The 105,447-nt window shown below is 40.3% G+C and overlaps 4 protein-coding genes across 11 annotated transcripts in view; 2 read left to right on the forward strand and 2 right to left on the reverse strand.

The window, feature by feature from the left end:
• Window positions 1-7,363, forward strand: part of LOC119494676 (LON peptidase N-terminal domain and RING finger protein 3-like) — an 8,427-nt gene extending 1,064 nt beyond the window's left edge. The window contains exons 2-11 of the mRNA XM_037780735.1: window positions 3,538-3,656; window positions 3,774-3,896; window positions 3,989-4,105; window positions 4,200-4,489; window positions 4,707-4,821; window positions 4,973-5,094; window positions 5,623-5,781; window positions 5,904-6,066; window positions 6,248-6,397; window positions 6,612-7,363. Of these exons, the coding sequence (XP_037636663.1) occupies window positions 3,538-3,656; window positions 3,774-3,896; window positions 3,989-4,105; window positions 4,200-4,489; window positions 4,707-4,821; window positions 4,973-5,094; window positions 5,623-5,781; window positions 5,904-6,066; window positions 6,248-6,397; window positions 6,612-6,770 (1,517 nt within the window). The 3' untranslated portion in view covers window positions 6,771-7,363. The remainder of the gene's footprint in view (window positions 1-3,537; window positions 3,657-3,773; window positions 3,897-3,988; window positions 4,106-4,199; window positions 4,490-4,706; window positions 4,822-4,972; window positions 5,095-5,622; window positions 5,782-5,903; window positions 6,067-6,247; window positions 6,398-6,611) is intronic.
• Window positions 7,364-17,031: 9,668 nt separating this feature from the next.
• Window positions 17,032-73,758, reverse strand: zgc:66433 (uncharacterized protein LOC321250 homolog). Of its 8 annotated transcripts, none has more exons than XM_037780187.1 (17): window positions 73,611-73,758; window positions 44,364-44,446; window positions 36,779-36,953; window positions 35,202-35,328; window positions 31,319-31,459; window positions 31,147-31,206; window positions 27,289-27,438; window positions 26,073-26,175; window positions 25,506-25,764; window positions 24,891-25,404; window positions 23,643-23,795; window positions 22,436-23,576; window positions 21,958-22,061; window positions 21,004-21,166; window positions 20,692-20,810; window positions 19,910-20,003; window positions 17,032-18,687 (listed from the first exon to the last, which is right to left on the reverse strand). In XM_037780187.1, exons 1-17 carry the CDS (start codon window positions 73,676-73,678, stop codon window positions 18,212-18,214), a joined length of 3,930 nt encoding a protein of 1,309 aa, XP_037636115.1. In that variant the 5' UTR covers window positions 73,679-73,758; the 3' UTR covers window positions 17,032-18,211. The 8 variants fall into 8 exon arrangements, with proteins under 8 accessions (XP_037636115.1, XP_037636113.1, XP_037636112.1 ...); XM_037780185.1 differs by adding an exon at window positions 49,376-49,425 and having other exon boundaries at window positions 22,436-23,795; window positions 73,611-73,673; XM_037780184.1 differs by having other exon boundaries at window positions 22,436-23,795; window positions 27,289-27,435; window positions 31,147-31,200.
• A 3,353-nt stretch (window positions 73,759-77,111) lies between these two features.
• Window positions 77,112-82,522, reverse strand: dcps (decapping enzyme, scavenger). The gene is made up of 6 exons (XM_037781045.1): window positions 82,234-82,522; window positions 81,392-81,542; window positions 81,156-81,301; window positions 80,917-81,030; window positions 78,836-78,946; window positions 77,112-78,613 (listed from the first exon to the last, which is right to left on the reverse strand). The coding sequence occupies exons 1-6, from the start codon at window positions 82,441-82,443 to the stop codon at window positions 78,347-78,349; spliced, it is 999 nt and encodes a 332-aa protein (XP_037636973.1). The 5' UTR covers window positions 82,444-82,522; the 3' UTR covers window positions 77,112-78,346.
• A 1,103-nt stretch (window positions 82,523-83,625) lies between these two features.
• Window positions 83,626-100,741, forward strand: ids (iduronate 2-sulfatase). The gene is made up of 13 exons (XM_037780620.1): window positions 83,626-83,803; window positions 84,952-85,088; window positions 85,175-85,352; window positions 87,293-87,381; window positions 88,550-88,750; window positions 92,044-92,214; window positions 92,312-92,438; window positions 92,915-93,085; window positions 93,457-93,563; window positions 95,331-95,447; window positions 97,555-97,665; window positions 97,870-97,995; window positions 98,104-100,741. Exons 1-13 carry the CDS (start codon window positions 83,728-83,730, stop codon window positions 98,182-98,184), a joined length of 1,692 nt encoding a protein of 563 aa, XP_037636548.1. The 5' UTR covers window positions 83,626-83,727; the 3' UTR covers window positions 98,185-100,741.
• The last annotated feature ends 4,706 nt before the right edge of the window (window positions 100,742-105,447 follow it).

The raw sequence follows: 105,447 nt of genomic DNA on the forward strand, positions 1-105,447 counted from the left end.
TATAGTTATGTCCCCTTTGTTGATGAAGGGCATTCCAGTACACAGCAAAATACAGTGGAATCTCATGACAAAAATATATTATTAAACATTAATTACTTGGAATAACTTGTGGTACCATTAAAGTGCATTATTTTTAAATATATATAATTTTTGGGGAACCTATAATACTGTATAGTTATGTCCCCTTATGTTGATGAGGAGCATTCCAGTACACAGCTAAATACAGTGGAATCTCATGACAAAAATATATTATTAAACATTAATTACTTGGAATAACTTGTGGTACCATTAAAGTGCATTATTTTTAAATATATATAATTTTTGGGGAACCTATAATACTGTATAGTTATGTCCCCTTATGTTGATGAGGAGCATTCCAGTACACAGCTAAATACAGTGGAATCCCATGACAAAATATATTATTAAACATTAATTACTTGGAATAACTTCTTGAAATGTGGTACCATTGGAGTGCATTATTTTTATATATATATTTTTTTTTTTGGGGGGGGAACCTACATATGAGCATGTCAAGTGACCTATCATGAAACCATAAAGAAATATAAAATAAGGCTGTTATATGACTTGGTTTCATAAGTGTGTTATATACTCCTAGCTGCCTCTGGTGGCATCTGAGCGCCACGGCGCCATGTGTTGGATAACACCGTTATGTAGGCTGGGCTAATGGACCAAACATTGCGTAAGGACGTAACCACGTAACCAACCCCCCTCCTTCCTTCTCCACTCCCTCATTGTATAACGTCAAAAACAATGATTCAGGCAAATGTGGGTCAAGGGTACTATTTCAGGTCACCACTAGGGATACTAATGATCTCAGCCATACCAAGGGTTTTCTATAGGAAGAGGTGACGTGTGATCTATACAGACAGGGATTATTAGTAGTAGTAGGGAAATAACTTATATATTATAGCCTGGAAAAAAGTGTATCTCTTAATGTCACACTTACACTGTAAACTGCTTTGTACGGTTAATTTAATATATTATACAAGAGGCTCTGTGTCACTTTGTCAACTACTGAATGGAGTCTCTGGCACAGAAAGAGTGTTATATGACTAATGCTCCCAGCCATACCAGAGGTTTCCTATAGGCAGAGGTGAAGTGGGACCTATACATACAGGGATTATTATTATTATTAGTAGTAGGGAAATAACTTATATAATATGAACAGATTTATTAGTTAGGATCCATAGCCTGGAATAAAGTTTATCTCTTTTATATGATTAATGTAATATAATGCAGGGTAACAGCTGTGATACATGACTATTAAAAAAGTGAATATAGTGCAGAAGAGACTGTTCAAAATGAGTATAGTGCAGGGTAACTCCAGTAGCTTAGTCTATGAAAGTGCACTGTGTGCATTATTATCTGTCCTGCAGACCGTTCTCCTTTGTCCCCCCTATTAGTAGTGAAATAACTTATATTTATTAAGTAGGATCCATAGCCTGGAATAAAGTTTATCTCTTATGTCACACCTGCACTGTAAACTGCGTTGTATGATTAATGTAATATATTATACAAGAGGCTATGTGTCACTTAGTCAACTACTGAATGGAGTCTCCTCCCACAAAGAAGGAGTCTTATATGACTGAGATACTTGGCCTGACCTCATTTGACTCCACTGTGTTGTGCTGCAGCAGCTCGGAACACTGTGCACACTGGTTGTGTACAGGTACTCGTTTCACTGAAGGTGTGCCATAGTTTCCCTGGCGGGGCCAATCAGTTGACATCTGATAGAAGCACCATTTGTGTTCATTGGGTCCCCAAAAAGTACAGCATGTACCTCCCAGTGGAGCTGCTCAGGCTCCCTTTAGTAATAGAATTGGATTGTCCTGCTGGGCTGTTTCCAGGATCTTAGTGTGCTCCAGGATGTTATTCAGCATGTTTAGCTAAGGTGATTTGATACATAATGATTAACAAAGAGCCACATAACTGGCTTATTTTTGGAAGGAACGGCTTCAAAACCGCAATGAATTGCAGAACTGGGCCCGTAGATGTTGATCTTTGATCCATTAACTGTATCGCCAGGACTCATTTGTGTGTTATTAACTAATGGCACGCAATTCCCAATGGAACACTTGCTTTCGCTAAATAATTCGTGAAAAATAAGTTCGTGAGCTGAATCTCAGCAAGGCAAGAAAATGGATACAGTGCTTGTTGTACTTGCAGAATCTGTTGCGTACATGATACAATATATTTGATGTCCTTAACCGAGGTGCAGTCGCCTGCTAAGTGTTTGTACTGGGCTGCACGTGTCTGCTGTGCATTCATCTCATTGTGGAGATTCACCTTACAACGGGGTTAACATCTTGTAGGGTTAAGACATAGTATTAGAGTTACATTTAGAGTTGGATCGAGAACCAAGCTTAGGCTAAGGGTGTGTTTACCCGTGAAGTAGTTATGGTTACGGTTAGGGTAAGCCTCCAGGGATTTATAATTAGAGTAATCATTCTAATAGAGTTATAATTAGCTCAAGTCTTTGTGTGTAGCAAAGCAGTAATCACTCTTGAAAATAAGTACTGTGCAATTATTTGCAAAAACATGTCCTACTTTTACAAACAGTTTGTCTGATACTGCACATGCATTTACATCTACAGCCTGTAGGTCACCTCAAATATTTCAAATTAAAATGTAAAATAATCCCTTCTGCTCTCTTATACCTCCATTTCTGTTTCCATTCCTTAGAGTGATTTACTCCCTTTGCCTTGTACGAAAGCCAGAGAAATAGTTCCCTCTGATTATAGGGCTAGCTGCTGCGACAATTTGCATACATCTCTATAGTTATGAAACCTGGAATGTGGGTGACCTTGATAGTGCTGCTGTTTTGTAAGGCAGCCCTTTTTGTTTTTCATAACGTGTTTTATAACGTGGTTGAACTGATCCATTTGAAACACTCCTTCTAACTTCTTCCTTATATCACCAGTAACTTCAGCTTTTTAAGACATAAGAGAATAAACAAGTGGTGGCCATGCATCTTTTAAGAGATCTGCAGTACGTTTTGAAACAGTGGCCTCAGGATAGAGGTCATTAAACATACTGTGTATGTAAAGGTTTTAAGCTGAGGGAAAAGGGTGCTGAAACAAAAACCACTGATTAGTTAATTGACAGATTACTTATTTACAACTATTTTATTAATAGATGAATTGTTTAAGTTATTTATTAAGCGAAAATGCCAAAAATGTCACTGGTTCCAGCTGCTCAAATGTCACAATATGCTGCCTTTTTCTGTTTTACAAGTTGTGATGACAAATCTTGGAAACCTTATTCTTTTATAACACTAACAATCTAACTATGGTTGTTAGTAACAACTACCTAACTCAGCAGTTCCCAACCTTTTTCCTTAAGAGACCCCTTTCCTATCATTAAGTAAACTGACGACCCCAGACTATTATGGATATTTATTATTATTATTATTATTATTATTTCAGAACACCTGATAAACTGTACAATTGACCCACATATTGAACACAATAACTGCAGGAAGTTGACCTAACAAAATGTTCCTCCTTTATTCCTCAGCACCCATGGACCACATACTGTTCAGTAATCGCTCCATGATCCACTCCAGTCTGAGACACTATGAACAGGCTCTGAGCGACGCTGAGGTGACCTGCAGACTCATGCCTAACTGGTCCAAGGTACGGCAGACAAATGGCTCCGCATTATAAAACCTATATGTAATAATCAGTTCATGTAAATGTAAAAAGTTCCCGTCTGGATGTTAGATAAATGACACAACTTCTTCCTGCCTACAGGGTCATGTTCGTAAGGCCCAGGCCCTGGTGTCTCTGGGCAGGACGGAGGAGGCTCTGAAGGAGTACCTGGTCTGTCTGTCCATAGAGCCTGACTGTAGACCGGCCAAGACTGAGGCCCACAAGGTAAATACGACATCCCAGTTAAATATATAGATTGTTCTATCATCATAAATGCTTGCAGAATAATCACATCATTGCATTTTGTCTCCTCTCAGCTCCTCTGTGATCTCCTGGCTCCAGTCACAGATCAGGTCCCTGAACACATCTCAGACTACTCCAATACACTGTCTCTCAGAGCACACATCAAGAGCAGTATTAACGCTCCCCCCGAGGTAAGAGACGCTCCACCTCCGGCAGTAAAAAACATGACATTGAGGGTACATGAGGTTTCAATATCCTTTCCTTCCATCCTTTTCCTTCTCTCAGATCTTCAGTCCCAGCTCAGCATCCAGTCTTGCCCCTGCTACTCCTGCAACTGAGATGTCTGGCAGTGAGGTCAAATGTCAGACAAAGCCTGACATCAGGAGGCCGGACCGCTGTTTACTACTCAAAAGGAAACGGAGGAGCACAGAGGAGGAGGACGGTGGACAGGAGAGGAGAGACGACCACAAGAGAGCCAAGTCTGGTGAGCTTTTGGACGTAGCCACTGATCCACTGAGTTCTGCGGTTGGTGACGTCTTGGACCCGTGCGATCTGGAGTGTTCTCTGTGTATGAGGTGAGATTTGCTTTACAGCTTGATTCAGACCTAAATCTTTATTAACAGTCACACACCACCATGCGATAAAGTTAGCAGTTGTGTAACGTTTGCTAAATTGCCACTGACTATGAAATCATGTGACATGCAGCATCTTTTATACAATATATCATTATACAGAAACACAACCTGTAAGAAAGGAATTAAAGAGTCTTTGTCTTGTTTGTTTCCCACCCAGACTTTTCTACGAGCCGGTGACGACGCCGTGCGGTCACACGTTCTGTCTTCGCTGTCTGGAGAGATGTCTGGACCACAACCCAAAGTGTCCACTCTGTAAAGAGGAGCTGTCTGAGGTACGTGCTGTAATACTCTGGTATATAGTGTTAAAACTAGGGCTGTCAATCAATTCAAATATTTAATCGCGATTAATCGAGTCAAACTCTCTATGTTTCTGCCACTACAAAACACATTTCTCATGTAGTCTCTGTCTTTATCTCTCTCCAGTACCTGGTCCAGAGGCAGTACTCTAAGACAGTACTAATGGAGAACCTGATATCGACGTATCTTCCCTCGGAGCTCATAGAAAGACAGAAAATCCACCAGGATGAGATGGCTGAGCTCTCCAAGTAAGTTTGTGTCCATGTCTGCTCTTCTCCTCTTTCCCAATATCTGGTTTTATCGTTCTTTATGCTCAATTGGTTCAATGTCAAATATGGTCTTCTCAAAAAGGCGGCTTGTGTTTGAGAATGCGTGACTGACATAAAACTCTATAAGAATATCTGCTACTGTTGTTTGACCCACTGACCTACAGTAGACAATGCACGTCTGACACACTGACCTCTTAGCGTGCATCATCTAAGGCATCAAGTATCACATACCTGGAGGCTTTAACAAACTCCAACAAATAGCTTCTCTTAAACTGGAGCAAAACCAGTTCACGCTCACAGTAGCTGGTGGGTTTTGTTTTAGCTATAGGTTAGTTGTGAGTAAAGGTGCAGATGGAATTTGCGCAGTTGTTTTTGAAATTGAGGATGTTAAAATTTCCATTTTATGAACATTTTAAGGACTTTTCACTCTCTTAAAAACAGAAAATGAATGGTATATAATTTCCACCACATTAAACAAATGCTCCTTTTATTCTTGTCTCTCTTCAGTCTTAACAAGAATGTGCCTATATTCGTGTGCACCATGGCCTTCCCCACTGTGCCATGCCCTCTCCATATCTTCGAGCCCTGCTACAGACTGATGATTCGCCGATGCATAGAGGCGGGAACCAACTGCTTCGGCATGTGTCTGGGAGACGACCGCAAAGGGTAAGTGCTAAGACACTAGTACCTATGTGTGCTTGGTTATGTGTTTTTAATACAAAAGTGTCAGAGAGAGTATGGATCCAGAAAGTGTAATAATGCGCCCTCTCCCTCCCTCCTGCCTCCAGGTTTGCAGACTATGGGTGCCTGTTGGAGATCCGCGATGTGAAGTTCTTTTCCGACGGCCGCTCAGTCGTGGACACCATCGGCAAACGGAGGTTTAAAGTCCTCCAGCACCACGAGAGGGACGGATACAACACGGCTGATATAGAGTACCTGGAGGATGTTAAGGTATGAGGAAGTTTTGGCTTCACTTTTGGGGAACTGTCATGTCGTCCATCTTTATATACAGTCTGTGGAGCAGATAGATGAGGAGTAGCGGAGAGAGGGATGGTGGGACGGAGAAGTGACGGCTTGATATAGAATTACCAGATGATGTTATTAATCAAATGTGTGTGTGTGTGATTTGTAGGAGGAGGATCTGGCGGAGCGTGAGCTGCAGTCTCTGCATGATACGGTGTACGACCAGGCTCTGGTGTGGGTCAACTCCTTGAAGACGGAGCAGAGGGAACGCATTGAAGGACACTTTGGACCCATGCCTCAGAAAGACTCTGAATTTCAGGTATATACACAATTTAATTACAAAGTCACACTTTTTACTTAAAGGATTCAAACTTCTTTCAAGTGTGTCTTATCTTTCTTTTAAAATAGAATAGGATTTGTGATGCACTGAAAGGCTGATAATGAGAGACAGTCGTGTCTGCAAAGTTAGCATGACCTATATTCTACTTTATTTAGTCTTTAACACCCTCTCTCTGCGTCTCCTCCTCCTCCAGGACAGTCCCAACGGCCCCTCGTGGTGTTGGTGGTTACTCGCCGTTCTTCCGTTAGAAGGCCGAGCCCAGCTGCCGTTCCTGGCCCTCACCTCTCTGAAAGATCGCCTCAGCGGCATCCGCAAGGTGCTGCTCTTCATGGCCCACAGCAGGCACCGGTGACTTTGACTCTCCGCACCTGGAAAATGCAGTAACCCCTCCTTCCCGCACACACACCCTCCTCCAAAGCAGCAGTTGAGCTGCTGTTCTTCCTTTTTTTGACGCACAAAGAACTGACGTTGTTGCACCTTCCGTGTTGCAGCGCCATCCCATTCAGAAAGCAGCGCTGGACTCATCTTTCTACATCAAACTTTAACAAAAAATGGGAGCAACAGAGACTATTGATTTGAATACATAAGATATCTTCCATCCATAACATTCTCTTCCCACCAACCATACAGACTTCTGCTACAGTATATTCAGACAGGAAGGACATCTGATTTCTTAAAGAGACAGTACAAAAGCGACCAGATTTCACCTTCTGTCATCGGATGTCACTGTAATAATAATGCGCACATGCTACGTATATGTTTTTGTCTAACATCTCCGTGTGTACAACGACAAACTGTTGTGCTGATATGTCTTCTATTGTCCAGGTTCCACTGTTGCCTTTCTGGCCTTCCTCCATCTTTGTAGTTCTATGCTCTTCCTCTTGCATACATGCGTGTGAAAAACAAACAAACTTTGCAGTCTGATATGAGCACTTTCTCCAAAAAGAAGTTGTGCTGCCTGTCTGAACATAGCTTTAAAACAAAGACAAAGCAGTTCAGACATACAAATTCATCCACTACAAGTGGCAACTACCATTAATTCAATCAATATCCCTATTCTGTATGTATTTAAATATACATTTAAATTCTTCAAGAGACCAAACAATGAATTTGCCTCACTAGTCTTAAGTGAATAATGATAATAATACTGATTAGATATGATTAATTGGTATTTAGATATCTGCAGATAAACCCATGGATTTACTATTCTGCCACCTTTATCATAACTTAAACAACAATCATATTTTTGGCTGCTATTCGGTCTTCCTTCCCTCCTTGCTTCCTTCATCTCTGACTCTACATCATGCAGCTGAATAACTACAGACTGAACCTTTACATTGGCGCACTTTAAGGCTCTTGTTCTTGTTTTTTTATTCATCCATTTTTTTATTATTTGTCTGATTTTTTTTTTTGTTCTTCCATTATTTATTTTGTCATTATTTATGCATGCAGAGACATTGTTTACATTTCACCCGAAAGAGATGTTGAGCTGCTCACTTTCCAAAGGCTTAAAAAAAAAAAAAAAAATTGACCCCAGACATCAGCAATAATACCCTGGTAACTGTAGAGTATCATTACTATAAAAGAAACATTATTTATACAATCAAGAGTATTTCTGAGAAAATGATGTTGTTTGAAAACATATTGAGGCCTTGCTGTCTGTGACAGGACTGTTTTTACATGGCAAGAGTGATTCTCTGGAAGATTCAAGAGATTGTTGAGCTTTGCCTTCTCAATTTTTTTTATTTTATATGTCCATGTGTTTGATTTTACATGTTTCTCAATCGGGTTCTTTGTGTTTTTATAATTTTTTTGGTTACTGGTGTGTCTCTCCTGATTTCATGTGTAATAGTACAGGGATTGTCACGTCAAATCATCCATATTTATTGTTTTTATTTATAAGGGCCAAATTCCAAGTAATGCTATAATATATTCCCCATAAAAACAAAGATTCTATTGGAAGATGCTTGTCTAAAGAAGACAAGTACCGACAAAACAAAATTAACTGGTTTCATCTATCCTTCCACCGTGTATAAAACATTGCCCCAGTAATGTTTGCTAATTTTCTAACTGGTAACCACTCAGAGGCTATGATGCTCAAACTGGGCTGGAAAGGGAAAAGGCATTAGTCGGATATAATCACACCTCTGGTGTAAAAGCATATCAAACTGATGTTTCAGATTCAGAGAGAAATCCTGATAGATGTGAAGAGGTAGAGAAAAAGGGAAAATTCACCTGCTATTCCTATTATTTTTACAATTTATGAACATGAGTGAAAGTTAAAAAACAGTAAAACTCCCTTGATGGACGAGTTCATCATTGACAGTTAAGCCTCTTGATGTTTTGTCTGTAGATACCATCACATGAGGAGAGTTGTAGTTCCCATCACAAAGTCGTAGCATGACATCAAAATGGGGGTTTGGCTTAAAACTAATATCTGTGAATTATTGTTCATCTGTGACAGCAGTTCTAGTGCCTTAAGTTGAACTTCTTCCATTTACACTTTGGTGTATAAACTGCAATGGCAACTACTGTATATGCTAATGTTTTGTGCGACAACCTGTGGTTCCCTAAATAACATCTTAAGATAATGTCTTTAAGAACCTGGACTGTAGTAGGTTCTTAAAGACATTATGGGATTGAATTGACTTTTTTCCCACACCGGCAACCAACACACTTAGCCTTATTCCCCACAATCCTGATTGACTCATATTAATAACAGCAATTACAGAAACTCCAATTGCTACTATTTTGTGTGCTTCTTAAATATACGGAAAAGGATGAATATTTTCGTCACTGATGAGCTTCCATACGCTTGGATTCTCGCAGACATGATTTCAGAGGAGAAGGTGTTTAATCAGGAAACAGCACAGGTTATAAGCTATGACCCAGTTGGGACATGAATACAGTGGCATTTGTATTGAATCCTGAAAGTTCAAGATGTGTTCAAGCTGCTGTTGCGGCTTGATGGTATCATTTTGACATTTTGTAGCACTCCAAACTCATGATAACTTTGCTGACAAGCTGGCACTTGCGCCAACCTTTTATTTTAGTGACCACAACAAAATAACAATCCAGCTATGCAAAAAAAGAAGGATGGTGGATTATTGCCTATTGATATCGGGACCTTTCAGAATTCAAGCATTGATCCTTTGAGGAAGTGTTACTACCTCTAGCACTATCCTAGAGCACTTCCACTAAGAGAGAAAGAAAAACTATGCTTCCTTACTTTGTTGTTTTCCTGTCATTGTTGTTTAATCTGTGTTGAAAGGGTCATTGGAGAAGTCAAACAAGCAAATAATGTATATCATCTGTGTCCCATCACTGCTCCAAAATGTACTTAAAAATGCTTCATCAACACTTCACACAGAGTTGATGTCAGGTTTCTGTGTAATGTACAGGTATTTGATACTGATCTGAAATATTTGAAGTATTTTGAGGAGCACTTGATTTATCTCACCTGGCAAAGTGAACAGCTTCTTGGAAACGAAGCGTATGACCTCTTTTATGTCCTCTAAGTGAGTTGACTAAATTCTGATACAACATTCATGCATTGCTAACTCTAAAAAATCGTCATGTCTTAAAAAATCTTTGCCAAGCGCTCCTCATATTTTCAAATATTTGCCTAAACGTCAGTCAGAGCTCCATGGCCTCTAAATGTCTCTGGGTGAATTCCCACAAAATGAATGTATGTGTGTCTCGACATCTCTCTAATGTTTTTCTGTACATGTCTGTTTTTGATAGTAAAACTTTAGTATGCATTACTTTTGCAAAAGTACAGTCTTGAATTTACAACTTGTGAATAAACCAAAAGGTTTGTGTTCTTGGTCCTGCATGGGATTGTGGACACACCTGACTGGACTAGAATCTGACGTCTCCTTTGTTTGTGTTCTTCGGGGCCGACTAAGTTTCTTAGAAAGTAGCAGATCAGATTACTGGTTATATCAGATTGTGTTCAATAATTCACAAGATTAATCAAAACCTTCAATGTAATCTGAAATCTTATAGCACAATTGTCTGTAAGGTGAGTGATGTGGGAGGTAGTCAGGGGTTTCAGCAACACTTTGTTGTCAAAATGGTCAAACTCCAGTTTTGGAGATTTTTCAAGTAAAAAAAAAAGTAAAAATTATTTTTTAAAAAACAAAAGTGCTCCAGGATGACGTATTTTTGTAGGCCAACCAGGAAGTTAGCATCTCCCTGGTTCTTTCGACAAAAAGCCAATGGGATTTTTCCATTGGGTTTTGGAACCATCTGGGTTTTAAGCTCTGCGTCAAACAAACGTTTACCATACTTACACGTTTTGTCCAGCAAGATATCCTTCACAAATGAACACACCTTTTAAAATTTTTATTTTTGAAGCGTGAATGCAATCACCATAAGTAAAAAGCTAACGTTAGGCTATAAACAAACTACACCACGGTCGCATCAGCGCGTGGTTTTAAGATAAAAATTCAGATTTTTATTTCCATAAATAACTGTATTTATTATAATATAAATAAACAATTGGTCCCTGACATTGTTGTCTTAAAAGTGTTTAGTCAGTTTCACAACAACAAGAGTTACAGTGGTGAAACAAGTATTTCTTTCTTTATTTATTTATCTGGTTATTTGTTACCTCAATGCAGAAAATGAGGAAGTGCATTTTTTTTTTTATGGCAACCAGCGCCTCCCAGAAGCTGGCGCACTAGACAACCGCCTATATGGCCTATGCCTTAAATTGGCCTTAAGTGGAGCAGAGCAGGAATGAGGTAGGCTAACATTTCAAGTTGAGCAAGGTTAGAGAACTATGCAATGCTGGCTCATATGTTAGAGAACTATGCATGCTGGCCTGAGTTGTTGCATTACATAAGTCCTGCCATATACCAGTTAGGTAACACGTCACATCAAGTGTTTAAGGAGTGGAGTTACTCGTCAACAACATTTAGTATTAGGTTAAGTCAGTAGAAGTCAGGCTGAATAAATCACTGTAGGTTAGAAGGTTATAACCAAAGCAAACGGTCGATGCAGTAAATCTGCGCGACTGCTCTTAAAGCCAATTTTGGTCATGAAAGCATTCCTCTGAAGTAGAGACACAGATTCAAGCAGAGTGGTTTATAGAGGAAGAGGAGGGTGTGTGTGTGTGTGTGTGTGTGCGGCATGTGTGGTGGGATAAATAAGGCAGAATAAACAAGAGTGAGAAGCCAAGAAGAGACGGTTGAAGAGAACAAAACTGACACTTAGAGAGAGAGAAAACATGTTTGTGAGAAAGAATGTGTGAAAGAAATCCTACATGTGGATAGAGAGGGAGAGAGACAGAGAGAGGTTCAAGCTTTTGGATTTTGGGACCAAAACCAGAGAAAGTGACAGCTTGTTTTCACACATACATACGTCTCCAATATGTTTGAGCTGCACACACACAGAAAAAACACACAGACCGTTAATGTGCAGCTGAATGACAGAGATATAAAGAGAGAGAGAGGGGGGAAGCTGGACCGACAGGAAGACTGTTTATGTAAGTAATGCAAATGTAGGTCACTCAGTCAGAGTTAGAACGTTACAAAAGAGGCAGAAAAAGTATAGAGAAAAAGAGAGATGGAGGGAAAGAACGGTGTGTCTCCTTCCCTTCTTGGCTCGCTCTTTGTTTGTTGCTCTTCAGCATAATTACAATGCAGATTAGCAAGTTTAGCTCGCTGCAGTCCCAGAAGGACTCTTAGAGAATTGAAGGCCTGCTCGTGCCCATCTAAATATAGAGACGCAGTCTAGGATGTATCCTGTTTATGCAAATCAGCGCTCACTATGGACTAACACTTTGAACCACATTGAACCACAAACCAATATAAATGAAGACTTTCAATCAAATGTTCATTATGTGCTGAAGCAGCAGTAGGTAGAAATGGAGCCAATGTGATTAAAAAAAACTATATCCTGACAGTATTCACAGACCGGAGGAAAACAACCAATCAGAGCCAAGCTGGAGCCTTATAATAAGCCTAATGGACAACAAACTGGACTGGACAATAAACACTGACCACCTCTACAGGAAGGGCCAAAGCAGACTGTACTTCCTGAGGAGGCTGGGATCATTTAACATCTGCACAAAACTCCTGTGGATGTTAAATGATCCAAGCCTCAAATGAACTCAAAAACATTTGAGCATTGTGACGAAAGTAACACAGCCTATATTCTAAGTATATAGTATATAAGTCTAATGCAGTGAGGGCCAAAGTTTAAATGTGCTACGGATTATTAGGGCCACATTGAGGGAAAAAAATCAGAGATTTTGAGAATAAAGTTATAACTTAACGAGAATAAAAGTCGTAATATTAAGAGAATAAAGTCATAACTTTACGAGAAAAAAAGTCGTAATATTACGAGAATAAAGTCATAACTTTACAAGAAAAAAAGCTGTAATATTACGAGACTAAAGTCATAACTTTACGAGAAAAAAAAATAACACGTAAAATTACTACTTTATAATATCAAGACTTTATTCTTATAATATTATGAGAAAAAAGTCATAAGTTTACGAGAAAAAAAGTCGTAAAATGAGAATAAAGTCATAACTTTACAAGAAAAAAAACAACACGTAAAATTACTACTTTATAATATTATGGCTTTATTCTCATAATAATACAACTTTTTTTTTCACATAAACCTATGACTTTATTCTCGTAATATTATGACTTAATTCCCTAAATCTAAGATTTATTTTTTTCCTCAATGTGGCCCTGATACTCCGTCGTAACGTCATACCATAGACCTACATCAATGATAAATAAAATTGAAAATGTAATCAAAAAACAGTTATTCATTTCCACTAATTTTTTTTAAAAATCCACAGGGAGCCACTGGAGAGGAGCTAAAGAGCTGCATGTGGCTCCGGAGCCGCAGGTTGCAGACCCCTGCCTTAGCCTCTCATAAGTTATTAGAGAGAGTGAGAGTCATGGTTTACCCTGGTTTACAATGAGATGTCTCTTTCACCATCTTACCAAGTATTGGAGTTTAACCCCTTACCATTCAACCTCTTTTTTAGAGGGGTAGGGATGGGGACAGGGGATGTTCAGAGGGAGACAAATAGTCAACAGTATATGTCACATATATTCATCACCTGAAAGCTGTGAACTTGAAGATTCATTTGAGGTGCATCTCAGCACTGTGTGTCAAGTTGTTCTGGTAATTAATAAGAAATGGAAATTAATTAATTAATTAAAATAAATTGAATAAAATAAATTAAATTAAATATCTCACTGGAAACAGAGTGCTCACCAGCGGGTCTGTTTATCCTGCAGGTTTGAACCAGCCAGTGTTGTCGTTGTTGTGTTAATTGAAATTCACTGTCTCAGTGGGGATCAAATGGTCAGCTATAATGTCACTGGAAACAATGACAGTTTGAGAATCCGACCTCACCCGACCCAGGGTCACTCCAGTTCATGCACAGCTGGCCGATGAGGTCAGGTCTGACCAAACCCCAAAGCATGCAGTGTAATCTGCTGCTGTGTTTCCTGTGGAAGTCCAGCTCATCCTCTGCAGCCAGATAGAAGTTGTGTCCAAAAAAACCCACAGTGAAGCTTTAGCAACCTATCTGACAATGTGAGATATCCTTGTAGCTTTAATTGTCCACTGCAAACAGCCAGTACTTATTATAGCTTTCAGCTACTGTGCTGTACATGCTGTTTGTATCAGGTTCTTAAAGCTGCACTAATCAATATTTTTATTTATTACACAGCTTTGTTGAATACTCAATTCTGATTGCAAGTGTTATGTTTGCAGTTTTCGCTGCCCCTAATGATGATTGATATTACCTGTTTAAAGTGAGCAACTTGCACTTAAACTGTTCTGCTGTTGTTTTCTGATGATACACAAACATTTTTTGACTGTGTGGGAGAATTAAGCCTCTAATGTCTGACACAAATACCATCAGACATGGGAGTGGCTTAGCATGAAATTGAGTTAAGAGAACTGTAATTAGCCTACTTTTAACACTAAGAAGATTTTTCACAGCAGGATTAGTAGCCCTTTTTGTTTATGCAAGTCTTTCTTGAAGAGTTTCTGTGATCTCTACTGATCGTAGCGGCCTAAGTCGACATTAATATCGCTCCCCCCCCTCCTTGTCTCCTCACCTCTGTGATTGCTGCCAAGTTGGTTGGTTATATAACCTGTAAATGAGAAGGTCAGCACCCAGCAGTCATTGCAATGGATACTTGGCACGGACACACACACACATTGTACATCTTGGCTGGTCCAGTCAGAGCCGTGTGTGTGTGTGATAGTGCATGTATCAGAAGTAGGCCAGCAGCGGCGGCGTTACCTAACTCACCCAGAACAGACATCTGGGGAGTTTAAGCAGCCCTCTCACTGATTACAGCTTCCTGACCACACGCACGCACACACACACACATTCACATTCACATTCACATAGACCAGATCAAACATACACATGCAAATATTGGCTCATGTTGTACACACACACTGATGCACACACAAACATTTGGCTCAAATTCTGGCCACACACAAGGAGAAAGTCACATGCACACAACGCAGATGTGCGTACGTGTACGAGCCAAGACTGTACAGTGAGTGTTCAAGACGGGGAATGTATTCAAAGTACTGTAAATCATAATTTTAAAAGGATTTTTTTAATAAGTCAGTATCATTTATTGTATTATAAAATGCGTTTTAGTTCAAGTTTAGTTTGTGCTCTGTATCATAGTCACTAGAAACACTGCAGATAAAAAATCAGTTCAGTGAAATTGAGCTACTGGTTAAAAGTAGTAAAATAAGTCTCATTACAATGTTGTAAATAAGATTTATTGAGATGCTTCAATGAAAGTGTCTTTGAATGAGCACGTAAGAATTCAGTGTGTTGCTTAAAGGGGTATTGCATAGATTTTACACATGAAGGTCAGTTTACTCATCAGAGGAAGTACTACTCAGCCTATGAAAACAGTTGAATGATGTTTTTTTGTGACTCACGAGGAGCTTTCTGAAGTCTAAAAAATAAATTACCTGATGATGTCATCATACACACTTCTAATTTAAAACCTGTGTTACAAACCGAGGTGTGGAGTTTGAATGACATACATCAGACCAGCACATACGGGTACTTTGCAAAACGTCAAGGACGCGCCCCCTTTTGGGGGAAAGAAAACTGAAGATCCCATAGACTTCAATGCAATTTGACGTTCGCGATACCTTAATAAGTTAAGGTTGATTGCACATGTCAATGCAGTCTTCCCCCATCCAACACATCGGCCGGATATTGCTCAGACATCTATACATATTTGATTGTTGTCTGTAATTAACCAACGTGTTAATAGTCAACTGTTTGATCTATAGGCTGAGATTTAGTTGGATATGACAATCTGATGCTGCTATAACGTTAATGTATGACTGTATTACTGCAGCAGCCTGACTTGCTAGTCACTGTCACCAGCATCATTTAGTCGTTTACCCCACTGACAGTGAGCATTAACGTATCGTATGTGCCTCAAATCTCAGCGTGAAAGCCTTGGTTAACCCGCTACACAACAGCTTTTTGTCATTTTCCATTTTCTCTCCTGTGACAGCGAGTTTCTTTCCTCCAAAAGGTAGCGCGGCCTCGGTCATGACGCAATACTAGTCTGGTCTATAGCTTGGAGCCATAAAGCCCCTCTATTATGTCTGTATTAGGACATTTTCAGTCCAGACGCTTTCAGTCCAAAATGGCGGAAGCGTAGCTCTGCAGCTGGGTGCTGATGTTGCAATGGAAGGAACAATTGACTTTCACTTCTTGGCAATAAGTTCTTTGTTCCCGGTCTGATGTATGGCAGCTACCACTCATGGAGGGTCTAATGAAAGATGACATTGTGGTGCATTATGGGAAATGTAAGATCCAGTGTTTTTGGAGCTTGACCCATACAGGGGGTTATAAATCAGGATATCTCAGCATGGACTGCTTCATTTTTTACCATTCTTTTTAAATCTGTCATTTTATAACCTATCTTTATGGAAGTGCAATACTAAATTGCTGGTGAACTCCTTTAAAGGCACTTTAATAGGACATTAAGCTGTTTTGAGGATTTAAACTGTGAGTCCAACAAAGTTTCAGTATTTTTTTTTTTCACCTTATTTTATTTTTTTCAGTTAACTGTTGTATAATAATTTTGTTTCAGATGTCTCATTAAACTTCCAGGGATGCAATTCTGGTTGGGAAATAATTAATTGATGAATCATTTACTTATTTACCTAACAGCAGTGAAATCTAAAAAAAAAAAGTACTATAAAATATAGTAGGATGTTAACTCTTTTGACGTTGCTAAAATCCCCAAATTCTTAGAAAAAGTAGTTGACCTCAGGGACTTCAGTGGTCGCTACAGCCCTTTTGGAGACCAGAATCTATGCCAGAAAGAATGAACAGAAATACTGATATTATCACTATTAAATACATTCTTGTGGCATATAAACAATCAACTCCAGACATGTGGGTTAAGAATAAAAATGCTTTACTTAGAGACACAGAAGACACGTGATCCGAGTGTTCTACACAGTGACTTATAGTGCATTAAAAGGCATTTTAACTTTCAAACCCAAATCTCTGGAGTTGGCTGTGTTGCTGTAAGAATAATACGGACACACAGATAACAAAACAACCCAGAAAAACTGATTTCATTTGTTCTTTACTGCACATTTTATGTACAAGACAAATTCTCAAAAGGCAATACAAAATAAGACAAAACGCATAAAACATATATATAGTTACTGTGAGACAGTTAAGATTTAAGCTGTGAAATCTGCTTTCCTTTAGTGATGCTGCAGTGTGACTAAATAGCAGTGTATTGATTTCTGTTTGATTTCAATGTTTTGTTACACGCTGCCTTGAAAAGTATTAAAAACACATGGCAGTCAATGTGATGACTTTGGGGATGTTTTCCTTGATTCCTGAACAGATGACTTGTGGAGATGACAGATTTCTGCAGGATGCCTGTGTAGTTATGTATGCAAAATATCAAAACAGAAAATTAAAAATATAATTTACATTGACAACCTGGAACATGTTGGACACACTCAGCACTCGCTAACACAACAAACGTTAGTTAAATGTGAGTGAATCGTGTTACAAGAAATATATTTGTCTAAAGAAGCTGATACACGGTCGGCAGATTGAGGAAACGTGGATCAGCACATTTTACCAAAACTCATGACCAGCAGCAAATTCTTCTACGGCTTACCTCGGATGTTATCCCATTTCACTCTCTGGTCTCAATTTTTTCCACATTCCTCAAAATGTGAGCATGTATCACTGCCTTAAAATACACACACACACATACATAGACTGACAGAAAGACAAAGATTTTTGTCTCTTTATCATCACTTTTAACTTTCTGTGAATAAAGTTTATTCTTTATAAAATAATTCTGTCTTCCCTGAAATATTTAGTGATATCGGGTGGAATCATCTGAGTAACTTTAGATAGAAATGTATATTTTCTGCTGTGAGACTGCAGGTATTTCCTCTCATTCAGGCACATTTTTAACATACTAAGACTTGAAAAAAAATGGATCCACTTAACGTTTTTGGGTCCTACCCTGTCATTTAGAAAACATGAATGTACAACATGAGGACGTAAAGAAAGGAGTTAAACTGAGCCTGAGTCTTTAGCTGTGATTGGAGGGTTTGTACCAATCTGAAGCCAGAAGCCAGGAAGTAAGAAAACAACAGAAAAACAGCAACTCTTTGTGTGCAAATGCATTCTGGTCCATCCAGACTCTTCAACCCCCTTTCAGATCTGACCCGCTTGGGCCCCTATTTACAAGATCTCACTGGAACCTGTGGCCGTCACTGGACGATCTGGGGCATCTCGCTCCAGGCTTTGGCCTTCTTCTTGGCCAGGGCCATCCAGGGAGGCTCATCCTGGGGCGACGCTGGGGCAGGCAGGCCTCGCTGGGAGGCCGGGGTCTGGCTGGAAAGCCCCGGAGATCTCGACTTCTCCGGGGCGGTTCTTGATGAAAAAGGAGGGGAGGTAAGTGTTGTGCTCTGGGGCGTCTTAGGTGAGGTGGCGGGTTTGGAGGGAGACATCGGGCTCGTGCAGGAGGGAGATTTTAGGTGAACGGGAATCGGAGTAGTGGGTGACAGAGATATGTGGGGTGAGGTAGGTTGGGGTGGGTGTTTGGCGGTGGGGGGAAGCTGGGGTTTTGGAGGTACAGGGCAGGGGAGCGACTGGGATTTAGGAGGTTGAGGTGGCACTGGAGTTGGAGGAGAGAGAGACCTCCTGGCCTCCTTCTCTACAGGCTTACTGAGCTCCAAAGGACTCACTGGAAAAAAGAAAAAAAATATACACGTCAAACAAACGCACAATGGTGCACATCAATAGTAAAATGATATACACATTTATTTTGCCAATTTTTATTTCATTTAATTATTTTATTTTGAAAAATGTTCCTTTCTCTTTTTAATTTGCTTACTTTTGATCCTGTATCTTTTATATCGTCTATGAATGTACATGACTATAATTTCTTATTCTTTCATAGAAATGGAAATGAGCATTGACACAATAATATACTGTATGTATAATTACCTTTGGCTCAAGGAAAAAAAATAAAAGAAAAACAATTTGTTTTCCAGAATAGCACAATAAATATGCAAACTTGTGCAAATGTTATAAATATCCAGGAAACTGCATACAATTATGCATGTAAATATATATGAACAGAATTAGTAGCATAATTGTTATTTGAGTTACAGGTGAGCAAAAGAGGCACCAAAGAATAATATTCACATTAATTACACACCGGTCATATTACTGTATGTGAAACAGCACGGTTCATTGGTATGGGGATGATTTTTTTTTTTAATATGTGGCTTCCTCTCTTGATACTCTATTCTGAGATATTACTTTTTCCTATTTTTTTCCTATTCTGAGATACGTATTTTTTCCCTATTTTTTCCTCAGTGAGTAAGAAAAAAAAATCACAATTATATTTCTGTCAAACTGTTATCTTGATATCTTTGTGAGCCAGTTGTCGTGTGATCAATTCAACCACCAAGTGCCTCAGAGAACATGAATGAGGGAGAATGTTAAAATGTGAGCTGGATGCAATAGCAGAGTTTGTCCACGTGAGGTCAGGATCGCATCAATCAACATGTTCAGTAGAATAAAAATTTCAATTAGACTCAACTAAATAAAGCCTGTTGTTGCTGCAGCTGATGCGTCTTTAGTTAATGGATTTTGGCTGTACAACGTGTTTTGCAATTTCAAAAGACCGTGTGTGTGTGTGTGTGGGGGTGTATTATGTTGTGGGGACTTAAATCTGTTTACACAGTCACATTGTGGGGATTCGCCTTCCTTTTTGGGACAAAATGCACGTCCCCATAGCGTAAGCCATGACATTTAAGTGTAAAGACTTGGTTTAAGGTTAAGATAAGGATGGATGATGCTGATGATGGTGATGGAAACAACTATGTGTATGTATGTATGTGTGTGTGTGTGTGTGTGTGTGTGTGTGTGTGTGTATGTGAGTGTGTGTGTGTTCTGACCTTTGCCGGTGGACTCAACTGTTCTGTTGCTGTGCTCCTTGCTCGCAGCTGAGCTGACATACATTGGCAGTGAATTCTTCCTCTCTGGTTCCTCCTGATGACAGAGAACAGCACAGTCAGTTATATACAGTAGATGATGTGGCTGGGGATGTGTGGTGGCCAACACAGGGTATACAATCATCCCACCAAAGTGCAACTCCATCTGAACCATGTATTTTTGGACTGTTGGAGAACACAAACCTAAACACCATGTCAGCCATGTCAACTTCTTCAGTATATTGGACTGTAACTAACAAACAAACTAGTCACATGAATCCCTGGTATTAAGATCAGCGTTACGCACGTGCAACACACCACGGCGCACACCCTGACTAGTTATTCCAAGAAGAGGAAGAAAGAAAGAGCATGTTTGGAGCTATTTCACAGCTGTGGATGTTGGTTAAGTGTAGTTTGTGCCTTTCTTTTTAGTTATTTGCACTAAAAAAAGCTTTAAAACATTCATTGTTCTCAATAAATACATGTTACAAACATAAAAAAACAAAGTTTTTCTTGTTTGCACATTCAATTTACATTAAAAAACAACATATTTTTGTTATTTGCCTTAAGGTGTCCTGTGTTTTAACATACAAGTAATCTGTATTGGTATCAGTATCAGCGATTCTGGCCCTGTATTTCAGATTGAAACCAAATTTTGTGGTATCGCCCACCCTTAATCCACATAAAAGACATAGGTGATCACAAACATGTTCAAACACACACACACACACACACACATAGATTACCTTCCGGACAGTAATCTCATCCAGTGAGTTTTCTTTATAGATCTTCTGTTTGTGTTTGGCCATAGAGATCCAGCTGGGAGAACCAGATCCACCAGAAACACCAACACCTGTAGCTGGGTCTGAATAAATAACACAGCAGCAGATACACTGTTACATTATGGGCTGAATCATTTTCTCTTTACTTTCCCAAGTCTGATTTAGTCCAAGTTTTGGGTAATTACACATAAAGTATGTATGCATAACAAAACTGTAAGCATTGTGCATTTAGTATATGAAGATGAAAATGGTGTGTGTTTGTGTGTGTATACACACCTGACATGCGCTTGTTTTTCCCTCCGCTGTCTCCGCGAACATCTGGTTTCTTAGGGAGGGCGGGCTTGTTGCTGACTGGCGGACTTATGGAGGGCTTTACACTGATTGGCTGTGGTGAGTCAACTCTACAGCTGGTTGGCTGAGCTGGTGGCTCCATGGGAGACTGAATAAGAGAAAATAAGATACAAATTCAATACAAAAACTCAATTTACACCTGCAGTAATACATTTTTTTTGACACTTGGAGGCAGCAGAAACCATATAAACTAAACCGACACTAAGTCGTGGACTCACTGTGGTGAGGTTTTGCAGTAACAACTAAAACGAGCAGTGGAGTAGTGATGTTAATGTGGAGAGACAGAGTAAATGAGTCAAATTGAATTGCTGTAACCACACTTTAGCCCCACTGACGTGTGCGCTGTTGTCACCATAACAACTAACAGCAATTGCCATTTTCTTTTGTACGAGTCCTCAGAAAAACAGTTCCATATCGGTTCTACTCCTATTCTATTTATATGTCTAATATTCACTCTTCTTTTAGCTCCATTTTTGTTTTTTTTGTGATTTTGCTGAAAAAACTGCCTGCTGCAGGTCAAAAATAATGAGCTTAAAGACGCTTAAACGCTCTGTAGAACTGAGGGAAACTGCGGCGTTCGGTAATAATTCTCCGTGGGTTTGTCACTACGAACGTCACCTTTCACATTCAAAGAGTCGTTCGATCTATTATTAAATATTAGTTATAGCCGCATTGATGCCCTGAAATATCTTCGATGGGTGACTTAAGCTAAGTTTTCCTGCATTATTTTTCAAAGGTAAGGGAACTTCAGGTCCCTGCAGAAACCCTCAAAATTGAACATCGTCAATGCTTTAACAATGCTGTGTGTTGCTTCTGGAATGTTTCCTGTTTGAATGGAAGCAAAACCATCAAGAGTAACAACAAAGTCGGGGTAATCACCTCCGTGCTTTCCTCCTCCGAGCTGAAGCGGTGCAGAACCGATGTCTTCCTCAGCCGAACTCCAAACGGATTGTCGGGGTTTCCCTCCACTACGATGGAGCTCCCTGTAGGTGTGAGGGTGGAGAAATTGGTCTGTAGTTTAACTTTTAACTTCAACAGCAAGTTCCCCTCATGTGACTGAGAGCAGACTACCCAAGGTTCTGCCTGGTTCTGCCCAAGGTTTCTACCCGTTAAAGGGGAGATTTTTCTTGCCACTGTTGCATAAGAATGCATGCTCATAGGGGATCTCTTGTTGGGTCTCTAGAGTACAGTCTAGACCTGCTCTATATGAAAAAATAAACTGAATTGAACTACTTTCATTGTTTGTAGTGCAAAGAGAAAATGTGACTGAAAATAATCCTTTAGGACACTTATTCAGGCCAAGAAAAGAACCCAAACAAAACAATCTTGATGATCTACCTTTGGACATGTTCCTTACCTTCTGTGCTCGCAGCAGACGAGGTCTGAGGTTGAGTAGATGATGGAGACGGTACAGTGGTGGTCCCAGCATTCCTCACTCTGCCAGGGCTCAACGCCAGTTCAACCTTAGCTGGACTCGTTGGCTCTGCTTTCACATCGGGGTTAGTTTTAGCCTCCACCTCCACACTTCCACGCCCCGTGACGGTGGACAGCGAAGAGGAGATGCAGGTGGGTGGGGAGGAGGGAGGGGGCGATATCTCCTCCTCTGCATCCCCGACAGAGAGGGACCTCTGCCAGGCGGGGGCGATGGTGAAGCAGGCTTTGCTCTGATCCGAACCACCGGACGGCTGGTTAACCTCTTCCTCCACAGCGGCAGGAGGTGTAGCTTCTCCCTCCGGCACCAACTGTCTTTCTTCTTCTATGGCTTCCACATTGTCAGCCGGTTCTTCTTCTTCTTCTGTGGCTGCTGTATTTTGCTCTACAGCACCACAAGGTGTCTCGCTTTCTTTGGGGTGTGCTTCAGTTGGGGACTGTTGAAAGAACGATGGGGCTTTCTCTGAGCTTGGAGAGAGTAGGTTTATGTGGATAGTGGTAGTCCTACTGGGAGTGATGGTTCCACTCTCTTGTGGCTGAGTCTCGTAATTGGACTCTGGCAGAGACAAAGGAGGCGGCTTGGAAGAAACACTAGCTTGTTCTGTGGCTTCACTTGGATCAATTTCCTCTTGCTTCATGTCTGAACGGGATGTTTCCACATCTTCCTGCTGCACATCTTCTTCACTTTGATCTTCCTCAGGTTGGTTCACTTCCCCATCCTCCTCTTGATCGGATTTTTGTTCCGTGTGGTCGACCTCTAGGTCTTTCTCCACCTCCTCATCTCCATCTTCCCTCTCCTCTCCAAAGCTTTGATAGGAAGATGCTTGACTGTCTTGCACCGTAGCATCCCCCAGCTCTGAAGGGATTTCTTCATCATTTGTGTGTTGTGGGACGCACACAGCATCATCTCCAACCACAACATCAACACCCTCATCTTCCTCCTGCAGCGGCATGGCAACGTCTTCACCTGCTGCATCAGGAAACATCTCCATCACCTCTTCTGCGTTGTCCCTCTCTTCTTCTATTGCTTCCTCTGCCTCCTCCACTCTCTCCTTTGCTTCCTTCACCTCCACCTCCACCTCTTCCTCTTCCCTCTTCTCCCGTCCCACCTCCTCCACCTCCGGCTCCTTCACCAGCTCTATCGCCTCCTCCTCTCCCTCACTCTCTTCTTCTTTTTCTTCTCTTTCCTCTTCCTCTGCCTGGTTGACAGCGTTTCCTGTCAGCATATTGTTTTGTTCCTCGGGGGTGACTTCCTCTGCCTCCTCTTTCTCTCCTTCCTCTTGTTGCTGGAAGATAAAGCAGGGAGGAAAATAAGACGAGTAGTTTTTTTTTTAAAGATTATTTTTGGGTCTTTTTTGCACTTATAGATAATGACAGAGAAATTGTTTAAAAGGGGGGAGAGAGAGGGAATAACATGCAGCCAAGGGCCACAGGTCGAGTTCGGACCCTGGGCCGCTGCAGTAAGGCAGAGCTAAAAGAGAGTGCATATTGGACTAACATTCATCAGGTGGCCAGAAACACGACTTGCTGTAAAATGAATGCTAATGTTGCTTCATGACTGTTGGTCAAACAAAGCTAGTTAGAGTGGAGCTTGAGCGGAGTCCGAAGAGTTTGGTTCAGTGGACAAATCACAACAGTGGACCAGCTGACCAATCAGAGCAGTAGTGTTTCAGACAGAGGGTGAAAAGAGGTGCTGCAGTACAGCCGGTATGAGAAAAATAAAGCATTTTTCGAACATCAAAACATGTAAACATGTTCTAGTAGAAACCCAAAATACAAGTATGCACCAGAAAATGAGCATAATAGGTCCTCATTTGGTCACCACATCAGAGTAATGTACATCACGGCTCATCAAGAGGTCCAACAACTGGATTATTTTTACATTTTACAGTAGTTGATAGGAAAACTCTCCCACTCCAACATCTGCCTCAGGATTTTAATGCAAACTGCTGTCCGGGAGAACATCCTCCATCGCTCCTGACAGTGTAACATCATCTGTAATGGAATCTTTCAGTCACTGACAACTTTGCTCTGGCAAGACATATCATGTTGGCAACTTGTAAAACCATTCCCTCTTTTTTTCTGTCACTGTTATCACTCTGCGATGACAGCGTTGACTACCGTAGTAATATGTTCTTATTTTTTCTGAGCTCTGATGTTGCTAAATTTGTTTCTGTATTAAAATCTTCATTTTACTCTTGGGTGACATTTTTGTGAATGGAACCTGTCCCCAAATGGAGTAGAACAAATGAACAAATGGCCTTATATATAGAGAGAGAGTTTGGTGAATCCCTCTTGGAACACTTGTTCAAACAAGTATAGGAGGTTTAGGATAAGGATAACTTCAATTGCAATAGTAAAAATGAATCAAAGATACATACTTGTTCCACCACTAGTTCCTCCACCTCTGCTGCCCCTTCTTCTTCCTTATCTTCAACTTTCTCTTCTTCTTCAACATCTTGACGAGACGTAGTGCTCAAAGTGGCGACTTCTTCCTCTTCCTCTTCCTCTTCCTCTGTGGTCTGATCTGACAGGAGGGATCCAGCGGGAGCAGCCTGATAACCGACGGGCTCGTTCGCCTCTGCTTCCTCTTCTTTCACCTCCTCTCCTTCCTCTATCTTGGCGTCTTCTATTTGCTTTTCATTCACATCCTCCTCTATCTGCAGGACAGCACCCTCAGTCTCCATGACCAGCGAGCAAGACGCCATCGGAGTCTTCAAGGAGCTCAGCACTTCCTGTAAGAAGGAGCTCTCCTCCTCCCTGCTTTCTTGGACTCCATCTTCTTCTCCGCTCAGTTCCAAGTCACTTTCAAACTCCTTCTCCTCTGCTCCGTAGGCGATGCCAGGAGGGTCCAGCGAATACTCTCTTGGACCAACAGGGGACTCTGGTGTGACTCTAGAAGCAGATATCAAAGGGGTCAGATCGACAGAAGGAGAAAACATAAACAAGTCAGACTGAGAGGAGGAGAAAACAAGGTGGAAATGATGTCTAATCACCTGGCACTGTCCAGAGAGGAGGCTCTGGAGCTGGGCTTGGAGGAGGGCAGGGGCTGGGCGTCTGGGGCTTCCTCCTCAGGAGGAGAGGAAGAGTCCGGGCCGTCAGAAACATCCTGTTCTACTTTGGACTCGTCCTCTCCCTCCGCCCTCTCCTCCTCATCTCTCAACAGGGAGTGTCTGGAACGCTGTGGCTGCTCCTCCTCCTCATTGTCTTCTTCTTCCTTATCCACCTTTAGTTTCAGCTCATCACCACTTAGACCTGAACCACAGACAGAGGCAAAGGTCTCAGAGGTCAAAAGAGATATGATGCAGCGGCAGCAAGGATATGGAAGTCTATGGCTGCCAATGGTACAATGAAATAATTTAATCAAAACAAAGTTTCATTAATGTATTTGTGTGCACACAACGTATGACAAAATGAAAATAAAGAGTCAAATTTTCATTGTCATATTTTTAAAAAGTCATAATTTGACAAATAAATAAATAAAACTAAATTAAAAGAATATTTTTGAGTACACTCCAGCATATTACAAGTCAGAAAAGAGTAGGAAAAAAAGGGCCGCTGACCTTCTGTTGTCTTCTGTTGTTCTCGCTCCTCTGAAGTTTCTGCTATGGAGGTGTTCAGTGTGTCCTCCAGCACAGAGTCTCCCTCTGCTTTAAGATCCAGCCTCTGTATGGACAGGAGACATTGGCGATGAAATCATCACTCTTAATTACCACTCTGATTGTCATGGTGATGTAGTGATCCAGTTAAGCTGCAGGTTAAAGCCACTAAATCTGCTGAAGTGCCACTGGGCAGAACACTGATTGTATGGCATGTTATGATTGGCTGAACTGGATATGTCAGTCAATGCTTCAACTTCCTTAAAAAGAAGTCCGATGGGGCAAGAAACATAAGCAGTCAGTCCAACTTATTTTGTAGAGAAAACGAAGGAGAACGATAGAATTATTAACCAAACTTTGGTGAATCAAATTTTATAATCAACAAAAGAAACAATATAGCCAAAACTATGAAATCAAGACCCAAGTTGTAATAAACCAGAATGGTCAATTACAGCATATGTAATGGGTGTATTAGAGCAGGGGTTCTCAAGCTTTTGTAACTCAAGTCCCACTTCCCATTGTTAAAAAAATTCTGAGGACCACCTTCCCAAATAAATAAGAAAAGAAAACATTACATGACAAACAATAAACTAGGCTGTAAAGATGTGTTATGTTGTTATGCTTCTATCAGCTGTAATGACCAAAATTGATATTCTGCTTATCCTCACCCATCACTGCCTGCCATTTTCAATCAAAATGTAATGCATTCAGTACATTTTTCTGCGTCCGGGAGACGTGTTCATGTGTTTCAGGTGGGAAAAAGTTATTTTGTAATATACGTCAACATGTCACAGGAGTCACAGGATCTGTTTACTGATTGGCTGCGGTATCCCCTCTGGCCTCACTTTGCTGCTAAAAGTTAAACTTTTCTCAACTTTTGTTTGGCCCCACTTCACCGCAGAGTCAAAGCAGCTTTAATGTGAATTCGTCAGTGGCAAAACACAATTGTTTACCTAATGATGTGTCGGGATTGGCGAGGTGATATTCAAACATAACTAGTCATTGAAATTGAAATTGAAATTGAAATATTGTGTTTAAATTGAATCTATCCATTTGGCAGTACCTCCACGGCCCACTAGATGGGGCACTGAGACCCACCAGTGGCCCAGTGGTTGAGAATAGCTGTATTAGAGTGTGTGCGCTCATGTTGGTGTGTTTTTTATGCGTCTGCATGTCTTACGCTGACTGGCTTCCTCCTGGCTTTGTGTCTCAGGCCCAGCTTGTGTTTGGCAGCAGAGTTGTCCAGACAGCCGAAGGGACTGGCCGGCTGACTGAAGTCTCCTGGGACCACCAGGGGACTCACCGCTCTGCTGGAGGCAGGACAGGACTGCTAGGGAGGGAAGGAAGCACAGTTTTACTAATAACTTATTAGCAGCGGGAAATACTCACAGATATAAAGTCGATTGTGATAAAAGCTGGATTTTCCCGTAAATGATGAAGGCAGCAGATAAAGAAACTGGAGAGAATAGAGCAAGCAAAGAGAGAGAGAGAGAGAGGGGGGAAGTCCAGCTGTATAAATATTAGCTGTCCTTATCTGCAGTACCAACACTTACTGTCATCACTGGAGAAGGACCCCTCTCTGTCCTCTGACACATTTTTGACTTGTTTCAACATAAAGTCTCAGAGAGGTTTTTACCTTTTTGTCCACATTTTTCACAATTTGACATGTCAACACACGCTCGGGCTAACTGAAGGAGTACAGAGACAGTTTCGGATGACACGATTCTGTGTTTGAGAACTATTTTCTACTAAAACACTGTCCACAGTGAGGTCTTGCCCCAAATAACCACAACTTTGTGCTTTTTCAAATATCATTTTTGCTGCTTTGAGCACCACTCTTTGCTCCACTGTATCGGGTTAGTGGCAGAAGTGGCAGAGATCTCTAAACATCAGCAAATGAAACCAACACTATTTACATGGCTAGATAGAGGTCATACAACATGATATGTTTGGGTGAACTGGCATTTTTGTCTGATTTTGAGCAAAACTCATAACCACACTGCCAGTTTGTGTGACAGTTAGAGGAATATCATCATGGTTCTTCTTTGTTGACATCTAGATTTCTGTTTATGGAGTTTTTAGGTCTCTATGTGTGTGAGAGGGAGAGAGAGAGAGAGAGAGAGAGAGAGAGAGAGGCGGGTTGAGGCAGAATTTGAACGCTATAACTACAAGCAGACGCGCTGACTGCCAGAGAAACCATTGGAATGCACTCTGAACACACACAGACACACACACACACACACACACACACACACACACACACACACAGTGGGTCAGTGGAATAACACATACAGTATTATGAACAGAGAAAAGAGGAAAAAAGGTCAGAAAAGCAGAGATGAGGACGGAGAGAAGGTGACATACAGAGGAAGAGGAGGTCAAGAAATACCATTTAAAGTTTCAAGAGCAGCTTGAGGGTTGGTTATTATGACCACACATACACACACACTGAGGTCCATCTCAAGCATTAAAGCAAATGACAGCTATTTACTGTGCGACAGATAGTGTGCATTTGTTTGAATCAGAGCTGCAGGAGATTGTTAATCCTTAGGTGGAAATACGAAACGTATCTGACCTAAAGGGACTCTATGTAAGAATCAGAAATTGCTTGTTAACAGTGACACCTGTAGCCATTAAGTCAACGAAAGTCAGCGTATTGTTGCTCGCGCTCATGCTCGCTCTAAATAGACATGAACGAGCATCGCTCAAAACAGTGAGGCGACACACGTCAGCTAAAACCACAATATCACTCTATATTTCACCTGCTTGGCAGTAATGTTAGCTGACCAGACGAAGGTCTCTCCATGAATCAATGCTGATCCTAGTGTTTCCTGCCTCAGCCTCCCGACCGCGGTCGGAGCGAACAGTGGAGACACTGGAGTTTTGGTCGGAGACAATAACGTTTCTCGCTGCGGAGCCCCGTCACTTCTCAAGACACAGGAAACCTCTGTTGGTCTGGAGGAGCTGCAGCATTTATTTCTGCACAAACGTCCACTGTTCATTCACTAGATATTCTCAGAGCTAAACTAACTCTTCTGCAGTGTGGAGTGGGCAAGTCATAGTCAAGTCATCACACTGACAGCCCTTGTTGCCTGTTGGGCTTGAGTTTGCCATGTTATGATTTGAGCATATTTTTTATGCTAAATGCAGTACCTGTGAGGGTTTTGTCATTGTTTTGTGTTGTTAATTGATTTCCAATAATAAATATATACATACCTTTGCATAAAGCAAGCATATTTGCCCACTCCCATGTTAATAAGAGTATTAAATACTTGACAAATATTCCTTTAAGGTACATTTTGAACAAATGTGATTAATTAGCGATAATCGCGATTAACTATGGACAATCGTGATTAATCACGATTAAATATTTTCACCGATTGACAGCCCTAATATAAACATATTGATTGAACACCCAGAGTTGAAAGTTATTCCTTTTCATCTTGAATATTTCAATCACCAAGCCACTAACTGAAGAACCATCTAAACTACATGTCAACAAATGACAAAGCCTGCACTCTTTCTATGTACAGTAAAAATGAAGACAGTTGTCTAGCTCAAAGCTGTTAGCCCTACAATGAAACCCTAGTTCATTTTCAGAATAAAATCTCCAAAACAAAATACCCATTATGTCTCCATGAAGTCTGTCGTGAGTTCTCAGTGAATGGAAAAAGCTCCAGAAAGAGCGACTGCGACTGTAATTCATAAGTCACTGCAGTCCTCCTTGACCGCATTCCTGTGTGTGGAATGCACTTTAAAAAGGGATATTTTCAGGTTTTTCTGTGCGTGTCTTTGTAGCGGGCCGTTTGTGGTTCTTCTCAGTGGGGAAATGACTAACCAAAAAACCCTTCTAAAATTGCTAAAACGGCACTATCATTAAATACTCATTTGTCATACTTTGCTGACTGTGCTTTTTGCCCACATTATAGCCGGCGAGGCTGAATGGATAGCTGAGGTTTTTTAGGACATGTGCCTTATCACGAATTGGCACTGTCCATCTGAAAAAGTACTTATTGCAATGAAATGTTTTAACTGACAGCGGCGTTAGGGAGTGTATGGGACATTTCATACGATGGGTCAGCAGCAGACAATCAGAGGAAACAGAAGGAGAAAGATGGTAAGAAAGAAAGGGGATTAAGAGACAGATGAAAGTGGGAGAGAGGGGGAAAAAATAGAGAAAGAGGGTCAATTTGCACGAAGCATGCTTTTATTCAGTCGTGTTTCAGTGATTAGATTGGATCATGAGATGTTTTGTACCATCATAGTCACATGAGCAGAAATGTCACACAGCCTGAAGGCTCCTCTATATAAGGTTCCTTTATAAAGCACACATCAAACCATGAGATGGCTGTTTGGCTGCTGACAGGGGAATTCCCTCACCATGTTACTTGAAGGTTATTTGTTTTAAAATAGCACCGTGTATTGGAGATTAGAAGTTGTGGATTCAGTCTGGTTCCTGAGGGCAGTGATGTAGCGTTGCAATGTGGAAATTACATGGTCCGCTTGTTTTGGAGTTATTTAGTCCCCATGTAACAAAAAAAACAGTAATTATTATTAAGCTGCAAAGGGGAACTTTTATGTCTCCAGAGGGAGCTGTGTGAAGTCTGATAAATTGGCTCAAGTGACTACAAGTTTGAAAATGACAATGTCCCACAATGTTATAGGAGTGCAATGCTAAATGATGACCTATTATGCTTTTGTTTTTTCCCTTTTTCCTGTTTTTTTTGTGCATGTAAAAGGTCTGCAAAGTTACAAAGCCTAAAGTTCACGCCAAAGGGAGTTACTCTCCCCCACAGAAACACTGCTCCCGAACTGCCTGAAACGCCTTGATTGAAGTCCCGCCTTTTCTTCTGTAACGTGGTGATGTCACCAAGTAACACATTTGCATAACATATAACAGATAATAGGCCAGCTGACCAATCAGAGCAGACTGGGCTTTATGGGCTTTATGGTCTATTAACTCCAATGGGAGAAGTGAACGTGAACACAGATTATAACCGATTCTTTCGCCCCATGTCCTCTTTAAATGTTTGTTTACCTGGTCATCGTCAGTGTCTATTCCCTCCAGACTGATGGAGCTGTTCCTCTGAGCCTGATTCTGAGATGCAGAGAGAGGAACGAATGAGAATAGCAGTGTTAGCCATGCTGTCTGCATATAGCCTTCAGGTGGACTACAAAGTGGGACATTACTCAATATTAACATGTGTTACCATGACTGTGTGAGGTGTCGTTAATTCAGGTGGACTACAGGGCAGGCCGTCGTCCTCAGACATGGTTCCACCATCGTCCGTTCTCTTCACGCACATGATGGACGGCGGAGAGCCCAGCCTGATGGCCTGCCTCAGCTGGAGCTGCAAGGAAAAAAGGTAATTTGTGTTTGTATTAGGGCTGCAAAGTTAACGCGATAACATGTTAACGCAAATTAGTTTTAACAGCACTAATTTCTTTAACACGTTAACCCAACATGCGATTTTTAGGTTCTAGCAGGCTCAGTTTTAAAGCTAGAGTGAAGATACTGGCATCATAAGAAAATAGAAAACCTAAGGAATCCATTGGTATTTCATTATAGTTTCATACATACTATACTATATGATTTCATACTAGCTTGACACGAAGGAGGCTAAATAACGCTCCAAACTTACAAACTTTTGGCGAGGAAAAACTGGCATGGCCATTTTCAAAGGGGTCCCTCGACCTTTGACCTTAAGATATGTGAATGAAAATGGGTTCTATGGGTACCCACGAGTCTCCCCTTTACAGACATGCCCACTTTATGAGAATCACATGCAGTTTGGGGCAAGTCATAGTCAAGTTAGCACACTGACACACTGACAGCTGTTGTTGTCTGTTGGGCTGCAGTTTGTCATGTTATGATTTGAGCATATTTTTTATGCTAAATGCAGTACCTGTGAGGGTGGACAATATTTGTCATTGTTTTGTGTTGTTAATTGATTTCCAATAATAAATGTATACATACATTTGCATAAAGCAGCATATTTACCCACTCCAATGTTGATAAGAGTTAAATACTTGACAAATCTCCCTTTAAGGTACATTTTGAACAGATAAAAAATTTGATTAATTTGTGATTAATCACAATTAACTATGGACAATCATGCGATTAATTATTAATTAATTCAATATTTGAATTGATTGACAGCCCTAGTTTGTATGCGTGTGTCATCTACTGTATGTTGAGATCAAAACAACGGAGTAAGAATCACACTTGCAGATATTACAGCAGGAAGTGAAAGTGTTTTCCAGGTTTTGTGTGTGCACGGGTAGCCAAATCTGTCAGTCTGTTTAATAAACTACAGCTGTATTAAAATGTAACAAAGCTGTGTTTGAGTACGCATTTTTGTGTTTACAGAGTTTCACTGCTTTTACAGCCCGAAAATCCCCACTAATGTAGAGTATGATTAACAGAGAATGACTTGTGAGGACAGTCGGCTGGCACTCGAGAGAGAAAGTGTTGATTTTAGGCCTTATGTGTGCGTGTATGTTTGGTAGGTATCACAGAAACTCAAACTAACAGACTTGTTATCTGCCCGTTACGTGTTGCTCTGTAACTCAAGGACTCACTGACTGGTGCAAAGCAAACACTGGACAATACAGCTTTTCTTTAGCCGGGCTGGACACCGGCACACACCGAGACCTTGACAGAAAGACACCGACCGCTGCAGTTTTCAATGTTAACATTTAAATATTGTTACAGTATCTCTAACACATCGAGAAACAGAGAGGAGCTCCAACTAAAATAAGAACATTTTAGTAAGCTATCTTATCTCACCATTAGCAATTTGTGTTGGGAAACTCAACTTGCTAGCACATGAAGTTGCTAATTTTGAGTTTAAATGAGTTCATAACAGTACAAAATGTTGTTTTATAGACATATATCTTTATATTTCTGTTGTGATATAGCTGCAGACTTGATTCAAGATAAAAGAAAAAGCTAACAATGCAGGAACGAGAAACGAAAAATAGCAAACAAGTCTTTTTCGTGTGTTGCCTCGTTTATGTCAAATGATTTAATTTAGTGACTATTCCAATAACTGTTACAGGACATGCTAGCAAAGCCATTAGCACGTCCAATTCAGTCATCTTCCATTGGGGACACCATTATGTGACTGGCAAAAATAAAAGGGATTTGGTATTTCTCTATCAGAATGACATAATGGAACTATGGTGAGGGCTCAGTCTGAAGTAGCATTTTGTAGGGGGATAAAATAAAAAATATAATATAACAGTTAAATTAATATATTAAATGTAAAATAATACAGATGTTTTGTGTCAAGTCAAACATTTCTTACAGGTGGGAATTTGGACTAATGTTGTATGACCTTGTTTGGGACCAACTAACACCAAAATTATCTTGAAGGAACAGTGTGTAACATTTAGGGTGATGTATTGGCAGAAATGGAATATAATATTAATAAGTATATTTTCTTTAGTGTATAATCACCTGAAAATAAAAATCGTTGTGTTTTTGTTACCTTAGAATGAGCCGTTTATATCTACACATGGAAAAGGTCCTCTTCACGGAATCCACCATGTTTCTACAGTAGCCCAGACTGGACGGAAAATTTCAGTTGTTTGCAATCTGCAACCTCACCATTAGATGCCGCAAAATCCTACATACTGCACCTTTAAGTGAGTGACCACCATGCTATACACACTTTACAGTGTTGCACTGTGCATTCAAGCCCCTATGAAGAGCACTGGGCTTTAAAGCAAATTTTTGTAGTGGCCAAATGGCGGTACTACAACTTCCATGTCCGTCACGTGATGCCATTAGGCCAAAAAATAGTTTTTCCCATAGATTTACATTGGAAAAGAGATGTCTGTAACTCAGCGGATAATTTTTTTAGGGGAATAAACTTCCCAGTATAAACACTTAAATAGCCCTTATTTAAATCATTAGGTCCTAAAGGTTGTAAAATGCATTAATAGCTGTATCCAGAGTTATTGCCCTTCCTTCGTTTATGTGAATGAGCCCCAGACCGAGGCTGGAGTGAGGGCCTGGAGGCGGAGTTACAGGAAAACACTAGTGTGCCTGCTCCATGGACCTAATGGATGCAGAAGATCGCCGAATGATCCGGGTACTTTATCACTCGGCATTTGAGCCATTTTGGCTTCATGCTCCACTGAGCAACTCTCATAGGAATGAACGGGAGCCCGCCTCCGACGCTATATCCAGTTCTCTTTATACATCCATATGTACATTATGTTCTAATAACGATGTGCCTCCTAACATATTGATCCCTACATAGTGTGTTTATATTTGGCTCTCGTACAGCCTCGTTCTGCTTGTCGAGGGGTGAGGATTAAGGTCAGAAAATCTCCATCAGATTGTTTTTCACAGTAAAGTCAGTTTATGCAAATCAGTGTATTCACTTTACCCTCAAGGTCTTCCTTCTATCTAATCTACATCCTTTTGCTTGTGAAATAGTTTTATAAATGATTGTTATCAGCTGTGTAGTTGCCGTCTCATCTGCAAACAGACCTAAACTAAACACTTTTTCTAAGTTTTCAGCTACAGGAGAAAGTTTCCCTTTTTAGCAAATCCCCTTAAGACGTTTATTTCTCACTCCCCTGTAGGTAGCTTAGTGGAGCAGTTTAACTGGAGGTCAGTCTGGGTCTTCCCGTTTTAGCCTGTTGTTGTGACAGATATTTGTTCTGTCTGTCTGCTATTCTTTTCATCATCCGCTCCTTCATCTTGCTTTGAATGACGCTTCAGTTTTAACCTCCCTTTGTGATGCACAACGAAAAATGTATTTAAGCTCTGCCCGTCTGACTAAATATACCAACTAAATATACAGCAGATCAGCTGCTCTGTCTCTCTTTATCAACTCCTTTATTGTTAAATACTGCTTATGACAGCTTGGCACAAGGTCATAGACACTCTCGCTCCCAAACAAACAGATTGTGGTTATTTATTTGTCTATTATTCCTTGAGTAACCTTCAGTCAAATCCTCATTTCCCTTGCTTGTCTCTACAAGCAAAGTCTTTCTCCAGGAAGAGATTTAGATATTTGTTGACACAGGGGCTCAAACTAAAAGACCAGGTAGGCTATTTATGTGCATTTCATTTACCTGTAGTGATTTCACTTTCCCGTGAATGCTGTCCTGAGACGCCCCAAGAGCCTCGTTGGCCTCCGACGACTCCGAAACAAAGACAGAGTCATGTGACAAGGCCTTGTTGCCCAGGCTGATCTTTGACCTTTTGGGAAACAGGAAGAGGAAGAAATAAACACAGCAGAAAGTGATGTTTCACAGATTTTAAAACCTAATAAACTAAATGAAGAGAACTGGATGTTGGGAGGCCCCAATGGGTCAGTGGTTTAAAACAAACACCATTGACCCACAATGGTGACAGCTTGAAAATGATTTACCCGACTAGTGTTATTTCTCTTCTTTTATCAAAGATAATCATTTAAATTAAATCGATACTCTTTTTCTGCTTTTGTTAATTGTCCAACTACATTGTGCCATTTCCCCTAATGACTACAAGGAGGAACGCAGAACAGCTTAAATAAAATTGGAGCAGATATATCCTGTGACACCGATGAAAAGTCAAGAGTAGGCAAGGCAGGAAGTGGCACAGCTTAGGAAAACAAAGGAAATTCGGACTGTCCAGAGGAAGACACACTTGTTACGAAAACAGGAAACCAGCCTCAGCTGAAGAAGAACAGGAGATGGATGTTAAAACATGATCTTCCTTTCTTAAATTGTCTCCGTCTTTTTCACACGAAAGGAGATATTTATCTAAATGGACAAAGGAACGCCAACAAAACATAATACTGGGCTGCAGGAAAATGAAATTGGTATCTAGTTTCAGCGGCTTTGTTTTGTTGGTGAACCCCTTAAAAATGCTTGTGGTGTACAATAGATGTGGTGGCTGAATAAAATACCGGAAGGTTTAGGAATATCTTTGAAAAAAAAAGAAAAAAAGTTGATATTTCATTGGAGTACGTCAAGGATCTGCCAACCCACCAAAAATATTTAATTAGCTTGGGTTTTAGTGCATCATAATGGAGTAAATGCCTTTTTAAAGGCTTTTATACCCTGATACGAATACAATTATGAAGAAAGCACTAATACATTTGCACAAAAGCTAAAAAAACGCAAGCACTTTTGAAGATTTGGGGGTTTAAATGTGCTCTATTGACAGTAAAAACTACTGCCGTGGAGGTAATCGGTGTACTCAGAATAACATAGATAAAATGTGATGAGGACACTTCAAAGTCCCAACAGAAATGTTTAGATGAAGCATTCTGTTAACCTTCTCAAACAAATATAAAGCTTCACGTGAAGAGGTATGGTTGAGATTGCTGCAAAACCACTTGTCTATAATGGAATTAGCTTTTCAGCTCATTCAAAGTGCCTTTACAGCGCTGTTCTGTTTTTTTGAGATGCAAAATGTAGCATTTAAAGAGGACCTCTTCTGCTCATTTTCAGGTGCATACTTGTATTTTAAAAAAAATATATATATAGCACACTAACGTTGAGGGAAAAAGCACAATAGGTCCTCTTTTAAAAAAACATTAACCAAACATTTCCCAAATAAACCACATATTAGTTTTTGAATCTGTTTTTAGTCCTGTTGACAGGCACCTACAGTAGTATGTGTATGTAACTGTGTCGATGTTTCAAAAAAAGTATGATCTTACCCGGAGCCCTTTTCCTTCTCTGATCGCGTGAGCGTGTTATTTTCGGATGTTTTGCTGACATTGTCGCTTGATTGGCTGGCTTTGAGCCCCGCGTCTGCTCCTGCAGCTGGCGGTTCCTTTCTTTTCTTCCTGGCAAAGAATTTTTTAAACGTCTGGAACTTGGACTTCTTCTTTCCTGTGAGAGAGAAATAGAGAAAATTAAGGAAACTGGTTTACGGTTACCTTCTTCTGACAGCACTACAGTGAAACTTTACAAGTAACTGCACAGTTAACATGTTAATGAGACAATAACACACACAGCATCTTTACACACTGCCCTCATATGATCTCCAGTTTGAGCAATTAGCCCTGTGTTAGCTGTAAAGGCCCAGGTAGGCATCCCCGGAGAAACTACACACCGAGACTGATGTGTGTTTACACAGAGACGTACATAAAGACACACACACACACACTCCTCTGCTTGTAAATCCCCCCCCCGGTGAGTCCACCTCCATTAGCACCGCAGTGGAAAAACTCAACAACTCTTTTATAACTCCTTAAACAGCTACAAAGTGCTTTCACTGCTTTCAGTCAGCAAGGCGCTCATCCAGAACTTGAAATGCCCACCGGTCCTCTCTCTGTCCCACATCCAACAGGGCCGTTGGCTATAGTCTTATATTCAAGTCCAATAGACAGTAAAAAGATAAATGCATGTCCTTGTCCTTGTGTTTTAATAACAATACTAAGGCCACGTTCAGACCAACTGTAAAAACGCAGCCTCTTCCTTTATTTGAATGAGACCAGTCCGGCACAACAGCAAAAAACCCTGCAGCAACACAACTCTACATTATCTGGCAATACACTGCAGTGGCCAGTCAAAAACATGCAAGCGCACATCCCTGGTAGATTACTTTGTACCAAGAATGCAGTATTTCTACTGTTTACCAAACCACCGAACAGTGTTCTGACGTCTGATAAGCCTTCAAACTCAAAGATCTGTCACTCAAACTGGACATCTTGGATCTATTTTATGTCTGGCTTGTACCACAGACTGTAAATAAGAAGTGGACGTAGTCACCGTGACGTCACCCATGGATTTGTGGACTGCCGTTTTGAAGCCCAAAGTTCGGCATTTTGGCTGTCGCCATCTTGTTTTTTGGACATTGCCATCTTGTTTTTTTGTAACCAGGATAAGTGACGCGAGAGGGTGGAGCTAAGTAGGCTATAACCGAAGTTTGGCATTTTGGACGTCGCCATCTTGTTTTTTTGCAACCAGAAGTGACAGGAGAGGGCGGAGCTAAGTAAAACCCAACACTGAATGACATTTTTAGGCAGACCTAAATGTTACAATTAACTTTCATGAACTAAAAACATACTGTTAAAGGGTTAAAGTTCTAAGACGAAAATGCTGACAACACCCAGAACGGACAACACCGTGGTAGCAACCTGTCAATCACAAGGTAGCCACGCCCTCAAGCAGCCCCTGCTTTAACATCTATTTGACTTTAAATGGGACCATCATTTACTAAATGAACATCATGTTGTACTGAATATTTCAAACTAGCGATTGAGAACATAAACTCATGTTTACAATGTTTACTGAGGTAATAAATCAAGTGAGAAGTAGGAACATTTTCTCATAGACTTCTATACAATCTGACTTCTTTTTGCAGCCAGAGGAGTCGCCCCCTGCTGGCTGTTAGAAAGAATACAAGTTTAAGGCACTTCAGTATTGGCTTCACTTTTCAGACCCCAGAGTTTGTCGCCTGAGTGCAACTTTAAATCAGTGGAATACTCTTTCAAAGATGGTCATAGACTAATCTGTATCTACCCTCTATCAGTGCAATAGCACAGCGTCATAGCACCAAGCATAATGCATTAATGTTGGATTCCATGACCTCTGACCTGACTAGGGATTGTAACATTACAAAGGCCAGAGACACTCGTCACAGACTGACACATCCTCATTGTTACAAAAACGACTTTAGAGCATCTCCAGTGGAGATATGATCGTGTATATATATATACTATCCCAACATGCAGATATGTTAATCGTCAGAGTCTAGACAGCGTTGAGACACAAAACAGAGGGAAACATAGGAACAAGGAACTGTGAACAAAGAAAACAACTGTGATCTCACTATTTTGAGAATTCACATCCCCGGGCCACAAAAATGCTTTAGAAGACTCTTTAAACAAGCCACATTCTTTTTATACTAGCTGTGTCATTTCTGCCTTTCTCCCGGTGGGGAATCCTTGAGCATTCCTTCCTTTCTCTAAAAATACGCTCTCTGGTTGGAACTAAATCACAGTGAAAAATGTCTGGAATCTCAACCTGGTGCGCTTAAGGCCAAGGCGCTTATGATTTCTGGGTCATTTGCTGAAGAACATGTCGCAAAATTATTGAGCTTATTTATTTTTATGTTACAGATTTTACATTTTGTATCACACGTACATATACAAGCAGCATCCTTTCTCTTCTTTTGAGATCTTGTGTGTGTTATTTGATAAATATTATAACCAACAGAATCAAAAACATCACAAAAATTGAGTACAAAATCTAATTACAGTCACAAACTGTCTGTGTGGAGGGCTAAATGTAGTTATAGAGTTGCCATCAAACCACACATAGAGAGACAATGTAATTTTTCATCCAGTTTCTGTAAAGAAATGTTGGCTGCAAATTCTCTCCTCTTTTGCCCGGAGCTTCCAACCAGCTTTTGATAATGCTTCAGAGGCCTTCCTGCACTGCCAAGATGAAAAATCAGGGGGAAACACCAGCCGGCGGTGCCATTTATTGTGCTATTTTAGGCACAATACACTATTAAGTTAAAGGTCTGCACTCAGAGAGCTGAAAAAGGCCAGTGCTTCAATGGAAGGTCAGTGGAGCTCTACGGTCATTGTAGGTCTAAGATGCTGTTATTTCCCAATATACATTCTCTCAGTTACAAACATGACTACACACACATATTAAAAATAACATCATGGGAATTTCAAGGCAGTCTAAGGTCAATGTTAGGTGGTACTGACCTCAGCTTCCACAATGAGAAGATGGTGACCTTTGACAGGGAAACAATGTCATGGACAAAGTGAGAAAGAGGAGGAGAGGGAACCTAAAACACCTCTACATTGTTTTTGGGTCAGGACATGGTCATTGTCAGGACAGCTGGAGTTAAAACGCACTGTGGTAGTATTTGTATTTGTGAGCTGCTTGCTTAATCGTACAGATTATAAAAGAAACATTTGTTATTTTGTCCCTTCTATTCACTGCAAGGAAAGGAGGGTCAAGGACATGATGAAGAGGAAGATGAGGAGGTGGGGGAGGATGAGGAGTCTGTAGTGTATTCTTATGTGGAACTAAAGAGTGGCTTTAGTTATGTTCACAGTACGAGCGACAAAAACAACAAAACGGCCAGCGTGGCGGGTTACATTGTCGCAGAGTCGCCGTTGAAGTGTTTAGATGGAACGGAACAGGGTGAAACAAAAACATATGATTGGTTGACGCTTCACCGCGTCATTGGAGTTCTGAAAAAAGTTAAGATCAGCTCAACTTTGATTTGTAGCGCGTCACACAGAGACAAGTGTCAGGTGTCAGTTTGTAGCTTCATGTCACTGGCCTCCATTGAAAATGACTTGTAGCCTGTTGTTGTGTTGCTCATAGTGTCAACACAGGTGTGTATTAGGCGACACGGAGAGGTGACTGAAGAGGTTAGCGTAGATGCTGCAATAGCAACAGTTCTATCAGAACTGGAGAGTATTTCTTCATTGAAAGAAGAGCAAAGAACGGCACTGAAGGCTTTTCTCGATGGAAAAGATGTTTTCACTCTTCTCCCGACTGGCGACAAGAGTTTGATTGACAGATAGTTCATCCAATCACCTGCCAAGTACTTTTCCAAAGTGCCTGCCCTTTTCCAAACACTTTCCAATGATGTAGAGCTGTTTGCTTATGTTGTCAATCAAATCTGATCAAACCAGCTTGCTAACGTTAGCACTGATTCTTCGAAATCGCTGATTTTAATTTTTGTTATTTCAACACCTGCCGAGTGTTACTGGCACCTGCACACTTTTTGCTGTATTTTTTCTTGATAGCATTAGCTTAGCTTTCTTTCCAGTTGTGGTGATGGCAAGTGACCATTAAAAACTCAAAGTAACTGGTTGCCCCATTTGTGAATTCAGCACTCAATACGTTTCTCCGTGATTTGAATCACCGAGCTTCTTTGTGTTTACATAGCCGGGCCAGGTACGTGTGCCTTTTAGTGCATGTTCGTGCATGTGAGCGTGCCCCACTGACTAGCTCACGACCGCAGCTCTCATACGGCGGTTACAGCTGATAACACCGTCACGACTGACGGCGGAAGCGTAGCACCCACCCTCCGGTTCCCTCCCAGGTTAACACTGTTAGCTCTGTCAACACTGTTGCCGTTGTTTGTACGGTTATTGCTGTTAGCACCGTTAGCTACGATCTGCCGGCTCAGCCATCACCATGTTGAGAGCCATGTGGAGGCAATAGAAATGCTCTGAATTTCGAATTTAGCACCTTTAACTCAAAAACAGCACCAATATTATATATACTGATTTCTTAGCAACTCAAATGTCAGTGTGACTTTACTAAACAATACCTACGGATGTGTTTTTATAAACTTTAACTCTGATGCTTATTTACAGTATAATGCCATGAAGTGAACAGGCCTAAACTTGTATCATTTCTATTTACAGACTCCAACCCTCTCAAACTGCAGATCCAATTAAAACGCAGCACATTCAACTCGGCGCCAATCAGAGATAAGCGGCTGGTCTGGCACCATCGCTGACAGATTGATACGGACATGACTGGCAGACTCCATGATCTGTGGAGTCAAGCCTGACGTTCAGCTCTCCCATGGGAGTCAAATGGAAGTGACTCACCAAACTTAGTGCTAATGGTCTATTTCCTGCAATAATAGATGTTCAGTGAAATGTCAGAATTAAAAGAGGACCTAATTTAGATGTAGTCTGAAGACTGTTTCCACTTTGTTGGACTGTCCAATAATCCCAACAGCACTTCAGCTGAAATTCCTGCTGTGGCTTCACCCACACAGACATCTCTCTGACCTCCCAATGCACTTCTTCCTTGCTCCCATCCCATTATATCAGCAGCATGTGTGCTATCCATCTGTATAGACAGTGTGCATCTGGGCTTTGTGTGCGTGAGAGATGATGATAGCTTTCTCGGTTCCTTCATTTCCTGCCAACAGCAGCGAGGAGATCTAGATTGTTATAGCTGGCCTGATCTTCTCTGCTGTGTCTGTGTACATAATCTCATTGCTGATATGATATTGACTTCCATACACTACTACCCACCCATTCTCATGATAATATAGTTTGTTATTTTTGTCCTAGGCAGAGGCAGCAGTTCCTGAGAAACCATTTTGACTTCATAGCATATGCAGAGTTTCAGATGTTTATATTAAAATATGCTACTTGTGGGTGTTCTTACTAAGTGAGATCCCTGAGATTGGCAAAATGTACACCATCAATTAGGTCCTGGTGACAGAATAATAGACTATAAGAAGTGGACGTAGTCACCGTGACGTCACGCATTGGTTTGTGGATTGCCATTTTGAAGCCGTCACCATCTTGTTTTTTGTTTTTGTTTTTTTGCAACCGGAAGTGACACGAGAGGGTGGAGCAAAATACAACCGGACGCTGAAGAAGACATTTTTAGGCAACGAAAATGTTACAATTAACTTTCATGAACTGAAAACACGCTGTGAAAGGGTTAAACTTGTTAAACAAAAACATGGACAACACCCAGACCGGACAACGCTGTGGTTGCGACCTGTCAATCACAAGGTAGCCACGCCCTAAAGCCAGGGTCGGCGCCAGAGTATTAGGGGCGGACGGGCAATCAGCTTTGACAGGGGGGGCATTCGCGCCGCATCGCGCATCTGATACTCTCTGTCCACAGTGAATACGTTAAATCTGCACTTCTGTAACGTCATGTAAACAAACCACGTACATATCAGCTGTGTGCTCCATATCAGACTGGAGCTGGAGACGTAACCACTTAAAAGATGGGTTTGTTGTTATCTTCCTACTTTTCTAGCCTACTTTTTAAACAGAAAACACACGTTTTATATTGTGATATTTACTGGAAATAACATACGATATAGCCAACGGCAAGTAGGTTGTTATCTAGCAATCTTCTCCAGCCAGCTGCCGCCTTATTAGGGTTTCTGTAGTGAAATGAGGAGGTACTGGAGGCTACAGATAACTCCTCAGGCACGCCCTGCGTCTTGCTCATGCCAGGGTCAAAATGTGCACACAGACAGGTGCCGAGATACAGTAAACAGGCAGTTAAACAACACATTAATCTAACAGTCTGACTGATTTCTTCATAACTACATTTTAAGTTAATAAAGATCCAAACGGAGCGGATCAAAACGAGGCTTCTTAATGAAATATTGTAGTGATGGCTCATATTTCCCAGAGTTTCCATCTCTTGGTGCTGTGTGTTCGTGTTTTATTTTAACCATTAGTGAGGAGGCTGTTATATTTTTTGACAGGTAGCTCGTAATAAAGTTTCGCTAGTGAACCCTACGCATATAACTGCGAGCGTCAATGCTTGTGCTAAAAGTGTCAGTAATCAAGTTAATATTTTCATTTACATCCAGGACAACTGACCCGGTTTTCTCAGCTCATTTTATCTAAACTAATCAGCCATTCATAATGTGGCGCTCTCAATGTGAGTGACAGGAAAAAATAGGAACAAGGTGTCCGACAGAAGTTCAGACAAAACGTTGCGCCGTGTGGCTTGCGGCCAGTTAGGACACTCCAATAGAAAACAATGTAATCAAGCCCAAGTACATGTAGTTGTTTCCTAAATGCAAAACTAGCACAGTTTTGGGCTTTATTTTGCATTGCAGTGTTAAGTCCTTCCATTACCAAACTGTATGACTTCATTTTACTTATAGCCTAGCTGTTATTTCAGTTTAGTTTTTTTGTCAGGAGAGAATTCAGCTGAGGGGGAACAGTGACCTTTTTGGACGGGCCTGGACCCCCAAGGCTCGCCCCTAACGCCGACGCTGCCTAAAGCATACCCTGCTTTATGGCCTATTTGACTCGAAATAGGACCATAATTTACTAAATGAACATCATGCTGTATTGAAGAAGACTAGTGACTAAACTAGCGATTGAGACCATCATAATACATTTACAATGTTTACTGAGGTAATAAATCAAGTGAGAAATAGGCTCATTTTCTCATAGACTTCTATACAATCAGACTTCTTTTTGCAACCAGAGGAGTCGCCCCCTGCTGGCTATTAGAAATAATGCAGGTTTAAGGCACTTCAGCATTGGCTTCACTTTTCAGACCCAGAGGTTACCGCCTGGACAGAATATAAAGGGAGTGACCCATCAAAACCAAATAAAAAGTTAATAATTTACTCTCTGGTTGGGTGTCCCAAATTTTGAAATACATACACTACAAAAATTCATTTTTGTTAATAAACTTAGTGATTCGTTTCATTTCCACAACATGAATACACTACAAACTTTTAAGACTGCCTTTCTCACTGAAATCACATGAAAACTTTGGAAACTGGATATTTATTCAAATTGTTACCTGAGCACTCTTCTACGACCTCAGCAGGCTCCTGATTGACCATCACATCTGGAGGTGCTGATGCCATGGCAGCGCTTTCACTGCTGTGAGACAGAGAGAGAGATCGATGAGCATAACTGCACCTTCATACAACATTTGTGCAATAATGTAATGATAACATGAATAAAGGGTAGTAGGGCTGGGCGATATGGAGAAAATCAAATTTCACGATATTTTCTACCAAACACCTTGATAACGATATTGTGACAATATTGTAGGTTTGACCATTGGAGCTTTTTGATAAATAATCATCAGTAATGTGGATATAATTACTAAGTAGGTAAAGGCAAATAATACAACAGCTAGAACAGTCAGGTTTTAGAAAATTACATAAATAACGTCACTGTTTTGTAAAAATAGGAAAAGACAACACTTATGCCATATTGTGATATCCAAAATCTGAGACGATATCTAGTCTCATATCACGATATGGATATAATATCGATATATTGCCCAGCCCTAATTGGTAGGGCTGTGTATTGGCAAGAATCTGGCGATATCATATGTATCATGATACAGGGGTTACGATTCAATATATTGTGATATATTACGATACTGTGCAAGGTGCTATATTGCAACTTTTTTAATCACATTTTTAGGAAAACTTTCATAGCATAAAGAACACACCACCATATGCGTAAAATCTGAGTAAAAAAAGTATTGACTGAGTTAATACTTTATTGAGCATTTAAACTATTAATTAAAAATCGATACAGTGTTTTTGAGATCACAAAACATAATATCGCAATACCTGATATTTTTGATATTTTCTTACACCCCTACTAATTGGACTGATTTGTACTGTTTACATAATACAGCATTATACTGATAAATTCCAAAAAAGGTCAAGGCGAGGGAGGATGCTCATGCTTCCCTGACAATAATGCATATCACCAATTTTCATTAGGAAACCAAAAAGCATGAATTAAGTAATCCATGAGCACAAATTATCAAATCAAGAGTACTATTTTTTTTTGTGTGTTTCTTCTCCAGGACACCGGCTCCGTAATTTTGTGGCTGTATTTACAGTATCTTAATTATGCCTCTATCTCCTTATATCGCTCATATGCCAGCCTGACCACTTGCAATGTAATCAGACTCGCTTGATTACCATGTGATTAAAGTCCTGTTTGGGAGCATCGTGACTGCCAGTGAAAGTGGCTTGGCACAGACAAGTTTAGTTGAAGGATCACAATGTCCGTCTGTAAGAAAACACTGCCTTATAAAATCATATCAAAACCTGTTGGATAAACTCCTAAATGCATTAACATTTTCAATCAATTTCTTCACTCCTTAAAAGCTGAACATGTGTTGTGCGTCTTAAATTGTTGAGACAAACTTCAATTTGCTATTTAAACTTAAGCTGTTACGTTACACATCGGTCCGATCCTTCACTCCAATCCAAACAGTCTCAACAGAAGCATCTCAGCTATGTTTCCAGTGTTCTGCTCTGTTCTACCATCCACTTCTGTCTGCTGAAACGTTCACGTCTTAGCACCAGCAGATGCCCAGCAACCCCCAACACAAACTCAAACAGACGTGTAATCACATTACAAACTGATGTCTTGTTATTGCTCAGATTGTGCAGCAGCATGGAGGTCATCAGACTGCTCAGTTACTGTACGAGACAACAGAAGCAGAGGGTAGTATCGGATACATTTCAAGATTATAATAAAATTAGTATTCATAATGGCAAATCCCCAGCTTCTTTTCACTACTTGACTTTTGAGCCTTTGCTCAGACAGGAAGTTGGAGGTCATGTGATAGTTCAGCTCCAACATGCTGAACCAGCTAGCTGCTCTTGACATGACTATATTCTAGTCTCAAATGTAATTATCTATGTACTTTATGTACGAGACATCCTTTGCAGTTTGGCAGGAAACTGAGTCACTACTGATATGGTTTTCAGTAAATTGATATCACAGAATGATTGTGGCTATATCAGCATTTATTTGGTGCAGTCATTTATGGACATCATGAGAACAGTATTGGGGAGGGGAGATAAGAGAATGTTTTCTTAGCCCAAACTTTTAATTTACAACAGACAACAACCAGATTGAAATCATCCAGCCTCCAAAACAGCTGTGATGGGCTACTACAAGGCAATACAGATGTGTAATAGAGCAACTAAACCAAAACCCGTCTGCCTTATTTTTAATTTGTCTGGGTGACAGAATTAATTTCTTATTCTAATGTTGGTTGGTCGATCCATCACTTTGGAAATATATCTCAACACCTATTGCTGTGTGCTGCAGGGATGACGTATTTTTGTAAGCCAACCAGGAAGTTAGCATCACCCTGGTTCCCTTGACAAAAAGACAATGGGATTTTTTCATTGGATTTTGGATTATTGCAGAAAATAAGCTCTGTGGCAAACAAATGTTTATGATACTTTTTTTCCATAAATCTCCACAATCTCCACAAATGAACACCACTTTTATGATTTTAGGAGCGTAAATGCAATCACCAAAAAAACTAACGTTAGGCTATAAATAAACTACACCATGGTCGAATGACTTTGTAAAATTGTCCATAAATTAGCTAAAATTATTTTCCATTTTAAGATCATGTTTGCTTCTATATTACAGAAGAAAAAAACTGTCCGTGAGCAGAAAACCTATCGATTATACCAGCTACATAAAATAGAAAGATCTTGTGATAATATTGCAATTAATGTAACTGAACGCCTCACATGTCACATACTGTCAAACCTCTAAAATAGTTTGACTGACTGTAAGCCAATACGGATGAGAAGTTCTAAAAGTACTACGGATAAAATCATAACACTGAGCATCCACGTCAACAGACCCATCTCCATGTAGATCATGCTGACAGCTCCAGGAAAAGCTAATAAGTCCAACTTGAGTTGGGATCATTTTAGCACTAAACACTAAAATATTTTGAAATATAGTAGGAAAATGATTGTCATTTCTTCAACTCCTTCTTCGAAAGTTTACAAGACAGCCATACTATGTTTTCCATGTTTGCTGTTAGCGCGAACAGACTCTTTCTCTCCAGGAAGGAGGCGGCTGGAGAGCATCTTGTCATCTGTGTTTACAGTGAGTTTGTATTATAGAAACAGACGGAACATTCCAGAGGGTTTGTTGACGTGCTGAGGGGCTTTCGTCAGTATTACCATTACATAACCATTAGCTATGATCATCATCATCTTAACCTTTTTTAAAGTCGTGAGAATCGTCATCGTCGCCACCTTTACCTTCCTCATCATCTACAGCAGGGAGAGAAACAGTCCGTAACAGTCCTTCTTTAAAGGAGCTAAATGCGAGATTGGGAGCATTGCCTCTGCACAGCTCTCAACATGGCGACAGCTGAGCCGGCGGCTCGTAGCTAACAGCGCCAACAGTGAAAACAAAGGCAAAACTGATTAAGACTTTACATTGGGGGGGAACTGAAGGGTGGGTGCTACGCTTCCGTGCATTATTTTGATATTTGCATGATCACATCCCATGGCCGTAAACAAAGAAACACATGCTGTTGTTGTTGTTGTTGCTGTTATGAGCTGATAGTGCTGGACTGATCCATTTCCTGTCTGACGCCACAGGAAGACACTAGAGCCAAAAGTTCACCCCACTCACACACACTGGTTCAAAAGCCTTAATATCATCTCTAGGAAACAGATACTGATACACAGAAACACAGATAAACAATATGTTGTCTATGATATGACCTCAGGAAACAATGAAGTGCCACAGAGAGAAGGGAAACCAGTCGAAACACCCAATAATACCACCACAGCACAGCAGGTTTTATCAACGGGTGACAAAACTAAACATACCACAACAGGCAAAAGCTAGAGTATTGACATTTTAAAATGTACTTTTATATTTGGAAACTAAAAGATTAAACCTGTATACGGGTCTATGACATTGTTGAGACGTTTGTTGAGACGTTTTGCAGTGAAATGCTACGATATGACTGCCCGATAAAGTTCTAAATGTCATTGTATCCCAATTAATCCCTGGAAATATTAGCCTATACAGCGGATACATATGCTACAGCTACTGTAAAGGAATAGTTCAATATTGGAAAATAGTCTTATTCTTGTTCTTGGTGAGAGAGTAGATCAATACCACTATCATGTCTGTGCGTTAAGTATGGAGCTGAAGCCAGGAAGCAGTTAGCTTAAGTTAGCATAAAGACTGGAAGCAGAGGCTGAAGTTCATTAATTAACACGTGGTTTCCCATTTGTTTATTCCATACATAAATTTTTTTTAAAAACGGCAAGTTGTTGTTTTACTAGCAGTTATGTACAGTGTTTGAAGTAGAAAAAAAGAAGTGCCAGTACTCTGTTATTCACATGTTGGTGTGTGTATCAGTCGATATCAGCAATCTCTTGTGACTTATTCCTATTTATTCATTATTTCTTTAAGCATGTTATACTCTGTCACTCATAATCAGCTGTGCTTTTATTGCTATATTATTAAATTTGGGCCAAGAATCTTCTATAGTAGGCCTATAATATTCCAATAATATTCTAACTGAAACATTATAGGGTTAAGGTGGTGTGTTTATAGTGTTAATACTTGAAGTGCTTTCCTGTGTTATTTGTAGCATCACTCTATAATATATTTTAGGATGCCTATGTATGGAATGCTATGTATAATAGGCCGTTGCTATGGGTGCAGTTCTGATGTCGGACTCTGGCGGACCGTGTTTGTGTCTAATTATTGATTTCTTAAGTAAGTAGCCGTGTAATAAGCGGGATAATGTAAAGCTAGCGGGTCATTGTTGTGAAAGAAACCCCTTCAGGACGATCCCTTATTTAACGCTAGCTAGACTCCATACTTACACAAAGATATGAATCTGTTATATCAATCTTCTCATCTAATTCTCAGCAAGAAAGCACATGAGCGTATTTCGACAAACAAATAGTCCTTAAGTCAAGATGAAGGACAGTTTCATGGGTAAGTATTAGGTTCAAGGTCAGAGGGTCAGGGGTCAAAACGACTGACCTGCGCCCACTTCCAAAGCCGTGTCCCCATGGTGACATCCTCCGCTTCATCTATGAGAAGGATGGAGGGATGATGGGAGAGGAGGGGGAGGAGGAAAACAGAAAGACAGGCAGAGAGACAGATTTGAAAAGAGAAGAGAAGCGACAAGACAAGGGAAGAGAATTATGGATGGGAGGATGAGTATGGGACACATAGATATAGAGCAAGGGTGGGCGGAAGAAGGCCAGAGTGAGGGAAGACAGTGAGAAAACAGAGGAGACAGGGACAAACAGAAGACGGAGGGAGGGAAGGGGGTCAGAGAGAGGGGTTGTGGGAAAGAGCAGCACGAGAGGAGAGAAGACTCGGTTAGATAAACAGACGAATATTAGGGAGAAGAGAAGGACAAGAGAAAACAGACTTACAGTAAACACAGAGGCCTTCCTCTGTGAAGCAGCGGTTTGGTTGTCAACCCAACATAGTAAGAAGCCCTTAGCGAAATTTTTTCCTCACTCACACATATTAATATAAGTAAACAAAAGGTTTGAAAATGGCTTAGCAACAATAAACTCAGAGAGAGAAGAGAAAATAAATCTAGTATAGAGGATTCTGGTGCAATGGCCATATATCTTTTCCAACAAACTTCTCCATAAATGATGGTACTTTTTTCAGGCATTTTTTCATCCACATTTAATTATTGGGGGACAAACTGGTTTCTGAATAACAGAGCGTAAAAAAGTAATGTGACAGCAGACTCTCATATATCGCTAGCTACCACATGGGTTCAGACTTTGCCAAAACAATTTAATCATCAAACTAGAATTACCGCCTCAAGGTTGTATGCTTCTGCTAGCCAGTCAAGTTACAGTTTACATTCATGTCTGTTCAAAATGTCATCACTTCATCATTTTATCCTAACATTTGTGTGAAATTGTCATAATTAGCATATGAATTCTTGAATTATGGCCAAAAACTTGTTTCAGTCCAAGAGGATGTTTGTACCAAATTTGAAGAAATTCCCTCCAGGCGTTCCTGAGATATTGTGTTCACAAGAATGATACGGACATAATGCCTCCGTCCACGGATATCTCCAGCGCGGAAGCATAAAAACTATTTGTCTCCCCACGGTGCAACCGGGGCAAAGGGAGTTAAAAAACCCTCGTACAACCACTGTAATAATCTGACCAACAGTCTCTCCCTATATTTTCAATTTACATTCAAAGGTTATCCATGTCTGAATGACAAAAAGCCATCACTTCAACAGACAATGTTACCCATCGCACATCTTAGAAACAGACGTAAATAGTTGATATTACACATTTTACAGCTGTGTTAACCAAATATAATGCATAGACTAAATCAAACTGTAAAACATAAGTTTACAGTGCAACATGTTAGAGAGGGTGTGGAGTCCTTATAAACACGCAAAGAGTCTTTTCTCATAACATTGAAACTATATTTCACAGTCTAGCAAGAACATTTAACAAGCTGGAGCTCCCTCTTCACGTTATACTCTCATATACAAGTTACATCACTCTGTAGATCTGAACTTGTTATTTTACATGATGCAAAACCACAACAGCAATCTTGGGGCCTTAATTACTTATTTTTCTGGAGTGTTTTCTTTCAGGCCAATTTTATATTATATACATTGTTTTAACAGACTTATTAATTTAACGGAACCCTTAAAAGTCAGATATTGTGGTTTTGATATAAATAGCATTACTATATGTAAAGGATGGATGGATTACACCTCATTATATCCATTAATTACAATATGGCGTACATGACTATTTCAACCTTCTTTCAGCTGCGTTCCCGTCTCCGAGTCCGAAACAGACTCAAGAGCAAGTAAAAAAACAAATATAAAAATACAATTCAAAGCGGTAAACACCCACAGCATAAATCCAGCTGTCCTTCCTGCATTTGTCAGTTTAAACTGTGTTGTTTTTAGATGGATTATGATTTAAACTTCTTCGTATTTGTGTAATATTACCATACGATCCCCGCACCGAGCTCTGATTGGTCAGTAGGAGATGCTTTTATACGAGTTGATGTCTTATCTGGAACATAACCTGCTCCGAAGCAGGTTAAGTGTTCAGCATCAGTTGCCATGGAGATCTATCCCGGTAAGAAGTGATCCACCTTCGTAGGAAGGAAAACCTTGAAGGGTTAAACCTGAAGTTACCTCGCTAACGCCAAATCCTGCTTCGTAGTACAGGCCTTTGGTGTGTGTCTGAGCATGACAGAAAGAGAGAGAGTGTGTATCCGCCTGATTACGTAACAATGGATTAGCAGCACGTAGTGGTACTCAGACCAGTATAGGTCTGCCTTTATTAGACACATGGATAACCTAATTAATACCCAGTGAGCATGCACACCGAAACACACAAGTCAAGATAAACATGTCCATATTTGTCTTTCATACACACACAAGTTAACACATACCCATACAACTCAGTGCTATGCAGATATGTAGACAGAACTGAGTCCAAATCCATCATGACTGGACTGAACAGCATCCAGGTCTACACAGTGAAAAGAACCCACTACCGATTAGCAAAAATCATAGAAATTCTGATAAACATGGAAGTGAATGATTGGTAGAAATGAACACAGAGCTCTTTTTTCACAGATGACAATAATAACTTGACTTTGTCCGCTGGGTTCCCGTCCTTCTGACGTAAAACAAATCCAATCTAGTTCAGCCTTAATCCCTCAATAGAACCAGTCACCAGACTCAGTGCACCGCAGGCTTACGGTGCTGACTAATTGGCTCTTGTCAGCACCGACGTGACGATGTCTGACAATGATGTCTGACTGCAACGACTCTGAAGATCCCCCAATGGTACAGTCCAAGAAATAAGCTTTTAATACGGTTAATAAACCCATTCATGATTGTAAAATGATTTCTCTGTATGAATCCTCTCATCTAACTGAGAGGGATAATGTAATCTAGTAACATAGAGGCTTCTATAGTAGGTCCTATATTGGACTTAGTGCTTTTACAACACAAATCCACTCCAGTCCAGTCCTAATCCTTCTGTACCACCGCCACTAAACTGGGCTAATATGAACCTGATTACATTACTACAGCAATTAGGGACCACAGAGTAAGAGACAATGCATCAGAGGCAGAGTTAAGAGAAGTACCGAGTATGGCAGCATTTAACTGAGATATTTTGGCACTGTTGAGTAAAACACCTTTAACCATACTTGCGAGCCTTGAGACCTTAAAAAAAGGGATGATTTCAAAACCAAAGTGGGGGGTCTGGGGCTCCTCCCCCAGAAATATTTTTCTGGCTTTTCGCTGTGGCGAAAGAAAACTCGACTTCTTAAACCTCCTCATGGCTCATGGCTTGTGACTGAAGACTTTGGCCAATCACAGGAGAAAGAGCGTTCCTATTGGCTGTTAATTCAATGGAGGCAGCTGTCAATCACTCGCAACATCTGATCAAACGGTCAAACTAGGCAGCGCTGATCAAATATGAATCAATATTCTGTTACTGTAATGCCTATATCTCTCATAAATGTTTTTCATATTTGATCAGCGCTGCCTACTTTGACCGTTTGATCAAAGTTCGCAAGTGATTGACAGCTGCTCAGAGACGGCAAGGCTCCAGCTCGGCTCTGATTGGTTGTTTCCTCCAGTCTGTGAAATCTTGCAGATGCCTTTAGGAGCGCCGGAGGACACCGGAGGATACAGAGGCACATGATTTTTTCCAGATTACCTGTCTCATGCACTACTGTCAGGATATAGTGATCGTTTTATAAAAATAACTTTTATTAAATCATATTTGCTACAACCTGCCTACCCCAGCTTTAAGCACTGAAACAGGACGTCCATCGCTGCAGTGTTTCAGTGGTTATTACTGTGACCAGTTATGCTTTCTCCCTTAGATAACATGATTAAGTTACAGTAACGATTTTCTATTAAGCTCTAACAGAACAAACCCCTCAGCTGTGTGGATGTACACAGTAAGAGCAGAGCTAAACCTCAGTCATGTGAGAGCAGTTAGAGCAGAATGAGCTAACACTGTTAGTGAATGGAATTCTGTTCTCTATCGTACCATCAGTGTGGGTTTTAAATGCTTTGCGGTATTATCTATAAGAACTTTTGCTTTTTAAGTTTTGATCCGGTATGCATTGAGAACAACACACGCATAAAAAATAACTAGGATTACTGCCTCGCGATTGCATGCCTCCACCAGCTGCAGTTTACATCCATGTCAAATGTCATCACTTATTCATTTTATCCTGTTAAGACATTTGTGTGAAATTGTCATAATTAGCATATGAATTCTTGAGTTATGGCTAAGAACATGTTTTGTGAGGACACAGGGACGTAGACATGGATGTATAAAGAGAACTGGACACACCGTTGGAGGCGAGCTCCCGTTCATTCCTATGAGAGTTGCTCAGTGGCGCAGGAAGCCAAACTTGCTCGACTGCCGAGTGATAAAGTACCCGTGATCTTCCGCATCCATTGGACCTATAGAGCAGGCGCAGTAGTGTTTCCTTTAACTTCGCCTCCCAGCCCTCGCTCCAGCCTCGGTTTGGGTCTCATTCACATGAATGGAGGAAGGGAAATTTTACAACTTTTAGGACATAATGATTTAAATAAAGGCTTTTCAAGTGTTTGTACTGGGAAGTTGATGTACCTCCAAAAAATGGGGAAAAGTATTTTTGGGCCCATTGGGATCACACGACGGACACAGACGTTGTAGTACCGCCGTTTGGCCACTACGAAAATTTGCTTCAAAGCCTGCCGCTCTTCCTGGGGGCTTGGACCTTGACCTTCGACCACCAAAATCTACTCAGTTGATCTTTGAGTCCAACTGGACGTTTGTGCCAAATTTGAAGAAATCCGCTCAAGGCGTTCCTGAGATATCGCTTTCACAAGAATGGGACGGTCGTGAGGTCACAGTGACCTTGACCTTTGGCCACCAAAATCTAATCAGTTCATCCTTGAGTCCAAGTGGACATTTGTGCCAAATTAGAAGAAATTCCCTCCAGGCGTTCCTGAGATATCACGTTCAGAAAAATGGACAACCCGAAATCATAATGCCTCCGGCCACGGCTGTAAAAAGATCGGGATGTTTGATGAGACGATCACTGTGATGGTTCTTAGCTGTTTCCGTATGTGGGACCGGACTAATGTGGACTGTTTAAACTCTGGCTACAATATTCAGTCTGTTATTTCAGTAGCAAAGGATCACCATCGATATATATCACTGCGCGGAATCCATGTGGGAAACCTAAAAAGACCAGTCAAAGACCTATTTTTAGATGCCTGGCCAGAGAACTCAAGAATATATGAGACACAAAACGAGCCCTAAACTCGAGTCCCAGCAGAGCGAGAGGAGATGAGAGGCTGAGCCGAGGCGGTGCAGATGAATTGGCCACGGTAATGTGATGTTAGTGGGTCTATGACGAGCCGCAAGCCTTCAATTTCCACAGAGCGAAAGAGAGAAATGCAAAGAAAGAATCCAGAAGGAGTTGCGAGGGAGGAAAAGGATGTTTCCAGTCAGCTGAAATGATAAACTTGGCTGACTGAGATGAGCCACTGAGTACAGATATACAGTAGCTATAGACAGACATGTTGTATATACAGACATAAGCAGCATGCATGTCAACTTCAAAGTGTGTAGTGTATGCAAGATAAAGTATGTACCATATGCAATTTAAGGAGGTGTGCATTTTAGCATTTTCAGCTCGCCATTATCATATGTTTAAAACTAGAATTATTATATTTGTGTATTCATATTTGTGTGAAATTGTCATAATTAGCATATTAATTCTTGAGTTACGGCCAAAAAACGAGTATTGTGAGGTCACAGCAATCTTGACCTTTGACCAACAAAATCAAATCAGTTCATCCTTGCATCAAAGCGAATGTTTGTGCCAAATTTGAAGAAATTCCCTCCAGCCTGAGATATCACGTTCATGAGAATGGACTGGACGTACGTGGAGGCATAACAACCAGAGATTGTGTTGACATGCTGGAAGAACACAGCTAGAGAATTCTGACATGTTAGATTCAAACTCGGCTGAATCTCATCTCCGATCTCTCCCATCTTCATCCTTCACTTTTCTTTACTGTGCACATCCTAACAATCATACTACGACTACAACTCCTTCAGTAGCCAGTCCCTTTGCTTTAAATGAAGAGATGGACCAAAGCTTTCTTGAGAACAGCTGGAATGAATTTCAGCAAAACAAGTAACTGTAACTGGATAGATGTGTTTCAGGACTGAGGGCACTTGTGCATTTGTTTAACATAAAGCTAAGGACTCACTAAAACTTACTGAGTGAAACTTCCACTCTTTAACTCTAATAGAAAACTAAGAATACTGACTTCCAGAAGACAGCAAATCTTCCTAACAGAGGGAAATGAATAACAATCTTAAAGGGGGAATGCTGCCTATTTTCTATAGTAAAATACATCTCATTTTTATCAACAAGTAAAAATGTTGAATGAGAACTTTCATCCTGAGCTGATCAGGTAGGATGACTAATGCTAAATTGGCATCTTTGTTTACTTCAAAACTGTGAGATTTTTACTCAAGAGAATAGTTCAACATTTTGGGGAATGAGCTTATTTGCTTTCTTGCCGAGAGTTAGTCGTGATGATTAATACCACTCTCATATACGCTACATATGAAGCTAGAGCAGTGGGCTACCCAGGGCCGCTGCTAGCCATTTGGGTACCCTAGGCGTAATTGCTTTGTGGCCCCCACTTACCTGGATTCAACCAAAGCCTGCTGGAACATGACTGGCCAACACTACTTGGACTACAAACTGAAACCGCTTTTGAAGCCTGCAGATTCTACATGTGAATGCAGAATCTCTTTATAGATTATCAGTGCAGAGACATGACAGTTGGCATCAATAATCTCATTTAGCTCTTGGCAAGAAAGCAAATATTTTCCACATCATCAAAGACATGTCAGACTTCGGTCATCAATTTACACCGTAAAGTGGCCTGGATCTGGTTCATTCTGAAATGATGTACAAGGTGCCAGTCTGGCTGTTTCCTTCTGCCATCTTGTCACATGCCTCTCTGCGTGTTATCTAATAAAACATTGATGGGGAACAGCACGTAAAAAGGGCAGCATCCATCCACACAGGATAAACATCTTTCACTCTCCTATTACTCTCTCCCCAGATGTTAAAAAGCTTTCACAGGAGTTTTGTTATTGTCTAACCCATCTCCATTACTTGAGCCAAAGGGCCATAAAAGGATATGAGAAATATATAAAGAATGTGGCCAGATAACACAGCTCCACACCAGCACGTCTTTGTTCCCTCCTCCCCTCTTTGTTTCTTCATCCTTTTTACCTCCAGTCACATTATCTCACCAACCCTTCTCTCTCTTTCTTTTGTCTGTTCCTCTATCTCTCGTCCAACCGCACATACCTAACTGGGAACATGGCCTTTAGAACCGCGGTATTTCCTCTTGACCCATTCAACCATTCAACGCCTGCATAGTCAGCAGGAGACGGTGAGTGCGAAGGAAATCAGTCATTAAATTTCAATCCTGAGCTCTAAAGGATGTCCCTGTTACTTTGACTTTCCCATGGCTTATAATGCAAAACAAATATAGTTATATTATATTATGATACTGCTTATATCATTACACAAACATTAAAATAGAAGATGTGTTTATTCATATTTTGGGTTAATACATTGTTATTTTCTTATCTGTAATGTTGAAAGTTCCCATCAACAATCCACCAATAGACCAGTTTCCTGGCGACGTCATCAGTGACATGTGCACGCATTCATACAATACCCAGAATGAGGGAGGTTCTGTATATTTTACTTGTGCAGCTGCCAAACAGCAGGAATTCCATACAGTAGCCTATATGCTCATGTTATTTTTGTATGCTGACGTATTTTCTAAAAATACGTTATTTGTTTCATTTCTCACTACCGTTAGAGCTAATTTTATGTATATTCCAGCCATGTCGCACAGCAATTCTTGAAATGGTAAGAAAATGTAATGTACTGATTCGTGTAGGCCTAGATAGACACTAATTTCCCATTTTTTTCTGTGACAGCCAGCACAAAATCAATTCTTATGTAATCCACGTGTTTGTGAACCAGGATGTATAAAGAGCGGCGAACGCCACATAGGGAGGAGGTCGGGATGGATGGGTGGGTCAAAAAAACACCAGACTTTTGCTCCAGGAGACCGGTGTCCCGTGTGAAACCAGAAGTCAACGTTGATTTATTTGTCATGTAACTTCCGTACTTAAGTTACGCCACTCCTGGTGTTATTTAACCCAAACCACAATCTTTTATTAAAGCTACCTAAGTAGTTTTTTTGCCTAAGCCTAACCAAGTCGATCTATTCCTAAACCTGACTAAGTAGTTTTATTTTGAAAAGAATGGAGCGGAAATTGACACATGCATCATGCGTTGCTGGACATTTGTTAGAAAACGCATTAAAAATACGTTGTTGAAAGTCGTGCTGAGCGTCACGTAAAAAAAGGGAAATTCGTGTCTATGTACACGAATCAAATAAATGAATTTTCGTGACTATTTCACAAACTGCCGTGAGACTGTGTTGTATACTCTCAATGTCTAATAGTCAGTAATAATATACAGTATAGTATAATATTCAACGTGCCCTGAAATTGCCAGCATTGTATTTAGCATTCAAACATGATTTAATCCCGTCGAGCATCATAATGTGTCAGTGAACTAATGACCTTTATCATACAGTAAGATGCAGCACATCCATGCTTGTTCGAATCACGGTGTATCAGTACCAACAAAAACAGCTGCCTTGGTATTCAGATGTGTATCTCCATTTAATATTACAACGCCCTTAGTTTATATTTGACTGAAATACTTTGGTGCTTGAAAAATATGACTTGCTGGGAAGTGTTTTCCAGAGTTTATTTGTTATTTGGACCTGAACTCTGAACAGCCTCACACCAACCTAAAATTCGTAGTTAGGCTCAGATTAAAAAAATATATTATTTAAAACACCATTATTGTCCAAATAGCTCCACCGAGGTTTGTTTACATGTATTAACCATTCTTTTCTCTTGTCTTCCAGCTCTCCTCACTCGGCCACATTCTCTCCTCCATCCCCTCCTGTCTGAAACGGGGCTGTGCCTGTGTGTCTTAGCAACACGCCTTACATGGACTCCAGACAGAAACTGACCGACCAAACACTCTCATCAGTCACTCTGCACAGTCTACATTCATTTACAGCTGCATCACCATTCCTGCTGAACAAACTCAACCTACTGGGGTTGCATAAGGACTGTTGGACCGGGGAAATATTGGGAAAGATGCCGAGTGATGAAGTGAGAACACACACTTGTCCTCAGCTTTATGTCTCTCATCTACTTTCACTGTGGAGCTCTATACCACTGGTGGGCTGAATCTAAACCTGCCTGAATTTGAAAGAACTAAATTAAGATTAAAATAAGAGTAAAAGCAGCTTTTGCTCTGCTCTCTACAGATATATTCAAGCATGTGGCATCATGGGTTGTGGCCAATTAAGCCTTCTCAAAGCCCCGCACCTTTATTGTTATACTGTCAAGCTTTCCATTCTCGTGCAGCACACAAACAATTACAGTGAAAACGGGGGCAGACCACTAAAAATTCTTAATAATCCTTTAAACAGTGGGTTCATTATTTAACACCGAGGTAGACAAAAGCAGGCTTTTCATTTTTAGCCAGCAACAGTCAATTTTGTTGGCTGAAACTGTCGCTAGCATATTTTATCAGCTGTAGCTAGCTAGTAAATTAAGCTAACGGAAACTGCGAGTTGGCCGAAACTCTGTTTCCAGCTGACTGATTTTAAAAGTCAGCCTTAGATTTATGCCTTATTCTTCCTATTTGGAAACAATTTGTTTCACTTGTAATGAAACAACATGAGGGCTTTGAGAGTGAGGCCTCACCAATGCGTTTGGCTAACATAATGCTATCTCACATATCCAGTTTGACTGGGATTGTTGGAATGTCATTTTACCCAAATCCAAAAAATGTAAGTTAAATTTTGGTTGGCCTTTGTTTTACATTTTTAAACTCAACGTAGAAATAAACAAAGTAAGAAAATCATTAAAAAAATTTTTAAATGTTACGGGAAATGCCAATTTTGTTTTTGTCAGTTTCACTTAGGACTAAAAGAGATAGCCTAGTTCATCCGAAAATAATAGTTCTAAGCTCTCTATGGTCCTAGAAAAAGTTTTCTATCATGTGGCGTTAAAGGAACAGTGTGTAACATTTTGGGGGATCTATTAGCAGAAATGGAATATAATATTCCTAATGTTTTCATTAGTGTATAATCACCTGAAACTAAGAATCATTGTGTTTTCGTTAGCTTACAATGAGCCCTTCATATCTACATAGGGAGCGGGTCCTTTTCACGGAGTTTGCCATGTTGCTCCGCCATGTTTCTACATTAGCCCAGAACGGACAAACCAAACACTGGCTCTGGCGAGAGCCTTTCGCATTTTTACGTTAGCCAAGGGCCACCGTAGTTCTCCGACACACTTGTGAAACTGTGGTAACGTGAGCTGCAGAGTGCAAAACCGTGGTACCGCCAGCCGCCGTCTGACTTCCGTTGTTTCTAAAGTATGCACTCGGCGGCTGACGTTACCACAGTTTTGGAAAGGGAGGAGTGAGCGGAGGGAAACTCAGTTGGTTGCACTCTGCAACCACACCACTAGATGCTGCCAAATCCTATTCACTGTACCTTTAAGGAGAGCGGAGCACCTCAAAATGAAAGCATATCAGTGCAAACAGACTTAAACGGAGCTAATGTATTGCTAAACAAAGCGTTTCCTGTGGAGGAATTTATTGTGCGCATGCATGCATTTTTCGGATAATCTAAAAATGCTTAGTTTAGCGAAAATTGTTGTTTGAATTTGCATGAGCCCACGAATGGATACCAGACACTTGGATAATGCTGTACTTATAACCTTTTTGCTGTCTTTCGTTTAGCCTCTGTCAAAGTCTGTTTGCAATGATATGCTTTTATTTTTCGGGTGCTCCTTTTATCCGCTCTCCTTAACGGCATTTGACAGAATATTTTTTCTGGGACCAGAGAGCCTAGTGGCTGGTACTATAATTTATATTGTTGGGTGAACTATTTCTTTAAACCACTATGCCAAGCATGTGAATGGTCGACATCCCTTGTTGAAAATACAAATTCATGAGTTCAGTTTGAAGGCACCATCAGTCCTGAGTCATACTGACAGTTTTTATAGTAAGCGATTCAAGTTAATCTTGGTTTCAGTATTGGACGAATTCCAGGAGAAAACAATTGTGGTTCTTTAGTGGAGTCTGTGTGTGGCTGTCTTGCAGCTCATCCCCACTCCTAATTCACTTTCTCTCTTTGTCACACACACAAACAAAATGTTTGTCTAAGTCAACTCCGCTGAGTGGGCCATAAAAGCTTGCATTGTTGTCAAGTCATGAGACTGAAAGGCCTTTAAGACAAAGAAAGTGGAAGGGGGTATCAGTGCGCCCAAGACCACATCTCCACAGCTCTAGTACAAAAAAAGATACTTTACTATAGTCAGAAAGCTAAAGGCACTCATTATCCCAACCCTCTGTGGTCCAATCACACTGCCAAGCCCAGGCCTATATATAGCCAGTCAAAGCATTAAAACCACTCAGGACTCCCATCAACTACAGAAAACATGCACTCAAATTTAAATGAGGAAAAAATCTAATATATCCACAGCTATCAGGTATCAAGCCATCAGTTGAGCAACAATATGACTGATCCCGCATCAGAGATTTACAGGAAATCATGCTCACCATCTACCTGATTCTCACGCTCCATAAAAACAAAAACAAAGGTTTAGTTCTGGGATTTTCTGACTAGTCATTCGCTTCCAGTATAAAATAGGTCTTCTCAGTCAATCAGCTCTGACTCACACGGCTGACTGTCAGCGCCAACTACAAGCCATCAATTGTCTCAATAAACAAAGAGAAACAAAAGTTCGATTAGACAGCTGCAACAAAAGGCAGCGTCAACTCTGGGAAAACCCCCAACATGTGAATTAAATCAGTGCACTCTAAGAAAAGATTTGCAATTTCTGTCAGCATTTGTTTTTCTGTTATCAACATGTTTGACTCCTCAGTACAAGATACAGACGCTTGTGAAATAAATACTTCCAGTGGCAGGGTGTATGACGTGTTAACACATGTTGTGTTGTTTAGTGTTACAAGTAGTCCATGGTCTCTATTAAGATAGGTATGTTGAAAATGACGATTGAAGCAGCCGATAAGACTGTTGTCAGTCCATTAAATAGGCATTATGTGGGTCAATAGGGTCCTACTACACCTACTAGTAGGTTTTATCATCTATTCACATGGTAAATCACCGAAAGGTATAAAAAAAACATGACAGTATTTTTTTTTGTCTAAATCTAAAGAAGTTGTAGTTTTGTTGCCTAAACCTAAAGAGGCTTTCAGTTTTACATGTTAGAACGTGTTACTTTTAAGCTTAACTTTCACTTTTACAACTTAGTAGACCCCTAATGACCCACATCTAGGGCGCTTAAAGTGACTGATTACGCCTTGTTAATGGCCAGTCGAATCGGGTGCACAAAGAGCCAAATGACACCCACATCCTGTGACACATAGATTTAAAGATATTGTTCATGATGGGTTGATGTGTGAGTAATACTATGTTGTCAGGTGTGATGTCAAAACATGATTTTGCAATCTCCAGGAGTTTTTTTATGGCTAATATGGAATACATTTTGAGTGAGTTATTGTCGGTTAGTACTACAGAATTGAATATCACAATATTGTTTCATCAGAATCATTTACCAGTAATAAATGCAATTAAAAATGCAATGACATTATTACAAAAAGAAACTTACTTCCTGCCCTTGAAGCATCCATACATCCCAGCCATGTTGCTAAACTGGAAAAAATTGTTCCCAAAACAAAATATCTATCTCCCTCTTTGCAAAAATAAATGGTGTTTGTCCAAGAAAATGCTCAAATCCAACACCGTGTGCTATTGTCCCACATCAGACTCCCTTTTTCTTCCCAATGACTTCTCTCTCTTTGCAACAGAGAAGATGCCGCTCCACAAGAGAAGATCGCTCTCTCTTCCAAGTCAAACCATCTCCTGAGGTTCCTCCCTCTTTTGAGCTCCACTACAGTTAAATTTGGTACAGCGCTCCCTTCTCCAAACTTTGGCAGTGGAGGCACAACAGCAAGCCAATCCTAGCCACTCCAATACTCACATACAACGGCAGCCAAAGTGGGATTATGACAGGATCAAAATATCACACAGGAATTATGGGAAGAAAGTTTAAAAAACAGGAATCTCCTTTTCAAATGAATCAGGAATGTCTTCAAAAACAGGAAAAAGGCTTTTCCTAGAGAATCGCGTCTCACAGAAGTATAGTACAAATCCTTGTAGTGGTACAATACGGCAGTGAGCTAGAGGGAAAACAATTGACTAAATGAGTGACTGAGTGGCTGCTGCATGCCTCACTCCTGTCCTCCGGGTCACCACGGCTGGAAATGCAGCAGAGGGAGGGCTGGAGGATGGAAGAGGATAAAGAGGGTGGAGTAAGGGAGGAGGCAAGTGTGAACAAGAGACTGCCCCACATGACCTTATCCTCTTTCTTTGTCTCTCTACTGTTTAGTTATACAGTAGAAGCTACAACATTATTTTGTCTGTAAACTGACCAATGGCAAGATTTTATTTATCTGATGAATAATGGGTTTTAAACATATGCATCAATAAAGAGCTCCAGGGATGACATATTTTTGTAGGCCAACCAGGAAGTTAGCATCGCCCTGGGTTCCCTCCACAAAAAGCCAATGGGATTTTTTTCTGCATTATTGCAGAAAATAAGCTCTGTGGCAAACAAACGTTTATGATACTTACACGTAAAATAATTTCCACAAATGAACACCACTTTTATGATTTTTGGAGTGTGAATGCAGTCGGCAGAAGTAAAAAGCTAACGTTAGTCTATAAACAAACTACACCACGGTCGCATGAGTGTGAGTATACACAAAAAGGCTGTAAGGGCGAACAAGTTGGCGTGATGACGTCTTGTAGTCTCATTTAGCCACTTGTCAGCAACCGCCTTTTTTTAAGACACATAAAAGCCTCAAAATTCCCAAGCAGGATACTTACGGACATATTTATCATTGAACAAAACGTTAAAATCTCTTCAGCTTGTGTTAACCGCAAACCTTATTTTAGGCATCTAACTAAAAAACAATTAAAAAAAACCCCACTGTTTTTGAGAAGAGGGAACCGGAAGCAAAGAACAAATATTGCCAAAAAGTGAAAGTCAATTGTTGCAATGGAACGCCATTGCAACATCAGCGCCCAGCAGCAGAGCTACGCTTCCCCCATTTTGGACTTAAAGCGACTACTGGACCCCAGTAAAATGTCCGGCTAAAAAGAGCTGTACAAAACTTAAAAAATATAAGAACCTTGCCCCAACACCTCATGACAGGGGAGCAAAAACTGAGGGACGCAGCGGCAGACAAGAGGGCCCGCAGGAAAGGACGCAGCAATGCAGGCAGACCAGAAACCACACACAGATGCGACGTCTGTGATCGAGACTGCCACTCTCGCATAGGACTTTTACAGTCACAAGCGACGCTGTACCAGACAGCCAGACCCATAGGATGCGCCAACCATGGTCAAATCCTGACCGACGGAGGCCTATTATTATGTATGTTGTGTAGTATTGTATGTAGCCTATCAACTGAGTAAAATTAAGTGCTGTATACTTTGAGGACCATGAGAACTTAATGACAGAACGGTTTCTGACAATATAAGACGAGTTAAGGTCATATAAGATAACAAAAAAGCCATTTTCTCAGGCATACAGGGACATATTGGATTAAATATGTAGTAGAAATACTAGGGCTCCATTCAGTATAGACTTTCCTGGTACACTGTGTTGTCCTACTTTCATATAATGGATTTGCATTTTCAAAATAAATCAATATACAGCACTTAGTGATGACAGCATTGATTTTCTCAGTTGACAGATGCTGACGGGACCTCTATAATGGAGGTGGTAGTTTGACTTCAAACGCAACCGCAAAGTACTGTGTGTGCCACCGACATAAAGCAAATATGGACGCTGAATAAAAGTATAACTGCCATGTCTTATTGTATATTATTTAGCCATAAAAATGTACAGCTTGTTTGAGTTAACTTCACACTGAGTTGGCCAACTCCTACATGTCACTGTCCATCAAATGCCTGCACAAAAACAGCTTCATGTTAATCATTCTATCCGTCTCAGTAGGGGGCCTAGCGGTCGTGCAACAGCCTTTCGCAGTTAATCACTATAAGTAGGGAGCTTATCTACCCACAGCCACTACTGCTCCGAGTGCTTATGCTTGTGTGGTGACATAAGGGTTGATACTTAAGATTCCCGGCTGCTAAAATCTCTCAGAAACACACATAATCAAGAGAAGGAGTAGCTAGTTTACTTAAATGATCACTGTAGGATCATTACAGATAAAAACATTCCAACTTTTTAGATTATCATCCATCCATGACAGGGCACGTCTTTATATGTTTCAATAGTTTTAGGATTAGTGAGATTTCAAGTGAAGGTTTAAAAGGTATACTTATTGTAAAAAATGCTTTGTCACCCAATAACGCCTCTGAACTGAATCTCATTGCTAGGGCTGTCAAAGTTAACGCCATAAAAATGCGTAAATGCAAATTTGTTTTAAAGCCAATAATTTCTTTAACGCATTAATGCAACTTGCGATTTTTAGGTTGTATTGAACTCTAGAGTGAAGGTACTGGCATTATATGAAACTAGAAAACCTAAAGAATCCACCGTGAAAGAGGCTAAATAACGCTCCAAACTTACGCTCAATTTTGGTGAGGAAAAACTGGCATGGCCATTTTGAAAGGGGTCCCTTGACCTCTGACCTCAAGATATGTGAATGTAAATGGGTTCTATGGGTACCTACGAGTCTCCCCTTTACAGACATGCCCACTTTATGATAATCACATGCAGTTTGGGGCAAGTCATAGTCAAGTCAGCACACTGACACACTGACAGCTATTGTTGCCTGTTGGGCTGCAGTTTGTTATGATTTGAGCATATTTTTTATGCTAAATGCAGTACCTGTGAGGGTTTCTGGACAATATTTGTCATTGTTTTGTGTTGTTAATTGATTTCCAATAATAAATATATACATACATTTGCATAAAGGAGCATATTTTCCCACTCACATGTTGATAAGAGTATTAAATACTTGACAAATCTCTCTTTAAGGTACATTTTGAACTAATAAAAAATGTGTGATTAATTTGTGATAAATCGCGATTAATTATGGAAAATTATGTGATTAATCGTGATTAAATATTTGAATCGATTGACAGCCCGAATGCTTTGTCACCCAAAAGCACTACTGAACTAAATCTTATTGCACAATAACATTAGGTATCATCTTACTGCTGAGGCGACTGCATGGAAATTGGCCTGAAAAAGTGACAAACACATCCAAATTACATTAATCATCAGACCATTCACAGAGGAGTGGTGATAGTGGGATGGATTTCTCAATCCCAACATGCCCAGACTGACTGTTGTCTGTGTGATTCATTCCAAACATGTGGAAATAGATCTAAGCTCTCCAAGTCAGTGTCTGTGTGCTTGTGTGTGTGTCAGTGTAAACAAAGACAGTCAGTCTGTATCAGTTCCAGAGCTCTGCAGCTCCATTTCAACGGCATAATACACAAACACACGGTCTCTAAGATCTGTTTTGGCATGCTGGGACTGAGAAATTCCTTTGTATATACACACACACTCACACACATAAACATGCACTGCTCACTATAGAAGTGTCTAACACATGACATTGCCAATAAACCATCAGGAAGGACCCACTCTGGGTGAAGTAGTGTTGACAGAGGATTTCCACCATTTTAACGTATGTGTTAATCACTGTTTCCACCAATACATTCAGCCTCAGCTTTGCTTGAGATTAATTCCAGGAATCAGGAACCTGGGATTTCCTATCCTGATTCTCCCCGTATTTACTGCAGCAGGGATGTCAAGACACTCAGGAAACATATTTATATCAGTCACATAAATCTACACAGAGTACATGTTCTCTTTTCTCATTTCAGATAGAAACATGTTTTTTTGATGCTGCAAAGGGAATGACGTATTTATTATTTTTAAAGACGTAATAGAGTTGAAAGTGAAACTGAACATGAAAATATTCTGAAAACAAAAAACTTCAACATCAAAGAAATGTAGAACACGTCCAGGCTGGTTCCTCTCACACAAAACTCAGGAAAAAACAATAAGACAGAGAGTGGTGAGAGTGAACCAAAACAATGAGCTGAAAGATGCTAAAAAGTTGCACACAACTGAGGGGAACTGAAGTCAGGTAATAGTTATCTGTAGGTCTGTCACCCCGAGCAACGTATCATCATCATATGATATCTTACAATTCCTCATTTTTGTGTGTTCTTCTACAATTGTCTAGTAACGTGTCAATTTTCGCACGTTACATGCATAAAGTCTTTTCAAATTAAACTTCCGTCTTCGAAGCAAGCAACTTGGTTAGGTTTAGGCAACAAAACAACTTAGGTTTAGGAAAAGATCGTGGTTTGGTTTAAAATAACTACGGAAGTGGCTTTACTTAAGTATGGAAGTTACGTGAAAAATAAATCAACGTTGACTTCTGGTTTTACACGGGACACGAACACCGGTCTCCTGGGCGAAGGTGAGGTATTTTTGGACCCACCCATCCACCCTGACCTCCTCCACACACGGTGTTTGTCATACTTCCTGGTTCATAATTATGTGAATTAGATACTTGATAATTGCAGCTTTAATTATACAAGGGGTATGAGTCCAGGTATCAGTCACAGCACACCCAATCCAGGAATGTTACTTTTCTTTTAAAGTGGGAAAATGAACTCAGCTCCAAGTCTTTTACGAAGGAATCCAAATAGACCCCTGTGGAGGGAGATTTATGACCTTTAGTATATGAAACACCTGGTTTCTCACCCGTTTTTACCTCACAAAAATCAACAAGAGGAGTTTTTTTTAAAACACAGCTATCCAGTGTCTCGGTGTATGTGTGCTGTGTGAATTTCTCAATGCTGACATGTCCGAACGGATCCAAGAGTATGGCGCAATTCTTCATGAAATACGTAAATATGCACGAGTATGAGTTATATATGTGTATATGCATGTATCAATCATACAGCTTTGTGTTTATAGAGCCAAGAGGAATGTCGGTCAGTTTCCCTTCGATGAAAAAAAAGTGGATGTTTGGTATTTCCTGAAACGGCCCTGTGTCTGGACCCACCAAGAGAGAGAGAGAGAGAGAGACACAGAGAGAGAGAGAGAGAGAGAGAGAGAGAGAGAGCGAGCACACATAACAGCTGTAACTCACACTCTGCCTTTAATTTACTCCTCTACTTCATGTTTTTTTGTTTTTTTTACATTTATCATTTGATATTGTTATTAATTGTTTTTTACTTGTTTGTTTGTTTTATTGACACAACAAACATTAATTACTTCTGTATTGATTTCTACCATTTTCATGCATGTTCTTTTTAAATATCCATATATTGTAATTTGCTTAATGAATTGTATAAATTTATATATATATGTTTTTGTTTTTATTTTGTTCTTCTTTTTTTTTCCTTATTGAATTGACGCTTTGGCAATATTGTTCACCTTACAGTCATGCCAATAAAGCATATTGAATTGAAATTGAGAGAGAGAGAGACACCGAGAGACCAAGACAGTGTGAGAGAGAGAGAGAGAGAGAGAGAGAGAGAGACCAACTGGAAGATAAACTGAATGCCTGTCCTATCAATAATAATAATAATTTCCCATATATTTTAGATATTTTAGATTAGTCTAATGTAAACTAGACAGTTTCACACAAACAAAGACTGACTTAAAGCAGGCAGTTACCTCCGGGTCTGAAAAGTGAAGCCAAAGCAGAAGTGCCTTAAACTCAGTGATTGAAGTGGAAAAAAAACAAGTGCCAGTACTCCCCTAACTCACATGTTCGTGTGTGTATCAGCCGGTATCAGCAATCTCTTGCGACTTATTCCTATTTATTCATTATTTCTTTAAGCATGTAAAACTGTCAGTCATAATCAGTTGGTATTTTATTGTTATATTATTATACTTGTGCTATGCATCTTCTATAATAGGCCTGTAATATTCACACCGCAACATTATAGGGTTAGGGTGGTGTGTTTGTTTATAGTATTAATACTTAAAGTGCTTTGCTGTGTTATTTGCTGTATCTCTCTATAATATATTACAAGATGTCTATTAGTCTGGAATCAACAGCAGCCAGTCAGACAGGCAGGTGTGCATGCAGAGCAGAGGTGTGTGATCTATTCATTCAGGTTTTAGGAGAAGTGTCCCAGTTAGGATGCTCCTACATGTTTTACAGAGAAACATTCTGAATTTATACACTGAATAAAAGATACTAGGACATATTGGGTTTGGGGGTCCTCCCCCAAGAAAATTTGAAAGTTTTTGACTTAAAACTATGCATTTTACATCATTTATCACAGCCTTTGTCTGAATATTTAATTCTTCTGGAAATTGTTGTCCTGTAAAATCATATTCTATAAATCAGAAGAGCAGATTAAGAAAACTTTTAAATAATGTTTCATTAATTATTATTGAAATAATTTAAATTATTATTTAAAAAAAAGTTATGTCGAAGAGTTCACTAATTATTTTTCAAACAGACATGAACCTTGTATTGATAAATTACAGCACCCTCGTTCTCACCCCCTCTCCACCGTGCTATATATATATATATATATATATTTATATATATATTATCTGTGATATAAATTATCGGATTCTGATGAGATGATAAAACATGCATCCCACGAACACCTTCGACTTCCCGCCTCTCTCTCCCTGCTGTTCTCCTGGAGTTCTAATTCCTCCGATTCCCTCCCAGTCCCTCCACCCAATCACATTTCACAAATCCATCCACTATATTTATTAGAAACAGCCTAGTGTCACTGCTGTTTGTGATCGTAAGTTTTAAATTACGTACTTACTAAACAGAGACAGACAGAGAGAGAGAGAGAGAGAAAGAGGAGCAGACACACACAAGCAGACAGACACAGAGACAGAGAGCTCTATAATAAACAGCAGAGGATCAGAATCGCTTGTTGACCAGTGCAGAGAAATGCACTTCTGATGTGAACAGCCAGGCTTCAGCTCGCACTGCGATTAATAGCGCTATGGTTGTGTTATATATAAAGACACCAGAAACAAGCTTAGATAAGACCCTAATAAAAGCACCACAGCTACAAATGTTTGTGAAATTAAGCTTGGTATTTCGGAAAAAGAGAAGTGTGTTTTTGGTGGATTTCTTTGCTCACCAATACTAAAACAGCCTCCACCAACTGAATTCCCCCCAGTTAGATTTCTGGACTTGTGGTCGACCAAGAGGCCCTGCTTTTCTTCCCTCTCCTCATTCTACTTTATTCTTTCCATCCCCTTCCTCATCTCCATCACTTCTTTTCTTTTCCCTCTGCTGGCTCCAGTTCCTCTCTCTCTCACCCCTGCAGTGCAACGCCTTCTCCCTCTCCTCTGTTTTGTGGTTTCTCTCTGTCTCCTATTCTCTCCATTACAACGTGCACATGCTGATCCAAATCTCTCTATGTACATAGGAGCAAGAGGAGAAGGAGGAGGAGGAGGAGAAGGAGGAGGAGAAGGGGGGGAGTCGCTCTGTAGCTCTCTGAATTCCACCTCACATCTGGAAACCATCTTCTTCCTCTCTCTCTTGGCCAATCTCTCGCCCCCTTTCTCTGTCGCTCTATGTTGTAATGTAAATAGGCCTGTAATCATACTCCTGCACTAAGCCTGCCACGCTGGGTGGTGTGTGTGTGTCTGTGTGTGTGTGTGTGTGTGAGAGAGAAATCTTATACATAACACACTCCTCCAACAAGCTGAGATTTCTTCTTCTTTTTCTCCATCTCAGGTCCCAGCGGAGGTTTATGGGGTGATAAAAACAAAGCAGCCAGTCTTCAACTCTACTTGCTCACACACACCTATTCTGTGTGTGTGCGTGGTGTGTGTGTGTGTGTGTGAGTGTTGAAGCAACAGGAGGCCCACGAGCGATTGATTCAAAGGGTATAACTGAATGACGATGGCCTAATAACCTGAAACTGCAGCTTTTATAGAGCATGAATGATGCATCTCATTGTTCCAACTGTGGTGGATGGTCATTGAACTGGTCGTAAGGTTTGGGTATCGTTGAATGTTCATGGTTATACTTCAGAAAACTGAACAGATGTGTTTTCTTGTTTACCTGCAGATGCTAATTTGTTTTATGACTTTATGACTTTTTATGACAGGATTTTTGTTCTCTTTTCTGCATTGAACAGTATCGGTGGTGTTGCGTATGTACTGTAGAGGGACACGATGATTGAAAGGATGATAGGCATGATAGACAAACAGATTGTTCTCGCTCCTCCTCCACCATGATCGAACCAATGAAGTCCATTCTGATGTGGAAAATACCAGTTTTAAGTTTAAATCATCAGCTGGGGCTGCAAGAGATAGAAATACATATTTTGGCGGCAATTCTTCCTCACACACACGGGAAGGTGCAACTCCAAAACTGAGTATTGAGGGATCCACATAAATCTGGACTCGCTATCAAAAATGAAACTTTCTCATAATCTCTGTCCCCGACACACACTAAAGGGATGGTCACATTACACTTTGTTTGATATATGCCCTCCGTCTTACTTTCACTTCAATAGAAACCTGCACAATGAACAAATTCAAGCCAACTCCGGTGGACAGGTCACAGTTCAACTTACTGTTCTAGCATTTTTCACCACCATGTTCACATTACAGCACCAGGCTACGCACTGAAGTGTTGATCTTACAGACTGTTTACACAGTATTTTGTGATCTCTCTGATCAATAGTAAAGAGGACCTATTATGCTTTTGTGCTTTTTAACTTTCCTTTAGTGTTCCAGAGTTTCTTTGTGCATGTAAAAGGTCTGCAAAGTTACAAAGCCCAAAGTCCACACCAAAGGGAGTTCCTCTCCCCCACACAAACACTGCTCCTGAACTGCCTGAAAAGTCTTGCTTGAAGTCCCGCCTTTTGTTCTGCAATGTGGTGATGTCAACAATTAAGACATTTGCATAATACCTACCTAGCGGCTAGTTCGGCATACCCTCAAACAAAGCTAGTTAGAGCAGAGCTGGAGCGGAGTCTGAAGAGTTTGGTTCGGTTGACCAATCAGAGCAGACTGGGCTTTTTGGAGCGTTTCAGACAGAGGGTGAAAAGAGGTGCTGCAGCACAGCCGGTATGACAAAAATAAAGAATTTTTTGTGCATTAAAGCATGTAAACATGTTCTAATAGAAACTTAAAATACAAGTATGCATCTGAAAATAAGCATTCTAGGTCCTCTCTAATTTATTCTACACATCAGAAGTGTAACATCACACCCTTTTTCGGGACAAGTGCAGGGCAATTTCGTCAAACCGAGGACTACTAACTTTTAGACTGTTTACTTTTCTTGAATGGCATGTGCAAACACATAGACTTAACATGTCATCCCCAAAACTTAAAAGGCACTCCGGTGATTTAGTATTGTACTTCCATAAAGTTGGAGGATTCACAAGGGACTGATTAAAACAAAAAGATCAAAAACCTGTGCAGCAGAGGCAGAGAAATCCAGAATTTTAGCCCCTAATATCGAGCTTGAAAAACGCTAGATCCTACATCTCCCATACAACCAACAAAATAATTTTGTTGGACGCCCCCTGCCTGGTAAACGGTGACGCAAAACTACTTTTGTTCACATGTTGGGCATTATTAGCCTGAACAAGCATACTAACAACTAACTAATAATACAAGACTCATAGTCTCAAATCAACTTTCACTCAGGCTGCACAGCATGCAGGAAACAAACATGTAGCAGAGACCATAAAATTACACACTGAACCGGACATAGCAACAGCTTCATGTCTAATTATGTATCAGTGAGTTATGCTGATATGATTTCCTGTCAGAGAGGAACAGTAAAAATGACATCCCTGTCAAACCTCTGAGGGTTTGTTCAGTGACCCAGTGACAGGTGACCTGATGAGCCCTCTAATAATGCAAACTCCATTTACAGCAAATGACTAGTTTAACGTCAGCATGTCTCAGGGCTGTGTGTTTGCTTTATTGTCACAAAGAAACACTGCAATCAGACGTGTACATTGAGCTACAGTGTGTATCCTGGGAAGCAGTATGATCTGGGATCAGATCAGCGGATCAATAGAGCCTTTCATCCTCTCACACTGACAGACAGCATGACTCTATTCTGAGTCCGCCCTGTGTTCAGGATTACAGTGTTTTCCCACACAGTGAAATAGAACTGTTTAATCTGGACCGTCCTTGACCTGCCTGCCTCTATATCAAACACTGAGCTCATACACACACGCTGTCACACTGAGGGAGTGTGTGTGTGTGTGTATGTGTATGTGAGAGATCTCACAGTATTACAGTATGGTGAAGAAATAGGGACAATTTGCACGAGAGTTGGTACACATTTGGACTTTTAAGTATAGCTCTTATTATGAAATGCATATGCAAACAGCTGCTCTTTAATATGACATTTAATGTGGATAATAACCAGGGTCCTATTGATGACAGATCAGCCCATTTAAAGACAGTTCACCCGAAACATACTTGTGGAATAGATTTCAACCTGAAATGCATATTCATACAGGATAAATCATAATAAGTAGTAACCTCTAAACTGTTGGGATAATGTAATGAAAAAGTCATGCGAGTAGACTTTTTGCTGCCAGAGCTTTTATCTGATCACCAAAACACAAACACACAAACTTACAGTTCAAGCAACATTTTTTTTGGTTAATAAATATACAGCATTGCAAAAATCAGTTAGAATATCATAGAGATGTATTAAATAAAACCTTTAAAAACTCACTATTGGACTTTAAGAACTCTTTAAAAAATAATCCCAGCCAAGGACAGCCCACCTACATCGCCCCAGTGTTGCCAGTAAACCGTGATCCAAACACAAAACACTCATTTCCTCCCAAAAACAACTTCAGCACACACAGAAGCAAAGCGTTAACAGGACACCAGTATCGACCGCATGTATCGATCACCAGTCAAACGTCATAACTCATAAGTCATAATAGTAACTAACTCATCTGTGCGCACAACAAAGCAACAAAGTTAGTGTTTCCCAGTTTAAAGCTGATGGATGTACTCACTGTGTGTGCTCTATCTCAAACGGTCTCAGAGTGAACTCATCCCTCAGAGACTGAAGCCAAGAAGACATCAGTGCTGTTGGTGGACTAATGATTGGATTATTTTGTCTCAGTGAGTTCTGCCCTGCGTCCTCTGCTCCGCGGTGCTGCGTTCACAGGTGGCTCGGAATATCCTAAATCCTATCTCTACTTAAAGTAGCAGTGGGTAGAATTGGAGCAAATATCATTTTAAAAAGTTATTTTTTTATAAAACGGTCATTATATCCTGACAGTAGTGCATGAGACAGGTAATCTAAAAAAAAAAAAAATCATGTGCCTCTGTGTCCTCCGGTGCTCCTAATGGCATCTGCAAGATTTCACAGACCGGAGGAAAACAACCAATTAGAGCTGAGCTGGAGCCTTGCCGTCTCTGAGCAGCTGTCAATCACTCGTGAACTCCGATCTAACTCAAACTAAGCAGCGCTGATCAAATATGAATCAATAAATCTGTTACTCTAATGCCTATTTCTCTCCTACAATGTTTTGGAGTAAACGTTCTCATTTTACAGCTAAACAGTACACTACAAGATGTTTCTGAAAACATTGTAGGAGAGAATTAGGCATTAGAGTAACAGCATATTGATTCATATTTGATCAGCGCTGCCTAGTTTGACCGTTTGATCGGAGTTCGTAAGTGATTGACAGCTGCCTCTGTTGAATGAACAGCCAATAAGAACGCTCTCTCTCTCAAATGACCTGTGATTGGCCAAAGTCTCCCGTCACAGGCTAGATTTTTTTGCAGCCTGAAAACAGAGCCATGAGGAGGTGCAGAAGTCTAGTTTTCTCTCAGAACACTTGAATTACAATATGCTGAAAGGTTATTATGGAAGTTTTGCCCAATGATGCCAAAAACTTTCTGCCTACTGCAGGTTTAAGCAAGGTCCACGTCAGCATACAATTGTGTAAAGTAGCTATAAATAAATGATAATGAGCTTGTTTTTAAAATAACTTTTTTTTGGGGACAAGATCATTTAATATAGCATTTGTAACTTTATCGAAATATATTGTATCCTATGTTTCATCTTCATCTGATATTCCAAATATTCTTACACCAAGGCTATTTCTGAGCGTGAGGTGCTGATTCAGTTGTGTCACTGAACTAATGAAATTTGAACTTACTTCTGAAGCCTTTAAATTGAGGGAAATTCACTAAAATTAAGATTTAAAAAAATATTATCAGTATTGCAACTTCTTTTTTTTTTTTTTATAATATTTGAACCTTAAAAAGTAGCTTCTTAGGGTTTGCCAGACCACTAAAGGCTCCCTGACATGGTGTCTGGAATGGATAAACCTATATTGATCACTAAGGAATAGTCTATCATTTTATTCCCTTACCGGTTTGGGTCGTGTTAATTAGTTTACATTTTTTACAAGGAACACCTGAATGCACCTTAAGCACAAAGCCGAGCCCCGGCCAACTGACTTCTGTTGAGATAAGAAATGTCCACTGCAAGAAATGTCCTTAAAGTGGCAGTATATTTTTGGCATCATTGGGCAAAAATTCCATAATAACCTTTCAGCATATTGTAATTCAAGTGTTCTGAGAGATAACTAGACTTCTGCACCTCCTCATGGCTCTGTTTTCAGGTTTTATAAGGCTCACCTAGTTAGACCGTTTGGTCGGAGTTCGCGAGTGATTGACAGCCGGCTCTCATAGACCGCAGATGGACAGCAGACCTCAGATCAGCTCTGACTGCTTGTTTTTCCTCCGGTCTGTGAAATCTTGCAGATGCCGTTAGGAGCACCGGAGAACACAGAGGCACATGATGTTTTTTCCAGGTTACCTGTTTCAAGTACTACTGTCAGGATATAGCGACCGTTTTATAAAAAATAACTTTTTTAATCATATTAGCTCCAATCTCGCCTACTTCAGCTTTAATGACAAACTATTTAATCATGTATCAACTCTGAACATCTCTTTGCATTTGACTGTACAGTTTAATAACTAAACCACTAAAAAAGCAGCTCTGTCTATCACAGTCGATTTGACATCTTAGACTATACTCTGTGCCAGCTTTACAGGAGGATCATGCAGCTGTGAACCTCTGGCATTGTGTCAATCCAACTAAACATGGTACTCCAGCTCCTACAGTATGTAAACTGACTTAGGTTAAGTATAATGTGATGGAGAATGATAGCTTTGTGTTTACATGAGCTGCAAAACTATAACACACTACTGGTTCTCCTTTTGTAAAGAAAAGGAGACAAACAGAAACCCAGTTTATAACCAGTACACAAAGACTGGAGTATGTTTTTGTAATAAGAGTTTCACAGAGGAAACAGTTGGATCCTTTTAGGATTAATGCTGCCATCTAGTGCTGTTGCTGGGTTAAAGTGAGCACTCACTGTACAGCGTATGTCAAAATTAAGCTTGATTTAAAACTTGGTGGATAGCCTGTGTTTGAAAGGTGGGTAACACTTTATGATAACCACGGTTAATAAATGGTAAATTGATAGTTAATTAAACTTAGTTAATCGTTATTTTACTGTTAACAAACAATGAAATGACAATTAATAACATTTACTAATTATTAGTAATGCTATAATTAGTAGTTTTTTAAATAGTTATTTTAAGTTTATTGTAGCACACATTATCACATTTTATATACTATATTTTATGTATTTGTTTATTATTTTGAAATGATTTGTAAACCTTTAAAAAATTGTTTGTAAAACATCTATAAATAATTATAGATAAATGGACCAGATATTTGTAACACTTTGTTAATGGTTAATAATTGTTTTGTAAACCTTCTATAAACATTATTTGGATGGTTATTATAAAGTTGCAACTTATTATTATAATACATTGTTAAATGGTTAATAAATACTCTGTAAATAATCTATAAACATTATTTAGATAGTTAATACTTTAATGGTTAATAATGGGTTTCTGTTCCATCTATCTATGTAATGTTTATAGATGTTTTACAAATGATTTCTTAAAAGTTTACAAATGATTTGCTAATCACTAACAAATACTTAATATTGTATATGACATGTTGTAATGTGTACAACAATAAACTGATAATAAATACTTTAGTAATATAATCAGAATGTAATTGTTATCGTCTCTTACCACCTATGATAAAATATAGAATGTATAAACTAATTATTTTATATTACACAAACTACTGATAAAATAACAGAAATTATAGCATTACTAATAATTAGTAAACATGAATTATCATTTCATTGTTTAACAGTAAAATAACTATTAACTAAGTTTAATTAACTATCAATTTACCATTTATAAATGATGGTTATTATAAAGTTTTACAGAAAGGTGCTATACAAAACAGGCGCCTCACCTTAAATCATGTATCTACCACTTTACTTCACCACCATGAGGTGTGATGAAGAACAGGCGTATTAGGAAAACAGGCTGATATAGTGATTCTGATTTTGTCTCAGGCGGTTGAATCCGTCTCAAATATTCCAAATAACTGACAAACATCAACAGGCTGAGTAGAAAAAAATGACTCTTTAATTCAGTCAGCAACATTCAGTTAACATGTAGAAAACATATGAAAAACATTAAAATCCTGACTCGTGTCACGTGACGTCCAGTCTTATGTTTTCTCCTTTTCTCTTAATGAAAGCAGGAATAACAAGAAAATTATTATAGAAACATCTAGCTGAGAATTCACTCAAATATGTACTAATTATGTATCCAAATATGTATAAAATACTGGTGATTATTAAATCACTGGAAGTGTGAAATACTCCTCTGGATGGCATTGATAGGAGCGTACAGCTGACTGGCTAGCACCAAACTGATTTAAAGAAAAAAAAAACACACATAAAAAAGATGATCCAAAAACCACAGTTTGGATGGGACTCTACTAGGGCTGTCAACAAATATTATAAATTGAAATAGTAAAAAAAACAACACATATGAAAATTAATATTGATTGTGAAAAAAAAAAAAAACAGCACTGCCGTGGCTGTCTGCACTGAATGCACCGCATGAAGGGAGTCACACAATGTCCCTTTCATGAATTGAAAAAGAAATGTGATGTTATGTCAAGCTGAACGAGGAATAATTCAACCGTAATGATGGCACAGAACGTTACGTTACGTCATGTAAACAAAACCACGCACCTATCAGCTATGCAATCCACATCAGACTGGAGATGGAACAACTTTAAAGATGGTATTTTTTTTTTAAGAGTGGTACTTGCTATCTTCCAATGTTTGTACTTTTTAAACAGAAAACACATGTTTTATATTGTGATATTAACTGGAAATAACTTTCAGGCGATCTCCTGGTGATACCTCTCCAGCCAGCTGACTCCTTATTTTGGTTTTGGACAAATATCTGCTATAGGCGATTGGCTGAGTACATGGTTGTTTTTTGTTTTTGAGCGACCTTTACCATTTTAATGGTCTTCCTCCGAAGAACGAGCGGGCAGAGAAAGAGAGAGTAAAAAAAAAGGGTTAGGGGAAACATACAGAGTTGGCATATTTTCACATCTAACTAGGTGACATAAGGGTTTATTTCGACTAAACCAAAGTTGTTGATTGTTGGAAAGACTAACCAGGACGGTTTTGGGGAGTTTTATTTTGTTTCTGTCGAGTTTGAATGAAGTGTGTTTTACAATGCTCCGCCGATCTCACAGCTGAAACTACAGCGGCGGTGTAAAACGTCTGTTTTTTTTAAAGTTTTTTTTTAGAATAAGTGTTTGACAGTACGTACATCACAGCCTCCCCGCCTCCTTGAACTTGCTGAGCAGTCCGTCGTCCGTCCTCAGGGGGAAGTACAGGGTCCGGTTCTTGTAGTACTGGGGGTCAGACTGGAGGTTCTGGATAACGTCTGCGAGGAGGTGGGCCCGCTCCACGCCGCAGCCCGGCACCTCATAGCCCAGCTTGGTGAAGTGGATGTGAAGGTGGTAGTAGGACGGCTGGTAGTGCAGGTAGACTCTCAGCTTACTGGCTGGAAGGCTGTAGCGCTTCAGGACGGCCTCCTAAATCACAGTGAAAAGGGTATTGTCATGTTTGACATTAAGAACATGTCCGATGCTGTCTCTTTTGTCTCTAATTATCAAGAGCTATGTCTTGTCCCGGCTCTCTAAAATGGAATGTGTAATTGGTTGAAGATAATGATTATAATACTCAAGGTCATGTTAATGGCAGCTGCTGGAAGAAGAGGATTGTTTTCTGCACTTTTTCCTCTTAGAAGACCTCACCTTTCCTTTCTGGAAGACGTTCTGCAGCAGTGGCAGATGCTCTGACGTCAGGTCTCTGAGACTCCTGATGTCTCTCTGATGTATGATAGCAATCAGGTATAAATCATCAACCTGAAAGAAGAACACAGATAGTGTAAAACTGAATAGTCCAGTGGCCTGAGAAACTTAAAGTATGGCTCTCAGTAACTCTGTTCTTTCTCATTCTCTCTTTGTGTAGATTAGAGAGTTGTCTTTAAAGGGAACGTTCAGTGTTTTGGACGGGACGTGTTATCAGATCAAACACTTTTTAAACACAAATTATCATCTACTTCACTTCTAATGTGCTTTTATTTGGAGCCTCCCACATGGCATTCCTTCAAATTTTGTACGGATATCAACCGGGACGGTCAAAAGAAGCTATGGTTGTGGTCAAAAAGTTAAAAAAAAAGACGTCCTTATGTCTTTTCCTCGCCACTTTTCCTTGACCTCGATAGAAAACGTCATGAGGTCAAGGAAAGATGTGAAGGAGAATTCATGAGGACTTAGGAAAAGACAACCATGATGCTCAGACAATCCGACTGCACGTACACTAGGCTCCGTAATTACGATGCGACGGCGGCGGATGTCGGTGATGAAACTACAATGTTCCGAAGATGGACTACAAAAAGCGCATCTTCTTCCTCGTACGTTCTTGCTGTGTTGTTTTATGCAGGCTATATAAAGAGCTTTCAGTGACAGGCAGTGTGTGAAGGAGGGATATCACAGTTCCTTCCTTCCTGCTGCTGTCACACTTCACCATCAACACTGCTCCAGTAGACCGCACATACCAAACCGGACAATTCACCCATGTGCAACTTCAATTAAACTGTTCAATATCAATATTTCCTCTGTGCAATAATGTCCGTCTACTTTTTATATTTTGCTTTTTTACTGTTAAATTCTGTATTATAGGCCTATTTTGCTTTAACTGATGTTTCTTGTTATTGCACTGCAAATGTCCCCGTCGAGGAACTAATAAAAGGATGATCTTATCTTAAACATGGACAACCTGGTGAAAAATATGACTTCATTACTAAGGATGAAATTGAAATAAAAAAGGAATATAGGCTCCCAAGTCACAAAAGTTGATATGATAAATATTGAGTTAATTGTTTGAGTTATGGAGAACGGGTAGGACCATTAAATGTATACTTCTTCCTACTACTTTTCAGACATGTAATATATATTTATGTCGGTTATTTATGTTGTTCAAGAGAATTTGTTTATTGACACTTTGCTATATGATTACTGTTCATTTTATCTGCTATTCTTGTTTTGTTTTTTTACTTATGTATTTGTTACTTAAAAATAAATAAATAGAAATAAAGTGAAACAAAATGGTTGTCACCGCCCGCTCATATTTATCAACATGAATCCCATTAATATATGACTGTATGAAAATAATATGCAAGATGGGCATAACGTTTGTTTTCATAAACGGCAGAATGGTGCGTCGCTTTAAATGTTGAAGCCGCAAGGAATTGTGGGGCGGCATTAGCTCCTTTCCTTTAGTAAAGGATGATCCAGTGTATCCTTTGCTAAAGGAGATAAGGAAGGAAGCATTGAAGCACCTTTCCTTAACATTTAGAGGATTTGAACAGCTCTTATCTTGGCTGCTACTGAGATACTTCTGGGCCATTTCACTCCGTTAGGAACCTTCCTAAGCAAAAAAAGAATATTTAAGTTCAACCACAGCCCACCTCTCCATGGCACAGGATGGAGAATGCTGTTTGTGTCGCCATGAACATTTTGCCCAGTTAAGTCTACATGATTATGTTTATGAAAATCATGTCAGGTGGAGGGAGGTGAAATTCTTGTGCTGATAATATATGTTTATTGACCAGTCCTAATCATGCATGTGCAAAACTTGTCAGTGGTCCCGAACAACATGTCGAAAGTCAGCTGCTTAACTTCACAGTCGAGTTTGACATGAAGTTCTTTCTCATACCAGGAGAAAGGGTTGCATGTCTGAAATCATAACGCTGACATATATTTCACATCTAACCATTGTCTTTCCTGTCTCTTCCTGGTACCTACAGTGGTCAACATTCGTAGCATCTCACCTGTTTCTGGTCCCATTTGAAATCAGGGAGGAGGACAAAGCCGACTTTTGGGTCTGGATCTTCGAAAACTATCCTGTCAGCCTCTGCCTTCTTCTCCAGGATGTTGTGTACCCACTGTGAGGGGTGAAAGTGATGTTAAATTAATCCACAGATAATGCCGTACATTCACTACTATGCATTATGATGCCAATGTATGCATGTTACTAATGCACTAAAGGAGGAGATTTCAGGATACTGACCTGCACGCTGAAACTCTGCTTCTGAATGTAGGGCAGAGTGATGGACTGATAGTCCTCCCCCGTCTCCTCCACCAGGAAACTCTCCTGTCGCTGGTATTTCTTCAGGTGCTTCTCTGTGGCTGGACACACGACTGTAGTCTTGATCTCTGCAAAACATAAACACACAGGCCATCAAACTTTGGCTGCTGGATTCACAATATATTCAGTCAGTTTTCTTTCTTTCTTTCTGACCGTACCATTGAGTTGCGGGGGAGGCTGTAACCGATAAGTGCTGTAGATGTCGTTCTTCATCTCCAGCTTCAGCCTGGAGCCACTGAAGAGCTCAGCCAGGGTGTCTTCTCTGATGGGAGTCTTCTCCAGGATAACCACAGCCTCCTGGTCGGCAAGCTGGAGATGACATGTTCAACTGGTTCATTTATGCTAGTGATAATGAAACTCAAAAAATGAAATAAAAATGCAAAACAGCCCTTTATGTCCTCCTCAGGAAGTCCCTGAGGGTCATTAAGGACAACACACCCCCACAACAGCCTGTTCTCCCTCCTGCCCTCTGGTAGAAGATACAGGACCCCCAGGACTCTCACCAGCAGACTGAGACAGTTTGTCCCCCCAGGCCATCAGACTTTTAAATAGATAATTCATATGACACCTTCTCACACAAATAGTACCTCAATCATATATCTTACACTGTATATACTGTATATGTTCTTAATGTATATGTTCTTAATATGCCCTTGTACAAAGTATTTCCTTTTATAATTGTAATATAACTTATCATTTTTAATGGAGCTTCCCAGCAAAAAGTATTTCACACTTTTGTATCTGTATAACCGGCGTGACAATAAACATCTTGAATCTTGAATCAAACTCATTTCTGTCAAATCCATCTTTATAAAGCACCATCACACAGACTCTTATTTTGAAATATCGAACCGGAAGTCAATGTTCCATCTACTCAGACCGCTTTGAATTAATACAACAATAAAAGCCTTTCACCTCTAACGTTAATAATGACTATCAACTACATAATAACCAGAGCTAGAGTTAGAGCTAGAGTAACAACAAGGTTAATGTTAGTTACCTTTCCATGAATGAAGATGTTCTTCTCTCTGGCAGAGTCACTCAACACTTTAGACGTTTTAAACTCAGACAGGATATTTTCAGGTTCTTTCCCAGTTTCTCCTCCACCGTTCTCATTGTCAGCCTTCGCCCGCTTGCCTTTCAGAGATAAATCATCAGCTCCAGCGCTGTCGGCTTCACGTTTAGACGGTTTAGTCGCGCTGTCCGCCATGTCTAGTGTTTAGTGCTGCTGCTGCTGTGGACAAAGATCGTCTATCTGTAAGAAGAGACTCAACAACCACCAGTATGCTAGTGATGGGAATTCCGGCTCTTTTTAGTGAGCCAGATCATTTGGCTCAGCTCATCAAGAAGATCCGGCTCTTTCGGCTCCCAAACGGTTCTTCGTTTTACCACTTCTGCCTTTATATAATTCAGCCAAATTTAGCGCTGTTTTGACCCATGATTAGTATGTGTGCACATATAGCAATTAAATTATTCAATATAATTATACTAAACCTTATAATTGCAAGAACACCATAACTTTACATTCTGCTTCGTTTCCGACTGTCACTCATCTTGTCTGCTATTCGCACACCGCACTACTTTCTCTCTCTTTCTCTCCTCCTCTCCCTCCTGTTTTGCACCTGTAGACCGTCAGCACGCCGCTCCTCCCTGCTTGATGGTATGATCCTTGTCTGTCATCACCTGATTGGTCGCAACATTAACACAATATTCAGTCACAGTAAGTACATGGAGTGCCCGTGGCGCAGAGAAGATCGTCCTATCATTCTGCCTTGAATTAGTTGAAGAAAAAAGAAAAACGGCTCTCAGACGGGAGCCAGCTCTTATCGTTCACTTAACAGAGCCGGCTCTTTGAACCGGCTCGTTCGTGACCGACACATCACTAGTATTTTCCCCATCATAAAATTATTTTTTAGAAATGTGTTTCATTGATAACTGTATGTTCTTCAATACAGAGGTAAAGGCGTCTCTGATAATTTACCTTTATAATCTTTACTTACTGTTTTACAAACTGTTTACGCCTCTATAGTCTGTATTTATTACATATTATTATCTATGTAAATTACAACATTCCTGTTTACATTCAGTTTATTCATTTTTCATATTTTTCAGCTTGCACTATTTTATGTCTTAGATTCTCATTTTGCTTTTACTTGTGTGATTTTTTATAAATATTTGATGAGCATTATTGGAGGGAGCCTGAGCTTTAGAGAGATCTAGTAAAAAAACACACAACACTTGTGTGGCATTAAAAATGATTGACACATCATTGAACTAATGTGATTAGCGCTTAGGGGCGGGGCTTCAGCTGAGTGGACCAATGAAAACACTTCACTTGGGTGACGCGAGGAGTCAGGAAGTTATTTAAAGTCGACAGCAGCTACACGCTCATTAGTGTAGATAGCAGGCTGTGTGAAGACGACTGAAGCTGCAGAGAGGAGGATGAGAGATTAACTTTTTTAAAGTAAACTTAAGTCTTCTCCGCCAAACCAACATGTACAAATGTGTCCGAGTATGGCCTCTCCTCCTGGTTCTCCACACTCTGGCTCCTGCTGTGGTGGCAAGAAGAGGTACAGTTAGAGTTTATACTTAGCAAAACTTGTGGAAATGTCCTATGTGAAGGCTACATGGGCATTATGATAAATAGACTAGTTGTCTTGTTATATTTTTTGGTCTGTAGATGTATTTGAGTGAGTTGTGTTCAGCTTGTTTGAGCAGTAAATCTCAGTAATTAGCTCACATTAGAGGTTAACTGCTGCTTATTATGTTTATTTGGCTGCTGGAGCAAGCTGGCCTTAATTAATCTAATTTACTCGTGAATGGCGCTTTGTTTGTAGGGTTTGCTTGAGGAAACACCATAGAAAAAAGCCATGCTGTGATTTGGTATAAAAAACTTCTGACATTTGGAGATTTCTGCAAGAATTGGCGAGCACTTCTGTTGTGTAAACTGTTCAGAAACCCTCTTATTGTCAATTTACGTAGGAAAGCCATCCATCCTCTGAATGCTCTAGGTCTCTAGTTTATGGCTGTAAAGTTTCATGAGGCTGTGATTATCCTAGAGGTCACCACAGGTCATTTTATACAGTGAGGTCAAGTTTAAAAAAAATGGTCTCACTACAATGAAATGGCTCCTATGAGGACTAACATCATCACACATGAAAATAATTGGGCTCATTGGATCCACAAGAGTCTCAGCTTTACAGTCATACCCAATTTATGTAATTCCAAGACTGTTTAGGGACCCGAGTATGCAGAAATATTCAAATACACCATTTTAGAATAGACAACAATAACACATTTATTCTGCTTTAAAAAAACTGCATGGTTTTAATCCCAAACTGCATGTGATTATCATAAAGTGGGCATGTCTGTAAAGTGGAGCCCCGTGGCTACCCATAGAACCCATTTTCATTCACATATCTTGAGGTCAGAGGTCAAAGGATCCCTTTTGAAAATCCCCATGCCAGTTTTTCCTCGCCACTTCGTAGCGTTCTTACCGATCTTCCTGACAAGCTAGCATGACATGGTTGGTACCAATGGATTCCTTAGGCTAAGCTTAGGCTTCTAGTTTCATATGATACCAATATCTTCACTGTAGCTTTAAAAACTCAGCCCGCAACAACCTCTGAAAGACAGAATAGCAGCCAGGCCAAGTTTTAAGGGGTTAAAAAAAAGCAGTGAAAAACATGAACTAACTTTGGTGTGTGTTCGCTTTCAGAGAGGAGAAATGTCCTTTTCATCATGGCGGATGATTTGCGGACATCATTAGGCTGCTACGGGGACTCTGTGGTAAAATCACCAAACATTGACCAACTGGCATCCAACAGCCAAGTTTTCCTCAATGCATATGCACAGGTCAGTTCTTGTTGTGTATATTTATGTCCATTGTCTGAAATATAACCTTGTGGAAATCTTTGAAGATGTATATTCCTCTCTCTCAGCAAGCTGTGTGTGCTCCCAGTCGTACGTCCATGTTAACCAGTCGTAGGCCAGACACGACCCGGCTCTATGACTTCAACTCCTACTGGAGAGTCCACTCTGGGAACTACACCACCATGCCACAGCACTTTAAATCTCAAGGGTACTCCACCATGTCTGTGGGCAAGGTGTTTCATCCAGGTAAGATTAATAATATAGGTTTTTAATACAAATCTAAGTTGAGGGATAAAGCACAGTTTTCACAAGTAGGGTATGTTGACACAGCAGCACATTTAGAGAAGTGCTACAGAAATCCCTGCTGAATGTTTTACCACTGAAACTGCAGCAAGAAGCACAGATTTACCACAGGTTAAAGGGGAACTACACCCATTTTCAAAATGCATACATGTTATTCCTATGGTCTAAGAAAGCCCCAAAATATTAGTAAACATGAACAACTGTCTCCCAAATCCAAAAACTAGAGTGCTAAAACTCAAATTTGTGGTGTCATAGGGTATAAAGTGTGGAGCTGCTCCTATAGAGTGCTCCAGGGATGACGTATTTTTGTAGGCCAACCAGGAAGTTAGCATCGCCCTGGGTTCCTTCGGAAAAAAAAGCCTTTTGGATTATTGCAGAAAATAAGCTCTGTGACAAACAAATGTTTATGATGACTTCAGCAAGATAATCTTCACAAATGAACACCACTTCTATGATTTTTGAAGTGTGAATGCAGAAGTAAAAAGCTAATGTTAGGCTATAAACGAACTACACCACAGTCACATGAGCTTGAGTATACACAACGAGGCTGTAAAGGCGGGCGATTCGGCGTGATGACGTTTAGTAGTCTCATGGGGCATGTTCACAGGGGGGGGGTTTTATCACAAGGGATCACCTTGCTTCCCAGCATTGGACGCTTGATGGGCTGCCACTAGACACAAGGCACCCAGCACCTGATTGGATGAACACTTTCCCTCGTGGGCTGCTGCTCCCAGCTTTCTATCCGGAACCAACATGGCGGCTTGTTTGGAAACTTTCTTCTCTTATATCACGGAAATAGTTCACCCAAATGTATTTCTGAAAACATTTTATGCAAGAAATAAGCCCTGCAGTTGCTAAATCTGTCGTTATTTTGGATTGATAATACTTTTTAAAAGTTTCTCGGGAGTTTCAAGAGGTGGCGAGTCGCGTCGGACGCCCGTGATTTGCATAAAGTTGCCTAGACCTCAACTTTATGCAAATGAGGAGCGGCCAACGTTACGCCACATCTCTTAAATCGTGCCGCCATGCTGCCAGAGTGCATTGCACTGCTGCTTGCATAGACAATGAATGGGAAGCGAGGAAAGGATGGAGCCTGTGGACACATTACCATCATTTAGCCGCTTGTTAGCAACCGCCTTTTTTAAGACACATAAAGGCTTCAAAATTCACAAGTGGGATATTCACAGATGTATTTTATATCGTAGAACAAAATGTTAAAATCTCTTCAGCTTGTGTTAACCACAGACCTTATTTCAGGCAGCTAACTAAAACCCATTTTAAAAAAAAAAAAAAAAAAAAAATTGACTACTCAAAAAAATTGACTTCCATACGAGGGAGCTGGTGCTAAAATGCTGACTCATTTTCAGGTTTTAGGACTCATTCCTGTAGCACTCTATTGACAATGAATGGGAAAGATGTTCTAGATGTCACTGAGAGCACCCTGGGGAATGTATGCCTACATCTTCTGTTTCACAACTGACAACACTTCAATAGAATGAAACTCTTTTGGGTATAAAAAAAGAAAACAAACATTCTGTGGGACCACAAAATCAGTCTCATTCATTGTCTTTGGAGCAGCTCCAGACTTCATTACCTATGACATCCCAAGTTTGAGACTTACTTCTCTGGTTTCTGGCTTTGAGAGAGAGGAGCTCATGTTCACACATATTGATTGAACTGTCCTAGGCCATTGAAATAACATTGGCATTCTTATTGTAGGTGGTGTTCCTTTTTAATAATGAGCATGAGCTCCATATTTTTTAGAAGAACTCAATCTCCATGAATTTGTTGTTTACTTAGAAAACATCTTGACATTTTTTTTAAATAAATATATATATATTTTTTTATAGTAACGATGGTTGTGTTGTATTTTGTTTCTTTAGGTATTGCCTCTAACCACAGTGATGACTACCCCTACAGCTGGTCCATCCCTGCCTACCACCCAGCCTCGTTCAAATACGAGAAAGAAAAGGTGAGAGTATCTCTTACACATGTACAATGTTAAGTCAGTAATGTTACTACACATAAAAAGGCCGATGTGGAGTAATGCCAGATGACTCCTCACCCCTCTGTTGTACAAAATGGTGACCATCGAACGCTGTGGTATAATTCAGCTTCGCAGTTTTGCAGTGAATGTTTTTCTCTTTCCTGGTCACTTCCAAATACAGAAAACCTTTTAGACATTTTGGGCAAAAAGTCACTTATATAGCAGCTGAGTGTTTTATAAACACAAAGTCCTCATAGAGATAAAGATGGATAGATGGATGGATTAAATTGATTTTAGGATTAACATGTAAAAAATAAGTATAATAATAATTTTCTGTTCATTATGGCCTGACTTTTAGATTCTGTTATTTGTTTGTAAGAAGCCAAATGGCCTTGTTCCTCTTAACAGCTCCCAAAATTTGCTTAATGTGATCCAGCTGAGCTTCATAGGGCATCTGAAATTCAATTGAAAGTTCTTTTTTATGGTCACACTGGTCTAGCGCTATCAGGCTTCAGACATTATTTTCCAATAATGACACTTGCTGAAGTGCTTTGGGTGTTCTGCATGTTACACCATGCAAATACATATACATACAACACACATACAAATGATTTCAACGTTACTAAAAGACTATGCAGACATTCTTAATTCCTCCTAATAAATCAAATTTACATTTTTATTGAACGCAGTAATTTATTGAACGCAGGCACGGGGAGAACATGCAAACTCTATTCAGAAAGACGCCCAGAACCTTCTTTCTGTGAGGTGACGATGCTAACCACTGCACCACTCACACACTTACTTAAAGGTCCAGTGTGTGGGATTTAGTGGCATCTAGTGGTGAGGTTGCAGATTGCAACCGATGAAACTTCATCGCAGAATCTGTCGGTGTCTAAATATCCATCATTGGAACTCAGTGTGTGACCATTAACTTAGAAGTTATTCCTCCTCCTATAATTTGTATTGAAATATACAGTACCTGAACGTAGTCACCAAAGCATCCTGTAGTTTTCAGGTCTGAGTAGAAACAACTGGGTCAGTTTATCAGACCGGCCAACAGAAACTGAAGATAGAAACTGACTGATGTACATATCAGCAGGAACTGTGCATAAATATTGACTTTTAATAATCTGTACAAACTTTTTGTTTCCAGATGTGTAAAGGAGAGGACGGTAAACTCCACGCCAACTTACTGTGTGCAGTGAATGTGACGCAGCAGCCTGGGGGAACCCTCCCTGACCTGGAGAGCACCGACGAGGCAGTGAGGTTACTGAAGAGTCGGGCCAACGACGACGTTCCTTTCTTGTTGGCTGTGGGCTTCCACAAACCACACATACCCTTCAGGATACCACAGGTACATGACTCAATACCAACACCTGTAAGACCCTCTGTACCCTCTGCTTCAGACGTGACGTACATAATGGTTAGATAATAGTTAAATCAACACAGTTACATTGTGAAAACCGGTATTGATATTAGCTGCAAGGGCCGGTCTCATGCTGCTGCAGTCCAGTCGGAGTTGATGCTGGCAGGTTTCAAGGGGCTCAGGAGGTTTTGACGTTCACTAGTGTCATAGTTACAACTTGATTTATCAAATAAACACAAATAATAGAAACAAAGACATATGACTTGAATATGTGTACATTTGATGTATTTTAAGTACTGAGAAGTGCCACTCTTAAGTGTTGATTTTAACAGATTCCTTTAACGTTTGGTGTATATAAATGTGATATAGAAGGATATTATTAGGGCTGTCATTCGATTAAAATATGGAATCGCGATTAATCACGCATTTATCTGGTCAAAATGTACCTTAAAGGGAGATTTGTCAAGTATTTAATACTCTTATTAACATGGGAATAGACAAATATGCTGCTTTATGCAAACATACACCGATCAGCCATAGCATTAACAACATTATGACCACTGACAGGTGAAGTAAATAATATTGATTACCTCGTTACAATGGCACCTGGACAAGTGACAGCAAGTGAACATTTTGTCCATGAAGATGTTATGATTTGAGCAAATTTTTTAGGCTAAATACAGTACCTTTGAGGGTTTCTGGATAATATTTGTCATTGTGGTGTTAACAGATAAAAAAATGTGCGATTAATCGTGATTAAATATTTGAATTGATTGACGCCCTAAACATTACCAACCCTACCTTTTTAAGCTGATATCTGCTGACCTGTAAATCTAGCTCTACTGCAAACCCATGAACTGAACACCATGGGTCAGCAAACACCATCATTCTTAACTGGATGCAACTAGTCTTCTGGTGGAATTTCTGTAATGCTCATTCATGAAGACAGACATATACTCGCTGGGATGCATTATACAATTTACTTATTCCCCAGCCCCCTTATACTAGTGGAGTGGAAAAGGGAAAGTCGTCCTGCTGCAAGAGGCAGTCTTTCTTTGACGGTGTTGTCGACAAAAACTCAAATCTTGGAGTAGCATGATTTTCAGGAGAAGTACTGAACAAATAATGCCTGAGAATGAATGATGGTGTTAACATGGAGGAGAGAGCATGTGGAGAGCTGAACAGTACAGGAAGGAGAGAGAAATAAGTGCCATAAAGAACACCGTGTTATAAGCCTGGCTGAAAAAGGGAGCAAACATTACGTTCCCACAGAATTCAGTAGTACTCTCTGAGCCAGTAGATAACAATAGCATTGTTTTTGTTGTTTTCTAAATTAGTGTTTTTTATGAAATAAAAGCCCAAAGTTACACCCATCAACATGATGTGGGGCTGTATGTGTTAAAAAAAACAAAAACAAACGGTGAATAGAATAAAGGAAATGAACGTCTGAAAGCTATAGAATTGAAGGATGCATACTGTATGTGAAGTGAATTTAATGAGGACTGATCTAGATATATGGGAGACTCAATTCGGCATGAAGGAGGAAGAGAGGATGATGAAGTGGAAGTTGAATGAGAGCGGAGACGGTCTGAACGGAGACGAATGTCAGCATGCCGAAGACGTTTCCCTCTAAGAGTAAGATGAGGGATGAAAAGAGGGAAAAGGTCAAGCCAGCTCTCTGTCAGCATGTGATGTATGCTACATGGGATTTACCGCATATAGTCTGGAGCCACACAGGGATCTCAGCCAGATTTAAAAACTGATGCCGTTTCTGGAATGATAAAAGTCAATGAATCTCAAGACATCTGGGAACATCTGCAATACTCAAGAGTGAGAGAAGTCTGTCCTCTGAAAAGCCTAACTCTCACATGTTAATGTTCATAAGGACAGTGTTCCCGTGTACTGTAAATCTGTAATGTATCTTGAAAAAAAGAGCACCAGGTTGGTGCTGGTTCATGTTACATCTTGGTAACTAGAGGTAATAACCAGTTAATATCTTAATATATGGTAATGTTAGTGATTTCACAATACTAATGAGGTAATATCTGGGTAGTACTATTGTAACCACAAATACATTTCAGAAACCCTCATCTGTAATTACGAAAAAATTAGAAATTGCAGAATTCCTTTTCCTTAACAAACGTTCCCTCTCCTCCAAACCTTAATCTCTTGTTTTAAAGTAATACCATAAATAATTGTAGTAGGGCTGCAACTAATAATTATTCTCATTGTCGATTAATCTTTTGATTATTTTTACAATGATTCGATTAGTTGTTTGGTCTATAAAATGCCAGAAGATTGTGAAAAATGTGGATCAGTGTTTCCCAAAGCCCAAGATGACATCCTCAAATGTCTTGCTTTGTCCACAACTCAAAGATATTCAGAGAAAGTTTGTGACCCGGAAGCCATGTTGAGATCTGTTGAGGAAATATCAAGCACCGCCCACCAGCCGGAGCAAACTTTCTCATTTTACAGCTAAACAGTACACTACAAGATGTTTCTGAAAACATTTTACGTGAGAAATAGGCATTACAGTAACAGAATATTAATTCAAATTTTATCAGTGCTGTCTTGTTTAAACGTTGAATTGGAGTTTGCGAGTGATTGACAGCTGCCTCCGTTGAATGAACAGCCAATAGGAACGCTCTCTCTCTGAAATGACCTGTGATTGGCCAAAGTCTCCTATTAGGGGCTAGATTTTTTTTAAAGCCTGAAAACAGAGCCATGAGGAGGTGCAGAAGTCTACTTTTCTCTCAGAACACTTGAATTACAATGTGCTGAAATGTTATTATGGAATTTTTGCCCAATGATGCCAAAAACATTCTGCCTACTGCAAGTTTTAAAGAGCAACAACAGCAAAAGCTCCACCACCTTTTCATTTCCAGCTTTCCAGGCAATTCCTGAGGCTCCTCCTAGAGGCCAGAGGGCTCAACAGCTCCTTCAGTACAGAGGATCCTGACTCTGTAATGCTTAAATTGATTCTGAAGTGACAGGGAGCCAATGGAAAGAAGCTGCAGTGTTGTGGAGCAGTTGGGGTTGAGATGGAGAGGAGCTGTTGCAGGTGAACAAGGTGTCACAGTAGTAAAAGCATGGATCTGTTTTCCAAATCTTTAGGCTGCTGGAACGATGTGATTTTTGCATTGTTCCTCAGTTGGGGAACCGATGAACAGAACCAATGAAAGGGCTTTCATAATGCAAATCCACCTGTTGTTTCTATTGTGTATTACGTGTTCCTGGTTTTATTTAACCTCCTATGGAAACCTGTTGTTTCTATATTACAGGAGTATCTGAGTCTATATCCCATAGACCAAATGACTCTGGCCCCTGACTCCAATGTCCCTAAACTCCTCCCAGCTGTAGCCTACAACCCCTGGACGGACGTGAGGAGGAGAGACGATGTCCAGAAGCTCAACATTACCTTCCCCTATGGACCAATACCTAAAGACTTTCAGGTATGACCTGGAAGCTCTCAACACTTTTAAGTAATTTATAACTTGGTTCCTTCTCTCTGAAATACACACTCACTGTGTTCTGCACCATGTCTTCCAGCTGCGTATCCGTCAGCACTATTATGCTGCCGTGTCTTACATGGATGCTCAAGTTGGGCGGCTGCTCAGTGCTCTTGATGATCTGGGGCTGGCTGACAGCACTATGGTGGTGTTCACCTCAGATCACGGTTAGTAGACGTAGATTGTTCCAATATTTAGTGACGTTAATAACTCGTCATCAGGCTCTTACTGCACATTATTTAGGAAGTAGAGGCAGTTTTGCTCGTCTTTCACCACCAGATGGCACTGTTGTAATAGCATATTGTGCCATTACCTCCTTCCACAATTTAGCTGTACTCTTTAAAAACCCAGCTCTTTCTTGCACTGCCTCCTTTTTTGAAACTTTGTGACTTGGAAACTCAATTTCTTTTAATGTCTCCTTCAGTGGAGGATGCAGGAGTGAAACCTTTCTATGACTCTGATATATATACCCAGTAAAGCTCAATCAAATGCCATCATTTTCAAATATTAGATGACTGGAAATCTGTATCTAACAAGTTATTTTTAAGCTGTTCAGTTTTAATTTGGTTTTATTTCTCCCATCTGCCTCCAGTCTTTTTGAACGAACATATGTCATTATTTCTCTTTCTCCCTCTTGCTGCAGGGTGGTCGTTGGGAGAACACGGCGAATGGGCTAAATATTCAAATTTTGACGTGTCAACACGCGTCCCCCTCATCTTCTACGTTCCTGGGGTCACCACACGCCCTGATCGGCTGAGAGAGTCTACCTTTCCCTTTATTGATGCCCTCGTCCAGTCAAAGCGCAGCTTTAAGAGTAAGAACCCTTCACTGACAACAAATGACCACTGATTAACACAAACCCTGTACAATCCTTTTATCATTTAAAAACACCAAGTTTGATTTAATACTTTTGGTCTTAATTCCTCAAAAAAAGACATGTATTTTATTATGCCAACTTGACTTTAATGAAGTCTTTGATATACATGGAGAGCTCCCAAAAGTATTTAGACAGGGATACACTTTGATATTTTTGCCTCGGACAGTTTTTACTTCAAGTGCAAATGGTGCAATGATGATGAAACCTAAGAGCCGGGCCTCTAGAAAATTTTCGTGGATATCTTGACTAATTTGCTGTCGGAGGGGATGTAAGACTTTCTCTAATTGGCTGACCCCTCTCTCCTCCAGATGACAAAGTTATAAGAAACGTGGTGGAGCTGGTGGATGTTTTTCCGACTGTCTCCTACCTGGCTGGCCTCAGAGCACCTAAACCTTGTCCTGACGTTTCCTTCCAGGTAGGAATGGATGAAAATGAATACATTTAATGAATCTAGTAGTTTTCACTTACTTAAGTTATGCACTGAAAGCTATGGTTACACCTAAGACTTGATTTCCGTCTCAACCCACAGTGGCAAAGTTTAGTCTGTTGCATTTTTTACAGTGGGAAGGCAATGTTGGTCAGTCCGTTGGTCGTTCTTCCACTTTAGTCCAGACTGAAATATCAGCTTCCAACTTATATTTTAGGTGCGGAGATGTCAGGACAGCTGACAGCTACGATATCTTCCACTTAGTGAAAATAATAATGTCATCAATTTGCTGACAACATGGCTGCAAAGCCAGCATCGCTGGCAGTTTAACTACAATCCAAGGAGTGATTCTAGGTTGGGGGCCTTTGGGGAGGGGGGACCAAGGCTTAATATTACAAGGGCACTGGCCCCCCTAAAAGCCGTTTCACACCAAGCACGCATTTTTGTCTGAAAAAAATCACACTGAAACTTATAAAAACAGATTTTGTGGGTTCTTATGAATGCTTATGCACCCCTGCGGAACATTCCTCAATTTCAGTGGATTTCCGCCTGTGGAAATGTTTGACCAGTGAAATTCATTCTTCCAACTGATGTCCTAAAAATATTGCTGTCATTCTGCATAAGGTGAGAACCGGCCTCAACTGTGGCAAATATTTTCATACATTTTTCACCCCACATTTATCCCCAGAGAGGGGAAATTGTAATTATTCATATCAGTGATAAAATGTACGTTAGTACTGGATGCGTACTATTGTGTTTATTGTTATATGTGTATCGTAAGTCTTTTGGAGAACCTATGGGGGTGGTAAATGGACAGCATTTTATATAGCGCTTTCCTAGTCTTGGCGACAACTCAAAGCACTTTACAACACAAGTCAGCATTCACCCACCCATTCATACACTGGTGGGTGGCAAAGGCTACCATACAGGGTGCCACCTGTTCCTCAGGAGCGGTAAACATTCACACTCGCAGCAATTAGGGGTTCAGTGTCTTGCCCAAAGACACTTCAATACTTAGACTGCAGGAGCCAGGGATCAAACCGCCAACCTCCTGATTAGTGGACAACCGCTCGACCTCCTCAGGTATGGTATAGTTCATAATATTTTTGGTACCCCTAAAATCACATGTAGCCCCAGCCTGGCCCCTCCATATGAAATGGTCTGGAACCGCCACTGCTAAAATCTAGATAAAACCCAATATTTACATTAATAGAATAAATTCAGCTCATTTAAAAAGGAGCTTCATGGTAACAAAATATGTGCCATAACAAAAAAAAGCTATTTTAGGTATTAGGTAGATGTATCTGGTGTGACTACAAGTTTAGTAGTGAAGGTAATGGTCTTGGAATAACATGAATCTCCTAACACGCCAATTGTCATTGTGAGCATGCTAACATGTTGATGTTAGCGTTTGGCTGTAGCTCCAGCCTCACAGAGCAGCTGCTGTAGCATGTCTGTCCACTCCCAGCCTGGTTGTATTTACTGATTTAAATCTTGTTGAACTTCTGTAATTAACTTCCTTTGGTCTTTAGCTGAAACCATGTTTTCATGTACTTCGCATTTTCTACAAATTGCAGCACAGGAACAGAACGGAGACCTTCAGGCACCTTTTGTACAGTTCGTTCAAATTAGCCTTGTATTAACATTGCCAAACAAAATGAATGAGAAGTAAACAAACATGCCTGAAACTAATGTGATCTAATGGGCTCTGACACTTATTTCCTTTCACTCTTCTGCCTGTTTTCTTGCTTTCAGGAGGAGTTGTGTACGGAAGGAAACAACCTGGCTCACACCTTCCGACACAGAGAAAGAGAAGAGAACGTGGAAGCCATATCTTTCAGCCAGTACCCTCGACCTGCTGACACACCACAGGTACCAGACGGAGCGTTTAGAAAAGCAAATTAAAAGGCTTTCATGAGCCGTCTAAAGGTTAAATCGGTGTTATTATTCTATCGTTCAGAAAGCAGGCATATTCGATTAATTAATATGTGACAGTGTTACTTTTAATGAATGGGGTTTTTGTAGATGCATATAAAATGTGAAGGTCATGAAAACTGAAGTCCTGTTGAGCGACTGTCGTTATGCTGTCGCTCTTTGACCCCTCCGCATTGTGTGCTTGCTCGTACTGTACTAGAGCTGCCAGCCACAAGCAAGATCTTTGAATTAACATATCCCGACGAGTGCTGCACCTGCTGCAGGTTAATCTCCGTAAGGAACAGTTTGGCAGCCAGACATCAGCTCATCGGCCAGCTCGCTGGATGAATTGGCAGCACTGCAGAAAGGTTTCTACTAGGGCTGTCAATCGATTCAAATATTTAATCACATGATTGTCCATAGTTAATTGGGATAAATCACACATTTTTTATTTGTTCAAATTGTACCTTAAAGGGAGATTTATCAAGTATTTAATACTCTTATCAACATGGGAGTGGGTAAATATGCTTGACTTTTGCAAATGTATGTATATAATTATTGTTGGAAATCAATTAACAACACAAAACAATGACAGATATTGTCCAGAAACCCTCACAGGTACTGCATTTAGCATAAACAATATGCTCAAATCATAATGTCAGTGTGCTGACTTGTAAAGGGGAGACTCGTGGGTACCCATAGAACCCATTTTCATTCACATATCTTGAGGTCAGAGGTCATGTGATCCCTTTGAAAATGGCCATGCCAGTTTTTTTTCTCGCCAAAATTTTGCGCAAGTAAAGAACGTATATTGCCAAGAAGCGAAAGTCAATTGTTCGTTCCATTGCAACATCAGCGCCCAGTAGCAAAGCTGCGCTTCCGCTATTTTGTACTGAAAGCGACTACCAGACGCCAGAAAAATGTACACCAAAAAACTGCTGTACAAAAATAAAACAATGATTTCTATTCTATTATCATATTCTACTGAAATGGCCTGTCTGGAACAATAAGATATTATAAATATAATAAGTAGGGCTTTCAAAGTTAACGCAATATTAACGCGTTAACGCAAATTTGTCTTAACGCCACAGTTTCTTTAACGCAACTTACAATTTTTAGGGTGTAGTGGGCTCAGTTTTAAAGCTAGAGTGAAGATACTGGCATCATATGAAACTAGAAAACCTATAATATAATAATGAATAATGCTCCAACCTTGCGCTAAAGTTTAGCGAGGAAAAACTGCCATGGCCATTTTCAAAGGGGTCCCTTGACCTCTGACCTCAAGATACGTGAATGAAAATGTGTTCTATGGGTACCCACGAGTCTCCCCTTTACTGAAATGCCCACTCTATGATAATCACATGCAGTTTGGTGCAAGTCATAATCAAGTCGGCACACTGACACACTGACAGCTGTTGTTGCCTGTTGGGCTGCAGTTTGCCATGTTATGATTTGAGCATATTTTTTATGCTAAATACAGTACCTGTGAGGGTTTCTGGACAATATCTGTCATTGCTTTTTGTTGTTAATTGATTTCCAATAATAAATGTATACATACATTTGCATAAAACAAGCATATTTGTCCACTCCCATGTTGATAAGAGTATTAAATACTTGACAAATCTCCTTTTGAGGTACAATTTGAAAAGATAAAAAAATGTGTGATTAATTTGTGATTATCGCAATTAAATATTTTAATCGATTTACAGCCCTAATAATGAATGTTTTCAAATGGCGGCAGCAGATGTTGTCAAAACACCAGAGTTTCGCCCTTTGCTTCTATAGTCTTTGGCGTAAGTTTGGAGCGTTATTTACCGTCCTTCACGACAAGCTAGTATAACATTGATAACAATGGATTCTTCAGGTTTTCTAGTTTCATATGATGCCACTATCTCCACTCTAGCTTTAAAACTGAGCCTGGTACAACCTAAAAATCGCAAGGTACGTCAAAAAAATTAGTTGCGTTAAAACTAATTTTCATTAAAGCGTTATTATTGCGTTTACTTTGACAACCCTAGTTTCTACAGTTTTAAGATGCTTATATAGTTCAATTTTCTTCTTTTAGGTGAACTCTGACCTGCCTGACCTTAAAGACATAAAGGTCATGGGTTACTCTCTCCGCTCCTGGGACTATAGATACACTCTCTGGCTGGGATTCAACCCTAAAACATTTCAGGTTGGTGCATCCCAAACATGCACAGCATGAAAATCACCTCTTATCTGTGTCTTTCTGTTGTTCTGTATCAGTTTCAGGCTGGGGAGTTGTGTGTGTGTGTGTGATTGATCCATCCATCTTTGTCTGGCACAATATGTCCGAGACACTTTCCACGACAGTAACAGATTATATTTGTCCGTCATCCATCTGCCTCTCCATCTATAGGTGAACGTCTTGGACGTCCACGCTGGAGAGTTGTACATGTTAGCAGACGACCCTGGTCAGGATGAGAACATCTATAGTGACTCTGACCACAGTGTGATGATGACAAAGATGGCCAGCCTGCCTCCTGTAAGTCTGAATTCATTTTTTTTTAAGACATACACCACCACCACCAATTTCTGCTCATTTATTCATTCATTTACTTGCTTGTTTTTGTGACTGGTGGCTGCTGTCCAGACTGTGAGTGTGCAGAGGAGAATGAGGCTGCAGCTCCTCTACCTCTCAGCGGGGAGCAAGACGAGTAAAGGGAAGGCGTGATGACGGGAATATAACACAACAGATGGGCGGACGGAGACAAAGGGAAGATGGATGGATGAAAAACCAGTTTAGAAAGGGAGAATGCCTTGAATATTTCTTTTAATATGAAGCATACTTGATTTAGTATTATGTGGTATCACTGTTAATCTTTCAGCCTCAGTTTCTTCCTTGTGTAGAACTCATTGGCAGGCAGATCTGGATTCAACACATGAGCATAAGAAAGCACTCGTGGTGTTTTTTGTTTTTTTTTTCTTTGACAAAGAGAAACATCCATATGTGCACAGAAACTTCTGATTGGTTTGTCTTTCTGCTGCCAAACACAACTTTCAGTGTTTTCATTGTCGGTCAACTCACACAGTTCCATAAAGCCACAACTTGTTTTGTTTTTTTACATTTCTTTTTGTGTACAGACTTAAAGGGATAGTTCAGATGTTTTGAAATGGGGTTGTATGAGGTACTTCTGCATAGTCATTGTATCACCTACAGTAGATGACGGTCGCCACGCCCCCAGTTTGGAAAAGCAGACAGGAGTTACCGCACGGAAGCAAAGCAATGGACTGCTGTGGACGGGGCCAGCTGCAAAATGTATTTTAGCCACCAAAAAGAAAGACCCACCTAAAAAACAAGATCTATATCCATACTAACCGATCAACGCAGCGGTAGACCAGCAACTCCCGTGTTGGAATGAACCTATCCCTTTAACAATGGAGATTTAACTTGTTAATTATTAAAATGTAGAGGTTGTGGCTGGTGTTTTGCATCCAGTCTTTATGCTAAGCTAATTGGCAGCTGGCTCATTTTTAGCACACAAACGATAGAAAATCAAAAAGCATATTTTCAAAAGTGTTGAACTATCCCTTTAACACACCTAACACTGAAGTCTGAGCAGCTGAAACCAGGCAACCTTTTTTTCCAGTCAACTTAACCTGGAAGCATGAACTTGTGACGGACACGTCTGATTGGCTACGACAGCACTGCCTCCTCCGTGAAAACGATTACATCACATTTTACAAGCTGTTTAAGTCTTTTTCATCTGAAGGAATATTGAGGAAACCTGAAGAATTAGCTCTTTTGATTAATAGCGTAACCAGTTTTTCTCTTTTTTTGGAGAAAGCAGCTCCTCAGTCAGTGTTCTATTGATCATCCAGCCTGCCTCGGGTGTCGTCTCTTCACTTTGAAGCACAACAGCTTAAAGGGACTCGCACGGTTTTTGTACTGTAGTGTTAAACAATATGACATTTCTATTTGCACTTGATGTCACTCGCAGCTATTTGCCTCCCTGCTTGTAAACAGTCGGTTCAGATCAATTTGCGGACCCAAAATGAAGTGAGTAAAAGCACCCCATAATAATTCAATGCAAATGAAACGGACTGGAGCTGCGTTTTACTGCTGTTCCAATGCATGAGCATTTTGCGCCGTAGCAATTTTAGAAGAAAGCAATTTCAGGTCCAACAATGAATCGAGGGGATTCAGTCTGTCAACTTTTATTGTAGGCGGCACTGGCTTCATGTTAATGGGATGCAGATGAATCATGTAATCAGAGTGGATCACATGTCAGGCCAATTCTTTTTGAATTAGCTCATTTTTAAAAATGTCTTCCCCTGTTGACCTCATTGCATTTGTGACAGTTTACACCATTTTTTTCAGTGGTTTGCTGGTGTCCCTGCATATCTCTAACAGTGGATATAAACCATTAATATAAAACAGTGATTCTCAAAGTTGGGTCCGGGGACCCCCAGGGGTCCGTGGCACTCTGCCAGGGGGTCCGCAAAATAATCAGCTAAAATTGTGGTGTATCATTAAAAAGTACTTATCTACAGATGGATCAGTCACTTCACTCAGGGCGCAACAAACCGTTCCAGTTGTTTATTTTATTAGCCAGCTAGCTAGCTGGTGAGCATAGAGAAATATTTGAGTCAGTCCACCTCGTCAAATGACGCTAAGCCCAAACTAGCTAAATTGAGAAACTATGACGACAGTTTTATCGAGTTTGGTTTTATTGAGAACAACGACCAAAATGCGTCATGCGTCTTCAGGTGCTAGCAAACAAAGTAATGTCAAGCTAAAGCGACGTCTGATTGCAAAGCACACGGAATATCAAGGCAAAACAAAGTGGTGTTAACATGATTCAAATTGAGGTGTTTCTGTAAATCACTATCAAACAAGTCTAAGGTATTTGGGTTAAAAAAGGTTTGAGAAATCAAATAGTTCCAATAGCATTTAAGAGAACAAGTGGTAGTAAGCATTATGCTTAATCGGTGTTACGATTATGGGGGGGGGTCCTTGGAAAATTCTCCCCTGTATGGGGTCCCCAAAAAGTTTGAGAGCCCCTGATATAAACTGTCCATACATACCGATCGGAGAAATTGGTTTATCCTCAAGATTGCTTGCGTCAGAGCAGCTTGGAGTCTGAGCTCCAGCTTTCTGAAGGGGGAAATAAAAAATAAATGCCGCAGAAATAATTCAAATCTCAAGCTTGGCAAGGACATGCTGTTAATATATTTGTCTGATTCGATAAGTTTGTTAAAAAAAATAAAATATTTTTGCAGCAAAAGTTGACTGTGTTTGTGTCTGTATCCCTGTGTTTGTCCTGCAGAAACAAAGCACACTTTGCAGCCTGTCCACACATTCCACCCCTCCACTCTGTTGTGATGCGTTTTGTGCTCACCCACAGCAGACAGACGTGTAAAGCTGCAGAGTAGCGAGGGAGCTCCTCGGGGACCTCTCCAGTCTATTCTGTGTTTTCTTTCCTTCCTCCTCTGTCGTTTCTCTCCTCTGGAGCAGAGAATGTTTTGCTCTCTGGCGCTGGAAGGTTTTGGACCGAACTGAACGTTTCCTAATTTGTGCATGATTCCACAGAGTCGATCTGTCCGGGCAACGCGGTTAAAAGCCTTGTAATTGCATTTTGAAATATAGTATGAATTCAGTCTCATGCCTTTTGAGTTTTTTACCGTTTTCAATTTCTGGGCAATCATGCAGAACATGTGTCGGACTCGGCTTGAAGTGAAGTCTGTATGCCGCAAATGAAAAGTCAAAACTTTCCCAAAGACCGGGGAAACACTTCACATCTCTCCCCTGCCAATTTCACCTCTCGTAATCATTTCTTCTCCTCTTTTCATTCCATTTACCTCTCCTTCACACAACAGTCATATTTGCCTCATGGGTTGCAGTTGTACATTTCTTTATAATCTTTTTGTAACTACAGTATTTGTAATGGATAGTTGTATGGGAAATACCTATTTGTAAAATATCATATTTTAACAAATCCTAAACGTACAATTGCAGCAGAAACAAGCTGTCAACACAACACTGACATATCACCTTTTAAAGGTGCTCCATACGATATCCCAACATTTTTTAAATTTTGGCCAAAAATTTGATTTTCTTTTTTTTTTTTTGACTTCAATTTCGTTTCCGGAGTAGAACTCAAAAACTGTGTCACTTAGTCTATTGAAAATTTGAAGTTCCTAACTCCATTAGTTCCAAAAGGGTAAAACCTTTGGCCCTACTTTAGTAGGGGTCAAGCACTGAGCAGGGGTATGTGAGCCAATCTCACTTTTACCTTGTTAGCGCCGGTATGCAACGCACTGTGCATTCTATTAACTACAATATAAATCCATCCGTGGCCAAAGAAAACGCACAGGTTAAAGTGCTGTTGTGACGTAGTTTAAAGAGCAAATAGACACACAGGGCGGGTGGGCAGGAGGTGGATGGACCCAAGAAACTCAAGGCTTTAATCCAAGAGACCGCTGATGATGTCCCGTGTGTTACATTTCACTTTCACTTTACAATCAGCTGATTGTCTATGGTAAATGGACTTGCATTTATATAGCGCTTCTAGTCTTCCGACCACTCAAAGCGCTTTACACCACACGTCAGCATTCACCCATTCACACACATTCATACACTGATGGCAAAGGCTGCCAACTTTGCCCATCAGGATCTAATCTAAATACTCATTCACACACCGATGGCTATGCCTTTGGGCACAATTTGGGGTTAAGTGTCTTGCTCAAGGACACTTCGACATTTGACCCGGAGCAGCCGGGGATCGAACCACAGGTTTTTTTCATAAACCTAACTAAGTGGTTTTGTTGCCTAAACCTAAGCAGGTGTTTTTGTTTAATTAACAACATTCCGCACGTTTACTGCAACCGAAAAGTGACGCCAAGGGGTCTGAGGGGTATGTGTGTGTTTGAGTTGGGATGAGAACGTGTTGAGGATACACACGATGAATTTAACTCCAGCAAACTTGTTAGCACAGCAAACTGTTGCTCTTTTACACATCCAGCACATACTGTAGTTCCTTACAAGCCGAGCAACATTAGCCTTCATTTGGAGTCGTGTTTCTGGCCACTTGATGAATGAAAGTCCAATATTTGCTCTCCTTTTAGCTCTGTTTTGGTCTCCACCAACTCCTGAGGAAAATATCTGACTCTTCAGCTGCTTAATGCTCCACTATGTTCACCAGCTATAGTCACTAACTTTATCTGTGTGCTGTTTGATGGGTTTTTCAGAGCTTTTTCAGTCTGAGTTGCATGGTCATGTTTTGAAATGGAGGTCTGAGTAAGTGCAGCTGCTCTCTTCTACTCTGACTGTATTCATGTCGGCTCATATTTCTGCCTCAGTGGTTTTATCAGATCAATATTTATCATCACAGGCAGTGATCTCTGACCACGATCAAATTGATCTAATGGCAATTACATTAGTGTTTACCTGCTGCTTTTTTTCCCTCTGCTGATGCCCTTTCTTTTTCTCACTCTCTATCTTACCTGCTCCTTCCCTCCGATCCACTCTGTCTTTGTCTCACTCTCATCGTCTATCATTATATGCCATACACTGCTAATCTCATTACGGCTATGGGCTCATATTCTGGCAGGTCAAGCTGCCTTTCTGTTAACGTTGCCGACATACGCAATTACATTAGAGAGAAGGGAGAGTGTGTGTATATAAAAAAAAAACGCTTTGCTCAGCTGCATCATGACTAGGGTTCGTCTCAAGTGTGTGTGTGTGTGTGTGTGTGTGTGTGTGTGCATGAATCCAGGAGTAGTAAACAAACTGTAGTATACTCTGCCTCCCAGGGATTTGAAGAAGTGGTTTCAGAGTATTTCTCAGAGGAGCTATTTTTCTCCAGAAATTCTCTTCCGCAGCCAAATTAATTTTGTAGACTGCTGTCTCCTTCTTTTGAGGCTACTAAACTGCTTGCAGTATTTCATCTGGCCAGTTTTACATCATACTAGAGACATTGTATGGAAGTTATAGCATGCCGTAGCTGGTAGGTAGTTCAGTGGGGCTGCCAAATGCTCCACTGTGTTCACCAGCTATAGTCTCTAACTGTCTGTCTGCTGTTGGATGCTGCCAGAGCAGGTTATTTTATCAGAGCCGATCCAAGCTGACATTGGGCGAAGGCGGGGTACACCCTTGACGGGTTATGATACAATATAAAATGTATGAAGTAATTGTCATATTACCCAAACTAATGATACAATAACACAATTATAGCATTACTAATAATTATTAAACATTACTAATTATCATTTCATTGTTTGTTAACAGTAAAATAATGATTAACTATGTTAATTAACTATCAATTAACCATTTGTAAATGATGGTTATTATAAAGTTTTACCAAAACAGCTGCCTGCTGCGGTTCGAATTATCGTTCTTATTAGTATATGGTGTTTGGTGACTTTGCATAATTCCCAGCATAGCAGTGGTCTAATCAGCCTTTATAATTAAAAAAATACCTGTGGAGATTTACTGTCTCCAGTGACACTTTGGCAGTCTGACATTTGTTTTGACCTCTGACAGTTTTAACATGTTGTAATCCAGTTGGCCTATCACAAAATGGAAGATGCCGTCACATGTATTTATTTATTTTAGCAGGATATTGTGTCTTCTAGTCCCCCTGCAGTAAGCCAGTATGTTTTATCTTTTTCAAACATGCCAGCGTTTCTTTCTCTGCTCTGCTGTCTTTTCTGACCCACGATGTAGACATCTGTACTGTATCTCCAGAGCGTGCGGAGCATCGAGGAAGCAGCCAATTAGAAGTCAGACAAGATGTGATGTGTTGGCTGCCAATGTGAAACCAGTTTAATCAGGAGTCATTCAATTAGAGCTGACGAGCTCTTCCCTCGTTAGTGCCTCCGGAGCTGTGAACCGCAGAGCTGAATAGGAAACCCCCTGTTTGATCAAAATCACTTTCACAGAAGTTACTGTAGCACGGCTGCTTCTACTGGGTTTGAACCATAGACTGTATATAAAGAGGGACGACATGGCAGCTCCCCAAAAGTGAAGCCAAAGCATCGTGATCGCCCCCTGTTGGCTGGCTGCAGTATAGGCCATAAATCCCGCCCCCTCCATGTTAGCGGATAGGACATGTGCCAAACTAAATAGTCAAAGATGGTTTCTGTCATTTTAGGTAGTTCTTATCACGCTGATGTATGTTCAAGTGATCATTTTTCTGATAATTTTGGTTTTAATTAGTTATTTGACGCTATAAAAACGTCATGCTTGACAGCTGCTCTGAGTGAAGCAGTCGCACAGCCGGAGGCTCAGGAATTGTAAAAGAGAGGAGATGTAACTTTAAGTTTCCACAATCGTGACGTGTCTGTGTAATAGAGCAAGTGTCAGTTTGATCATAAATGTAGTTATAGGGATGTTATGGTTAGTTGTTGTGTCTTTCTAGCCCAATAGCTACCGTGGTGCTAACGTAGCAGCTTGGTGGCTCACGCGAGCAAGCTCAGGCCGTGTTCGGCTTGTGATTGGTTCGGACGGCTGTGTGGGCGGGACCTCGATACTGCGACTCCAGCCCCCCGATCACTACTGCGCAGAATCTGGCTCCAAATGACGTCAAAATCTCAAGATGGCAGCTCCCGTATCTGTGATATTTTGGCTTCACTTTTATGCAGTTGTAGGAAGTGGAGACGCGTCGTCCATCTATATATATATATATATACAATCTATGGGTTCAAACCTGCCGGCCGTCTGGGCCTCTTTCTGTGTTGAGTTTGCATGTCCACTCCGTGCCTGCGTGGGTTTCCCCACAGTCCAAAGACAAGTTGGTTCGTGTATTTGTTGACTCTAAATTGCCTGTAGGTATGATTGTGAATGGTTGTCTGTCTGTGTCAGCCCTGTGACATACTGAGGACCTATCCAGGGTGTACCTCGCCTCTTGCCCAATGATCGCTGGGATTGGCTAGAGTGCCCCCCCCTTGCGACCCTCTAAAGGATAAGCGGGTTTAGCTAATGGATGATGGACTT

Source organism: Sebastes umbrosus, chromosome 9, assembly GCF_015220745.1.
Source record: "Sebastes umbrosus isolate fSebUmb1 chromosome 9, fSebUmb1.pri, whole genome shotgun sequence".
NCBI classification, from domain to species: domain Eukaryota; kingdom Metazoa; phylum Chordata; class Actinopteri; order Perciformes; family Sebastidae; genus Sebastes; species Sebastes umbrosus.

What these genes read in the sequence shown, in the direction of transcription:
- zgc:66433 (XM_037780180.1), bottom strand. Translation starts at nt 73,678, where the DNA reads ATGTCTTCTTGGCTTCAGTCTCTGAGGGATGAGTTCACTCTGAGACCG. An exon ending in AGGAACTAGTGGTGGAACAA is followed by an intron (nt 23,796 to 24,890) that starts GTATGTATCTTT and finishes TTTATCTTCCAG; the next exon opens with CAACAAGAGGAAGGAGAGAA. An exon ending in ATGAGATTACTGTCCGGAAG is followed by an intron (nt 20,004 to 20,691) that starts GTAATCTATGTG and finishes CTCTGTCATCAG; the next exon opens with GAGGAACCAGAGAGGAAGAA.
- dcps (XM_037781045.1), bottom strand. Translation starts at nt 82,443, where the DNA reads ATGGCGGACAGCGCGACTAAACCGTCTAAACGTGAAGCCGACAGCGCT. An exon ending in ACATCTTCATTCATGGAAAG is followed by an intron (nt 81,543 to 82,233) that starts GTAACTAACATT and finishes TGTCATCTCCAG; the next exon opens with CTTGCCGACCAGGAGGCTGT. An exon ending in TCAAATGGGACCAGAAACAG is followed by an intron (nt 78,947 to 80,916) that starts GTGAGATGCTAC and finishes TTCTTCTTTCAG; the next exon opens with GTTGATGATTTATACCTGAT.
- ids (XM_037780620.1), top strand. Translation starts at nt 83,728, where the DNA reads ATGTACAAATGTGTCCGAGTATGGCCTCTCCTCCTGGTTCTCCACACT. An exon ending in TCCTCAATGCATATGCACAG is followed by an intron (nt 85,089 to 85,174) that starts GTCAGTTCTTGT and finishes CCTCTCTCTCAG; the next exon opens with CAAGCTGTGTGTGCTCCCAG. An exon ending in TACCCTTCAGGATACCACAG is followed by an intron (nt 88,751 to 92,043) that starts GTACATGACTCA and finishes TCTATATTACAG; the next exon opens with GAGTATCTGAGTCTATATCC.